The 121896-nt window shown below is 31.6% G+C and overlaps 12 protein-coding genes and 1 non-coding gene across 23 annotated transcripts; 8 read left to right on the top strand and 5 right to left on the bottom strand.

Moving 5' to 3' along the window:
• Positions 1 to 1672: 1672 nt before the first annotated feature.
• Positions 1673 to 4378, top strand: LOC114388450 (FCS-Like Zinc finger 10-like). 2 transcript variants are annotated; one of them, XM_028348945.1, is made up of 3 exons: positions 1673 to 1766; positions 2716 to 3853; positions 3936 to 4378. In XM_028348945.1, the coding sequence occupies exons 2-3, from the start codon at positions 2811 to 2813 to the stop codon at positions 4084 to 4086; spliced, it is 1194 nt and encodes a 397-aa protein (XP_028204746.1). In that variant the 5' UTR covers positions 1673 to 1766; positions 2716 to 2810; the 3' UTR covers positions 4087 to 4378. The 2 variants fall into 2 exon arrangements, with proteins under 2 accessions (XP_028204746.1, XP_028204745.1); XM_028348944.1 differs by having other exon boundaries at positions 2697 to 3853.
• A 799-nt stretch (positions 4379 to 5177) lies between these two features.
• On the bottom strand, positions 5178 to 10631 carry LOC114388449 (probable sulfate transporter 3.4). The gene is made up of 13 exons (XM_028348943.1): positions 10249 to 10631; positions 9788 to 9836; positions 9442 to 9649; positions 8942 to 9113; positions 7498 to 7563; positions 7295 to 7408; positions 7076 to 7192; positions 6804 to 6930; positions 6431 to 6717; positions 6123 to 6313; positions 5946 to 6031; positions 5788 to 5864; positions 5178 to 5694 (listed from the first exon to the last, which is right to left on the bottom strand). The coding sequence occupies exons 1-13, from the start codon at positions 10567 to 10569 to the stop codon at positions 5551 to 5553; spliced, it is 1959 nt and encodes a 652-aa protein (XP_028204744.1). The 5' UTR covers positions 10570 to 10631; the 3' UTR covers positions 5178 to 5550.
• A 13878-nt stretch (positions 10632 to 24509) lies between these two features.
• Positions 24510 to 28008, top strand: LOC114386787 (coatomer subunit beta'-1-like). 2 transcript variants are annotated; one of them, XM_028346831.1, is made up of 11 exons: positions 24510 to 24591; positions 25474 to 25500; positions 25621 to 25682; positions 25805 to 25859; positions 26009 to 26045; positions 26160 to 26485; positions 26758 to 26889; positions 26984 to 27132; positions 27339 to 27407; positions 27520 to 27559; positions 27758 to 28008. In XM_028346831.1, exons 1-11 carry the CDS (start codon positions 24589 to 24591, stop codon positions 27779 to 27781), a joined length of 924 nt encoding a protein of 307 aa, XP_028202632.1. In that variant the 5' UTR covers positions 24510 to 24588; the 3' UTR covers positions 27782 to 28008. The 2 variants fall into 2 exon arrangements, with proteins under 2 accessions (XP_028202632.1, XP_028202633.1); XM_028346832.1 differs by having other exon boundaries at positions 24530 to 24591; positions 25480 to 25500.
• A 981-nt stretch (positions 28009 to 28989) lies between these two features.
• LOC114386499 (coatomer subunit beta'-2-like) lies at positions 28990 to 39564 on the top strand. 4 transcript variants are annotated; one of them, XR_003661097.1, is made up of 27 exons: positions 28990 to 29137; positions 29418 to 29438; positions 29600 to 29661; positions 29841 to 29895; positions 30848 to 30884; positions 31039 to 31364; positions 31481 to 31612; positions 31712 to 31860; positions 32330 to 32398; positions 32551 to 32701; positions 32804 to 32869; positions 33693 to 33881; positions 34694 to 34834; positions 34925 to 34999; positions 35162 to 35338; positions 35452 to 35543; positions 35630 to 35746; positions 36209 to 36323; positions 36468 to 36539; positions 36938 to 37134; positions 37235 to 37328; positions 37667 to 37773; positions 37884 to 38016; positions 38181 to 38331; positions 38759 to 38823; positions 38941 to 39103; positions 39208 to 39564. XR_003661097.1 is itself a non-coding variant. In XM_028346515.1 (26 exons), exons 1-25 carry the CDS (start codon positions 29135 to 29137, stop codon positions 38776 to 38778), a joined length of 2751 nt encoding a protein of 916 aa, XP_028202316.1. In that variant the 5' UTR covers positions 28990 to 29134; the 3' UTR covers positions 38779 to 38823; positions 39208 to 39564. The 4 variants fall into 4 exon arrangements, 1 of the variants encoding a protein (XP_028202316.1); XR_003661095.1 differs by having other exon boundaries at positions 38181 to 38407; XR_003661096.1 differs by lacking the exon at positions 38941 to 39103 and having other exon boundaries at positions 38181 to 38407.
• Positions 39565 to 41633: 2069 nt separating this feature from the next.
• LOC114387868 (nuclear pore complex protein NUP50A-like) lies at positions 41634 to 44652 on the top strand. The gene is made up of 3 exons (XM_028348094.1): positions 41634 to 41756; positions 41844 to 41913; positions 42963 to 44652. Exon 3 carries the CDS (start codon positions 43014 to 43016, stop codon positions 44367 to 44369), a length of 1356 nt encoding a protein of 451 aa, XP_028203895.1. The 5' UTR covers positions 41634 to 41756; positions 41844 to 41913; positions 42963 to 43013; the 3' UTR covers positions 44370 to 44652.
• A 2897-nt stretch (positions 44653 to 47549) lies between these two features.
• LOC114387840 (protein MLN51 homolog) lies at positions 47550 to 52135 on the top strand. 3 transcript variants are annotated; one of them, XM_028348052.1, is made up of 13 exons: positions 47550 to 48363; positions 48466 to 48568; positions 48664 to 48878; positions 48965 to 49454; positions 49545 to 49800; positions 50081 to 50195; positions 50444 to 50563; positions 50802 to 50857; positions 50946 to 51019; positions 51195 to 51261; positions 51349 to 51428; positions 51580 to 51663; positions 51745 to 52135. In XM_028348052.1, exons 1-10 carry the CDS (start codon positions 47879 to 47881, stop codon positions 51246 to 51248), a joined length of 1968 nt encoding a protein of 655 aa, XP_028203853.1. In that variant the 5' UTR covers positions 47550 to 47878; the 3' UTR covers positions 51249 to 51261; positions 51349 to 51428; positions 51580 to 51663; positions 51745 to 52135. The 3 variants fall into 3 exon arrangements, with proteins under 3 accessions (XP_028203853.1, XP_028203851.1, XP_028203852.1); XM_028348050.1 differs by having other exon boundaries at positions 48965 to 49800; XM_028348051.1 differs by having other exon boundaries at positions 47552 to 48363; positions 48965 to 49800; positions 50946 to 50991.
• Positions 52136 to 54117: 1982 nt separating this feature from the next.
• On the top strand, positions 54118 to 58676 carry LOC114388014. 2 transcript variants are annotated; one of them, XM_028348350.1, is made up of 6 exons: positions 54118 to 54364; positions 54716 to 55825; positions 56403 to 56991; positions 57086 to 57308; positions 57963 to 58019; positions 58247 to 58676. In XM_028348350.1, the coding sequence occupies exons 2-6, from the start codon at positions 54835 to 54837 to the stop codon at positions 58490 to 58492; spliced, it is 2106 nt and encodes a 701-aa protein (XP_028204151.1). In that variant the 5' UTR covers positions 54118 to 54364; positions 54716 to 54834; the 3' UTR covers positions 58493 to 58676. The 2 variants fall into 2 exon arrangements, with proteins under 2 accessions (XP_028204151.1, XP_028204150.1); XM_028348349.1 differs by having other exon boundaries at positions 54689 to 55825.
• Positions 58677 to 66369: 7693 nt separating this feature from the next.
• Positions 66370 to 67894, bottom strand: LOC114387937 (F-box/kelch-repeat protein At1g80440-like). The gene has a single exon (XM_028348222.1). It carries the CDS (start codon positions 67718 to 67720, stop codon positions 66635 to 66637), a length of 1086 nt encoding a protein of 361 aa, XP_028204023.1. The 5' UTR covers positions 67721 to 67894; the 3' UTR covers positions 66370 to 66634.
• Positions 67895 to 78941: 11047 nt separating this feature from the next.
• On the bottom strand, positions 78942 to 83935 carry LOC114385805 (centromere protein C-like). The gene is made up of 11 exons (XM_028345870.1): positions 83603 to 83935; positions 83281 to 83480; positions 83112 to 83200; positions 82901 to 83015; positions 82645 to 82796; positions 81286 to 82499; positions 81048 to 81120; positions 80233 to 80300; positions 79789 to 79897; positions 79603 to 79710; positions 78942 to 79241 (listed from the first exon to the last, which is right to left on the bottom strand). The coding sequence occupies exons 1-11, from the start codon at positions 83744 to 83746 to the stop codon at positions 79117 to 79119; spliced, it is 2397 nt and encodes a 798-aa protein (XP_028201671.1). The 5' UTR covers positions 83747 to 83935; the 3' UTR covers positions 78942 to 79116.
• An 827-nt stretch (positions 83936 to 84762) lies between these two features.
• On the bottom strand, positions 84763 to 84844 carry TRNAS-AGA. The gene has a single exon. It is a non-coding gene; the product is annotated as a tRNA-Ser (tRNA).
• LOC114386683 (DNA-repair protein XRCC1-like) lies at positions 84778 to 88917 on the top strand. The gene is made up of 8 exons (XM_028346722.1): positions 84778 to 84982; positions 85149 to 85425; positions 85528 to 85716; positions 86415 to 86526; positions 86969 to 87054; positions 87171 to 87281; positions 87520 to 87606; positions 88362 to 88917. Exons 1-8 carry the CDS (start codon positions 84816 to 84818, stop codon positions 88698 to 88700), a joined length of 1368 nt encoding a protein of 455 aa, XP_028202523.1. The 5' UTR covers positions 84778 to 84815; the 3' UTR covers positions 88701 to 88917.
• A 6428-nt stretch (positions 88918 to 95345) lies between these two features.
• Positions 95346 to 108381, top strand: LOC114387989 (N-terminal acetyltransferase A complex auxiliary subunit NAA15-like). Of its 2 annotated transcripts, none has more exons than XR_003661442.1 (26): positions 95346 to 95637; positions 96410 to 96488; positions 96690 to 96772; positions 96852 to 97001; positions 97850 to 97965; positions 99019 to 99124; positions 99684 to 99755; positions 99849 to 99964; positions 100462 to 100594; positions 101130 to 101207; positions 101294 to 101347; positions 101437 to 101507; positions 101883 to 101937; positions 102027 to 102122; positions 103092 to 103220; positions 103332 to 103414; positions 103504 to 103734; positions 104061 to 104193; positions 104273 to 104380; positions 105103 to 105234; positions 105524 to 105580; positions 105935 to 106032; positions 106160 to 106218; positions 106305 to 106416; positions 106889 to 107012; positions 107534 to 107672. XR_003661442.1 is itself a non-coding variant. In XM_028348306.1 (26 exons), exons 1-26 carry the CDS (start codon positions 95587 to 95589, stop codon positions 107734 to 107736), a joined length of 2706 nt encoding a protein of 901 aa, XP_028204107.1. In that variant the 5' UTR covers positions 95348 to 95586; the 3' UTR covers positions 107737 to 108381. The 2 variants fall into 2 exon arrangements, 1 of the variants encoding a protein (XP_028204107.1); XM_028348306.1 differs by having other exon boundaries at positions 95348 to 95637; positions 106912 to 107012; positions 107534 to 108381.
• A 922-nt stretch (positions 108382 to 109303) lies between these two features.
• On the bottom strand, positions 109304 to 113446 carry LOC114388462 (E3 ubiquitin-protein ligase At1g63170-like). 2 transcript variants are annotated; one of them, XM_028348959.1, is made up of 5 exons: positions 113337 to 113446; positions 111912 to 112755; positions 110387 to 110512; positions 110014 to 110305; positions 109304 to 109882 (listed from the first exon to the last, which is right to left on the bottom strand). In XM_028348959.1, exons 2-5 carry the CDS (start codon positions 112580 to 112582, stop codon positions 109697 to 109699), a joined length of 1275 nt encoding a protein of 424 aa, XP_028204760.1. In that variant the 5' UTR covers positions 112583 to 112755; positions 113337 to 113446; the 3' UTR covers positions 109304 to 109696. The 2 variants fall into 2 exon arrangements, with proteins under 2 accessions (XP_028204760.1, XP_028204761.1); XM_028348960.1 differs by lacking the exon at positions 113337 to 113446 and having other exon boundaries at positions 111912 to 113312.
• Positions 113447 to 121896: the final 8450 nt, after the last annotated feature.

Genomic DNA, 121896 nt, shown 5'->3' with positions numbered 1-121896 from the left:
TAAATTATATAATATGAATTTAATACTATAAGATACGAGATACTAAATTAGATTAAATGAAATATAGTACTCCACATAGTAGCCTATTTTTTTGAAGGTCATTTATAGTAGCCTATTTAACTTTTACCTTGTTGTTGTTTTGTGGCCCCATTCTCATTATTACGTTGTTAATTGGACCCACACAAAATATGAAGCTGTGGACATAGGTCAGTTACTTTTTGAACCCCGCTCAGCTTTCTTCCTTTGTCCTTCTGTTTTGTGCCGACTCCTCCCAAATCAACCTCAACAAGGAAGGCACGTGTCCAATTAATTAAAGTATTACACACATTAAGAAAAAAAAAAACTCATTGGTTCAGGGAATTTCACATTAGATTTTGCATATGAGATTAATAAATAAATAAATAAACATTGTTGTGAGAAAACAGCTTTTTTAAGCCTCAATTTTAGATGTTTATAAGTTATAACTGTTGAAAAAATTATTTACATTAAAATGGGTTGAAGTTCTAATATATATACATAAAAATAAAAGTATAAATTTTAAAATAAAAAGCGTAATTTAAACATTTAGAATTTATAGTTTATTCTTTTACTTGTTTTTCTAGTAATTAATTTTTTCTTTTTTGCAATAAATTATTTGCTTTACTGAATCAATTAGAATTTAATGTTAGATAATCTAAGATTATCTAAGAATTAAATGAAGTACAGTATAATTAATACTGTATTTTGTTTATTTTACCATTAACATTTAATGTTTACACTGTCTTTTTATCCTACATAATTTAATATTAATAAAAAAATAAATTATTTGTCATATACTACTTACACCAAGTGTGATGTTGTAATTAATAACTTATGTGAGTTTTTTAATAATATAATTTTGTTTGTCAGAGGTAAACTAATAATAGTTATGCTAGATTAGATTATGACTTATTTGATGACTAGATTTAATGTTATGTGGAAAAAGTTAGAAAAAATTCACTATTTTAGTATTATTTATATACTTTTTTAAAATTTAATATAATGTAATATAAAAAAAATCAATATATTGTAAATAACAAGATTATTTTCATATAAGAGACAAGGTTACATTTACAAAGGTTTTTCTATATACCATGAAATAGTCTCGTAGTATTAATAATGAGATGTGTTTTTTTATGGTACTTGTGATCTCATGTTAAAAAAAGTTTTTTTGGATTCATGTGTCAGTCATAATTTAATTAAATTTAGATTACTCATTTGATTTTAGAGTTTCATGATTATAATCTTTATAATTATATTTTTTTAGTTCTTATCTTTTATATTTTTTATTTTTATTTTTATAATTTAAAAATTTTATATTTTAATTTTCGTGTAATTCCTATAATTTAAAAGTGACATTTTTAGGTTCTATAAGTTATATAGTAAGTAAAAAGACTATTTTTAAAGTATAGAAATCAAAAAAGAATTAAAATATAAATTATAAAAATAAAAAAATGACTTTCAAACTAAAAGAATTAAAAGAGAATTAAAATATAATTATATGAGGTAAAAGAAAATTAAAATATAAAATATAAGATTAAAAAAATTATTTTCAAATTATAGGGAGAGAATAAATTAGTAATTAAACCTTTATTTAATAAATACTATAAACAAATACTCGCGTACAAGGATTATACGTATTTGTATTCTAGCTCCCAATGATGAGAACAGTGAGATGAGAAAGACAGAAAGAGAGAGTAGTACATCGGAAAGGTTTCCGCATTTGGGTTTCTCTTTGATTGAAAAAAGTAGGTCGCTTTACACTAAATTTGTCTGCATTTACTTCTCACCAATCTGATGCATTCTGGGAATGTGTAATGGTTTTTTATGAAAGGAAAATTTTCTTTTTTTGGGGTAATAATCAGAGACCATTTTCAAGCTTTTGCTAGATTGCTCGATCAGATTTTGTTTTGGGTAATAATTTGATCCTGTATAAGCTGATTTCACTGTTGAATTTTTTGTGTTTAATGAATACTTTAAAAAAAAAAAAAAACTTCGCAATCGCAACCAAGAGATCTTATTGTGGTATGCTTCTTAGGAGTTGCAAATTTGTGTGTTTGTTTGTGTTTGTGGTATCATCTGGAAATCTGACTTGTTGGTTTGGAGCTTCCAAAATGTATCTATTACAGTTTCTTCAACCTTTTTTTTTTTTTACTAAATTCGATAATCCTGATCATTACCCATCATTTGTTTGTTCCAAATTTGTTTTGAAGCATTATGTTATCCAGGATGTCTTTGGAAAAGCTTTTATTTCATCATTTGCTAAAATTGTCATGAGATTCATCATTCTAAATTTATCACTTCAGATGGAAATTTAGATTCTTGTATTGCTCTTTGTGCAGCAAATATCACTTTTATTTGGAATGGAAATTAATACTCACTCCGATATTAACTGAGTTGCAAAAATATCAATAGATTTGCAGATTTGTTTTCTTTTTCGGGCTAGAAAAGCATTTAACAATTTGCTAATATTTGTAATAGCTCTACTGCTCATCGTTGCCAAATTTTGCAAGTTCCATTTCCTTTTATAATATCTGTGTACTTGGGGAAAAAATAGAAAAACAAAAACTCTTCGAGTGGCTAAATCAGTAAGCAAATTTTTCATGCTTTGATTAGTTGTTGTGAACTTTGGTCATGATTCCTATTGTCTGGGAATTAATACAATGCTATTTCTTTAGCTTTTTGAATTTGATGCAGCAAGCAAATGATGATTTCATCCTTTTAAGAGGAATGGGACACTAGGATAATGCTGAAGAAGGGAAAAGGATCATATTTGGAAGATTTGTAATCTCATGGCTGATTCTTCTTCCAATTTCTCTTTACCTTGTGATGCATTAAGCCCAACACAAAAGAGTTTCTCAATTTTCCATACCTCTGGTTCTTGGTTGGGGGTTGGTGCTAAAGGTTTGCCTGATTCTGAATCTGTTTGGAGCCCTACATCTCCTCTGGATTGCAGACTCTTCTCAAATCTTAGCAACCCGTTTAGTGCCAAGTGTTCTAGACCATCGTTTCAAACTGGGCATAAGAAGCAGTTTGATGGCAGTAAAGTAGGCCTTGGCATCATAAGCTCTCTTGCTAATGAAACCAAACTTAACAATGACATCCTTGGTAAATTTAAGAGGAAAGGTATAATTTTTGGACCACAGGTGAAAACTGGCATCCTTAAATTCTCAAACAAAAACCATGAATCCCTTGCGCCTTATTTGAAATCTAATTCCTTTCCAAAAAACTGTGTAATTTCGCTTCCTTCTGAAACCACAATTCCCAAATCTGAACTGGACAACTTTTATGATGTCTCTGGAAAGAAAGATGGCAATTGGGAATCCGAAACTTTCAAAAGTACTGTGACTTCTTTGCCTGATTCCTTTAGCCCTTCCTCATTAATCAACTCAACTCAAAACTCCAAAATGGGAATCAATGAATTAGGTGTAGAAAATACATCTGCATTAATGAGTTTGCCTCAACTGACAAGCAGAGGTTCACAGGTTGATAATTGTTTGAAAATTAAATCAAATTCACTTCCAATTTCCATTGATTTTAGTAAAGGGTGTATAGGCTCACTCTCTGCAAGAGAGATAGAGCTTTCTGAGGATTATACCTGTATAATTTCTCATGGTCTAAACCCTAAGAGAACACATATTTTTGGCGACTGCATTTTGGAATGTCACAACAATGACTTCACTGAGTTCAACAAGAAGGAAGAGCCTGCTTTCAGCTCTTCTCAAGTTCCTGCATTTTCAGATGGATCAGCCCCTTATCCTTCTGGCAATATTTTGAGCTTTTGTTACTCATGTAATAAGAAATTAGTAAAGGAGGAAGGCATTTATAGATACAGGTTTGTCCCAAACATTTCTCTAAGCTACTGTTACTTCAGTCAAGTCAAAAGCGCCAGTGGTAATATATTGTATATCTTGCAGAGGTGAGAAAGCATTTTGCAGTTTTGAATGTGGATCAGAGGAAATTTTGGTAGGGGAGGAATTGGAGAAAACTTGTAATTACTCAGCAGAGAGCTCTCCTGACTCAAGTTACCACGATCTCTTCCTCACGGGTCTGCTTTTGTCCAAATAACACGCTTTCTTTACTTTGTGGAGAGATACTGTGAATAATTTTATTTACAAACAGCTTCCTGTGTGGATTTCTTTGTGCTATGGATGGTTGCAATGCAAAATTATGTTGTGTGCTGGTTGTTAACAAGAACCATATTTCATAGTTCAGTGAGTTATTGCTGGAATAGGCAGAGTTTTCTCCCTTCTGGTAACTCTTGAACATATATATGCATTGTAATGATCACTGGATGAGTTGATTAAAGAGGCTACAGGAGGCCCTTGCTTCTCATCATTTTCTCTTTACTTGCCTATCATTGCCTTGTACCTTTGCTTAAAAGTTAAACATAATCAACTCATTGAGATTTCTTTTAACTACTCTAGTTTGTATTAGTCATTGTTTGGTCAGCAGATAAATTTGTTCTCATACCAATACCATGACTACATATACCAGTGTTCTTCTTCCCAAATTATCATTTCTTCATTTTGCTACTTTAGTCCAGAGCAGGGGCCTTACTCCGAAATTAGATTGCATAAACCATTTATGTATCCTATGACATGGTTTCCCGGTGTTCCTTGCCAATACCCGCATGATATATGTCAAATTTTTGTTGATGAAATAGTATGATGAACCTTGTAATTGAAACAGATTAAAATAGTAATTTGATAGGTGATGACTTGATGAATCATTCTTTAAAATATCTTTGACTTGATGGCCATTATTTCTACTTCGAGATCCAACTCACCTAAGCTTTTTCTCAACCAAAAACAATCATATCATTATTAGGATTTAATTATGATGAGAACTTTTTAAAAGGCCTAATCACTTTTATGACATAATAGCATAGTTTTAACATGAATATAGTCTAGTAAGAACTTTGGCACAGTTTTTACTTGCAACAAAGGACCCACCGCGAAGTTGGACTGCTGAGAAAAGCCCACACAGGCCGAAGGAGGCCAACGGGGAAAGATAGAAGAGATGTAAAATGCATTACGTGATTTGAATTTACACAATTTTATTATATCTAGGTCTTTTATACTCTACCTAAACCTTTTTACCAACTAAACTCGTTGATTAGTTTTGTGGCAAATGTTGTTTAAAAGAAGAGATGACCATTTTCCATTCTTTCTTCTTTCGTTAAAGGTTGTATTCATATTTTCAACTCAAAATTTTCTACATGAATAAGGTTATCAAACATCTCTTAACAAAATTGCTAAAGTAGCAGAAATTATAAGGAGTAACATCGGCAGGCATCAGCTGATCAACCTGAGATAAGAAACACTCTAGTAAAAGAACAAGGTCCTTGATTTTCAAGGCACTCCTTTTTTCTTTTTACGGGGTAATATTGTTTTGAAGGTTTCTACTAACAGAAATTAGACTCTCCGGAATTTAAACAAGTATTCATCGCAGGCAAAAACAAAAGGTTAAAGTTTATCCCCTTAAGTTTTATGGTTCCTTTAACTTCTCTTTCCCGTCCTTGATGGGAGATCAAGGCTGAGCTTTCCAGATTGATGAAATGTCAGCCACAGCTTCTCCCACTGTGAGATAGACTCCTTTTAATCCAAAAGAATCCAAAATATTTGACTTATGCAATTTTTCCATCACATTTCCAATAGGATTTGCCAACACAAGCTGCAGTAGCCAATTATAAATGTTAGGTTAGAAACCAAAATAATGGGTAGTGTAGTGTTTTAGGCATTTTGATATGTCAATCAGTGTCTGTACCTCAAGTGATCGCTTCTCCAGCATCTTTCTAAGTTCACATAAAGTGTCAAGCCCACTTGTGTCTATGGCTGTGACAGCTGACAAAAGAATATTATTAAGTCAAAATGTGTCAAAATTTTAGATATAACTAATGTTGTAGGTCCAATGAAAATATGTACCTGTCATGTCTAAAATTATGCACTTCAATGGAGCTCCATTATTAGCTTTTATATGCTCTTCCTCTTCTCGAACCCATCTCAGAATCCTGTTGCAGGAGAAGCTCTCAATCATATGGAATAATGGATTCACTCAAAAGCACCATATAGAACTACATTATTGAAATAGCATTGACCAACCTTTCTTGAAGATAAGTTGAGTTAGCAAAATAGATTGGAGACTCAACAGCCAAAATGAGAAATGAAGGAACTCTTAAAGCTTCTATGTATTGGTTTATGTTGTGGAACATTTGTGTTCCTGGTATATTCCCCAAAACCAAAGTGTTTGGTCGAGTGACATGAAGCAGGATCTTGAAGACTGATATGATAACCTGAAGATTTTGACCAAGTCAGTTGGTATTTTTATGGCAAAACAATTACATAATCATGCTATTATATTTTAGCTTTGTAAATAACAAGAAAAAAAAATTAATGAATTAACATCTTACCGCTATACCAAGGCCTAAAGGCACTGAAATGAACAGAACCCCAAAAAAGGAGCACAAACAGGCCAAGAAATCAAGTTTGTCAACCTTCCATAATTTGTATGCAGATTGATAATCTATTAGACCAATCACAGCAGTGATGATAATGGCCGCTAAGACAACATTTGGTGTATAGTAGAACAGAGGCATGAGAAACAGGAGGGTCACTAGAACAGCTGCAGCCATGATTATATTTGAAACTGTTGTCTGTGCTCCAGCATTATAGTTAACAGCTGATCGAGAAAAGGATCCTGCAAGCATATTCTACACATAAGAATGTACGTAGACTTTCTCAAAATTAACTAGGCATATGATCAAATTAGAGGAGAATAATTACCTGTTGTAACATAACATGAAGAACAAGAGCCAGCTATGTTCATTAGACCAATGGCCATCATTTCTTTGTTTCCATCCACCTGGTAGTTTTTAAGTGAAGCAAATGTTCTACCTACTGCAATTCCTTCCTGTCACATAAGAAAATTTAGTGGAATAAGAATGACAGTTAAAGGAAATTACATAATATGATAATATATGTCTGTAAACATGTAGTTATGACCAATATAAGAGAATGCAAATCAATGATTTTTTGTGATCAACAGGACAACTTACAGTAAGAGATAAGATCCCTGTAATGATGCCAGTTTTGATAGCAAGAGCCAAGTAAGGACCATTGAAGTATAGCATGTTTGCTGATGGTGGATTAACTCCCTTTGGTAAGTGCCCAATCTGCCAGAGAATATACAGAGTAGTAGTTATTAGAAAAAGAAGTTATCTTTGTGCATCTCTTGTGTGTTGAAAAAAACAATGAACAAGTATATTATGTCTTACAACTGAAATTTGATGAGTCGTATTTCTCAGAAGAAAGACTAAAATGGTCGACAGAATAACTGATGTCAATGGGGCAGCTGCTGAAACCCAGAATAGTTTTGGTTTCCTCAAGCTCTGTTGCAATGATTCAGAAGAATCAGAAGAACTGTGAGAGAACAGTAATAGACTGTAATAATAAGTTTGTGCAAGATAGAGAAATTTACAATGTGTCTTGTTGTCAGCAAGAAGACCAAGAAGCCGAATCCCAGAAGAATGGTTTGCCATGACCACTGCAAAGTTGCACAAATATGTTAGTGAACATGCACGTATCTACATTCACTAGGACAAGTACCTTTCATTTAAAAGCGACCCTTAATTCCCTAGCTCTTAATTAAGAACTATAGAAAGCAAAAAAAAAAAAAAAATTGTGATTCTCCAAGAATTTTTTCTTTCTTTTGGAACGTGATTCCCTAATATAATACTCCAAGAAAGCATATTTAAAAAAATAGGTATCCTTCGCTTGCCAATCTTGGAGTCCAATGATAGTCTAAATTCTGAATAAAAGAATCAGTTCCATCAGAATGCTTGAAAGGGTTGTGTGGTGCGGGAGACTTATTTTCTTTTCTAGGTAGCTTTGCTATACCTTTGAAAGAAGCGAAACAGTAACCAGAAAAATTTATCAAAACAATTATTTTGTGGCTATATTTTTAACTTTACTTTCTCAACTTTATTCGCATTTCAAAAAGCATAACTAGAGGCTGTTTTTGTACTGTGAAATCAACTAGATTGAATAAGTTCTAAAACATAAATTACGATATGTGCAATATAATAGACTTACTAATAGGTAGACAGGTATTCTGGAGTGATTTGATTTAATTTTACTAAATTCAAATTAAATCAAGCCAATTTTTACTGTTTGATTTGACTCGATTTTAGGTTTTTTTTTATTTTTTAATATATTATTATAATTTAAAATATATCAACTAAATTTCCATAATTATTGTGTTATATTATTTTAAAAATGAATTTATTTTTTATTAAATTTTTTTTAACATATTTTAATTAAAAATTATTATTTTCACTTCTATATAACATTAATATAAAATGATATTTGTAGTTTGTAACATAAAAATAATTTTGTACATATTTAACATTATTTTTTAATGTATGAAAGTAAAACATTTTGATTATAGAAAACAATATAATTATAATATGCTGATTAGTTCTATTTTTTATACTAAGATTAGAAAATTAATCAAACCGTAAAAAGTATGTAGTTTTTAAAAAATTTAATTTTGGTTGTTTTCGGTTTAAGCGGTTTCGGTTTTTTTTATTGGTTTGTGGGATTACAAATGATTTGATTTGGTTTTGAATAGCCGTAGTTACTAGTAAATTTTTTTATAATCTTTTACTTGTAATGGGTAAAGATTTAATTATTATACAAAAAAAAATCAATTTCAAAAATTAAAGCCATACACGATCCACTCTAATCGAACTAAAATTAAATAAATGTCTATTTGGTTTTTATAACTATTCATGTAAGAAAAATCATTTATAAATAAGTTAACTCTTGGTACAGTGGTAAAATATTTGATTCGAAGCAAGCATTGTTAAAGTAAAAATCGCAATTAGATTCGAATATTCGATGCTCTTGGTGGAGCTCTGTACCTCGTGTCTTTGTTTGAAAACAGAGATCATAACAGGAATTATTTGCATCTTGCTGGTAAAGTGCACAATTCCAAGTAACCCTTTCAGCTGCTGCAGTGACACAATAACGGCAGCACCGCCTGTGAATCCAACCAGCGTTGCCTTCGACAGAAAATCAATTACGAAGCCTAACCTGTTTACACAGCCAAAAGCTTATTTTAATCATAAAATACAGCCTGTAACTGCAAGTAACCATAAATTCTTCATTTTTCAACTTTATTAGGAAAATACTAATTGCTAGTTTTAAGATGTGTTCGGATAAATTTCTCTGTAAATAAAAAATAATAATTATGCTCCAAAACTGTAAAAAATAATTTTATACATTCATTCGATTATAATTTAAAATAATTCATATGATAATTTTCTAATAAGATAACAGTATAAAATTATTCACAAGCATTCAACTCAAAGTTAAAATTAATCTATGCATAATTTTTTTTTTGAGTGTTTTGAATTAATACCTTAATATACCGAGAGAAGCTTGGAATACACCAGCAAAGAAAGTGGCGGTGAAAGCCAATCCCAGATAGAGAATAGGTTCTTGAGTGTAAGAAATTTTCTCACTTAACATTGATCCCATAACCAAAGAGGCAATGGAAACAGGCCCAACACCAAGATGTCTAGAACTTCCAAGCAGCGAGTATATCAATGGGGGCACAAAACTCGAATCTGCACCATATTCAAACCATTTCAACCGTTACTTCGTTCCCCCACAATATTGAAACGTCCATCATAGCATATTTTCCATTTTGTAATAATAACTCAATTCCAGGCAACGCGGAAACGACAAATAAAAAAAATACTAACACAATCCAATAATAGGTGGCAAGTTGGCAAGCTTCGCATAACTGATTCCCTGCAAAGAATAAGAGACAAACATTGAAACTTTCAGACGCGTTAAAATGTAAGTAAGTTTATGTCAATTATTAAAGAGTTTGTGAAATGCTGTTTGAAGAAAAAGAAAAAAGAGACTCCCACTGGGGTGGTGTATGGAAACTCGCCTAGAATAGGGAAATCACATTTAAGACGCAGAAGTTATAACTATCATCTTTGATAATCATGTTCGAAACATGAAAAATCATATCTAAAACATGCAATCAAACACCTATATAAGGAAAAGTAAAATTAGGGACGAAACAATTTATATACAAGTTAAAAGAAAAAAACATGAAAAATCACATCTAAAACATGCTATATAAGAAAAAGTAAAATTAGTGATATAGAAGTTTGAAAAAGAAAAGTAATTTGGGTGGCTAAATGTTGTGAACCTGAGGAATGGCGAGGCTGGAAATGGTGAGGCCAGAGATGAGGTCAGAGCGGAGAAGGGTGAGATTGTAGTTTGGGGCCCACTGGAAAATGGGGAAGAGATACTGAAGTGCGAGGAGGAACTTTTTGAAGCAAGTTTGGTTCTTGAAACGGTAGAGAGGGTCATCAGGGAAGAAGATTTCAGAGACTCTTTGTCTGAGTTTGTGGAGTGTGGTTCGGTGTGGTGGCAACTGCACTGCATGGATTTGCATTGTCTCGTCCTGGATTTTGATGGTGCTTTCATGGCTATCAAAGTGTTCCACTCTGTTGGAGTTCACACCCATCTCTATTCGCTAGTATTTCCTCTGTCTGCGGTTTCTCTTAAAACACAGCCACAGCGTTGATGCCAATTTATAGAGGGACACATGTCTTACATTGCAAACTCTCCCTTTCACTGATTACCGCTCGAGTCTCGACGCTTGTGTTGTAGGGACATGTCGGTCACTTTATTCCCTATAATCTTCCACGGTTATTACTCTTCTCGCTCAACTAATTCTTTTTTTACTTTCAGTTTCTTTGACTAATTATAAATATTAATGTCATTTGACTGATATTAACTTCAATATACACTTCGATAAATATATTAATTAATGTAGTAATGATTAAATTTGAAAAGGAACAAATACAATACAAATAAAATAAAATCTTGCTGGATTGTTTGGTTGAAGAAAAACAGCAGAAAAATAAATTAAAAATAAAATAGTAAAATCATTTGGTATGAATAAATTGCGAAGAGAGAATTCAAATAAACGTATAAAATACTATCTCATCCTTGTTATATTCATGCTAACAGATCGTAAATAATTGATTAAAATTGATATATAATCGATTAAGTTGATTAACAAAATAATTAATTATATTTGCATAGAATGTACATAAAAGAGCCACACTTCATGTGACAATTTTGTACTCTTGTTGGCATATTAAGCCACAACATCTTAGTGTCTTGTTATTATCACATCTCCTTTAACTCACTCATGTCAATAATTATATGTATGACAAAAACATTTTGTGTAAGTTTAAACTTTTTGCTATTAGCATTCATCATCCCAATATTTATTCTCAATTTGTGAAGAGGGAAATAAAGTATGTGGATCCCACAACTTGAAAATTAATCACTCTCCTTGACATGTTAAGTCACACTGTGTGAGTGTCTTGTTAATATTTGGTCCCCTTTAACTAACTAATTGGTACCAATGATCACATTTACAACAAAATCTTTATGTGAAGAGTAGCATAGGTTCAAACATTTTGTTATTAATATTCATTATCCCAATATCTATCCCCAATTTGTGAAGAGGGAAATAACTCATGTGGGTCCCACTAATTCAAAATTAATCACTCTCGTTGGCATGTTTAGCCACAACATGTTAGTGCCTTGTTATTATCTAGTTCTTTTAACTAACTCGTGCCATGATCACATGTACCGACAAAAGCTTTGTGAAGAGCAACGTAGGAGTAGTCTAGATTTTTTGCTATTAACATTCATTATCCCAATATCTATCCCTAAATTGTGAAGAGGGAAGTAACTCACCTGAGTCTCACTATTATAGTTGTATATATAGAATGTACATAAAAAGTCACACACCTACACAGTAACAATATTGCACTCTCGTTAGCATATTAAGCCACAATGTCTCATTGTCTTATTATTATCCAATTCCTTTAACTAACTCATGTCAATGATCACATGTACCGACAAAATCTTTTTGTGAAGAGTGATGTAGGAGTAGTCCGAACATTTTGCTATTAACATTCATTATCTCAATATCTATCCCTAGATTGTGAAGAAGGAAGTAACTCATGTGAGTCTCACTATTATAGTTGTATAGAATGTACATAAAAGAGCCACACCTACATAGTAACAACATTGCACTCTTGTTAGCATCTTAAGTCACAACGTGTCACTTCCTTATTATTATCCAGTTCCTTTAACTAACTCATGTCAATGATCACATGTACTGACAAAAGTTTTTTTTGAAGAGTAACGTAAGAATAGTCCAAACTTTTTGCTATTAACATTCATTATCCCAATATCTATCCCCAAATTGTGAAGAGGGAAGTAACTCATGTGGGTCTCACTATTATAGTCGTATAGAATGTACATAAAAGAGTCACACCTACGCAGTAACAATATTGCACTCTCGTTAGCATGTTAAGCCACGTGTGACTTCCTTATCATTGTCTAGTTCCTTTAACTAACTCAAGCTAATGATCACATGTACCAACAAAAACTTTTTGTGGAGAGTAACGTATGGATAGTCCAAACTTTTGGTCATTAACATTTAATATTCCCGTATCTATCTCCAAATTTTAAAGAGGGAAGTAACCTACGTGGGTCTCACTAGTTCAAAATTAATTTTTCAAAGCATCGGTTAGAACAAATACACACTTCTTATTTTCATCTTTGATAACTTATTTCCATATGCATAAATAAACAGAGCCTTAATTAAGACCTAATGATTTTATAGCATTAATGTTTTTTTCTATCACCCTTGACGATCTTGCGATGTAATTGTTAAAAGTCATTAAATAACAAACAAGCTTCTTAATTTGATAATTAGGTCAAAACTTATGATTATGATTGGTCTTCTAAAATGTTAATATGTTAAGAAATTAGTTTCTAACTTTCAGTTAAAAATAGTTGAATTCACCTTAAAAAAATATCAAGTGAATGATTAGAAAATAAGAAAGTGATATGTGCATAATCTATTGTCAGTTTTAGAATTTTAATTAAAACAATCTTACAACAACAACAAAAGTATCTAAGAGAATTGCTGACAATATACTTTCTAATATATTATTTTAAATATACTTTTTGTTATGGACTAAAATTGATTGAGAATTACAAAAATTTGTGGGTCTCACTTTTTATTTAATGAGTTTTATTAATAATTTTGTAATTTTTAACAAATTTTAGTTAATTCTAAAAAAATATGTTAGAAAGAGTACAATAGAAATGTCTTATTGGTCTTTAGCAACAACAATAAAATAATAATAATTGGCATGAATGTTCATTTTGTTTATCTGTAAGAAGCAAAGACATGTACCAAGAGATTTATCATATATAACTTATGCGCCATAGTCAACCAACTGAGTTAAACCTGATTGGTAGCATGGATGTTCATATGGTCCTTTGGTTGCACATTGTAACGCCTATGATTGTCAATTTCTCGGCGACTTCATTCAGCATTCTTGTTAGTCAAAATCCTCCACCGATCACCAATCAAAACCCTCTATAGGTATCCCTTTCTGTGACTTTGACAATTAACTCTAACACTCCTCGCTTTCTTTCAAAATCATTAATTATCTCCACATACCAGCAAAAGACTTTTTAGTGTGATTTATCCTCACTCACATGTTTTTTAGGATACTTTCGAGAAAAATACACATGTTGATATAAGTATTATTCATTAATTATATTAAATCATCATCAACTATATAATCTCGTACAGTTTTTGGATCCCTTTCATTCTGATTCATTTGGGGTGCTAAAAACACCTTTCATTAAATCATAATTTTATACATAACAAAATTATTCATGAAAGCATTATAGTAATATATATTTAAAAGGAAAGTGATGAAAGATAGAAAACTATAAACATAACAAGTGATGTGAAGTGAATAGAAAAAATAATATAAAAAAAATAAGATTTATGCATTGAATCATACCTATGAATAATAAATTTATTAATTTTTATAACAATGGTAATAATCATTAAACTCGAAAAGTAATAAGTGTCAATAAGATTTGGCTGCCGTTGGAATATTGAAATATGATTACCTTATGGCACAGTACAAATTCCAACCTTGCGACATGCATTGCACTTTCCCCTTATTTTACCCATGCTTTTGACTTTCCTCGTTAATTTGTCCATATTTTTCTTCATAAAAGGTAGAATATAGCATATTTAAATATCAACAACGCACATATGTAATGATATCAACCAGAAAAAGAATATTTTTTTAATGTAAAAGTGACAAACTTTATAAATTATAAGTTACTCTCACTCTCTAGTCTTTGTAGTCACCAGTCGAGTAAACATCGTCACCCCACTCGATCTCTATGATATTCAATCCGTGATTCAGAAATTAACTTGGTGTTTAACAATAGGCACAAGAGTTAAATTAATTAACCTTATTATCTTAACCACAATCCAGTTAGGCAATAAAGTTACACAAAAAAAAACTAATTTCTACTTTACAACATGCATGTACAGTGCGGCAGATAGTAGCAATTTGGCTTTGGCAAAAGAGTTGTTCCTTCCGTTTCATTGTGCCGACTGTGCCGTAAGCATAGGAAAAACGTATTTTTATGGTCAAAGTGCTTGTTTGTTTCCAACCTCAAATGCAAGATGGGAGGAAAGAAAAATTTCTTTCCCTTGCGAATAATATCTCAAGCCAAAATATTTCGATAATGATGTTGTAAAATCTAAAACAAACAAATAGTTATCTGAATAAAACAACACTGTGGAGATAGTTCATGTCGAACAAATAAAAGTCCACTTTGTCTATACTGTTTCGTAAATCCCAAAAACTGTTTCTTAGGTTATTTGGTTTTTAACTACTTTTGGATAGTGATGCCCTCTCTTTTTAATTATGTGTCTATAAATATATAAAGAAGAGAAAATACATTAATATTTATATGTAATTTATTTTTTTATTATTAAGAGGAAAAAACATAAAATAAGATAATTAATATGAGGAAAATATTAAAAAAATTATAAAAATACGTTACTACAAGAATATTGGTATAATTCTATTTTTAATTCAAGGCCCTTCCTTGGGAGGAAAAACCAACCTTCAAAAGTCCTTTCCCTTTTGACTCTTCCAATAATTAAGGCAAGTGCGTGAGAAGTTGGCAAAAAACCAACCTTCAAAAGTCCTTTCCCTTTTGACTCTTCCAATAATTAAGGCAAGTGCGTGAGAAGTTGGCAAGCATGTCATGCAAATCCTCTTCCAATGCGTGGCAGCATTGCAGGACACAATTCACTAAATATATATCCATAGAAGGAAAAAGTTCTCCATATATATTCTCATTCTGTGCATGCATACTAGCTCTAATTAAAAATCAAGAGGTGCCTGCTCTGTAGCATAGTTGTCTTCTACATTCCTCCTCACTCAAAAATTCTCTTTTTCTTCGGATTCAGATTCAAAATAAGGGTCATTTAAACTGAATAGTTACTCCTAGCTTTGTTTATTGAACAAGTTGAGTATAAATAACAACATTATTTTTACTTGGCTTTATCAGATTGTAATCTCACTAAAAATCAGCTCCTAGCCACGTTTCTTCTATTGAAATGGGTCAAACTTATTTAGACCTACCGTTAATTAATACACACACATATATATATATAATAAGCTCTTTTTCTACACGTAGCATATCAAACCGTGTGACAAATTAAACAGTACAGAATTAAGTAGTTCTTAAGCCAATAACAGGCAAATAAGGTTAGGTTTGGTTAGGAGAATGTTACAGTTTACGCATTAATTGAAGGCAGTAGTGACCCCATCAACATCATCCGATCCATATCCCACTTTAAAGATTCACCACTAGAAACTCTACATCTGGATTGCTGGTTATAAAGACAAACGAATAAAATTATTATTGTCATCCCACCCATAATTTGGCCGCTAGATTTTAATGATTTCAGGATCAGTTTGATTATTCATAAAATTGATACCATGAGTCCATCACTAATCCTATCACACTTTCTTAACAGTATAAGGTTCGGTACTTTGTGTCTATCCCTTCGAAATGTAAAATTCTCTCCACGGAAAATAATTCTGCGAAGCCTAATTGAGTATACATCGTGGGACAGTTCATGAAAGTTGCGGGAAACTGAGTACTTTAATACAAACTTCCTATAGTGCTCTACTTCCATTGATCACGAGAACAAATTGTATACCTAATTTGCGACATTGACATAAAGGTCAATCATATAAGACTACCTAGCTAGCTACAAGCGTTTCTTTGATAAATAAAATGCAAGTAGATCGACAAAATGGACATTCTGCAAAAGATCCAGTTAGTAGCACAAAGTGAGGTACATATGAACAATTGGTTTATTTTTCTCCATTTGCTAATAAGTTGGTACTGTTGTCTGTTGGTTTCCTTTACTTCCTTATTTAACAAACACCAAACGTTCAAATTATTTGTTTTTGGTTTTTGTACGAACCAATCTCTTGAAACTCAAAAGAGTTCAGTAGTATCACTTTTCTTAAATCAATTAACGCCCCTCAGTGCAGAATCAAAAAGAGTCAAAAGTTTGTGCAGCTGAAGCACTCAAGAGCCACTAATATTGTTGATATTTGACTTGTGGGTGGAAAACATGCTAGAGTTAGTAGATTCTACTTGTGCTTGTTTATTCAATTTAAGAGCTGAAGGGAAGGGAAAGAGACAGATAGATTAGTGTATGCGGCGAGAGAGAGTTGCATGTGGAATTGGATTGAATTTTTTTTATTTTTTTTTTATGCATGATGAATGAGGTACACACAATTGATGGATCAGATTCTCGGGGAATTCAAAAGGGGTACACAATGGATGGAGCAGATGCAATTTGTTTGCTTTCCCATTTTGAGAGATTCTCTGCTTAGCGTGAATAAATAAATATTAAATATTTGTTTTTATCCTTTATATGTTAATATTATTTATATTTTCATTTGATGTATAGAAATATGAATCCTTACTATTTTTAACTCTATTTTTATCACTTGACGCCACTAGAATATTAAAGATTTGTACTCCCAAACTTATTATATTCCTGTCACCATGTGATTTAGTTAAAAATAAACTTCTTATGCAACTTTTATTTTCATGTTTTAAATTTAATTATAATTTTTTATGTAAATTAAATATGTATTATGTCAAGTAAATAATTAAAATAATATATATATATATATATATATATATATGAAATTTCAATTATTATTTAATATTATTTTGGATTTAAAAAGTTGACAATAGTATAATTTATAAACTACAAAAAGTAACGTACCATTTTATTTTCTTTGATATATAATTTAAGTACTTCAACAACTAAAAAACATCATTAATCTAGTTTGCTTAGCCATATTAAACTATTATTATTTTCAATTTAGTCATAAAATTCCTATTATTAAAATTTTCAAGTATTGTGACGTGTAAAAAAATTGAAATTTTTTTAACCATGTTATTAATACTGAGTTTTTTAACCATGTTATTAATACTGAGTATCTATAGCTTTGTCAATGATGATTAATCTTTGTTGAAAAATCTGATGGATCATCTTTAATTAAATTCTCCCCTTTAAATCTCATTTTTTCATCCATAAAATTCAAATTTAAAATATTGTTTAAGGGGTTAATTCTAGACAAAAAAAAATAGACATTTTGCTTCTACATAAACATCTGCTTGTAAAACAAGTGTTTAAAATAAAAATAATTACATAATTTTTTTAAAAAATCACAAGTTATACATGTTTGTAATAAGAATATGGATTAATTGGATAAATAGTGAAGAAAATGATAAATAAGTAATTATATTTGAATGAACGGTATAATTTTAAAAAATGGTGAGAAAGAGGCCGGGGGAATAAGTAATTTAACTTGAATGAATAGTATTTCTTGAAAGTTAAAAAGAGTAAAATATATATTTGGAAAGCACCCACATAGAGATGGAAGATCTGTTTTATTTTTTCATTTAATGAAGTTGCGTCAAAAACCAAAAAACTAAATTTTGATTCTCATATAACCAAATCAATTTAGGCTTTACTTTTTTACAATATAATTTTGAATTTTTTTATTTATAAAAATAAAAATAGATATTAAATGTTTATAATAACTCACATATCATATTCAACTAACTAATCTATATTCCTTCATCACTTTTTATAAGTTGAATATAATATATGTAATTTGAAAAATGTTATAAAAGAAGTATGTTTTGTGGATTTTTTTTAAACCTATAATGCTATTTATTGTACTCAAATAAATAGCAAATAGTCCAATATACCATACATGTATATTATATTAAAAATAGTTTTATGATTATTGAGTAAAAAAATAGTTATACGATTATTTTCTCATGTTTGTTTTTTATTCGTCTTTATCAATTAACTCGAAATAAAGACACCGTTTTCACCAATAAATAACCAATATACCATACATGTAGATTATATGAATTATTTTAATAATTTTTATTAATAAGGATGATATGTGACAACAATATTCCTTTTATAAGCATTGATATAGGTTTATGCAGTGAGAGATAATTTTGTTTGAATCAAATATGATTATTATGAATCATACAAAATTTTCTCTAAATACTTAATATAATTAAGTATTTAAGACTTAAATTTAAAATTTTTGATTAGTTTAAAATAATCTTATATCAATTAATCCAGTACTCTCAATGATCAACTTGTTTTTTTTTTACAACACAATGATTAATAAAATTCCCATTTTATAAGATAATAAATAAATGCATAGACATATCCTTAGTGTATAAATTAAAAACATGTAATATGTATGTATATATTAATATTTTTAGTTTATGATGATTTAATCAACTGCAAATATTTTTTTATGTTTTGAAATATATGTTTGATTTTGTTAAAAACCACTAAAATATGTAATGGATGAGCATGATATTTGATATGAAAGAGGACATTGCCTCTTAACTGCAGTCAATAGTTTTTTTCTTCTTTTTTTTTTTTGTAATGCATGTTGAAGGGGACTTGCCAAATGTTTTGAGATCGCAATGTAAGGTGTTGACATTGCCTAAAGATAAATGGTCCTTAGTTCTTAATGGGTGTCAAGCGAGATGCCAAGCTTAGCCATTGGGGTACCTCAAGTTAATTTGGTTGAGCCATACATGAGAGTTAATTTTGGAACAATATTATTAAAATATTTTCTGTCGTTAGTACTAACTAGTTCATGTGCCATGTGATTGTCAAACCATCCCTTAACAGTGATATTTTAAAAAAGAGAGACTAAAAACAATGATAGAAAACATTGCGGGATTAAAATTGGTCAAAACAATTATTGAATGATTAATATCACTTGAAATATTATTCAAAGACTAAAATCAGTCAAAATATTGAGGGATTACAAAGTAAATTTTGTAGAAATATAAAAGAGTAAAAATATAATTTATTAAAAAAAAATTGACACATGATTACCACATTAGATTAGTACTTGGTAGTATGGGTGTCCAAAAAATGGTACGGCTTAAACCAAAAATTGCAAAATCCACAAATCTAAAAAATCGCATATTTCTTTTGGTTTGATTTTCATATTTGGTTATAAAACACCAAACTAAACCGAATAAATCGCATATTATAGTTACATTAATTTTTATTGTAGTAATTAATAATAAGTATTAAAAATTTATTAATTTTCTTTTGCTTTATAATAAAGATGCATATTTTATTTTTATATATTAAAAAAGAATGTACTAATATTGTAAAAATATAGTATTAAATATCAAAGTGAAACACAAAGTACTTTTATATTAAAAAAAAATTGCTAATATCATTTTATATTTATATTAAATAGAAGTAAAAATAATAATTTTTAACTAAAATATATTAAATAAAATTTAATAAAAAATAAAATTCATTTTTAAAATAATATAACATAATAATTATGTAAATTTAATTGATAGATTATAAATTATGATAATAGAATAAAAAATAAAAAATCATCTAATCAAATTAAACTAAATTCTAAAAGTTTGATTTGATTTGGTTCAAGTTTAATGTTATATTTAAATTGAATTACATCTTTATTTTATATTTAATTTGAATGACTTTTTATCTAAAAAAATCAAATTAAACCCACTACAAACATCTCTACTGGCATGTCACATGGCTACCACGTCATTCCTTTAGAGGCATTAATACTTAAAGGCGGAAAGGCAGAAACTATAATAACAACTATAAATGAAGAAAAAATAAAAACTAAGACGGTAAAAAATATTTTTAAAAATAAAAAACTAAAGTCACTAAAAAATGAGTCATGAGATGAAAAATATATTTCCCCACACATAAATTCAGAAAGTTGAGATGTTCTCCCCAAATTCAGTTGAATCAAGGGTCACAATTGAAGCCATAATGTGTCTATTGACTAAATTGATCATATTCAAAAAGATTTTTTTTTGTTATATTTAAAAAGTTTTAGTTCCACTATCTTGGACTCTTGGTGATCGGTTGCATGAATCTCTAGAAAGAACAGCCTCGTCTGATCCTCTGGCGGTGCACTGAAGTCTAATCATTTTGTAGTCAGTGTCTTCTATATAAGAAATGCGCGCGTTAAGGATTATTAGAAAGAAACCATGCTAGTACCATTGTACCAAGGAGCAGGGAAATTTATGAACATTATTACACGTAGTGAGAAACTTGAAATTAATTAAAGCCATCCACATCCACACTCTCCTGTCACTTTATAAACAAAAAAGATATACAAATGCTCAATACAAGATTATTAGGAAGGCAGTTATGGCATTTTAGTTGGTTTTTGATGACCAGGGTCGTCCCTTATTCTACGGGATGAACTTGAAAGTGACAAAGTAGGCTTTGGAAAACGTGGTGAGTGGAGGAGTTTATTCTTGGAATATACCACCTCATGACTCTAATATATCTGCATTCATTCTTGTATAGTTTCATAGGTATAATGATTTCCAGATTGATTCATTTGGGTTTCCCTAAAATATCACTACCAAAAGTCAACTTTCAGGATCATCAACGCATAACCGCGTCTTCTGTGCCATTAAAATCATAGTGGCCAAGGCACTGAGGACAGAAACCTATCTTATAATGATATTTTTTGTGAAAGTGGCTAGGATTAACCGATAAAGGACTCATATGTTGGCATATATTGCACGTGGTTAGAAGTATATAATTTGAAGAAGAGGAGGAAAAAAAACATGTTAATGCAAATGAAATTGAGGTCAAACTGACGCAGAAACGAACGTGTACAAAAAGGAAAATCGCGGTGGAACCGTGCAAGTGTTTCTTGACGATATTTTTGTCTGAATATAATCATTTTTTTTTTCATTTGCTTTTCTGTTTCTCTCGTTTTTTTTTTCTCTTTTCATTGGAATGAGTCATGAGGGTTCGTTGTTCTAATCGATCAGGATAATAATAATGTCAAATATCGAAAGTGCAACTCCGTTATCGCTCAATTGTTAAGTAATTAAATATATCACTTTTCAACTTTATGAATTAATATATAGCAGTACTTTTGATTATATTTCATCCTTTTTCATTTGAGTGCATCTTTTTTCCTTTCAACGACTTGCTGTCTCTACTCTGTATCATTTCGTTAATTTGCTAGACGAAAGAGTGCAACCAAAATTTGTTAATTCGCGCGCGATCAGGGATAAGGATCATAGATTATTCGAGTAGTTGACAATTTTAATATTATTAAAAAACTATTTATCGAATAAATATATCAAGAAAATTATTGATCATGAATTCGAGTTGTTTTTTTACGTAGGTATGAGTTTGTATGAGCTTAAAGTGTATTAGAGAGAAGTTCATTTTTTGTCATATGACACAATGGAAAAATAAATATTCTTATGTATGATGTATAAAAAATAAACGTCTTTAGATTGATACATGGTAATATAATATATCATCCACATTTTATCACCAATAATTCTCTTTTTTATTCTTCTTTTTTTCCTTCTTTTCTCAGTCCAGAACCACCATGATTCCTGACTGCCTTCTTCTCTTCGGCTACCAACAATCCCCAATTGTAAGGATGCAATCACACCATCCTTCTTCCCCCTTTGTCCAAAAAAAAGAGTAACAAAACATTATAACATCCCTCAACTCACCAAAACAACAAACCAATAGCGACCAACATTCGTGAAGATCAATAGAATCAATATTAAATCAGTGTTTACCATAAAATTAAAGTTATACGGCCAATATTAACCAAACAAATAAGTTTTAGAACTATTATAGCATGAAGATAGAGAAAAATCAAATCTAAATTTAAGAAGAAAAAATAGAACTCTCATATTTATGTTGTGTTGATTCACTCCGCCACATAAACTATCATTGCATCATCACCACTTCGACAAAGTCTTTAAAAGATCTTGTCGAATAATGATTTTGTGGTAATGTATCGCATTTGACTTTCATAGTAGTATCTCAGGTTTGGGTTTTGTGGTGGTGTGTGGCATTGGTCAGCATGGAACACTATAGATCTAGTAGATTCGTTGCTTCTATGATGGGTTACGATGGGGAGCAATCTCTCCCAATCACGCTAGCTTCACCATCACACTTTTCCTCTTTGACACACCACCATTGAACATCATCAACCACCAACCAACAATTCAAGCTCAGATCTATAAATCAGCAAAAATAATCGTCATCAAAACATTGTTAATTCTTCACCACTGTCAAAGTTACCACCATCAACGATTCTAAGGTTGAAATCAGTGGCGACAATTGGGGTGGTGTCAGAGAGGGAGGGGTGGTTGGAGACTATGAAGGAAGAAGGGTTAGTGAGAAAGAAAATGAAGCAATGGTAAGGTGTAGCTAGAGAGAAAAGAGGTGATGATAAGGTGTGGAAGGTCTACTAAGCATGTTAGGATCACATATTCAAGAAAGATTAAAAAACAATTTTTTTTTTGTTATCATGTTATTAGTGTGAAATATTCTTCACCTTTGTCAATTATTAATATTCATAACAAAAAATTTATTTGTGCAAATATTTTTTTATCCACAGAGTGTATAAATTAAACATATAGTATATTATATTTTGTTGATAAAAAAAATTAAAAGTGAAAATTTGTATTTGAATGCAGCCGGGAGGAAATTAAGGGCTTTTGAAATTGAGACCGGTAACGAGGAAGGGGCCCAGGGGACGAAAGGACTTGGAAGCTATGTTTGACTTAGCCCATTATAGGGTCTTTTTTTTTTATTGAAAATTAATTTAATTATATTAATAGTGTACTTTTTTTTACACTATCGTCTAACAAGGAAATATTATAAATAATAAAATTATTATTTTTTATGACAATTAAATTATGTTAGATGAAACTAATTAAAAAGATAACTAAAAGTTGAAAAACTATTTCATTCAATCTTAAGTCTTCATAAAATTATCAGTTAAAGTGATGATTTTATATAAATTTTAATTTTATTTTCTGGATAAAAATATATTTTATAGTATTTATAATTTTAGTGTTAAATTAATTTTAAACACCTGCAGCTTTTTATTTATAAAATATCCAAATAAAAATATAAAAAAACTACATAAACTTATTATATACCTTTGTGAATATCATATATAATAAAAAGTTAAAAATAATAAAAATTTACATTGAATATAAAATAGTATAGAAAAGGAAATCTAATAAATGTTTAAAAATAAAAAAAGAAACAAATATAAAAAATGAGTTATAAACTACCATTTTTAAAAAAACTACTTCAAATAACATATAAAAAAATACTAAAAATTATTAAAAAAAAACTCATTTATCAAATAATTAAATAATTTTTTAAAATAATAAAATAATTAAAAATTAATTAAAATATCTTATCAAATACTTACTTTACAAGTTATGTTAATAATTTTTTAAATTTTTAATCAATTGATAATATAAATGTTTGTACATCAACGGTCTTAAGATTAAACTCATGACTTATTAATGTTTCATATCATAAACTTGGAAACAATTTAAAATTTATTTATAATGAAAAAAAAACAATACATACACTAATTTTACATGCCGTGGTAATAAAGTGTTATATATAATAAATTTGTTATTTTTTATATAATTGTCTTAAATATTATATCAATTAATATTATATTAATGTTATTTTTTTATTGGAAGTTTTTGTATCAACAATGAAAGCATATTAAATTCTAATATTGTTATTTAGGGTGTGTTTTTTCTTATGAATGGGATGGTTAAGATAATTTTTTTAATATTATTATTCATTTCTTAATAAGTGAGTATATCCAAACATTTTTTAATAGTAGATAAATTGTCGATATTAAGAAATGGACTCTGTTACGCGTGATTGACGGCCATACAAATTTGAATAAATGGCGTACGTTGTTTTCCAACTTGGAAGCTTAATCTGGGCCGTCTACTGTGACGCGTAAGCATAATCTACGGAAGCAAAGGCACTGAATGACCCTTCTAGGAACCTCATTTTTCTCGACTCATTTTTTCTTCGTTTTCTTAACTGCGAAGAATCCTTAACTATATAAGTAAAAATCCCCCCGACCTCTTTCCATATCTACAATTTCTCTTCTAGCAATCAACCATCTTTGGATCAACCCTCCAATTTGTTTACAATATGGTGGGTCATTTCATTCTTCCTCTTGTGATTCTGAAAGCAATCTCCTTAATGAAATTATTTATATACTTTCTTAATCCTGTGCCACTTTTTTTTCTTCAATACAGTATGAATTTTAGATTCTCAATAATTAAAAATTACTCTAAATATGTTTTCGAAATAATTGTAGTAAAAGCAATATTATCATATATTATAATTCATAATCAGATAATAATAATGTAAAAAATCACTACATTCTAATTAAATTATTTTTGTAATGCATTTATATAACCTTTAGGATAGTAAGGTGTTTTTTTTTTTATCACCATTAGGATAGTAAGTTATGTCTACAAACAGTTATAATGGGCAAAGCCCAATTTAAAATCGTTCTTTTCTATTTATCAATTTTTTAAAAGGCTTTATCAATTACTTATAAAAAATAAGTTAGTGAAACAATATTACGTATTTATTATTTTATTTTTAGCTATAATAAGGAAATTCATTGGGAAAATAAATATATTTTAACCTTCAAAATTAAAAATCAATATGTCGGAGTTCTTCTGTTGATATAACTTCTTAAAGAAAGCATGCACCTGAGTGAGTCCAACATATAAGAAGTTGAAAAAACGTTGTATATGATTATGCTCGAAAGGACGGATGTCTTAAGAAATCTTATGAAACATAAGATCAAAATCGTGTCATTAATCCAACAATCAAGCTATTTCGTTTTTGTTTTTTAATTTAATCTTGGTTATTACGGGAAGAAAAGGGTTTTCGCATAATATGTCTGGGTAGGCCAATTTCTTGATATTGCCATGCATGCTTTTAGCTTTATGAAATATGTTACTATGAAGTATGAACTGACTAGTTTGCTTATTGCTTCTTACGACAATGTTGATTCTGTAGGAACAGACCCTCTCCTTTGAATTTGAGGTATTGTTATTTTCTATATTATCTATTAATTTTACTTATTTTTTATCCATTCCTATCCAAATTTTGTTTTCCGATAAGAAAAGCTTAACATTATTTTCCTGCTAATTATTTCTGGATCAGCATGAATTTGTTCAAAACACGGCAAGAGTGAAATCTGTTGATATGCATCCAACTGAGCCATGGTAACAACACTTCTAATTGACTTGTTTAATATAGACTTCTGCAGATAAAAAAAAAATGTTAACTTTATCGTTATCTATAGCAAGTACAACAAATACTTACATCTAATACTTTTTTCATGCAGGATTCTACTGGGTTTGTATTCAGGAACTATTTCTATTTGGAACTATCAGACAAAGGTAAAGAATTATATCTGCACTTAAATACTATGAAAGAAACTGGAATAATTGATATTAATGAAAAAGAAAAAGAAAACCTAAAACTGACATCTGTTTTCGAGGTAGGACTTGGGAGTTTGTTGTTAACATGTATTTTAATAATATGACAGACTGAAGAGAAGTCTTTAAAAATCAGCGAATCTCCAGGTAAATGTCAACGCTGGTGTGATTTACGAATTTTTGCTTCCTCTGATTTGATGTAATCTTATTTTCTCTACGTGTCTTATGTCTCTTCTGTTCTTTTTGTCTTAATGCTTGCAGTGAGATCAGCAAAGTTCATTGCTCGGGAAAAATGGATTGTTGCAGCTACGGATGACAAAAACATTCACGTCTACAATTATGACAAAATGGAAAAGATAGTAGAATTTGCGGAACATAAAGATTATATCAGGAGTTTAGCTGTTCATCCTGTCCTGCCATATGTAATATCAGCTTCAGATGATCAGGTTCTAAAATTGTGGAATTGGAGGAAAGGTTGGTCTTGTTATGAGAACTTTGAAGGGCACTCACATTATGTGATGCAAGTGGCATTCAACCCTAAGGATCCATCTACCTTTGCTAGTGCATCCCTTGATGGCACCTTGAAGGTATGATAGTATCCCTTAGCTGCAAATCTTATAACTGCATAACTTAATTGACTAATATTTTACTTAAGGTATTACTTACCAGTGCCCTTAAGGCATTCGTTAAGGAACTAAAAAAAAGAAAATATTTATTGTGAAGAACACACGAGAGCGTAAAAAAAAATTATGGACAGCACAATTTTGGACATCTTAATGAAAACATTTTTCCTTTTAATTTCTTAACAATACTGATCAACATTTGTCTTTACTTAATTTTCTCCTTTTGTACTTTGTAGATTTGGAGCCTTGATTCCTCTGCTCCAAATTTTACCCTGGAAGGACACCAGAAAGGAGTGAATTGTGTTGATTACTTCATAACCAACGACAGACAATATCTTTTAAGTGGTTCTGATGATTACACTGCCAAGGTTTGCATATCAATATATAATTACTCCTTAGTCTTATCTGTTTTTCTGTCTTTTGAGATATTTCCCATCAAAACCTTAATCCACATTTCTACAGGTATGGGATTATCATTCTAGAAACTGTGTACAGACGCTTGAAGGACATGAAAACAATGTTACAGCAATATGTGCTCATCCTGAGCTTCCTATAATAATAACAGCTTCAGAGGATTCTACTGTTAAAATATGGGATGCTGTCACTTACAGGTACTTCATTAGCTATTGGAATTTGGAGGTCTGATTTTGATTTATGTGTTCATGTTTTTTTTTTCTCTTTTTATTTTGGCATCAATCCTATAAATGAAAATTTACACCCTGCATGTTCTCGTTCAAAACTACATTTAGTTAGCAAGTTAAAGAAACTTTCTGCTTTATACCATTTTTAACTCATGTCATTTGCCATTAACTTGCAGGCTTCAAACCACGTTGAACTTTGGTCTCAAGAGAGTATGGAGTATTGGATACAAGAAAGGATCATCTCAGTAATTATCTGAAACTTCCTTTGACTACCAAAAAAAAGAAAACTAAAAATAAAAAACACTTGCTATAACTGTAATTTCTTACTAACAGTCATCACATCACTGCTTCCTGCAGGCTTGCATTTGGTTGTGACCAAGGATTTGTAATTGTTAAGGTGAATCTCCTAGCTGCCAAATGAAACATATATACAAATTTAAAATCGCTGATTAAAAGATAATAATTGAAATTCTGACGAGATATATACTTTTTTAAAAATCTTAACCACTAATTTTATAATTAATTATATTATAATTCTGCAATTTACCTCCTAAAATATACTTCTCACTTTATCAACTAATTATTTTTTTTTCAGATTTCAGAAGGAAGACCCCAATAAGCCAACATCTGGTAGCCAGATGACTAGTTATGATGAGCTTAACTGCCCAGAGAACATCATATTCTGCCGTTGGTTGTTTATTTCTGAGTTGTTACTAGTTACTAGAATAAATTAATTTAGAATCTACATATTACCTTATGTAATATATTGGTGTATGTACCTGTGTGTTCGGATTAATGTGTTGCCATTTGAGTGATATATATAATATTTTTTTTTTTATCATTCCATCTGTTTTGTTAATAATTAATTTTTATTATACAAATATAAATATAATATGTAAAATAATTTGAAAAACTTAATTTATATTGTCATGATATTCATATAGTAGTATTTTTTTTTGTCACCTTTAGTTAGAAGTATTGCTACCTATGCTAAATGCAATGATTAAGAAATATTAGTCTGTAAAATTATGCTGCGAATTCATTGAGAAATTATTAAGATAGTTTTTTTTAAAAAAGTTATGCTGCGAATTCATTAGAAATTATTAATTTCAAGTATAATTTTAAAAATAATTATTTTAAAAGTTAATATTTTTACCTGAAAACTATTACAGACTAATATTTTAGAAATAAAAGGTCAGCTATAAAATTAAACAAATAGAAATTCATGAGAAATAATAAGTACTCTTTCAAATTAATCTTAAATATTAGTTTTCAACAATTTTTTTAATAAAAAAAGACAAAAATAATGAAGAGATGAAATGCATTTTAAAAAAATAAATCTCTATATTAATATGGTTTAATTACCTATTTAATCTTTATATTTTTTAAATTCATCTCTTTTAATTTCTATAGTTAATGATTAAATTTTTTAATTATATTTTAATGTTAATTCTCAAAAGGTCTTGTTAATTTTTTTTAACTAATAAATTTAAAAAATTTTAAAGACAAAAACGAGAATTAAAATATAAATTTTAATAACTAAAACTTCACTTAACACTAAAACATCCATTTATAAATTATAGAAACTAAAATATATAAATTTAGAAACGATACGGAAACCTATTAATAATTTATATTGATAGTTTTGGAAAATGGGGATCCGAAGAGCCACGTGGCAAGCATGTCACTGCCACCACTCCGTGCGTTTCCTCACCATCATGGATCATACGGTGTGACAACACGCAGGGTAGTATCCGATCCAGTGGCATTTTCGTAATCTCACTTAACTGCATAGCACCGCTCTCGTTCGTTCATCCTCATGGTATTTACACCGAGCTCTCTTACAAAAACAAAAAAACACATTTCTCTCTCTCTCTCTCACTGAGCTCGATCTCTTGGGCTCGTCGAATTCGAAATCTGATCTCCGACGATTGATCCCGGTAGAGGCTAGTACACTCTCCAATCTGCAAAAATGGTGAGCTTCCTCTTTGATCTGCTCTTCCGCAAACGCTTCTGCATTCTTAACAACCTTAGATCTGGACCGAATTCGCTTCGATTTCATGTTTTCTCTTTCTTTCGTTCGCTCTTTCAGTTTCGAATGCTTTGCTGCCTCTTACTTGAAATGCGAGCCTCGCAATTCGCTTATCCAGCTCTTCCTATTTCAATTTCAATGTGATCTACTGTGGAACCGTGCACTGACTCGTGTTTTTTTTGTTTGTTTGTTTGTTTTTCTCTCTTGTTACTTGCATTTGCAGCCTCTCAGACTCGAAATCAAGGTACTAATTGTTTTGTGTTCTGATTCAATGTTCATTTGTTTCTGATTGCGGACAAATTGTTGATTTCCTTGCCTGCGAGATTAGATTTGTCGGAAACTAAGCCTTGTGTGAATGTTTAGCTTTCTGGATACTTAATTTAACGTGTTATTTTTTTTTATCAGCGCAAGCTTGCGCAAAGATCAGAGAGAGTGAAATGTGTGGATCTACATCCAACAGAGCCATGGTAATGCCTCCTCTGCTGCTGTTGTTTTCTTTCTGAATTCGATTCCTGATGTGAAGCTAACATCATAATTGGGAATATCTGTAGTTTGTGAGGATTTAGTCACTAATAGTGATGTTTGTTATACGAGTTTACTGTTGGCATCATTTAATTAATTGCTTCATGCAACCTTGTTAATTCAGGATTCTGGCTAGTTTATACTCTGGAACTGTCTGTATCTGGAACTACCAGTCTCAGGTGTGACATTCTTTGTAACTGAGATGCTGTATATTGTTATAAATGAGTTTTTTTATTCCTAATTGAGAAATGTAATATATATTGGCTCTTAAGTCAGACACGGGTGTTTGTTGATTGATCTCTAGACAACCAACCTTTTACATGGTGCCTATATGTAAAATGACCTGCTGATTCACAAGTGGAGGGACCTATTTTATCCACGGTTTAATGGCTCATTATATGATTGATTGAGCATACTGTATAATGCAATGACTCATTACGTGAAGAAAATATTGAATGGAATTAGCAAAGCTCTTTTAGTGATCTTTTATCTTGATACATAACTAGAAAATATTATAGTATTTTCTGCTTCTAAGTGGATACAAACTGGGAGTTGTGTGACACTCGGGTAAATAATTTGATGAGTAAACTGCATGTTTCATTAATCTGAATCACACCCTTTCAAAATTTCCAAAGTAAAACTAGTAACTAATCTTATTTAACAATTCTTGGAGTCTATGTTTTGGAAAAAAATTTAGACTAAATTATGTGCTTGTGAATATTTTGGATGTCTTTATACTTTTTCCAGTTGAGCTGTGAGATTTTGGCACATTTTCATAGTTTGATAAAATCGGAATAACTGTAGATATTATGATCACCATTTGGCATTTGTCTTTGTTTCGACACTTTAAATTATGGAAGATGGATTTTGCAGTTTCTGGTGTATTATGTTAGGATTAGTATTCTTGTTTTTTCTATCATGGCATCATGGTCTTATACTATTCGTTTATAATTTCATATCTTGCGACACATTCGATTTATCTTATAGATTGTTATTAAGGGATGATAGCTTCCAACACTCCTGTTTCTATATTTAAATTCTTCACAAAACTTCTTCTTTAAATGGGTCTTTGTTAATTTCGATGGAGATTTGCTTGTGTAATTAACACTAACTTCATTTATTCTATTTCAGACCATGGCAAAATCTTTTGAGGTTACCGAGTTACCAGGTACTTGAAGACGTGAACCTTTTTTGGTCCATTTGTTTGTATATCTACCTCTTGATGCATTTGCTTGAAGACACACTTTTCTTTGTATATTTCATGATTTCTTACTTAGAAGATCACTGGAGCTCTTATACAAGTATACAACATGATTTTGCAGTTAGATCGGCCAAGTTTATTGCACGCAAACAGTGGGTTGTTGCTGGAGCAGATGATATGTTTATCCGTGTATATAATTACAACACAATGGATAAAGTCAAAGTATTTGAAGCACATACTGATTACATTAGGTGTGTGGCAGTTCATCCTACCCTTCCTTATGTGCTTTCATCATCTGATGATATGCTCATAAAGCTTTGGGATTGGGAAAAAGGCTGGATCTGTACCCAGATATTTGAAGGTCATTCTCATTATGTCATGCAAGTAACATTTAATCCCAAAGACACAAACACCTTTGCAAGTGCATCTCTTGATCGGACAATAAAGGTGTAATTATGTTCTTGTTCCTGGATGTTTCTTTTTTAAAAAAAAAAAAAAGTAAAAAGAAAAACTATGATCCTATGATATAATGCATTGATGCAACTGTTATCATCTCTTTTCAGATTTGGAATCTTGGCTCTCCTGACCCTAATTTTACTTTGGATGCTCATCAGAAAGGAGTGAATTGTGTTGATTATTTTACAGGTGGTGACAAACCATATCTAATCACTGGTTCTGATGATCACACTGCTAAGGTTTTGTTTTCATTTGTTGCTTAATCTATCTGCTTGTCGCGCACACGCACACACACACATGTATGAAAAGGAATAACATGGATGAAACTTACGAATCAGGTATGGGATTATCAGACCAAAAGTTGTGTCCAGACCCTAGAAGGTCACACACACAATGTATCTGCTGTATGCTTTCATCCTGAACTTCCTATAATCATTACTGGTTCTGAGGATGGCACAGTACGCATATGGCACTCCACAACTTATAGGTAATGTGAAGTGCACAGATTACTGAGTTATGAGGTTTAACATTACGCTTATTCTATTTGGCATATGCCTCTACCTTTTCTTCTCCCATCATCATCACTCGTATTGGAAATTGGAATATTTGCTAGTGGTTGACCTTTTACCTTAGAGAATAAGGCTTATATGGGTCTGCCTTTTTGTTTTTTGAACATTATGAATTTATGATTTTGTGGTTGACGTGTCACTTCTTTACCTTATTTATTTGCTGTTTGCATTGGTACATAAAAGATTGGAGAGATTTATTTTGGTGACTGTAATGTATAGATTTTGATTTAAAATCAAGATAGCGCTAATAATATTGAAATTGACGGGCTTTATTTATTTCTTCCTTTCTATTTTATTTCCGTTTACAGTTTTTAAGCTGATACTAAATGTAGTTGGAAGTATATTTTGGAAGATATATACTAATTCTCCATTTCAATGTATTTGCAGGCTTGAGAACACATTAAACTATGGTCTTGAAAGAGTCTGGGCTATTGGATACTTGAAGAGTTCTCGTCGGTAAGTTTTTTCTGGATAGAAATTTTGTAAGTAATTTCTTAGGCCGTTGAATAATCTGAGTGGGAAACTGTGTCTAATTGTGCCTGAATTATGAAATTTTCTTATCTTTAACTCTTTTCTCATAATCAAAATTTTCGGGTGCATTCAAACAGGGTTGTGATTGGCTATGATGAAGGAACAATTATGGTCAAACTTGGTCGAGAAGTACCTGTGGCTAGCATGGACAACAGTGGGAAAATTATTTGGTCTAAGCATAATGAAATTCAGACTGTCAATATAAAAAGTGTAGGAGCAGATGTAGAGGTATGGGCTCTATTATTCATTTTTTTGGCTGTATAATTTGCGAGCAAGAAGTGTTAAGTTCTCTTTATTTTTAGTGAGATGTGTAAGTACTATGCTTCTTAGGTTGCTGACGGAGAAAGGTTACCTTTAGCTGTTAAGGAGTTGGGCACCTGTGATCTCTACCCCCAAGTGAGTTAATATACTTCTTAATATTTTGTTGCATTCTTTTTCATAGCTTATTTATTTTTAATTATTTTTGCTCTCATCATGCAAAACTTGACAAAGTTAGAAAGTGGCATATGTATATTATTTAGCAAATCAGAGTATCAGACATTCTGGTACATTCATATTGACTTCATTATGCAGCATTTTTCTGTTTTTTTCTTGAAACATGCTCAAGTTTTTATTTTCTTCGTATTCAAAAACTTGTGATTATATATAAGGATTAAATTGGTCATCTAGCCATGCTAGACTTTGAAATGCAAAATTTAAGTGTGTTTGGTTGAGCGCTTACATACTTGATTTTATAAAATTGATTTAGTTAAAAGTGAGTTTGAAGTGATGTAATTTATGTTTTAGGAAGTTTTATTTTAAAAGTAAGTTTGAGATATTATGGAAATCAAATTTCTCAACTCAATGCAAATGCTGCATTTTTTCACTTTTAGTTGAACATGCTTTTAGAAACAAAATAACATTTGATAAAAAATAATGAACATGTCATTTTTAGTGAAAATTGTGTCTGGAAGGCACAAGTGGGAGTTGAAAGGCTCCCAATGCATACCCATAACCCAAACATGCTGTAACTGCAGGGATCTTGTTCTGTTGAACTTAGATATCCATATAATATGACAAATCAGTTGGTAGTTTGGAATTATTTGTTTGTAGTTTGACTAATTTCTAATCTATATTCAGAGAAGTGAGTTTTAAAATAATAGTCCTTATTGCGGGTTCAATTATCAGCAATATTTGTTTTATGGGTGGTGGCTGATTGTTGATTTCATTTATTGTGCAGAATTTAAAGCACAATCCAAATGGGAGGTTTGTTGTTGTATGTGGAGATGGTGAGTACATTATATACACTGCATTGGCATGGAGAAATAGGTCATTTGGTTCAGCACTGGAATTTGTTTGGTCTTCTGAGGGAGAATATGCTGTCAGAGAAAGTACATCAAAGATTAAAATTTTCAGCAAAAATTTCCAGGTTTGTACTTTTTTAAAAACTTTGTTTCCTCTCTAATCTCGTGCAATCTTGTTCTGTGTGTAATGAACCAACAAGTTCTTGCTATTTCTTAAAAGGAAAAGTTTAACAAGATGCTGCCATTCTTGTACCGTGTTAGACTGTTAGGCATCCCACAGTTGCAGAAGTTATGAGAGGGGAAAAAAGGATAATAATGAGGGGGAAGGATCAGAAAGAGGAACTAGGCTGTAATGACCTTGCTTATGTGGCAAGGGGTGTGGGAAGGGAATGTGGGGGAGCAAGGATGAAAGTTAGAAGAAGATGCAACGATAAAAGTTAGAAGAGGATCATAGTGGATTCATTCAGTCGTGGAGTAAGGAAATTGAAGCCTTTGGGCAAGGATGAAGCAGCCTCCCTATGTATTGCAGTATCTCTGTCTATTCTTTCTATTTCTGTTCTGTTTTCCATAGATGTATGGATTAGATCCTGGACTCATATCAGTAACAGTGATCATATTCCGGGTATTCAATAAAATTATTGTTATATTTGTGGGTTCTTATAATTCTGTTTTTGACAAGGAGTGTGTATAAAACTATGCAAGCTATTAATTTTCCTTATGAAAATCATTTATGTCTGAACTAGAGATTGACAAATTTGCTTCAAAGCCTGTACAAAGACTTCTTTACTTTCATTATCGTTTATTGACTGCCTTGGTTATCACTCTGGAAGGTTCACAAAAATTTAATCCTATCATTGTTATAGCTGTCTTCGAATTGAAATAAATTTGCTCTAGGGAATACTTAGTTTAGTTGGAATTTAAACAATGGGTATTTCAGGAAAAGAGGAGTGTCCGACCAACATTTTCAGCTGAAAGAATATTCGGTGGCACTTTACTGGCGATGTGCTCCAACGATTTCATCTGCTTTTATGACTGGGCTGAATGCAGGTTGATCTATCGCATTGATGTCAATGTGAAAGTAAGTACTTTGATTAGGTGACATCTAGTTATCTGCTCTTTTCCTTCTTATTCGTTGTTTAATTTAATTTTGTTATTTATCTTGTGTCAGAACCTCTACTGGGCTGACAGTGGTGATCTAGTAACAATTGCTAGTGATACATCATTCTACATTCTGAAGTACAATGTGAGGATTTTCGTGAACTTCATCTTTTCCTTATAGTTGTTGGCTTGCTTTGAAGAACATCCCACCCCCTCCCCCCAACACACACACAATTTCTGCTGAATGTATATTTTGTAGATCTTTACTGGTAGTGCCCTTGAAACATATTGACTTCCATTATTGCAGCGTGATGTTGTTGTATCACATTTAGATAGTGGAAGACCTGTAGATGATGAAGGTGTTGAAGATGCTTTTGAGCTCTTACATGAAATGAATGAACGTGTCAGGACAGGCATCTGGGTTGGGGATTGCTTTATCTACAACAATACCTCTTGGAGACTTAATTACTGTGTTGGTGGTGAGGTATTAACTCTTTTCCCTTCTAGATTTCTAGTTTAAAAAAAGAATTGTGCATTCTTTTTAATTGAACTACGAGGATCATGAGACATCTTGATACATAATGATTATGAATTTAGGTAACTACGATGTTTCATTTGGACCGCCCTATGTACTTGTTGGGATATCTTGCAAACCAAAGTCGTGTTTATTTGATTGACAAAGAGTTTAAGTAAGTGAAACTTCTGCTTGGATTATTCAAAGTTTTAAATTGCAATAATCTTGACTATTTTTCTGTTTATCAATTGTTTTTCTCAGTGTTATGGGATACACACTGCTTTTAAGCTTGATTGAGTACAAGACACTTGTGATGCGTGGTGATTTGGAAAGGGCCAATGATATTCTGCCATCAATCCCCAAAGAGCATCATAACAGGTAGAAGTTAGTTACCTTGTGTTACGTTGCAAGATAATGATTAATTTTCTTTCAATATGTTGAAATATGCTTGATATGTGTAGAAATTAAAAATGCTTTTGGTAATAGAATTATGTTTTATAAAATCATGTATATCATGTATTAGCATATTACATTCCCTCTCCACTTCTTTTTGTTTTGTCCAAGACAAGTGTGGTAATCTTTTGACGCTTATAATTTTGTATGATTAATTGTTACATCTGTCTTTGCTTGTCATATACTTTTATGGTATTAAACTATTAATGCATAATGTTGTACAAATAACTACTACATTTTCATTTGCCTGATACTTTGATTTAAAATTTTGTTCTATAGGCCATATTTGTTTATTCAAATTTCAGAGTTCAGTCATCGGATTTGAAGTTTGGTAATAGTGGTAATATATTACCTGAATCCTAATCAAAATTCTTGATTTTATGGTAGTGTGGCTCATTTCCTTGAATCACGAGGGATGATAGAAGATGCTCTTGAAGTAGCTACTGACCCTGAGTACAGATTTGATCTATCAATACAGCTTGGAAAACTAGATGTTGCAAAGGTATGTTCATGCAATATATCTACAAGGAGATATTGTTTAATTTGTGAAAATTGTTAACTTGGGTATCCAATATTCTTCATTTCTTTTCATCAGTTTGATTTGTCATTTTATATCACAAATAATATACCTCCTTTTTCTTTGCAGAGTATTGCAATAGAATTACAGAGCGAGCCTAAATGGAAGCAGTTGGGAGAATTAACTATGTCTACTGGAAAGGTGTTTTCTATGTGATTTATTTAGCCTATACTTAAAGCTTGATTGCACTCCTAAATATCCATAGCCAAGTGCGTTGAAGATTGCCGTGATGATGTGCTACTGATTTTGACCATGTGCACATTATGTATATAGACCTTATTGAAGCTTTTGATATGCAAGAGACTATAGAGATTTTAGTTATGGCCAAATTAAGATTTGCTTCGTTGCATGTTAGAAGTTATAGTCAGGTGCTTTGAGTTGTAGATGACAATTCTAGTGTATAATTAGGATGTTAAATGTTTTACTTCTTTTTCTTGTCAGAGTAAGTAATGATTCTGGAATGAGGGAACTTAAATGTTGATTCTTGTTGGAAATTTCTCTTGATCCATTGTAGCTCACCATATTTTCCATTGTTGCAGTTAGAAATGGCTGAGGAATGTTTGAAGTATGCAATGGATTTGAGTGGCTTGTTACTGCTATATTCTTCTTTAGGAGATGCTGAAGGAATATCAAAACTTGCAATCCTTGCTAAGGAGCAAGGGAAAAACAATGTTGCATTCCTTTGCTTATTTATGTTGGGTAAATTAGAAGACTGCCTTCAACTGTTGGTAGAAAGGTAATCTTCTAAAGTTGTGCTCTTCCCTTTATGACATTACTGATAGGGAAGGATTGATTAGAATGCAGTTACATTTATAGTTGAAGTATGCCTTTTGCAGCAATCGAATTCCGGAGGCAGCTTTAATGGCTCGATCTTATCTCCCAAGTAAGGTCTCAGAGATAGTGGCAATTTGGAGAAAAGACCTCAATAAGGTAATTTCTGATTCAGGTAGATGGTATTTACTTATGTTTGAACTTCCTGTTTTTTACCTTTGTGCATGATATTATATTATGCGAATCTGAATTCTCTACAGTCCTAACAAAAACTGCACCTTCTGCTGTTGAAAATATACGACTTGACACCCATTCAATTATATTTGGTTTCAATATTTTATCATAAAATCAATTATTTTCAAGAGCTAAGATCTTCTGATCATAATCCAATATTGCGGGTAGGAGCATCAGTTCTCATTCATTTGCCTTGTTTGAGTAGTCTTATCATGTTGACGAGTGGCTCATGGATTAAAGAGAGTACATATATTTTATTGCAGGTTAATCCAAAAGCTGCTGAATCATTGGCTGATCCTGAAGAATATCCAAATTTGTTTGAAGATTGGCAGGTTGCACTAGCTGTCGAATCTAAAGCTGTGGAAACAAGGTCAGTGCAGAGAATGCATATTTTATTGCATATATATTGAAATGTATATAGTTAGTAGATTAGTGTTTTTTTGTGTGCAAAACATCTTTAACTGTGTTCTTTTATTATAGGAATGTGTACCCTCCTGCGGAGCAGTACGTCAACCATGCTGACAAATCACAAATTACCCTTGTTGAAGCCTTTAGAAACATGCAGATTGAGGAAGGAGAGGAGCATCTGGAGAATGGGGACTCTACTCATGAGGTGTTCTAAATTTAAAGCTAACATGATCATTCAACTGGTTGCAAGAAATTCTCATAAACTACATGATATTATATTTTGTTTTATGCCTATATAAAGAATAGCCTCAGTGCATTGTTAGTTGTGGTGTTAGACTGTTGATTTATTTTGTTGTTCTTTTATTGTAGTTGACAGAACAAAGTGGAGAAGAGCACTACACAGAGGATCAGGAGGAACAGAATGGAGAGGAAGGAAGCCAAGAGGAGGCAGTTGTAGTGGATGCAGATTCTACAGATGGTGCAGTACTCGTTAATGGTAACGAGGCTGACGAAGAGTGGGGTACGAATAATGAAGGAGCCCCGTCAGCCTAAAAGCAATTGGTTGGGGTGGTGTGAAAATCGAAATTTTGTCTCTGGTGATTAATTGTTTCTGAAGTGCCATTTCTAACTACCATTTGACAACTAGCTGTTTTTACTATAACTACTACCACCTGAGTCCTAACAATTCTAATTCCTCTCAATTTTTAATGTATTGGATACTACTCTGCAATTACGCTGTATATTTGGGTATCAGGGAGGAAATAATAAAATAACGTCCATTGTGTCAATAATGAAACATTGACTAAATCTTGTGACTATTTTCCCATGATTATATACAACTATTGGGTTTGGGAGTCTGTAAAAGTCACCTCAATAAAGCTCTTTCCTTTTTAAATTTGTTCCGATTGGTTCTTAGTCCTAACTTGAATATTCATCTTTGTTGGCAGTGCTTGCACCACATCACTAGGTTCCATCAAGACAGTCTATTCCAGCTTCTGGGATATTTTATGAGGTTAGGATTAAACTTTCGTATTGCATTGGCTATGACATCTGGCCTTGCATTTGCAAAAATGTGAAAATCAGGTGTCAGGTTTGGTCAATTTACTAATAAAAATATTTGCTCTACCAGGTTTATCAATCGATTAACAGTTTTTGGTTATTATTATGATCTTATTACCACCCGGATAGACTATTTTTGGTTTGAAAAAGCATTCCTTCATTCAATTTGGATGCTCACATAGACGAGTAGTGTTGCAAAAAGAAGACATGCTCGTGTTTATGTGCATCCGCAGGTATCTGCATTGCATGTTTTTTGGATGATTATGCGTAACATAAACCTGATGATGGTTTTCTACTTCATTATTGTCAGTTTAATGTTCTTTAATTTGAAATGCAGGTCTTCTCAAGGTTACATGAAGAGATTTTTTGGACTGGTTGTTTGTTTCCTGGTGTTGTGGATTTGTAGTGCCCTGAATTTTGTCATTTTGCTCGTTGTATGAACAATATTCCTTAGGGTCAGTTACAATTTACTAGAGTTTATATATAGCACATTCTTTTGAGGCTTTTACCTCAATATACTCGTGCCATTGTGAATGTAGAAAAGCGGAACTAGAGACGGGTTGCCCGTTTAAACTTTAGATAAGTTTTTTAAAAAAATATTTTTTCTTGACCATTATTTTAATTTTTATATTTTCCTGGATTGTAAACATGGATGGTTAATAGAGAAAATAATGATTCTTCCCAAGGTTGCTTCTGTCGTGTGTTGTTAACTGACAAGATGCTCTCACCAAGTTCTTCAACTTGCTGTTTGCAACCGGTATTTAGGTCACGTCTTTGCATTTTTCCTTCTGAAAATGTGAAGTTTTCCGTGGACTTGTGCATTTGAATGACGTAGAACATAGTAGGATAAGTTTGGTTTCTTACAAAGGATCGTAATTTGATAGTTCATAGTTCATCCTCTGATTAAATAAAATAGGGTTGGAGACAAGGCTTGATTGGGCCATTTGACCATGGAGTCGGCAATTAAAAGGGATTAATTTTAAGCTAAACTATATAAAGTAAGCGTAAAATATATGTCTCTACGAAGAATAGCAGACCCCCCCCCCTCCCCCCAAAATAAACGCATTCATTGTTTTGTTTTTTCAGAAATTAAATTAATTGGAGGAAATATTACGTCTTCTTTTTTGTTTTCTGCTTCGCGGAAATTTTACTTTTGAAGACTAAAGCGAAGTTGAAAAATAAAGAACTTAATGCTACGTTTTTTAATTAAACCCCCCTACATAATTCGTATTTAAAATTGGATTTGACTTTGATTCATTATGATTCCTTTTAACTATCATTTAGTCTTATATTGTCAGGTTATTAAAATTTAACTGTCACAGTCACTATTTTAAAAGATTAGTCTTTTGGTAAACACAACAAATGGTAATTTTTATTGATTTGAATCCATATTTTTTTTAGATGTGAGTCAAATCCTCACCGATTAGACAAATTTTGTTCATAATCACATTTTTTTAATGAAAGAAATCGTTTGAAAAGGTTTTTTTTTCTTATATTTCATATAAAAACCAAAAAGGCATTTGAACCACAAGAAATAGTCATGAGAGATTATAGAAAAATATAGGTAAAATTATATTTTTGGTTCTCAAGGTTATCTTTAATTTCGATTTTGGTTTTCCTTTAAAATTACCTATGCATTTAATCTTTTATATTCAATCTGGTAGATGGTCTCCAAGTCTAAATTTAAACATTAATTGTTATAATTATTAGGACGTGACATGTAAATCTGGACTTAAAAATCATATTTACGGGATTGAACATAATTGGATTAAATGCGTAAATAATTTTAAAAAGGCCAAAATTGAAATTAGAAACAATTAGGGGAACCAAAAATATAATTGTCAAAAATATAAACATTAAATGGCTTGTAAAAGAAAATAATACTTGTCGAATTAAAAATCAATTGTAAGTGTAACTTTATATTAGAAAAAATATTTTAACTATATCATTGATAATTAAATACGTGAAATAAAAACTTGTTTACTGATCAAATATATCTTACTTTATTTAACCCGAATACTTAATATATTTAAGATAAAAAAATGTTAATAAAAATTGTTTACGACAAAAGTAAAAATTATTTGAATTTTATTTAAAATAGTCATTTAAAAATCGTGATAAGGCATTCATGAAAAATTGTAATTTTTATAATACTAGTATTTTAATACTATTACGTTTTATCTTAATATTTTATATTTATTTATGCATAAACTATTCTTATTAGAAAAATGTTTTTCCTCAGTTATTATAAAATATGTTTTTATCTTAACTTCCATTAAGTTTTTATAAAAAAAAATATATTCTCCATTAAATTTAAAAAATAGACAATTTAACATAATTTCTATTTTAATTAATTAAATTTAGTTTTACCATATACTGCATAAGTAATGCACTACCTTTTGTAAAAAAAAATATCAATAATATTTCAATTCACCTCTCTTGTTTTTTAAATAATGTCTTAGCAGCCAAATTTTAACAAATGTTCTCAAACTATTTCTAATAGCACTTAGCAGATTCGTCTACTGCTTCATATTTCCTGTCTTTCTTTCTTCCATCTTAATCTTTCCAAGTATCCAAAAAAAAAAATTTCGTTAATAAAATTCTTAAATTAATTTATTTTAAAGGGAAACTTTTATCCTTAAATAAAATAACATTATTAATTATTATTATTATGAGGAAATTACTGTATTATTCAGACACAGATAAAGATAATAATGAGATAATATTATAAAAAAGCCACGTGTCTATATTCTGAACTTTATTTTCCCCTTCCCTCTTAAGAGTGAGAGAGAGAGAGAGTGAGATACTGGTGCCAGCTATGTGAGTGAGTATATTGCTATTGCTGCTGCTATCTCTTCCTCTCTCCGCACTCTCCATCGTTTTAGGGTTTGCACTCTTAACTCTTTATCTCTTCTTAACATCTTTTCTCCTCATTTTTAATCTATACATTCCTTTTTCTCGCCGATGTAACAGAATATCACACCAATTCGTGAAATCGAAGGATTCCGACAGAATCGTACGAATTATTGTTCATTGTTTGCCTGTAAGTACTCTTTGCTTCTATATTCCTTCATTTTTAACATTTGATTTGTTCCTTTCGCTATTTTTTTACTATTTTCCCTAGGTTTTTATGCTTCCACACTCAGAAATAATTCGTATTACTTTTGCTACCCTGGTTTTTGGGAACAGTTTCCTGTTTTCCAGATCCCTCTGATTGGTTTTGAGATTCCAATGGTTTTTCTTTTCCTTTAATCTTCATGTTATCTTCTCTCGCTTTTATTTATTTATTTTGTGTCTTTCTACATAAAATGACAAGATTATTTATATTTAGGGTTTTTAGATTATTGAAGATTAAAAATTTAGAGCTGGGCAGCGTCTGAAAATATGATTTTTGAAGTATTGTTGTTTTTAATCGGTGTTTTAGTTATTTGTCTCAGACCGAATACAAACTTGTCCAAACCAAATAATGCATTAGCAATTTACTGCGTTGGAATAATTGTTGCAATTCTTTTATATTTTACATTTTGTCGCTGGAGTGATTGCTTTGGCTGGTAGTCACTACTTGCTGGTTCTTGTGTAATGTTATGCCTCAGATGCTTTCTCGAGATGTTTATTCTCCCCCTTTAGTTTGTGCTGCTCTATGGGACCAAATTATTATATATTTATAAGGTGCAATTAGCATGGATAATTTAGGTGCTGCTGTTTACTAAGCCTTCTGTAGTTTTCTCAGGAAAAAAAATATATATATATGGTTACCTTGTTAAATTTATATGGATGGGGTGGGATTTTTAATCTGCATGTGTTTTTTTGGTTGGTATTTTTGCTATAGCATGTAGCTTGTTTTGAGGCTTTATAACTTGTGGCCATGGTTTGGTTGAGATCAAATGGGAAAGAAAGGAGAAGAAATTTTCAAATTTTTGTGTGGGTCCCACACCTTTATCTCTCTACTTAAACTCAAATATTTATTTTCTTTTCTCTTCCATTCTTTTCTCTTCTCTCCAACCAAACAATCCTATATTGTGTGTTGTGTGATTTTAAAATACATGTTATGTCATGGAGAAAAGAATGAGAATTGTAATTTCCTGATTGCAGCTACTGTTGTGCTCCAACTTGGTAAACTAGAAGTACAGATTTATTTCTTCAATGGGGGATGCTGAGAATGCCCTTCCACCTTCAAAGAAAAGGGCTGCTGGAAGGGAGCTCACTCGAGATACTCCCATTGATGATGAGGAAGATGCCCCTGAGCTTGAGACTGGCACTTTCAAGAGGGCCAGCCAAGAGGTTATGGGCACCAGAAGGATAGTCAAAGTTCGTCGCCAACCAACTAATTCTGCTCCTTCTGCAAATCCTTTTGCTGGAATACGCCTGGTTGCTCCCACTGAATCCAGTGCTAATCCTGCTGAGACTACTACTGAGGTAAAATCAGCTGGGGAAAACACCGTTGCAGATGAATCAAAAAGTAATGATACAGCTAAGGATTCTGAGAAAGCAGGAGATGGGGAAGCTAAGCAGCCTGAGAGCAAAACTAATGAGGCAGAGGATAAACTTACTGAAAGTAAGGATGCTGCTGAAGAAAGCAATGCAGACAAGGAGCATACTGCAGAAAAGGAAAGTACTGATGATGAATCGAAGGTAGATAAGGAACAAAATAAGGATGTCACTGAAAGTGGAAATGAGGATAAGAAGGATGCTACACACAACGAAAGTGCCAGCAAGTTAGATAAAGAGAAAACTGGGGATGGCAAGGATTCTGAAAACGATGATAAGAACGAGAACACTAACAATGTGGATAAGAAGGACAGCAAAGCTGAAAGTGCAGAGCCAAGTGCTGAAGGTGGCCATTTGAAGTCATTTCAACTGCTCTCAAGTAGCCAAAATGCCTTTACCGGTCTTGCTGGTACTGGATTTTCTAATTCCTCATTTTCCTTCGGTTCCATTTCAAATGAAGGGTCTGGTTCTATTTTTGGACTGAAAAGTGATAAGCCCTTTGGTCTTGGTTTATCTAACAATGGAAGTTCTCTTTTGGGGGCATCTGGGGCCTCTGCTGTTTCTAAGAATGAGGGAAGTGGTTTGGCAATGCAGGAGGTTGTTGTTGAAACCGGGGAAGAAAATGAGGAAGTGGTTTTTAATGCAGACTCAGTGTTGTTTGAGTTTGCTGATGGAAGTTGGAAGGAACGTGGAAAGGGAGAACTGAAGGTTAATGTTTCCAGTGAAACCAAAAAAGCCAGACTTCTAATGAGGTCTAAGGGAAATTTTAGATTGATTTTGAATGCACGTCTCTACCCTGATATGAAGCTCACAAATATGGACAAGAAGGGTGTTACTTTTGCCTGCATCAATAGTGCCAGCGAAGGGAAAGGTGGTCTTTCAACATTTGCCTTGAAGTTCAAGGACGGCTCCATAGTGGAGGAGTTTAAAGCCACTGTCATGGAACACAAAGGTGAGACATCCACAGTTCTCAAGACCCCTGAAAATTCTCCAAAGGCTTCTGATGATTGAGAGACACTCCTTACTCATGTCTCACAATGTCTGTCTCGTTAGATGTTCCTTCACAAAGATAATTTGCTATTCCGAGTTCGTTTGCCCTTGTGTGGCATAGTCTATTATACTTAAATTAGTGTACTTGAATTTGAGTGAAGTCTCCAACTGATAATGGAACTTAATTTTGGATTTAGACTGCACAGTTTTAACGCTTGAACCCTGAAACGTTCAATAGGGCTGTTATTTCTTGAGCCTGGAATTTTGTCTAATTTCAAAATGACATTGAACTTTGCTATTGTGATGTTACCGTGACAAGATCACTTTTTAACTAAAACTACTTTATATATATATTAGCTGTGAACTTTTCAAAGATATTCCACTTATAACCGTTGCAGTCAACGGCAACACAAAACAGAGCTCAACTCAATCACCAAGTTAGTGTCACTTTAAACCTTGCATTTTTTTTGGGTGGGTTTCCACTCATCAATATCCATTGGCTAAGTTTGATATAGCACTACACATTCTGTTTTGCGGCAAGATATTTATTGGGAATTTATCTAATATATATTTGATAAAATTTATTAAATCAGTTGCATATAATTAACGTTTTTTGTTTAATTTACTTTGGGGGCTTCTACTGTAATACGGGATGAGAAAATGGGATGTAAGAAAGGAAAGTAAAGCAAGCTAATCAAACAATCACCAGTAGGTTATTGTGTTCCTTCTTTATGAAAACAATCTACTTGTGTATCAGAAAGAAAAGATATCTATTTTTTTCCTATTTTCTTTTTACATGACTGAAACGTAGAGAAATGTTGCTTGCGTAGAGATGTAGGAGTATTAAAAAAAAAATAAGAAAAAAGAGAAAAAAAAAACTATTTCTAACTATTTTATTGGAACGGAAAAACTAGAATATAGAGAAAGATAAATGAAAGCGAATAAATATAATGGGCTTGTATAAAGTTGTGCTAACCTGTTTAAATCATTTAATATTTGTTTTAAAAATAAAATAATTATTTATTTATTAAATAAATTTGAAAAGGCAAAGTAATCATGTAGGTTTAAATATGTTTTGGGTTGATCTTGATCTTTATAAAATTATTTTATAAAAATTTTGTAATTTTTTTTTATTTGTCGGTAGGGTCTTTTTATTGTAGTGCTATTTTTTATATATATTTTGAAAATTTGTTAATTTGTTTTAATACTTAAAATATTTGACTTTTTATTTTTGTTCTTATATTTGGTAGATTATTTACTTTTAATTTCCCTCAAATATTTTTTAAAGGGATTAATTTAAAATAAGCAAAATATTATCCGGACTAAAATAAAATAATAGACAAAATGGCTCAATTAAAACAAATATAAGTTCAAAATCCAAATAAAAAAATAGTTCAATGGCCTAATTAAAAATTGTCAAATAATTAAGGAAGCTTACTAATTAATTTTATCTTTTCTAAAACTAATTTCTAAAATAACTAGTTTCAGTGTGTTTATTTTATGTGGTAGTTTTTTTTATAAGATTAAATTTTATAATAATTAAATATCCTTAAATATTTAAATTATATTATAACTCAAATTTATAATAAATAAATAAATAACCTTTTGATATATAAGTTATATTTTATATACATATTAAATAACTTAAATTATTATATAAAAATATTTTTAACTATTATTAATATTAATAACCTCTTTTTTAAATACCAAATTAAATTTAGAGATAAAGATAAAAGATGATAAGTTAAAAAATATAATAATTAAAAATATTAAAGTATGACTATAATGATATCAACAAATAGTCTATGCACTAAAAGTAAGCATGATAATAGGATGGGATGGGGGTGGGGTAGTCTCCCCATCCCCTAGCCCAACTCATGAAGCAGTTTCTATCTCTTAGTTTGATTCTTGTTAAGGTTAAAAAATTAAACTCATCTTGACTTTGACTTGAGAGAGTTTCTTTGTCTGCCCCCACCCTCGATCTTATCTTATTTTCTTATTCATAAAATATGAAAAAAAAAACAAGACAAATTTTTTTTGTAATTGGATTGAATCTATTACAACATGCTAAATTGAAATTCTAAGTAAAAATTGTTTGATCTCATTTTTTGGGATAGCTTAAAAAATAGTGATCATGACATCTTATATCAAGATTGAAATTTCAATTGTTTAGCAACAAAATTAAGTAAAAATTGCTTGCTCTTGTTTTTTTTTTAGCTCAACATGAAATTAAGTAAAAATTATACACAATTATAATGAAAACAATAATTTCATGCATAAACAAGCATTCATTAAAACTGTAAGGTTATAATGGTAATTTAAAATATTTATTATATCATAATAGGAGTGGGACGGGGTTCTGACCAGCATACACGATCCTATCCTTGAACCCGACTTCCTCAATCAGAGAAAATTCGAATATAATCTCGATCAACTTAGTTTTTCTCCGTTGGAACAAGTCCGAGTTGATCTTCGTAGGAGAAGGTACACTTGTGATGCCTAACTAACATTGGAAAATAATTTTATAGTATTATTCGATTACAAACTATCATGTGTGATATATTTGTAAATTTTTACAATAATTACATTGAAAGTCATAAATAATGAAAAATTTATATCGGTTAACAATGTAAAATTATGAGTTCATATTAAACTTTAAAGATAAAAAAATATATATTAGAAATATCTAGGGGAAAGTGAAGAAGGAATATGTATCTAAATTATATTTTAGCTGCAAATTATAATAATTATATATATAAGTTATGTTTTAGATTTATATTAAATAATTTAAATTGTGATATAAAGATATTTTAACTATTGATCATTTCTTTTAAAATACATTAAATTTAATCTATAATTATTATGAAGAGAATAATCTTATTTGGTGTCATATAATTAAAATATTAATTAGAACAATTAAGATAATATATGAAATTACATATCTAAATAAAGAAAGAGAGATAATATATTATCCATGATGGATTTTAATCCCAATGCAGATACAAGTGGGACTGGATCAATCTCATCCATTTAATTTATTTATTACAAAATAAATTAATATTAAAAATTAGATTTGATTAATTTTAATGGTTAGATTTGCAGTGTGCAATTTTTTGTACAGGATCGCGATCTGTGAGCAGTAATATCTCAGGTGCCATAATTCATTAGAGAAACCAATCACTTGCTCGTTACTCCCAAATCCGGAACCGACATTGAAATTCCTGAAATACCCTTCTTTTTTCTTCGTTCTCGGTTTCAATTGCCAACGACACAAATCAAATCTCCCAAATTATCTAATCTAGGGTTTCGTTTTCGCAAGGCGCAACCCTTGCCTTCCACTCTCACCACCCCAACCAATAATTAACCCTTCATTCTCTCTCTCACGCTCTCCCTTAGGGTTTGGGGTTTCCAATTGACTGCGCTCATTCACTTTTCTCTTCGTTATTCGACGCTCCACAAGGTTTTCGTGCGTTTCGGTGTTTGCGATTGATTCAGATTTTTCGGGTTTAGGTTTTTGAGGGGGTTTAGGAATGGCTACGGCAACTGAAGGGGTTGAGTACGAGAGTGATCCCGAAGAGGCCACGAGATCGCTCGCAATGCGGAGAAGGCGCGAGGCCAGTGATGATGAAGAAACTGACGCCGACGCTGACAGAAGAGACGCCACTTCCGATCGCCGGATAACTCATTCTGTTGACTCCGACGGCGAGGGCGGCGTGGCAGATTATGATGACGAAGAAGACTTGGAAGAAGAAGAGGAAGCGGTGGAGGAGGAGGAAGAAGAGGTAGAAGAAGAAGATTTAGAAGAAGAAGAGAGGAGTGAACATGAATATGAAGGAGGTGCTAATGGCACAGTGGTGAAAGATTCTGATGATGCTGATGTGAAAGCCCTTTTGGAGGAATCAGGGAATGGAGATGAAGAAGAGAAGAAGGAGAATGAACCATTTGCGGTGCCCACTGCTGGAGCATTCTATATGCACGATGATAGGTTCAGGGACAATGCCGGTGCACGTCACAGGTATCTAAATTTTCACTCAAACCTCTGCATAGTATGTGTGTGTAGTGTCACGTGGTTGAATTTAAGGTTTTGTTTTCTTTTTTGTTCTTTTGTGATTTTTAGGCGAATGCGTGGTGGAAGGAGACTGTGGGAGTCCAAGGATGATAGGAAGTGGGGACATGATAAGTTTGAGGAAATTACTTTGCAGGAAAGGCACTATAAAGAGGTGATGAGTTTGTAAATATGTAGTAGTAAAACTTTTTTTTTGTGGTTTTTTTGAAGTGAAAGAAACATTGCTAATGCATTCTGTATAAAATTTAGGGAAGGAGACCTTCTAAGGGTAATTTTCGAGGCCGTGGTGGTAAAACTCGAGGTGTTGATCGCAGTGGAGGATATGTTAGAGGTAACCGGAAAGGGTATGATAACAGAGGCAATCAAACTCAAGCACCAAAGAGTATTGTACGAGGGAGAGGACCCCGGAGGTACGAGCCTACTAGTAAGAACAATGATTCAGCATCCCAGGTGCAAAATAAACAGTGAGTACTTTGTATTTTGTAGGATTTCGCGCAACCTATACATGTTAAGGCTTTCTGATCATAATTTTGTTTTGTTATTTTCTAAGATCTGGGAAGCAGCCAGAGAAAACATCACATGCTAGTTCGGGAAAAACTTTTGCTCCTGTCTCTAATTCAGAGCCTGATCCTGTGCCTGCTAAGAAACAAGTGTTTGCATCAAGTTTGAATTATGCATCTCCCCCCTTTTACCCTTCGAGTTCTTCCAACAAAGATTTAAGTGTGGCACCAAAAGGGGATGTTCAAACGTGTGGTACAGGCAGGAATGTTCGCTCTGGTGTTGTGAATGATGGTTTTTTGGTTCAACAGAACAGTGCACTTCTTCGGGGAAAGAATGTCGTTGATCATGTTAGCATGGAGAAGCTGTATATTGATGGGCCTGGCGCACCATCTGCTGGAAAGGCTTTTAACAATATGCATATTCCACCACCTGGATCTTCTGGAGTTAATGCTTCTCAATCTGCTCATCCAAGAGGTCACGGGAGGGGTGGAGCAGTGCCAGTACAGATGAATTATCAGCCTGTTACCTCCCATAATCAAGTAAGTAAAATTGATCCAACACAACTCCAGGCTATTCAGAGAACTGCTCCAGGGCAAACTTCACCTTCTTTGCAAACCCCTGCTCCACAGGTTGGTAATCGACCTGGTAGTGGGTCTCAAGCTTCATCTCCCCCCAAAACATCCAACACGATTAGTTCATTGGATTCTGGAGAAATTGATGCAGCTTCAGATACCAGTAAATTGAAGGGTGCATTGGTTGGGAAGGGAAGGGGAGCTCCCCAGGGTAGTAGTGGAAGGGGCTCTTTTGTTTATGGTGGAGCTATGGGGACTGCTGGAAATATCAGTGGTAGTCATGGAGATCAGAACTTCCCAACCTTCTTGCCAGGTCAGTTTTTAATCAGCTGTTTTCTTGATAACAAGTATCACCAGTGCCAACTTAGTGGAAAATTGGGATCCAATAGATTTATTGTAACTTTGCATTTCTGTTGTTGGAATGCAATGTTCTCATGCACACGAAGTAGAATAGCAGCATTACTAGTATGAAAAGTCAAGTAGTTACTGTTTTGGTTGTGTTTTGTATCTGTGATTCTTTCAGAACAGATGCAGATTTTTTTTTGTTCTTTAATCAATTTTGCTGATTTTGATTTGGCCCTTGTGGGACACAGTTATGCAATTTGGTGGGCAGCATCCCGGTGGCATAGGAGTTCCTGCTGTTGGCATGGCGTTCCCTGGATATGTTGCTCAGCCTCAACTTGGTTTGGGAAACTCTGAAATGACCTGGTAAGGATATTAATGACTGAATTTTACCAGATGTTGACATAGTTGAAATCTCCCTGAGTGTGTGCATTTGTGTATGGTGCACACTTGCAATTTTGGCTAAGAATTTTATAATCAATATGATATTTAACTACTCTAATGGTTGAAATATCCTTACAAGTGTCTTCATATACTTTTTTGTAAGTAAAACATTTGTGTTCCTTTTTAGCTCCTTTTTGGAACACTATTTAAGTAGTTCCTTTTTGGTTTAGGCTACCAGTTTTGACCGGGGCAGCAGGTGCTTTAGGGGCTACGTATTGTCCACCCTATCTCACTGTTGATGGTTATCATGCCCGACAATCAGGACAAACATCTGCAACATCTACTTCAAGGTTGGTACTTTTATAGCTTTGTTATGAACTCAGTTTTACTTCTTAAAATTGCATGGCTTGGCATGAATGGTGACCTTTATATTTTATTTCAATTTTGTGTGAACTTGTGGGGTTGGAAGAGGGGGATTCATAATGAAATGGCTTTTGTCATGCTTTTGTTTCCTCCGTGCTAGATTTGATGTTGATGTAGCTTTTTTCTGGTTTTGTGATTTCTGTTTTCATGATTGAATCTTTGTAGCAAGGAAAATAATGTGAATAAAGCTAATAATGAATGGAAGCCACCACAGAAATCAGGTAAGACATTGATATTCTTTTTCCATTTGTGTTGTTTACCCATTGCCATTGGATGTTAATATATTTTTTGGAATTGATCTGTCTGCAGAGCCTGTAAATGATGAGTTTGGACAGCGGCAAAATAAGCCCCGCAGGCAAGTTGATTTGCGGAAACATTTTCATGTTGGTCATCTTAAATGAATTTTCCTTTTTGGAATGCTTGATCATGGTTTTGCCTTTTTTTGTGGGGTGGGGGGAAGGGGGGTCATTTTTCTTTGGATTTTAGGGGTAATACTGCTGGCATATTTTTTAGTTAGATCAACATGAACTCAATGAATGTTGGTTATGTTTCATGCAGATACTCAGAGATGAATTTTGGGCAATGAAGTGTTATAGAATGCAACTTGTTTGAATAAAAAGATAAGGTTTGTTATTTTCCTCTATTAATTAATGCATTATTATTCTTATTAGTGTTATAATTTTCTTAGTTTTCATAATTTTTTGTATTGCAGGCCTTCTTCCTCTTGGTCCTTTGTCTTCCAGCTTAGGCTCTGGAGTACTTTGGGCAGCGATATGTTTCAAGAATTTTTAGGTGATTACAGAACTTATATTTTTGTTGGGAATATTTTTTGAAGTTATATTTCCCAGTTCCCTCATGTTTTGGGATTGGTTGGGATTCCCCTTGGGATTTGTACACTGATACACCTCTTTTTTCTCTCCGTATTCAAATTTTTACCTTGCAGTTATATAACGCCTGTTCATGCTGTTCTCCATTTAAAGAAGTTACTTGCAGCTTGACAGGTGGTAGTTGCTTATGTAATTGTGCGGTAAGTATAAATAAATTTGAAGTTGATGTCCTTGTAATCGTTGCTGAGGGAAATTATGACAGTTGTTGGCTTCTTTGCCAGATTTTTCTTGCGTTTTGCTTTCGTGAAGCTCGTGAGAAACATAGGCAGGTTTTTCTACAACTATGAATGTGGGAAAAAAAGAACGACGATTGTTTTTCAGCAACTGATTGCTCGTGGAGATGAAAATTTCTCGTGTAAATAAATGGTTTTCTTGTTCATCTGGTATGTACTTGTGGTAAATTTATTACGAGACGTCAAATAGTGTAATACTCTTATTTTTCCAAATTCAAATTAGTGTTTCTGATTGAGTGGTTTTTGCTTTAGAATTTATTGTTTCTTCTATTGAGATTCAGACTTCGTGTCATCTCTGAAGGGAAGTTAATTTAGTACTGTTACCCAAGGCAGGTTTGGTATTCCATTAAAAGGATGGTTTTTATTTTGTTGTCCTCTATATCTTGGTTGATTAAATCGAAGTTAAGGAAATATATAATTTTAGTCCTTGTAAATGTATTTAATTTACTCTTTCTCCTTCAAGTTATGTGAAGAAAAAATAACAAAAAAAAATATTGTAATTTATGTAGGATAGATATATTATTACATTAGAATGATTGTATGTCATGTACTATTAAGTGGTGATAAGAATTATTTTAAAAACTGTAGTGTATGATGATGAAACCCCAATAAATTCGAAAATTCGCTTCATATAACGTCGTCAACAATTCGCTTCATATAAGTATTTATTGGATATATTAAAATCTCGAAAATTCGCTTCGTCAATTTCAGTCGATATATATTAACTACGAAATTGTGACTTTTTTTCATGATGGTGACGTATGATATTTAGTATAAATTACTAGTATTCTCCATTTCTCCTCTAGTCGATTTTAGTTAGAAAACTGACTTCTGAGATTTGATGTTTCGAGATGATTTTCTTCTTGGTTAAATTATGATTTTGTTTTTTAATTTATTATTTAGGTTTAATTTGATTCTTAAGTTTTTTTTATTCAATTTGATTCGTTAATTTTTAAAATTGATTTAATTTGATTATTTCATTTAAATATGTGCTTTGTGACAATTTTAAATCACACACGGACAGTTTTATACAAACTATAATTTTTTAATATAGTAAAATTAAATTGAATCATTTTTAAATTGAATCAATTTAACTTCAGAAAAATTAAAAGATTAAATTAGAATCTAAAATATAAATTAAAAGATAAAAAATTAATTTAATCTTTTTTCTTCTATATACTATTGCCTGACTGCCGCCAATTAAAAGGTAAAAACTCATCAGATGTTTATTTCTTTTCCATTTTTTTTTCTTTGTTAAATACAATCTTGGTCATCATATTTTGTCAAAATTTATAATTTCATCTTTTTATTTTAAAATAGTGATATTTGATTTTCCTATTTTAAAAGAATTACAATTTTGTTTATATTAATTTTTAATTAATTATTTTTTTATGATATCTTAAATGAATATATTAAATTTAAGATTCAATTGGATTGAAATAAAAAAATAAAACCTTGACAAAATTAAAGATTAAACTAAAATTATGATTTTTTAAAAATAGAAAACCAAATGTTTTAATTTTAAATTGGATGAATGAAAATTGAAGATTGAATAAAATAATAAAACTTAAATTATATTTAAGCTTATGTTTTTTCAAGTGTAAAACTTGAAGGAATGTCTTTTTTGTGTTACCGGTTATCCAACAGTAGTGTTAAATTGTAATTTATTTCTATGGAAATCTTAATTAAATTTTACCTAGAACAGCAAAAGCGTAATTTTTAATTGCAATTTTAAAGCTGTCACTTTAAGATGATATCCTTCATATCACCATGTTTGATGGATGAACGTTTTTATTTTTTTCCCCTTTTGGGTGCATAAAAGATCTAGAGTAGACTGAACAAAAATAGAAAAGATCATTGTACACTTCTTTTTGCCATCCACAATAAACCAGCTTGAATAAAGAATTGTAGAAATGTGAGAAAACTTTTCTTTCAATCTAAGTAAACATACATTATTAAAATGTTTATTACATACCAAATGAGACTAAACTTCTTAATAATCATTAAATGAACAATTTAACCTATCACGAATTATTTCCATAAAAAAAAACTAATAATAATTACACATAGTAACATTCATAATCAATATTATTTAATAATTTAACAATATTCTCATCATTAAACAATTAAAAAAAATCTGAGATTCCTCCAAAAATATCAGTTCCACGCTGATTGAATGATAAGTTAGAACAGGGCATGAAAGTCAAAGCGGTGGCACCAAGGTCAAACGGCAAAGAGGCCGTTGGATTGATCAAAGGGTAAGAATGTATGGGTGATAAAACTCACCAATGGTGCAGTGAGAGAGGGAAGAAAGATCGCACGTGCACGACGCACGTGGTTGTATGAATTTGTCTCAGAATCAGAGTGAGAGTGAGACTGAGACCCTTGTAATTGTTTCTTTCTCTCTTTCTTCTTCCTACTAATAACTCTCAGCTCTCAAACAAACCTTGTCCCTCACAGTGCCAACTCTCTCTCTCAGAGCGTGTTTTTGACCTTAACGTGTACAATACAACGTGTTGAAGGAAGCTTAGCTCAGTCATGAATTGAAGGACCAACTTCAAGAATCGCTCTTCAAACTCAAATCATGCACAGATCTTCAACGATCCAAGTAATGCCCTTCTCTTCTCTTTTTTCTATTTTCTCCCTCTGTTGGGTTTCTTGGTTAAGTAACTTTACTTTCTTCATTTCATGCTTAGACACGAGTTTCCTTTTCTTTTTCTTTTTTTTGGTTTAGAACAAGTAAATAGAAACCCAACTCTGTTTCGCAACAGTTAAAATTGTGATCTTTTACTTCCAATGTTTCTAGATAGACTTCTGTTTGGTAGGAGGTGCAATCTTGAAAGTCAAGGAGAATAACTGAACCATCTTGCGGAACTGTTTTTTCTTGTTTTCTGTTTGGATGAATTATGATGGAGAAATTAAATATTTGTAGCTTACTTCTTCCTTGTGGTGAATTAAGAAAACTACTGTTCGAGCTTGAAGCATTCCTTGAGGCTTTTGGTTGAATTTCGAGTGAGAATTGTCCCTAAAAGAGGATAGGATGAGGCTTCTTTAGTGATATGATAGTTCTGGAAAATAATGGAGGAAAGCATCAATAGAGGGGAATATCAGCCTAATTTGGCTAAACAGTCTTCTTTGAGGTTAGGTGGCAGTTTTAAATCAACACTGTCTGGAAGATCAACTCCACGAAATTCCCCTTCATTTCGGCGACTTAATTCTGGCCGAACGCCAAGAAAAGAAGGAAGGAGCAGCGTAGGCGGTGCTCTGTGGTTTCGAAGCAATCGTTTACTTTTGTGGTTGCTTCTAATCACCCTCTGGGCTTATCTTGGATTTTTTGTTCAGTCCAGGTGGGCTCATAGTGATAAGAAGGAAGAATTTTCTGGCTATGGAACCGGGCCGAGAAATACCAACTCAGATGCTGAACAGATTCAGCGACGTGATTTGCTTGCTAGCAATAAATCATTATCTGCTAATAATGACACTGATGCAGATATCGCTGGGATTAGTAAAACTATAAATGTAGCTTTGGCCAAGAACGACAATGATGTTCCATCTCATCGTAAAACAAGCTCAAAGAATAGGAGCAAGGGCAGACGTTCTTCAAAAGGTAAATCACGTGGTAAGCTGAAACCAACTACAGAAATTAAGAACACTGATATAGAGGAGCAGGAGCCCGAAATTCCTACAACCAATAGTACGTATGGATTGCTGGTTGGTCCGTTTGGCCCAATGGAGGATAGAATTCTGGAATGGAGTCCTGAGAAACGTTCTGGGACATGTAACAGGAAGGAGGACTTTGCACGTCTGGTTTGGTCCAGAAGATTTATCTTGATATTCCACGAGCTTTCCATGACCGGAGCTCCACTTTCAATGATGGAGTTGGCAACTGAACTTTTGAGCTGCGGGGCTACTGTTTCAGCTGTTATGCTTAGCAGAAAAGGTGGTTTGATGTCAGAGCTTGCTAGGAGACGGATCAAGGTGCTTGAGGACAAAGCAGATCTCAGCTTCAAAACTGCAATGAAGGCTGATCTTGTAATTGCTGGTTCAGCTGTCTGTGCATCATGGATTGGTAAGCACATTCGTGACATTTCCTTATGTATATTGTAGTGTTTAGTGTCAGAAAGTCCTTGGAGTTTTCAAACTAAACAATACACTTCACTATGGCCGCCCCATCTCTCGCGCCCCCCCCCCCCCCAAAACTGTTTTAGTTTAGACTATTTCAAAGCTATATAAATGAATGTGCTTTGAAGAACTTTAGTCTTCTGGAGACACATTGCAACAATGCTAAAGGCTTAATTCTACTCTCATACTAATTCTAGAATTATTGGTATAGGACTTCCTAAACTTGTCATGCAATGATACAATATTAGTACTGTCTCATCACCATGCCTCACTTCCTTCCTTCATATATACAGCTAACCTTTTAATCATTTGAAGTTTGAACCATGGAAATTGATAAAACAAATGAGTTTGATTATACGTGGAGGTATGCATATTGCTTTATTGGTCGATTGGAATCTTCTACCGTTATCAATCTGTAAACAGTGGTATATGTTGTTGCAGTTTATAATTTGTCACTGAGAGTTTGTAATTCCATTTCTCTACATGTCTTAATAGAAAATCATTATCGTTTTATATGTTTCCAGAACAATATATTGAACATTTTCCAGCTGGTGCGAGCCAAGTTGCCTGGTGGATTATGGAAAATAGACGAGAGTACTTCGATCGTTCAAAGGATGTATTGCACAGAGTAAAGATGTTGGTTTTTCTTTCGGAATCACAATCTAAACAGTGGCAAAAATGGTGTGAAGAGGAAAGCATAAAACTGAGATCCCATCCTGAAATTGTTCCATTGTCTGTTAATGATGAACTGGCATTTGTAGCTGGTATTCCTTCAACACTTAACACTCCATCCTTCAGTACCGAGAAAATGGTTGAGAAAAAGCAGTTATTGAGGGAATCAGTCCGAAAAGAAATGGGCCTAACTGATAATGACATGCTTGTGATATCTCTAAGCAGCATCAACCCTGGGAAGGGCCAGCTATTGCTTCTTGAATCAGTAAGCTCAGTACTTGAACAAGGACAGTCACCAGGTGATAAGAAAATGAAAGAAGTATCAAATATAAAGGAAGGCCTATCTTCCCTGGCTAGAAAGCATCGTATTAGAAAATTGTTGCCGTTGATGAAGAATGGGAAAGTAGCTTCGAATAGTATCTCAAGCAATTCTTTAAGCAGGTTACATGAATTTAAAAAGAATGTTTTATAACTTACGGTTGTATAGTATCCAATTTTTATATATTGCACTGATTATGAAAACTGACATTCACAGAAGGAAACAAGTGTTGCCTAATGACAAAGGAACAATTCAACAATCTCTCAAACTTCTCATTGGTTCTGTTAGATCAAAGAGTAACAAGGCGGATTATGTTAAAAGCCTTCTAAGTTTCTTAGAACAACATCCAAACACCTCGACATCAATTTTTTGGACTCCAGCCACAACACGGGTTGCCTCACTTTACTCTGCCGCAGATGTTTATGTTATAAACTCTCAGGTAAGTCTTGATTAAAGGTTAAATTATTTTTAAAGTAGTACGCAAAATGTTTATACATACATATATAGTTGTAAGTATGCTTATATAAAAATCTAAAACTTTTTCATTCATTGTTTAAGTATGCATGTGTTTATGAATCCAGTTTATATCTGACATCCGTATAGCTCCAAACATAGCTAATTGTAAATGAAAAAAAAATGTTTCTCTATGTTGGAAATATTATCATGATGTCACTGTAAGTTATTTGTCGAGGTATATGAAATATATTGATTTTTTTTTTCCGATTTGGATTTTCATCATATTAACTTGAAGACTTGAAGTTCTTGCCTTATCCCATTTCTGGAGTATGCTTGCCTGTCTTATGACTCGTTATATTAAGATGTTTGAATTTTGACTAACCCTGTTTAGTTTTCTCTATAAATCAAAGATAATATTTAGTGAGCAATCAATGAAATCGTTGTAAATAACAAAGAATCCTGTTTTGGGCTCTGTTTTGCATTGAAACATAATCTAAAGCATTTCATTTTGCAACTTGACATAATAGCTGAAACTACACATTCCAGATATTACTACATTTGGAGTCATCAAATTAATTGTAGAAAGAAATATTCTCTATTGTGCAAAGCTGTTGCTAATTAAAGAAATGGTGAACAGGGGCTGGGAGAAACATTTGGACGTGTGACTATAGAAGCAATGGCGTTTGGTCTTCCGGTATGATTTATATTTTCTCCTTAAACTCATCAAGATTATTGTTACTGAAGCATATGCATGTAATTGTAGCCTTAAAGTAAAAGACAATGCCTTCTAATAACATTTTTGGCTCTTAAAAAAGCTGCAATTGGGGATGGATCTAGTGTGGGATTAATAATATTTTCTGTGCTTCTATCTGTTAACTTGTTCAGTGAAAGTATGTCCTCATGTTCATTTCGGTGGAGTAGGTTCTTGGGACGGACGCTGGAGGAACACAGGAGATTGTTGAGCACAATGTTACAGGTCTTCTTCATCCTGTTGGACATCCGGGGAATCTTGTTCTTGCACAGAATCTCTGGTTTTTACTCAAAAACCAGTCGGCAAGGAAGCAAATGGGGGTGGTAGGAAGAAAGAAGGTGCAGAAGATGTATTTGAAGCAACAGATGTATAAGAATTTTGTAGAGGTTATTGCTAGGTGCATGAGAACCAAATAAGTGAAAGAACTGCTTGGTACTTGCAATGCAATGCTCCCATTCTTTTATTGGATTGCACAAACCCGTGACTGTTAGTTTCTTTGTACTACTACTACTGAGTCCAATTTATGAGAAAGATTACCGGCTCCTTTGTTTTCTTTCATTTGGACAAAATAAATAAATATAGAGATGTTCCTGAAAAGCAGTATTCATATGTGTTTGAGTGCAAATCAATAAATTTAGTGGTTACGATAAATAGAATAAAACTGAGCGTGTACAATGAAATTATCAAAGTGAAAAAGGAGTCATTTGTCTCCTTTTCCGGCCCGATATATTTTGATCAGAGTATAACAGAATATTTTTGTTTTATAAGCTACAGAATCAATGGTTATTTCCTTGGCACCTCTATCTCTATCGCATTATGCATTAAATATTGAGGGGGGGGGGGGGGGGGGGGAACTCAAGTGTTAAATCATCTTGGCCTGCCTTGGGAAAATTATTGCATTGTTTGGAACTATCATATGTTTATGGTTTCGGTTAATTTTCATGATACATTGTTAAAATTTTCAATTTACAAGAAAGTTAATAAAACTGGGTTTAAGTGTCATGTGAAAATTACTTGGGACTAAATTAATTTCGGAGCATACATAACTTATCCTATCCTAATTTGTTGAAAACATCATTTTTCATGAAAAATAGTTTAATGAAAACATACATCCAATCTCAAGGCAGAGGGCGGTAGTTTAGAGTTTCAAGTTTAAAATACAGGATTTAGAATAAATCAGATAAAATATCATTTAATTAATTATTAATTTATAGTAATATATAGAGAATGATGAAATTACACTGGTTTAACTTAAACAAGTGTTCTTAACTTCACATAGAATATAATTTTTATCAATCCAATCATTAAATTATATTTACACATTATCAAGATTGTCTTAATCAAATTTTGTCAAAATTGAACATCAATAAATAAGTAATCAAATGATTTATATCTTAATATATTTTAAAAATTTATATTACATCGATTTTAATCTATATCAATAAGATAACAAATAATTTTGGATTAATATAGAATTTTATACATATGATTTATGTTAAAAAAATTTCAATCTAACGGGTGTTAGAAAACATTATCTAATTAAAAGTTATAATTTAATGTCTTCTCTTAATTATATAATTAAGAGAGAGAGATCATATTGCTTAGATGAAGAAAATAGAGGCAAAGGTCACTTGGTTGATGTCTGTGTTTAAAGAAATTAAAATCAGTCTTTTAATGAATTGGGTGATACCCTTAATGCAGAATTAAAAAAAAAAATAGTAGCAATTTTGTGCATATCTCAGACTCAAACAAGAGGTGAAGTCGATTGAAAATCAATTGAGTGTGCGCGCGTGGTGGTTGGCCACCGCGAACAGCCAAACAAACTATTCTAAAAATGTGTCCTACTATTGAATTAATATTCCAGAGAGACGTTTCAACAGAACTAGCTATATCTAATATAGGTTAATTCCAAAGATGTCAATAATAATAATATAGGTTTCAATTAAACCAATGCAAATATATCTTTTGCACATGCAGCATCTCTCGTCACCTTGCATATTCACAAGTCACAAGTGTGATAGCAGAGGTGAAGCCTGCGATTCTGATGGTGCTGGTTCAGGTTCCTTATGCTGGAGTTAGCATCTTGTTCAAATTGGTTGCCAATGATGGGATGAGCTTAAGGGTTCTTATGGCCTATCGCTACCTCTTTACTTCTGTTTTCATGATTCCTCTTGCCTACTTTGTCGATAGGTGCATCCATGCATGCCAACTTTTTTTATAATTTGGTTCTCCCATGTTTCATTCCTCTTTCCATGTACATGTGTTGTTGCTAGCTAATATAAACACGTGACTTTGTAGATTTTGAAAACGAGTAATGTTTATGTGTATATTTTTTCACCCACTCTTCGTATAATCATCTATTTTCACACTTGATGCTCAATAGTTAAACTGTTTTATTTATCGAAACACAATTGAAGTCGTGGATTTATGCTTCCACAGAAAGAGCAAGCCAAGGATAACCGTGAAAGTACTCTGTCAAGCATTTCTTTGTGGTTTATTTGGGTAAGTTCAATCCTTTTTTTTATATATGATAAATCTTTATGAAGGAAATATTAAGATGCAGCTATAATTTCTTCAAAAAAAAAAAAAGATGCGGCTATAATATTATATTGAACTAATTGCAGTCATTTAAGCTCTTAGAGTTTTTGTTGGGATGTAATTATTTTGCGTACGTCTACATAGATGTTCCTTAACTAATCTGTTAATTAAAAATTTCTTAGTCTTAAATGATGTGGCCAAATATACAAGTGTAATTGTATTAGTCTGCTTGTGCAAGTACGAGAAATGTGCTAATAATATGATCTGTAATATACTCTACTGAATATACTCTTTATGATTTATTCAAATTTATAAAAATCATATAAATTTGTGGGTTTCTTTTGAATAAGCTCTTAGCGAGTTTTTGTAGTTCCTTTTTTAGTTAGGACAAAATCTATATACAGTTTCTTAACTGTTATTTATTTGTTTTTTTAATCAAAATTAGAGTTTTATTTCAGTGGTATGCATGCAAACTTTTTATCACGTAAATTATTGAAATAAAACTCAAATTATAATTAGAGAATAATACAAACAATATCTATAAAATTGTATCTAAGTTTTGTATCGTGATAGTGTGTTTCTTTATACATAGACCCTACGAGTATGGTTAATTAATCAATTAACAACTTAAATGCTTCCTCTGTCAAATATAATACAGTATATAATTGGAAGGCAGAGAAAATGAATAAACGAAATTTAAACTCATTAGAAGTCAAACATATATCCGAACATACCCTTACAGTTAAAAAGGCCATACACATATTAAATGAAATTTTTAGTACATCCATGATGCATACACTAAATTTGAATTTGGCATTACTTGTTGCAACATCAGGGCATCCATACAACAAAATTTATTCGTGGCAGCAATTTCTTTGGCAAGTGCAACATATGCTACGGCAATATACAACCTCATTCCTGGTTTATCTTAGCTCTCTGCTTTGGGTAGGCTACTTGTTCTCACTTCATATACACCCTTTCTCTTAAACTAGTCCCTATTCTATTGTATAAATATCTAATTCTTAACCCCCTCAATTCGATATTTTATACATTTATCTTCATCTCTCAACTTTTATCTTATATATATATATATATATATATATATATATATATATATATATATATATATATATATATATACATCTAAAAAATATTCCCCAAAATAAAATCGACAACAAATGTTACTCCCACAAAAGACATTAGTCATATTTTAATTTCAACTTGTGCTATATATTCTCAGATTGGAAAGGTTGAACATTGGAACATCAGCAGGGAAGGCCAAGGTGGTTGGCACTGTAATGGGAATAGGTGGAGCGATGATGCTCACCTTCTATAAGAACATTGAGATTCACATCTGGTCAACGCATGTCAACCTGATGCCAAATATTATAAAGCCACACAATGTGTCTCCCACTAAAATTTCTGGTTCTTTTCTTGCTTTCGGCACTTGTCTATCCTATTCAGTATGGTTGGTAATTCAGGTGACCTTCCATCACTTCCGATAAACTGTTATCACAAGTCTTAATCATTATAAACATTAGCCAGCGACATAGACCTAAACTTGAAATCCTGTGCATTTATTGTTATATATATTAGAGAAATGTATTAGTACAACAAATTTTATAATTATGAGAGAAAAAGAAAGTATATGATGTAATAAGTGAAATGATAAGAGAGAAATAAAGACGAGAAATTTGTTTTATGAATTACATAACACTATATATGTGTGTGGTAGGCTAAGATGAGTGCGAAATTTCCTTGGCATTACAAAAGTGCAGCTTTGATGTCAGTGATGGCCTGCATTCAATCAATTACATATGCTCTATTGATGGAAACAAATCATAGGAATCGTTGGAGGCTTGGCTGGAATATCAGACTTCTCACTGCAGTTTAATAATACATATCGTTGACTATATGTATTGAGTCAACAATCCGAGTTTATATAAATTTCAGCTAATTGACACATTAATTGTATTAGGGTGTTGTGCCTTCTGGATTTTGTTGGGTTCTGACTGCGTGGTACGTGCGCTTTATACTGCGGCTTTCAACCCCCTCTTCCTAATTCTAGTAACCATTGCAGGCTCTCTGCTATTGGATGAAAGGCTCTATTTGGGAAGGTTCAAATCAAACATTCATTTATTTGTTATGCGTTATTAATTGGCATATATAAACTGATGTAATTTTTGGTTCTAAATTAGAGCATAATAGGATCAATTTTTGCGTTATTCATTGTCTTGTGGGGTAAAGGTAAAGAATTGAAGAGAACTTCCGAGAAGTATAAAAAAAAAAAAGACTCACTTGATGTTAACCGTTGGAGAAAATTACCACAAATCATGCAGATGGGAATGGTGGTGATGGAAAAGAACAAAGTGCAGCGAAAGATGTTTCAATAAGTGGGACAGAAGAAAATAAAAATCAAGGAAATTCCAATTGATCACCGGTCCATCAAGAACTCAAAATGTAGTGCCTAGTGCGCACTGACTTTTACATTTTTCTCTTTTCTTTCCTTTTCCCTGTCCGTAGCAATGGTTTTTTTTTTTTTGCTGCTCATAGCAGTGTTTTTTTTTGGCTTGTCCATAGCATTGCTTAACTGAAACAGAAATGAGGGGGGAAATAAAACAAAGGGAAACCTTTTTAAGCTCATCAGAGATTAAATAAGTGTGAGTTTTTATAAACCTTCTAAAACATTTTTTGGATTCTCATAAATAAAAAATAAACTAACTGAAGAAGGCATAATAATTCAAGAGAATTAAGTCAAGAATTATATATAGGTGAAAGGAATAAATGTTTAGAATAATACATTTTCTTTTGTGTGGAAGTCGACCTATAAAAGCTGGAATTCAGTACTATTTAGAGGGTGTTGATTTCGAACCTTTACTATATAGTTTTATTTTATCTTGCACTATTGAACGTCCTCGTGGCGGATGTTGTCTTTTAATACAGATACATTGTGAAACTATATTCGTAATTCAGTGTGAGCATATAAAAACATTTTATAGCCAATCCTAATTTATTTCGAGGGTTAAACAAACCTTTCACATACCCAAACTTATATACCCGGTTTTAATAGTAAGTACTTCAACACTTTAAAAAAAAGTGTAGATTACTTAACCCATAGTTATTATTATTGCTTCTTATCAGTTATCACAATTCGTTTTTATCCAAGTCACTTTGTCAGTATCATAAGAATGTTCAATGTAGGGAAATACAACTTGGAAGAAGTGGCAAAGTGGCCAATTAGTACAGCCTTTACTCTTTTTTCTTTTGAGCATCAGCCTTTACTCTTGAAAAATACAAATAACATATTTTTAACAATTTTTTATTGAATTTGTTATCCTACTCAAAAAGGCAGTGATTCATTCATGTATAGCTCTCAATAATTGAAGAGTATTCTGAAAAAAAAAGGTGCGAAAAATTCTGCATTAATCTAGCCTATGAGTCCAAAAAGTAAAGACATCTTATTCAATCTTTAGTAAATTTACAAAAAGAATGTATTAATAAATGGTTTAATCGTAATTAAGATTGAGACTAATTAGGGGATTACAGATAAGTATGATTTTCCTTTTTTTTTTTTTTATCGAACATCATGATGGTCAGAGAGCCTTGCACGCAAGTCGCAACCCTCAAGTACGAAAGCGATAGATTTTAATGGCGAGTGATTAAACTCGAGGTTTAGCTAAAGTTAAATTGATGGTTACAAGATCCATTTATCTAATTATAAAAAGAATTTAAATGAGATATATTGTTGTTATAAATTTTATTTATACTTTCATCTATTAAAATTATAGTGTATAATAAGATTGCTAATTTTATAATCATTATTTAAAAAAAATTATTAATGTATCTTTAATTGATTGATAGTATAAATTTTACATATTAATAATTCATGCAAATTAAACTCTCTAAAAATATTCTTGTTTAATGTCACATTTAATCCATTATATTTCGTAGTTATTTTTTCCTTAATATATTAAGTTTTAAAAATTTTATTTTGATTTTTATATTTTTAAAATGTATCATTAACTTTTAAATTTAAAAATAGATAATTAGTACTGATCCGTACATAGAAAATTGATACGTACGACATAAAATATTAAAAATTTATCATATTTGGATTTGAATTATTTGGAAAATTTAAATTTGTGAGAACTTAGAATTTGACATGAAATTAAAACACCGATTCATATTGGGGAATTTTAGCTTGGATCCATTGAATGATAATATATTAAAGTAGAAGTTGTGAATCTTTTTGAGAAAGAAATGAAACAAATTTTAGAATCACATTACACTTTATTTATATTTCAACAGCTACAAGTGAAATTTTTTCTAACGGCTAAAGTAACATTGTACTCCTTTTACTTTAGTTTTTTATTGCTTAGCAACCTTGTTTTAGAGAGGGCAACCATTGCCTTGGAAGCAATAATTTTGGTGCAAATGAGGTGGAGGTTGCTTCATAAGCAATCCTATAAATTTATTTTCTTGATGTCGATTCGGGTACTTTAATATATCAAAAGTGATTTTAAATCATTTTAAAATTTTAAAATTATTAAATAAGTAATGTTTCTAACAGAACATTAAAAAGATGATCAAAATAAAATGTTTCAAAAATAGAAATGATTAAAATGAAGCTTTTAAATTTTAATATTAAAAAACAAAATAATTATGAAACACAATGAATAAAAAATCACATTAAACCTAAGAATTTAACTGTTCTAATACTTGTAAATCAAAGTACATAAACGTCCTAAAAGTGAGCATACTTTTGGAAAAGGATAATTTTTTATATCTTTTACTCCAAACATATTTTTTTAAAGGAGTCTTACATCCAAACATAGCCAAAGTCTTCGGATCCATAAAAGAATCTTGTTAATACTTTCGAGTAGACAGATCAATTATAAGCTTGTTGGGAGCAATACATGTTTTGTAAAAGTTTGTTGAGAATCGAGGGAGACCCAAGAAATTGAGAAAGAAAAATAAGACGAATTGATTTTTCATTCTAGGCAAAACATCAATTTGTTGTACTTCACATCTAGCGCTATCTAGTATGCAATTTTCCATCATGTGTGTTCTAACTCCAAACAAAAGGGGGAAGTCTGTATCCGACGCCGATCATTGTGCACTCCCCATATCTATGCTTTAGAATTGAATTTTGTGAAGTTATGTTGGAAACATTAAAGGGAGGGTGTTGAAAATTGCTTAGTTGTTAGATGTTTATCTATATGATGTATCCGTTTTAGACAGAGTCTAAATACTGTTTTCCTAGTCTTAAGGAGTACGGAATGTTATCTGATTTTATTTTGCAGTTGCAACAACAAATGCTGCAAATGTTTTTCCTATTTAAACTCACTAAGTTAATCTTCCGTTTCGAAGAATTAGTTTCATGAGATAACTTCCAGAAAGAAAAAAGGATGTCATTTCTCGTGTATACTTATTTAGAAGTCTCTAACAGTCCATAAATAAAATTAGAGAAAAAGATATTTTCTCATATACTGTCTTTCAATTAGTATAATTGTTTTTACATTAAAATATATATTATTGACAAGGAATTTAACCGTTCTGATACGTGTAAGACAGACCATAAAAAGTGTCTTGACAATACGTTTGAGTAAGAATAACAATGAATAAGTTCGTTGGGAGTAGATGTTTTTCATAAGTTGATTGAAAAGGACCGAAGAATTTGGCAAAGAAGAATAAGGCGAATTAATTTTTTCTCTTTAAGCAAAACGTCAATGAAGTGTAAGCACATGTTCATTTGTTACATTTTTCCTTGTTGTACTGCACATCGGTGTAGGGGCACCGAACCTCTGTATCGCAATTGTACTACAACTCCTTAAAAGCTAGTAAAGTATAAACTAAAATGATAAAGCTTTTGAGTAGTAAGTGAATAAAGCAACCAAAGAAAACAAAAATGTTGCTTCATATAACCATATTTACACAAACTCCCCGAAACAAAACTGAAGTACTATGCACCAATAATATTCAGCATTTTAACTTGATAAAAAAAAACAAGTCAAGTAGTACTAAATTTGGAGAAGGCAACCAGATTGCACGTGACCAGTGTAGTCCTCTGGGCTGGCAAGTTTAGTCCAAGCCCGATTTTTCAGATCCAACACAAAGCCCATATGTGGTTCCCCAAACCCACTCGATCCAATTACCAGCATCAACCCTTCCCACACTCCCACGCACGCAACGTTCCGTATCTCACCCGGCACCTTCGCCACATTCCGCCACGTGTCCCCGTGCAGCGCCACCACGTCACCACCCCGGCACATGAACATTCTCCCCTCCGCACCATCCGCGCCGTCGACGCACGTGCGCGGACACGCGGCGGCATCTAAGAACTCCTCCTCCACTGGGCCCCACTTCCACTTGGCAACGTCGAAAACCTCCGCGCTCCGCTCGAAGCGCCCCTGCATCTCCGTGCAGTACCCTCCGACGACGCAGAGCGCGCCGCCGCGTCGGAACACGGCCTTGCACTCGTCTCGCTCACGCGACATGTCGGGGAGCGGGACCCACACGTCCATGGCCACGTCATACGCAAGCGCTGACCTCAGCGCGTTCTTCTCCTCGTCGTGTCCGCCCGCGACGTAAACCGTGCGATTCTGATCCGACGCGCACGCGAAAAACGTGCGGGGCCTACCCGGCATGTCGGCCCCACGGCGCCATTTGGCCGACAGGAAGTTGTATATAAAAACCGAATTCGACGCTTTCCACGAATCTGGGTCCCACCCGCCCATTACGACAAGGTCGAACCCGACACCCGCTATCTGACAGAACATGGGGAGCCCGAAAGCGAGTTCGGGTCCCAGGGGTAACTCGCACCATGAACCCGTCTTCGGTTCGAATACGCTGAGCCGGTAAACCGGGTTGGTGGTGGACTTCGCGAGCAAACCGGTTCGGGTTTTATCGGAGTCTATCTTGGACTGAACCGTGACGAGGATTTTCTGGGCTTGTTTGGTGGTTCTCCTCCGACGGTGAAAGTCCGGCGAGTGAATCTCCGCGCTCCAGCCTTTGCAGACTGAAGCAACCGCCGGGAATTGATCATAGGGAACCCTAATCAAACAGTCTCGGGCTACGTCCTCTGGTAGACCTGAAATCAACTCCATGGTAACAAAAAACGAAAAACGAATCTGAAATTATTATTATAGAATCAGTGAAGAGCCATGCAATGATTGAGAAGAAGAGGGGTTTGTTAGTTTTGGGGGAAAAAGGTTGAAATTTGAAAAGGAGAATCTTCAAGTGGTGAAAGAGAGTGTGGAATGAATAATAATAATAATATGAGAGAGGGTTTTATAGGGGGGCGCATGGTGTTCCAGATAAGTTTTGAGTGATATCGAGATTATAAAAAAATAAACCGTGGGTCTTCTAGAAGGTTTTCGGGAAACCGGCAACTGGCAAACAGAAAAAGTTACAACCAGCGGTGACCACTGGAACCTATCACCTGTCGCTTTCAATTTCTTGACACATAAAATACTATAGTAGTACATATTTAGGCAAATCATTCTTAAACACCTCTTATGTGTTTACATTTTCAGAGATGTAAAAAATAAGTAATTAATTTGATAAACTAGAAAAATTAGAGCTGTTTAAAATTCCTGTGTCTAAATATAATCACCCATGTCTTTATTGCAATAATTCATGTTTAGTGGGTTTCTACTTAACTGAATCCGTAAGTAAGTTAAACGCCCGTTTCAAACTTCTGAACAGCACTATAAGTACCTATTTAAAACTACTAGTACTAATAATATCCAATATTGTCATTATCGTGATTTGTGAACAAAAAAAATAAATGTATAAAGATAAAACCATGGGTGTTCTAGAAGGTTTTCAGGAAACCGTCAACTGGAAGAAAGAGTAGGGATTATTACTATTCAAAGCAGCAGTTGTTGTGTTAAATAAATAAATCCGTCCCCTTTCACTCGATAAATTGATTGATTTGTGTAGTAAAAAAATGTATATTGATTATTTATTTTGTTGGATAAAGAAATTTAGATTAATTTAATTAACTAACTTTCCAGTTTAAATATGAAGTAAATAACTTATAATTAATTTAATTTTTAATTTCAATCAATTTAATTACTTCATCAATTATTTTTAATTTTATATAATTATGTTTAATATTTTAAAATGCACTGAGTAATATTTTATCTTGTGCAATAGAAATAATAAATATTTATTTTATATAACTAAAATTTATAATAAATAAATAAATTTAAATATATAATTTATATTGTGATTAAAACTCGTAACAAATAAATTTTTTATTGATATAAAAAATTAAAAGAGATAAAACATTCAGAATTTTTTTTAAAAAAACTCACTTTATTAAGCAACTCTTAAAAACATTTTAATTAAACAGTAATTCTTGCAAATACTCTAATTCAAGATAGTCAATAGCATATTCTTATATGCTTAAATATAATTTTAATTCTCTTATTTTAAAATAGAGATAGAGATGTTTATTTTTTTATTTTAGAAAAATCATAATTTTATTTAATCTTCAAATTCTTTTATATTTTTTTTATTTTTTACATTTTAATTAGTTTTTTAAAATAGAGATTGAGATGTTTATTTTTTTATTTTAGAAAAATCATAATTTTATTTAATCTTCAAATTCTTTTATAATTTTTTTTATTTTTTACATTTTAATTAACTAATGATATCTTAAATAAGTATATTAAGTTTATGATTCAATGAAATCAAAAAAATGAAAAAAAAATTAAAATTATGGATTTTATAAAATAGTAAGATGAAGTGATATACCCTAAGAGTGTGTTTGGATGGAAAAATTTAAAATTTTGAGAAATTTTAAATTCTAAAAATTTTAAATACTTCAATTGAAATTCTTTTATTTTTAAAATTTTGTGTTTGGATAAAAAAAATTAAAATCATGAGGATGAAAGAAATGAATAAAAAAAAAGAAAAAATATGGTTAGTGTGTTAATCATAAGTGTGTTCCTTTATGCTCACACCCGTAAGATATTTTAGGAGCTTAGACGGTGTTTTTTGAAAAAAATGGTAAAAAAAAATTTCAATTTGTCACATTTTAAAAGGAAATTGAAATTCCATAATTTTAGTTGTTTAAAATTCTATTTTAAAATTTCAAAATTTTAAATTTTTCATAAAAAAATATCCAAACAATAAATTCTAAATTACAGAAATTCAAATTCTCTCATAAATTATTTTCCTCATTAAAAATTCTCTATCTAAACACACTCTAATAGTAGTGAGTTTGATGTTTTGAATATGTCAAAATTTAAATTTCGACTAATAACATTTAAGTCCATAATAATATCACCCAGATGATATATATATATATATATATATATATATATATAAACTCTAATGACTTAAATAGTATATATAAATCTTATTTGTCTCTCACGAGATTGATTCCAATAAATAATACATGTAAAAAATAATTTATATAGACATCAATAAGTATGAACAAAAAATTTCTAACACACAAGTCAAAAAGTCTTATAAACAATTATAAGATAAACTCTCATTTCAAATATTTAATATAGATTCATATACAGAATTTAATCTTGAGATTTAACTTTTAATTAAACTAAAACAATTTCATATCAATCAATCTATACACTCATACTCACTTGTTAAAATAAATTTTCTCTAAACCAAGGTTTTATTTTATATTTTTTTTTTATGAATATATCTCAAACACCTTATACTATCATGACCTGATTTGAATCGACTATTAGTCATATAAATTAGATCATAAACTTATTTCATAATACAAATTAATACAATTTGAACTGAATTAGTTTATCTGAGTTGAGGTTATCAATGCTGATTGATTCAGACTTAACTTTTTAAACATATAATCAAGGATTTAATTTCTGAATATTGCGTATGAAGAAATTATTATTGAAAGAAAATAATTAACCTATATATAGGTACAAGTAGATTTACGGAGGGATTTGAAAATTTCAGTAACCGACTAACATACTTCTTTGCAATCAAGAATCATATGCAAAAAAAAAAAAAAAAAAAAATTATTCAGATAATAAATCACATAAGTCTAATTAAAAACATCTATTCAAATTTACTGTTGCCCTGAATACGAATTAATTTAACCATACACACCCTAAAAAGTAAGCACGACCCTTGTAACCAGAATCAAATTGAATATTGATTTATTTTCTTTATACTCTCTATTGCAATAATTGATGTTTACTCACTTTGTATTGACTCGAGTAATTGATATTTCCTTGTAAAATGGGGTCGACTCTGTGTAATTTTATGTTGACTTATGCTAACATTTATTTAATACACAGTTTATTTTTCTCATATTTTTCAATATGGGTTCAAATAATTTTTTAAAACACGTTTGTTATTTATAAACAGTGACTAATTTTTATTGGGAATGATCAACACATATAAGAATATTTTTTTTAACACAATTTATTTTATATACTGAAGGGTCAAATAAAAATCGATCCTTAAACTATTTAATAAAATATTACAAACTGGTACTACTTGTATTAGATTTTATTAAAAATATAGGTTCAAATATCACAAGATATACTTAATGAAATCGTAATACTTAATAAAAATCAGTTTAAGTATTTTAATTTATTTTACACAAAAATTGTAAAACTGTTTAATAATGACCGATTTACATTTAGGGATTAAAATTTGGTGTTAGATGTGATGATTAAATTATCAGTTTATTATTTTAAAATTATTATATAGTCCAATTTATTCAAAGATCTATCAATATATTATTCTTAAGAGTAATATAAGAAACATCTTAATTTAATTACTAAAATAATATAATATCATAATATTAAACTTTAAACTATATTTTCGTTATTACTAAACCGATGATTTAAATATAAAATAATTATTAAAATTTTATGTCATTATTTTGGTCTATTTTAGAAATAAATGTTTTAAATATTTTAAATCATTGTAAAATAATTTAATAAAAAATGAAATGACTATCTATTTTATTTTATTTTGCCAAATGAAATGACTAATCTAATATCATGCTTGAATGATTAAATCTAGATATTTCACATGAGTTAAATTTGAGAGAGGATAGAAATTGATTTTGAGGTATGAAGCGTGAAGAAAGGGGAGAGAGAGAGAGACGTTAACAAATTAAATTGAAAAAACGTAAAAGCAACGTGGATAGGATTGCGCTGTGGCCCACTTCTCAGATAAGAGCGAAGAAAGGACTCAAAAGTCCAAACTGCAAGATGCTCTCCTATTCTCAGATAATCACCCATTTTTCATCTCTTCTAGAAACATTTTCTCTCATCTCCTCTTCTCCTCCATATACAATCATCACTACTCACTAGTATGGGCTTAAATAAATATTTTTATTTTTATTTTTTATCAAACAAAAAAAACCACGTATATATTTAAAAAAATATCACATATTTTGAAAAAAATTATTATAATATATCTCTCTCTAAGTAAAGAAAAACAATAATCTTAAAATTCACTTTATGCTTCAGCCACTGTTAGACTATCTTCGCTAATATTTAAGATAAACGATCAAATATTTAGTTACATATTTTTTGTGTTAATTTTTTCACTTATAATTTTCTTTTTTTAAAAAGAATAATATCTAAATTTAACATGTTTCATGAATCAGTTGAAAATTAAAATATAAAATCTCAAATTATTTAAATTTTGTTTGAATCGTCCTGTTTAATAACAAGCATCTCATTTTTATTCGGTTTATTAAATGTTATTTTAACCAATTTACCATTAAAACTTGAGATTATATTCATTCGAACTGACTAGGGAACACAAAAAGTTTCGGCTCCCGACTAAGGTACAGTTCAACTTGAAATCATAAATAATTATAAGTTATTTGATTAACGTTTAATTTTTTGATAAATATTTTTAAACACTATGTAGTATTTGAGTTTATAATTTTTTGTATTGTATACAGTTTTCTCTAAATAGTTTTGGTACAAGGGATGTTCTGATTTTCTTTTCTCTATAGTTTGAAGTGTTGGATGAAGTTTTCTTTTGTTTTTCCTTTCCCACTTGATTTTAGAAAGAGACGAAGGACACTCGCAATTCATGTATCTATCTTTATACGTAGGACCCTACATAGTTGTTTCATTTTCCCCCTTTTAAGATCAAAGCTTTATACTTTCACCGACAATTGGAGTGAATGTTGACCTTTACTAGCTTCAATGAACTCCTCGTATTTAAGTTGAGTCATTCTAGTCATTAGTTGTCTGTCCACATTTAACATCTAATGAGTAGCCTTCACGTGGCATTTCAAAGGGGAATGATTTACCCATTCATTTGGGAAATCAGCATTTGTAGTATAGCATGTGAAACGCATTATATCACGGTGGAAACCCATGGTGGTTTTTCAGTGCCTATTTGTATCAGTTCATAAAATTATTTTTAAATTAAGAATATAATTTAATATAAAATTTTAGATTTAAGCCAAAAGTTATCAAGAATTGCTTCAACTTAAATTAATTTTGGACCCATAATTACTCTCCAACTTAAAATCAAACACATGTCAAAATTCACTCAAAATCAATTTTTTCACTCAATTAATTTTCTAATGTGAAACAAAAGATGCACTACGTTCCTACGCAATGTGTTGGAAAAAAAGGAGTAGAGGTTAAAATACTTGTTCAAAATTATAAATTTCATATTATTGTTATATTTGATTTTAACAAATTAAATTATGAAACTTATTCACCAATGTCTTGATCAAAATTATTTAATTAAGTATGTGTTTAGATGAATGTTGATAAAATTAATATTTAATGAAATTAATTTTAAACTTATGTGATTTATGTTTAAATATTTTATTATAAAAAGTGTAAAATTCAATATAAAATTTAGAATCTAACACAAATTATTTAAAGTTATTTTAATCCCGAATGAATTTTGGTTCAAGAATTAATTTTAAATTTTTTTCTACGTGAAACCAAATGAAAGTATATCCAAATTAAACAACCACTAAAATTTTGATTCGATTCTACTCTATGTCATTTGTAACTGGTTTAATAAAAAAAATAGTACTCCAAAACTGATTCATTGTTCTAAAAAGTCCCATCTAAAATTATATTTATTAGATTTTTTTAAAGTGAATATATTTATTAGAATTAAAAGTGAAAAATCATAGCTTAATTTAATTTGAAAATACAAAGAGTTGAAATACATTGTCAACATCAATTATCTTAAAAAAACATATCCAGAGTATTTTTTTAATTGATCCATAATGTTAAGCTCTTTGCACATTAAACTTAATGCTTAAACTTAACTAATAAGTATTTTACTTGCTTTAGTGTAGCATTAGTTTTTCAGACTGTTTACTGAATGCCATTAAACTTAACTACTACGCTTAGTTTTTCAAAGTATTTTACTTAACTAATAAGTATTTGTTTTATACTATTTTTCACCTATTTATATTTTATACTCATCTCTTTATCTCTTTAGGCATTGATCTATTCTTTATTTTTCTTAAATGAAACATTTTTTTTATTTTATTTCTATTCTTTCTATTTATTTTTATCCACCATATTTCGCTATACTAAGGAGGAAGTGTTTATAAATTACTATTGGACTTAATTCCTAATAACATTTTATTTATTTTTATTTACCAGAACAGTTTGTATAAGTTTTTATATTTAATTTGTTTAAAGTTAATAAAGAATAAGACAGTGCATGATCTATTATATTTAGATCTCAATTAAATCTTCATCTGTATTTTTTTTAACTATAATTAATTACGTATATATTTTTCTATATCGTTAATTTAAATTTTCTTACTCTTATCTTATGATGTTTGGAAAAATGAAAAAGATAATCTGAACAAGTTTCTCTCTCTTCCATAAAAAGAGGGTGTAAAGATAGTGTACATAGAAAAAAAAAAAGCAAAAATACCATGTTTCTTTTTAACTAAATCATCATAAAAAGAATGTGTAAAGATAGTATGAATAAAACAAAGATATAAAATTGTCATGGTTCTTTTTAACTAAATCATCATCTTAAAGAAGTGATACTGTATTTTATTTCACTTTTAATTATGTAGTAAAAATATTCATTTTTATATGATTACCTGTATATATAGCTGTAAGACAGGATAAAGACTAAAATAATTGCACTGTGCTTGAAGTAATAACAATTCCTGTTATTATTCCTCAAAAAAAAAAAATTTACGTTATTACCGAATTAATAAAAAAGAGAGAATTAAACTGATAAATATTAAACAAGCATATATTTTTTTAGTATTTTTGAAATGGTTTATTGTAGAGGATAACTACAAAGAGAAACGTCGTTATTTGAAACAATTATTACCCCTAGACTAAAGTGGAAGTTCCATGTGAGAAACAGTGAAAGGTGAAAAAGTTCAAAGCATGGGGGGGCCAAAGATGTGACGATTGGTAGAGCCGGGGGATGGAAAATTTCATGCAAATATACACTGATTGGCAATTGACGAAGAATCCATTAAGATATGGAAATTTTATCTGGGATTGTATTAAAAAGGTCAATGTTGATTAATCTTTTGGGTTTGGGACCATGGAAAAGGAACAGTAAGTAGATTTGTCCTATGTCTATCATGGCATGAGTCTAGAAGCTATTCATTGCTGTCATGTGACCACCGTCCCCCTCTTTCCAACTTACATCACTCACAAGTCACAACCTCCCGAAGGATTGCTACAATTGTTTAAACATATAAAATATAAGTTTGTTCTCTTAACTTTTTATTTTTTTAAAATTAATCTTTATGTCTTAAAAGTTATACAATAGTCCCTTCAAGATTTTATTTTGTCTGTTAGTTTTATTTCAAACCGAGTTAAACTTGCGTCGTTGATTAGTCAATTGGCTTCTCCGTCATGAAATAAAACGGTGATAATGGTGTTCTGTCGACCATGTTGGCGGATTTCACCTTTAACAACATCGACAGACTAAAGTTTTTCCATGTATATCGTATTGACGGTTACAATTTTTTCATGATCATAGAACCACAGGATAGCTGGTGATGCAAATTTAATGACCTTTGGGTTAAAACTAATGGAAAGACAAATATGTTACTGTGAAATTCCTTAAGAGATTATTTTGAAATTTTTAAAATATAGGAGACCAATTTAAAATCGAAAAGTAAATCAAGGAACCATGCAAACATATATTTTAACCAACAATAAATCACAACTTATTTAAATAGTTATGAAATTCATTTTAAATTTGTTTATATTGTTTATTCTACAATGTACTAAAATAATACATAACACTAGCTGGCCAATTCAGGTTCTCTATTATTAGGTCGTTAGGTTTCAGATTGTTAAGAGAATAAGGTAAATGTTCACATTAAAAAAAAAAACATAATAATGTGGATGCTTATCTTTTGTTCAAACCATGTCATTTTTTTTTTACTTGTATGATCATGTTGTGAATGTATTGACCAAACTAAACTGAAAGCTGACCTTTTTTTCATTGTCAAACTCAAAAACAGCGTCTCACAAGTCGCAAGTTCTACCGTTTCCGGTTTCATGTAGATATGCATTTAATTTTATTTTCCACTTGTTTATATTAAACTTGGTTTGGTTTTCTATGCTATACGACCAGTGCCCCCACATACTACACCTTTGTTTCATTTTTTCTATTAACAATGCAATTTTATGCATTTTAATAAATAAAAAATTCTTTAACCAATATTTCAAATACAGTAATTAACGTTTGTCTAAAATTAATAGCACCACATGCATGGCCATGCCGCATTAATACTGGTATATGATTATCTACTCTGAAACCTCAATTATCATCACTCCTTTTAACAAATGTGTCGCCCATTTCATGAGACTTGTAGAAAATACCCTCATTTTTTTTTCAAATGACCAAAAATATTTATCATATTAGAATTTTATTAAAAAAATAATTTATAATAGTCAATGTTTACAAAAATTCTATACCTTTAATTACTTTATAGTGGGTCACCCATCAGCAAGTATTTTTTTCGTATTAAATTAAATATTAATTAAAATAGAGGTAGATGTTTTCCGGCCTCGAATTTAATTAGCACCACGCATCAAACGCAATGAAGCTGATAGCGTAATAATTCAACCATGTATTTTTTCTTTTATTTTATTGTTCTATAATTCAACTATATCTTAAAGTTAGGCGAATGCAGCCAATATAAACACAAGATGTGTTGTACACGACTACACGTTTTTACATATTAATTAATTATTTTATTCTAACGAAATAAATAAAAACAACTGAAGATTCTGTTCTGTAACAGGCGAATACGGTTGATTGTTGAATAATGATTCAAGCTGTTTATATTTTTTTATACACATAACTCCAACCTTTACATACACCTTGAACTTATCAGTCGTTTAACTCAAGAAGATGATGATCAGATAAAAAGTAGCAATGGATAGAATAATTCGATTACGTACCATATATTATATAGGGTGGCAATTGATTATTGATGTAACTAATTAATAACCGTCCAGGTGTAATTTTATTCAAATTAAACCATTTAAATAAGAGAAACATGATTCTTTAATTAGGGTGAGTATACGATAGGTGAGACAGTTTGTCGAGACGACTAATTTAAACTGCCATAAGTCTGATTGACTTGGCTTAATTGTATGCATAGTTTTCGTATTTTATTTATTATTAAAATTAAGTCTTTATGATATTTCATCTAATAATTAACATAAATACAATTAGAACAAGAGAAGTCTCTAAATTCAGCATAAAAAAAATATTCTCAAACATTCCATCAAAACAGAGATCAACCCACAAATTAAGAAGTCTCTACATTCATTACAGAAAACTGAAGAATGAACCACCATAAAACCAAAACTCAGCAATTGTCCTCTAAGCATAAATCAACTGAATAAAATCTCTTTGCAGTCAAACCTCAATCTCGTATTTTTGGCAAAGGACTCTACAACACAGAAAGACCAAACTAACAAGTAGATCGAAATTGGAAAGGGAAATAAAATAAAGTTAGAGCACCAATTTTGAATCTGACTGGCAAAATAAGGAAAATATTTTTTAAAGAAAAAGTCTAATTGAAAATTTAAGTTAAAGTCTTTTACAGGATTTTTTTTTAAAAAAATTTTAATAGACAAACTATTTAAATGGGTTTATGATTATTGTAGTTGTTACTGTTTGAAACATTATACTTAAACAGAGAAAGAAGGAAGCGAAACAAGAGGAGGGGGTAATAGTACGAAGGAAGTGTAGTTCTCCGGTCTCAGTTACGGTGAAAGACATCATAAAGAAAAAGAAAAAGAATTTATTTTTTATGGCTACAATCTCATACATTATTACTTTTATGACTGCATAGAATCCACATACTGGGCAGAAAGTCTGTACTCAAGCGGTCTCAAGTTTCATGTGGACAAAATTTATAATTTCAGAATAATGTAGAACCAGTTAGAGGCTATTATTGATGTTTGTCACTTTTCAACGCCATTTTTTCCAGTTTGATTTGTAAGTTGTCTAGACTCATTCTCTTGTGAATTTTTTATTAGTACTCAAGGCTCTATACTCCTTCTTTCTTGATTAGTACGTCTCGTTTAGACTCATTTGATATCAATATGAAATTAATATAATGTAGTCAAATTGGTTACGTTTAGTTATTGCATAACTCTCGTGTTTAATGAAACTCTAAATATGTTAATTTACAATTCAAATATCTTATTAGTATGGACAAAATTTAAGTACAAGTTTTTTTTTGTTTTTAATGTTTTCAATTAAATTTGAAATTTTATCTTAGTAATGTAATTATTAGATAACGTTTACAAATTATACTCGAATGTAACTTTTAGTTAAAACATTTTAAAAAATTTACCTTCCAATGCAATAATTATAAACATTAGATTCAAATTATTTTGTTTTATTTCCCTTATTTTTTATAAAAAAAAATTGGTAAACCATGGGTTTAGGTCTTGGGATGGTTCAGGCCTGGGCACTGCAAATATGCAATGGTGAACCAGACAGGTAGTTTCCGGAATTTGTAGATTTCTGTTCCCGATAATCTGATTTTGAGATTCGAAGGATTAGTGACTAAAATCCGATAATAAATCTATTTGAATTTTGACGTTTGTGTTTTTTTAATTCAGACAAATATTTAATTCACCTACTAGTGGATTAATTTTTTTGTTGTAATTTTATTCCAAGCTTTAAAAGTACTTTGTAAATTTATAAGAAAACACTTAATTTATAAATTTATAAGAAAATTAGTTTATAGAGAAAGCTTAACTGAATTTCTTTTTGAATATATATTTTTTTTCTTTTTCTGTATGTACTTGTTAAGAAATTGATTTAAAATCATTTGAGTAAATAACAATATAAGGGTCTTAAAACAATTAATTACTGTCAATTGAGTTTTCTTGCCACTTAACAGATTAAGTGATTATAGCTATAGACAATGCAATCCATGCAGCTCTGTAGTATAACAGAATAGAAGAATCCTCCACCGAAGATGTTATAGGATGTTACAGAAAATAAATCTGAAGAACTTATTTTACATTCAATATAGAGATGCCAACTCGAAAAGCTCTTTGTATTTATTTGATACATAAGATTTCACCTTCATAATCGGTTTTCCATCACTTCCTGGTGAAATACACTTCACCCCAATGACAGTAGCCAAACCTGCACACATGACAAATTCTTTAAATCCTGTGTCTAGAATAATCTTCACAATCGAAGCTGAATTAATAAAATAAGAAACCCTCACTTTAATGGCAGAATATTGAGTTACTATTACCCTTTAACCAAAAGTTATCAACACCGGAGTAATAGTTATAAAAAAAAGAAGCTTAAATCAGGTGTCCGCCGTGTGCAGAAGTGTCTACGAGTCAGGGTGTCTGTAACGAACAACCTAGTCTAGACTCTAGTCAACAGTGACTGTGACACTTCCCAGTTCCCAACTCAACAAATAAATGAAGGATTATGCCAAATATCTAAATTCACTTAGTGCGTGTCTGTGAAAGAGCATTGTAATTTTACTTACTTTGGTGTACGCGACCATACACCGGTCTTTCTCCTTTCCAGTATTCCAATGGCCTTGTTCTGATCCTGGTGCTTCTCCTTAATCCAGAAGTCCATGATGTACCAGCAGCTGGGAACAAAGAAAAATTATTTCACAGCAAAAGGAATTCTTGAAAATAAATGGTTGAGATAAAGAACAAGTAGAAACCTGCAAGGCTCTGCCTATTCGAAAGTTTTTTATTTTTGGACACTTTCTGCACACGTGACTTAACTCTCTTTTGTCCATTAACAGCCACCACAGAACCATCTGTCTTTTCCTGTACCAGAAGACACAGATTCAATTCTATAAGCAGCTAGCCATAAAAATGGATATAGTGATTAATCAGAGAATGATGCCAGGGCTTATACAAAACTAGTTTTATAAAATATTAATTCAGGAACCAATTTAAAACAAGAACATTTGTAATTTTCTAATTATGATTCAATTCTACACCATCTATTTACAATCTGATTGTACGGCACAATATAATTTTACCTTCCTAAATTCTAAATATACTAAATTGCTAATACATGATAAAATGATTGTATTGTTATGGCACCTGTGGTTTAAAGATTCAGAGACGTAAAAAAGGAAATGGGCAAATCTAGTAACCTGTAAACAATGTTCTGGATCGTCATCTGATGTTCTAGCACGTTTATCCACAGCATTAGCTTCATATCCTGCAGGATTTGATTGATCAGCCAGTGCATACCACAACAGAGTTAGTGTCATCAAAGGTACATTGCTGCAGGTTCAAACAACTCTGCATAGCCTTTTAGCAGAAGAGCACATCCTAAGCCAACGGATTTTCAATGGAATAAACTAGCCTAGCCCGTGGCAGTAGTGCCTAAGTATATTGTTCTTTTTTCCTTTTATTTTTTTAGTAATGCAAAATAAAACATTTTGCACTGAAATACATTCTGAATGCAGTAAAAACAAGCTTGACCATAAGCAGCTAGCTAGTAGCATATATTAATTAGTTAAAGGAAACTACACTCCCAGTGCATTGCTTCTACTGAACTAATGGATAAAGCAGCAAAAGAGTAAATTGGAAACAAATAAATAAATGAATTCCTGGCATTAAAGAACTAAAATAAGCTTTAAAGGCACACAAAAGATGGTAGCAAAGTGTTTCTCCTGCCAACAAGCAATGAAATATGAAGTTTATGCATCAGTTCTCAGCCTACCCAACTGCTGAAAAGAAAATGTAAAGTGCACTTCAAGTGAATTGATTAAATTAATATGACGATAAGTTTCATGAGCAGACAAGCAATTCACAAAATATGTGTAGAATACTTAGTGAAGCTTCTTAAAGAGATGATTCTGTGTTAGCCAACATTTAAGCAGCCATTGATTACGTGTTCAGAGATTTTGCTTTCAGATTTGCATTCTGGATATAGCTCTGAAGCAGGTGAGTTTATACATACCTAGTGAATTGAGTACATTAAGATTCGTGTCATCTGTTGGGATAGAAGCTGTAAATGTCTGTATATTTTCTGACTGCATCAATCAGAATACAAAAATTTATTCAGATTTTCAGAGTTAAAATACAAAAACTATTTTCAATCATAATACAACTTTGCCAAATGCCAACAACTTTAAATTATGGCACTAAAATATTCAAATGAAACATACTTTGTCTTCAGATTGACAGGATTCATTTACCTCGATATTCGACCTGTCCTCGGTGTCATCCATAACCCTATCAGCCACACCACTGACTCCAACATCTACACCCATGTCGACATGAGATTCATGTGAGTCAATAGTAACATCAAGTCTAGGATCTCTTGAATTATCCACCATGGACTTTTGAAAAGTACTGGTACAATTTCTGGCAGCGTCCTCAGCCAAACTTGTCCCATCAGCTGCAACTATATTGTCAATTGAGGGCACATTCAGATTATTTGATGACTTCCCAGAATTATCTTCCTTGGAAATTTCAGAAGTGTGGATGCTATTTATATCTGTGTCCAAAACTGTACTTGTCTTACCAACAGCAATATCATCTTCAATCATGTGTGCCTCAATATTAGACCTGTCCACATTGTCACCCATACCACTGGCTCCCACATCTACATCCATGTCAACATGAGGTTCATTTGAGACAATATTAACATCAAACTTAGGTTCCCTTGAATTATCCACGATGAACTTTTGAGAAGTACTGGTGCCATTTCTGACTGTATCCTCAGGCAAACTATTCCCACCAACAGCAATTATATCTTCAGTTGAGGGTGCATTCCATTTATTTGATGACTTCCCAGAATAGTCTTCCTTGGGAATTTCAGAAGTATTGGTGCCATTTCTGTCTGTGTCCAAAACTGTGCTTGTCTTACCAACAGCATGAACATCTTCAATCATGTGTGCATTCAATTCATTTGACAGGTTCCCAGATCCAGCAAGATTGAGTTCTGGATTTACCGTATGAGTTAGAGAATAGTTTTTGCTAGATAAGTTATCAATTTCATGAGCCGAAAAAGGATCCACTGATTGTTTTGACCGTGAAATGTGCCTCTGCAACAATGACAACGAAGCAAATGGACTTCTTGGAGGGGTGGGTGAAGCTAATTGCTGCCCAGGGCACTGTACAGCCTTTTTAAGAGGTGTCTTCTTATTCATATTCATTCCTTTCAACAAATTATCAATATCGGATAAAGCCTTCCTTGGTTTTGACTTGTTTCCTTGCAGAGATTTCAGATCAACCATTTGCTTATCTGGGAAGTCTGGAACAGAAAATTTCTCTAAAGCAATGGGTTTGATCTGCAACCTCTCCTGCAAAAGAGTCATTGCCCCATCCCCCTCTAGATCTTCAGAATTGCAATGAAGCAATCCATCCAACAATTCATCGAGCTTGTTCCCTTCAGTACCAGATGAATCTGCAGTAAAAATACACAATCAAAGTGTTTGAAGTATGACAAATAAGAGGGAGTCAAAGAGTACTGAAAAGCCCAATAATAGGATGAAAAAAACATCAAGCCTGCCAGCACACCCATATAGTAGAATTGAGTAGCATTCACTCACCTATTACTTCTTTTTCCAATGATGCCATACAAGATTCACCTTTGTCAGTGTTCTCGGTCACAGGAGCGAGACTCCGAGACCCTAGTGTCTCTTGAGAGGACAGAACATCATCTGAGGTTTCTTTTGGATACCGATGCTTGTACTTGATTGACCTGACCCATATAACATTAAGACCAAGTTAAGCAACAGAAAAAAACAACATCAGACATCACAAGCAGCGCAATGTAGACTGATTATCAAAGTGTTATGAGGGTACAATTGATCATTCCCCAAAAGGCCCGGTCGACGTTGTCGTGGTCTAGCGGCTGCCTTATCCTGATCCGACTCAAATGAGGCTCCACCCAGCTGCTTCTGTATTTCTCTTTTTGCATCTATCCATCAAATGCAAACCCAATAAGATAAAAACAAGTCACATAGATTGCAATGTCATCCACAGGAAGAGAAATGAGAAACAAGCAGTGACTTACTTTCCAAGCGCTCATGAGCCATGAAGAAGTCTGCCGGATCCTTGAGGCTATCAAGGTCCAGAGTTGGTAGCAAACTCTCAACAGATGGCCTGTCAGAAAAAAAAAAAAAATTCAAGTCAGCACGAAAGAAAAAGAGATTAACAAAGAGAATGGTGATTATGAGCTTTACTTTTTAGTTGGCTTCATAGAGAAGCGTGGACGTTTAAGCCCTAACCCTGGTCTCGGGTTTCGACGAAATTCTCCATCCTCTTCGGCAACATTAGTATTCTGAGAAGTTGGATCGTTCAAATTTTCAGTGTTGAACAGTTGAGGGTTACCATCCACTATGGATTTGGCCTGCTGCATCAGTTTCGCAGGACTCCGCAAGGCCTGTGCAAGAACAATATGCATGAAATGGAAGGCAATGCTACAAATAAAGCTAAAATAAACTCTAATTAATTTAAAAATGTAGAAACCTGGAATTGGAAAAAAGGGGGTTGATTAGTACTTACCATGGATCTGAGGTGAGTGTGGATGATGTGAAGATCTTGGTCTGAGTTGTAGGGTTTGGAGGGTGGGAGAGATGGTTGAGGAAAGAGGGAAAGTCCCCAATAGCTGGCGAGAGGATCCACTAATGCATCTCCTTCTTTCTCCATTAACGTTCGCGTCGCATTATTGGTTCGGAATCGAACAACGAAATCAAACCCTAGATAGTAGATTGTGCTTCAGTGCTTGTTTTGCTTTCTTTATTTTATTTCAATTTCAATTCGAAAATTAAAAACAAAAATCTGAGCGGGAGCTGCTCCATGTTCCGTTTGTTTGTTTGGTTGTGACGTCGAATTGAAATTGAAACTCGCGTCACGGCCTGCTTCGTTCGACTATCATCACCTTTCCACATGGATCACGGGCCGAACAAAGGTTGGGTTGGGCCAGCATAAGTTTTTGCCACTCCGATTATGCTCTTTTCACTTCATTCTTTGTTTGGTTTTTGTAATTTTTGAAAATATTCTTGAAGGAAATGCATTTTGGGGCCATTAAAATACACAACAAAAATGTGTTTTTGTTGGAGACTTTGGGGTTACAAACAAAATATATAACAAAAACATAATTTTATTGTGTATTTTAATAAACAAATTTGTGTTTTTGTGTATTGTGTTTGTATCTCCTAATACAAGGAAAACTCGTTTATATTGGTCGAAATAATAGAAATACATTATCATAATACATTTCATCACAACAAAATAGTGATTCTACTGAATCAACAACTTAAAGAAAACTAGTTCATTATTATGGTGGGTCGATATTATTGTCATGATAGTGTGACAAGGACCTTAGCGAATGACGATGGTGACAAGAAAGGAATGTGGAGGAACAAGAAAATAGTGAAAGAATTTAGGGTGTTTTGCGGAAACAAAAATAGGAAAAGTGAGGGGAGGAAGGTATATTTGGTTGAGTGAAAAGGAAAGAAATGGAGAAGAAATTATGTGGATCCCATATGGATCCCACACTTCTTTTACCCAATTTCATCATTTCTACTTTTATCCTCTAAACTAAACACATAAGAGAGGGTAAAAATGTATTTTCGAACTTTTGAAAAAGACTTTTGGAGCAAGCTTTTTTTCGTCAAAGCAACTCCAAAAAAAATAAATAACTAACGATAGATACAGAAAAACGTGGACGGCAGGATTCGAACCTGCGCGGGCAAAGCCCACATGATTTCTAGTCATGCCCGATAACCACTCCGGCACGTCCACCAAGTTGTTAATTCAGTCACAAGTACTTTATTCAATAATATATACTTCGGCTTACTGCTGTTTCCTTTCGACACCACCCAGTGCCTACACAACACAGAAGCAAACCGAACGGTTTCACATCAGACGCAGCAGCAAAAAGTAAGAGGAAGAAGCAAAGATTATTATTTTTTGTGTTCAGTTTTTATTTATTGTTTTTCATCTCAATGGGCACACACTACACGATCCTCAAATTCTCTTGCATGTCTTTGTTCGCCGATGAAGTTTTTGACCAATTTACGAATTTCATTTGGACCCCCAAATGCAGGTTTCAAATTTGGTACTTTGGCACCCTCCACGTAGTAGTTCTCACCATGTCCGACACTGGAAGAAGTGCCAACAACAATGGTTCCAAGCGGAGCCTGCCATCATGCACGAGTGCAAGGGAAAATGAGAGCGAAAACAGTGCAAAGAAACCAAATTTGGATGGCAAAGGTGAGAAATTCGGTGAAGCCGAGACACCCAACAAGAGCAAAGTCCAAAATCAAAATGGTGGAAAATCTTCCGCCTCATGTTTGGAATCTAAAAGCTTCAACAAGCTTCTGGTACTTGGTTTATAAGGAACAACTCAGGTGCCCTTGTGGGTTTTTCGTTTTGCTTGCATTGTTGTTGAATGTTGATTTAGCTCATTAATGGTTTGTGGACAGGAAGGGGTGGTTTTTGTGCTTTCAGGGTTTGTGAATCCGGAGAGGGGCATGTTGAGGTCACGAGCGATGGAAATGGGAGCAGAATATAAGCCTGATTGGAACTCTGATTGCACTCTCTTGGTTTGTGCTTTTCCAAATACCCCTAAGTTTAGACAAGTTGAAGCTGATTGTGGAACCATTGTGTCAAAGGTTTTCTTCTTTCCTTGTTTTGTTTCCATGTGAATCCGATTGTGATTGGTATTTCTCTATATATTCTTTAAAACACTGCTTATATTTAATTCTCTGTTTTTCTGGGTGTCATTTTTATACCTCCATTGTTTATAAAAGAGTTAAGATATACGATTATTGATAGGCTCATAGAATTAAAAGTAAAACTATTATCTTAATGGTCAAGAAAATACATTGGCATCTTAAAGTTCAGAGACATTTTTCTTTGTTCGTGGAATAATTTTCATTGTAAGCCTGTGTCTGATCATTTAGCTCCACGTTTAACTCAATGTCAATTGCTGTAATACCCTCAAGTATTGGTGGTTGTTGGAGGTCGTTTTAGTGTTTGAAGATTATATGCATTTCTTTGCCGTGATTGTGTTAAGGGAATTTAGTGTGTTAATCGAAGCATTTTGCTTATTTGCTAATAAGAGATTGTCTATTGCATAATCCAATCTGTGCCTTTTTTTTCACTAGTTTTGGTAGTGTTAATTCACTTAATTGTCAAATGTTAATGCCTTATGGGTATCAAACTTTAACAAATTTTATTTTGGTAGGGAAATTCTAATCCTGGCATGCTAATTCTTGGCTGTATCATTTTCTAATATTTTGCAGATGATAGTCTCACATGATATTCCATGATGTATCCTTTCTTTTCTTCTTTTTTTTTTGGGCATTAGGTTTGGATAATAGAGTGTTACACCCAAAGGAAGCTGATTGAAATTGACAGTTACCTTTTGCATGCTGGGAAACCATGGTGCAAAGGAAATGGATCAATTGAAGTAAATGAAGGTGATATAATTGGGTATATACTTGTATACGGGACAGGACCTAAAGTTAAGGAACTTCTATTGACATATAATGAGCGCTATATTGTTTGCCACATGCAAATTGTTTATATCTTTACTCTTTTTCTTGAAAAGTAAATAGAAAATAAAATGATATATTTTGTAGTAAAATTGCAGTTTTACAAGAGATAGGGCTATCATTTATTGACTATTTAAATCATATTATCTGGGTTTAATTATATTTTAAAATACTTGAAAATCAAAACACTTCTTTTTGGTTTTTTTAAAGCCATTTTACATCCATCTTCTTCGCTGGAAATATATATATAAATAGGTGCTACATCATAATAAAGAAGCTGTGAAGCTAATGGCCTCACTCCCATACCATTTATCTCCATCCAATTTCATATCTAATTTATCCTTCTTGTAAATCCTGGTGAGTGCAGATAAGAAACCATCTGTACCCAAAAAATCACCGAAGCACATTGAAAGAGAACAGCTTTCAACATCAACTGCCTCCCTAAAATCAAAGGTAAAAAGCTGACAAGATGTTTTATAAGTGACAATTGAGGTCTCTAAATAACCTTTATTTTATCTGCAAACAATTTGTTATTGAGTATAGACTTTTATGTTTGCTGCATATTCCAGGGAAAAGACCCCGATGTTGCTAGGAAATGCTTTGAGCCTTTGGAAGTGAAAAAGTGGGTCATTGATGATTTGAATAAAACAATTCAGTGGCTGGAAAATCAAGAAGAAAAGGTTTACGATCTTCCATTTCCTGTATAAAAGACTGTTTCTGTTCATTCTGGAGGTTACACTTTTCTTATTTGCATTCAGAACTTGCATAGAATCAGACTAAACTGTGAAAAAAGAGGTTTGCATCGGAATCAAATTCACTTGTTAAAAAAGCATAGTATATCTTTTGTTCCCACTTAATTGTGCTGAAGGTTGATAGTTATACTCTATATGAATCTAAACTTTATGTTATTCATTTCAGCCAGACCCTAGTGAGTTGACAAAAATAGCTGCAGAGGGGATTCTAACTTGTTTGCAAGATGCAATATGTTCTCTAGAGGAAAAACAGGTGATGTACACATAGAAAATTGTTTATCACTCATATTAGTTAGCAAGCAACTTTTCTGATATTTTCTTTCCCTGGGGGGATGCTGGCATAGGTAAAAATTCCCCCTTCATAGAGATTTTAATTTTGTATGCAGTCCTTTGTTTAGACTCTCTATTAGAATAAGCATAGTAATGATAGTATGTTGATAGATAAAGAGCAAAATTATGTTATTATTTAAAATTCAATTGAATTTTCTTTAAGGGTGCACTTTTCACAGACGTGTAAGACAAGGATCTCACCAGTATAATTTTTAAAATTTATTTTAATACAATTGGTTATTATTGGAGTATTCATCATGATTTGTCTATCTTAGGAGGTATGAAGTCAACTAACTGGGAAACATAACAAACCACAAACATTTCAATTTTTTTCTTGCTTGAACACCAGCAGTACTTAGTAATTTCTATTTACTTATCCTTTCCATTCCAACATTTTTTTAGGTGCAACTAAGTTTTCTCTGCAACCTTTGTACTTGATTTTATGATCACAGATACAATGTACAATACCTAACATTGCTGATTAATTTCACTTAGATTTGGCTGATGAATTGATTGAGTCAGCACACTCAAAGTCACTAACAGTTTGCAGCACTTAGACTTGTTGAATTGCTTTTCTAGTTTAATACTTTTATTTTTATACTTTTCCAGTATATCATAGGGATGAATCAAATATATGATTTCACAGCTGATTGTGTTTGTCTTATTATCTTTAACCAGGACATCCGGAAAGGGACTGAGGACTGGATGTTCTTACCTCGGGTTGTTGAGGAGCTTGCAAAGTTTGATGTAGAAGGCAACAAGGGCTCATTGTTAAAGGAAGAACTTCAAAGACGGGCTTTGGATTGTAAGCGTATTTATGAGGAGGAACTAAATGGTTTAGATCATGAAAGGAAAACGAATACAAAGGTAAATAAAGAACAGACGAGCAAAACTAGAAGAACAAATGCCATGTCTTCTGGTGCAGTTGAGTATGATAGTGATGAGACAATTGAGATGACTGAACAAGAAATAGACCTTGCATATAAGACTTTGTCCTCTAACATTTGCCACTTGTGAGTGATGATTGAACTTTGTTTCTTTAAGGGGTTTTGGTTCACCTATATTTTTCTTTGGATATTCTACGGTGTATATTACAAAAAAAGAAAAGGCCCAAGTGTGTTAGACTGACCTCCTTTTGAAAGTACGTTAGCCTTACATGTGCTTTGCTGCTTCCATGCATATTACTTTTCTCAGTCTTCATTAAAGGGGCACTTGAGTTTTTGTTTTGTCATCACCCATTGGGTTCATACAAACTCAATATGGATGCAATACCGGTTTTGGTGGAAGTTGGAACACTGAATACATTTTGAAAAACAGGTTGCAAAACGTGTTTGATTTACGCCAATCTCACTTTTCAAGGCATGTTGAGCACAAATTCTATTCTCAAGGGTCATTACGTGACAAAATAAGAATTCAAACATAAGTTTGAACTGCGTTCGTGAAAAACCGAAAAGTTGAGGTTCATTCATTTAGTGATTTTTCATTGGTAAGTTATTTATAAGTATAATGGTAAGTTTTATTGAGAATTATCGCATGGTGCAACTTTGAATTGAATCGTCTTGAAGGTAGAATGAATAAGTTTGACGTCATTTGAGGCAAAATTAAAATTGGCTTTACAATGAGTAAAAAACCTCATTTGTTTAGATTCACCTAATTATTCTTTTAACTCAATATTATATCACTATTCTCAGATTATATATTGCTTGCACGCCTTACTTGTAGTATGAACCGGTTTTGCCAAACATAAATCCTTCACTTTTGGTTAAGTTTAAATGCGCATTCTCAATTAACTTTGACGATTGTTTATTCTATTACACCTTATTCATTATAATTTAACACTCTATTAACCTACCTCCTAGTTTCTTTTCATCACCAAATATTACTTTACTTCTTATTAGTTAAAATTTATTAAAAATCATAAATCATGAAAAATCTTTTTATATATAAAGAGAGATGAGTTGGGATTTTCAATCAAATCATCTTATCCCGCTCAAAATTAAGGTAAATTCGTAATTTAATCATTAGCATAATAGGAAAGTAATCTAATTGTCCCAATTTTGTGCCAAATAAGAGATATAAATGCAGCTGTTTTATATTTATCATATTTTGACGTGAAAATTAAATAGGGACCATTAAAATAATTTATTGCATATTTCTCATGCTCATTCTTTGCTTCGTTCCACGTAAGAGTCTTGGAAAACCAAATAGACACAATCTGGACAGCTTCTATCAATTATCACCAATGTTAGTTTTATGTGACACCATATATTAAGCAAATTAGAGTCTTCAATGGATGTTGTTCTCAAAATACCAGTACTGAACATAATTATTAACGTCCAGATTTGAAAGTCAATGTTCTTAATTTTTTTTATCTTTTCTATAAACGATGCGCATTTACGAGTATAATTTGTTAGTTCTTTTCAAGATTTATATTGAATTTGATTAATGTATGTTGTGGTTTTGTGTGATGATAAGTTGAAAAGATTTTAGAATAGAACGAATACATTATTAATAGCTGTGATGAGAGGTTTTTGATGGATAAATCAAGCCACTCTCTTCAGTCAACTGGAAAATATTTCAATATAAACATTAATTAATATAATTTTTATCTTTTCAAAAGACACCATGCTTATGAGGCTCAATTCAATGAATTCAATAGAGATCATATCACGTTTGTAGACAAATCTGTTTCCATTTTTTTTCTTTGGTCACTTATATACGGAAGCATTGTAATAAGAGAATTTGAAATTTGAACACATTTTAGAAATTTGAAATGATGCAAGCATTTTCCCCCGTCTAAATGCATGGCAATTTCATAAATTACTCAATATTATTTTTAGAGATATTGTTGTTTTTATGGAAATATAATATTGACATAATCACGTGCTTAATAATTACTAATTAATGTTGTTTTAAATTTGTTTGTATATATTACCGTATAGATTTAAGTAAGCATCCTATGTATTAATGATTTAATCTTTTCCTATGCACTGTTTCCTTTTTTTCATGTAAACATATTTAAAAAATCGAACAGATTGTTATTCGAAAAATATTATCATTAATATCTAATATTGATTTTAATTTAAACCAATTTGTATGAACAATATAAAAGTAGTAATTTCAGAATTAAACCAACTTTTTAAAATATAAGTGAACTACAGCTTGATTGGTAATTATTTTATATATTTTATTCATATGTAAAGACAATTTAATAAATTCATATAAATTAAATTAATAAACAAATTATATTTTTTAATTTGAATCAAACCTAAATGTAGATGGGATATCCAATGCAATAATTTTTACCGCCTAAATGAAGGGCTAATTGTTTGGCCTAATTCGTATTTAATTATCCTAATTTTTCTTAATCACAAAACAAATAAGATGATGAAATAATTTGTATAATATAAACACGATTATAATTACTAACATATTAATATTTATTATAAATTAAAATGAACCCAATCATGTTTTCTCTAAATTCGTTAAAAAGTAAAATTTTATTATAAAATCAAATTTTTAGTATAAAATATTAAATTAAATTAGCATGAACAATTATATTGAAAATATAATATAAAAAATTGTTTTTTAATTTTAAATGATTTATCTTAAAAATTCGATTTATTATTTTAATAAAAAATTCTAATATATATGTTATCAGATCTAACATATAAAGAATATTTCTATATATTCATGTTTTCAATATTTATAAGCATTAGTTATGAAATGACTGATATGTTTTCTCATGAATTTAAATACTATAATTATTTTTTTTAAAATGGTGTGAAAATTTATGTGATGTCTCAAAATAGCATAACATTAAGAATTCATTAAAATAAAAAGTGGCTGTTACTATTTAAAAAAGTTGACCGTCTTGTTCTTTTTCTTTTTTATTATTTGACCGTCATGAGGAAAGCATATATTAATATTTTGAGTGTCTTATTTTAGTTGTAATATAATATTTATTATTAAACTTATTATTAAAATCAGTGTTAATGATCGTTGGATTTTGATCGGTTTGTGCATGGGAAATGAGCAAAAGTAACTTTATTATTATTGTTGTTGTTAAGAAAATTGTCATGGCTTTAAAGCAAGGCGTATCGCACAGATAAATGTGTTGGTAATATAAAGATTAATTTAATATTTATATTAAAAATAGTAGCCTAATTTTTTTTAGAAAGAGTAGTCTAATTAATTGTAAGAAAAATTTAAGGAGTTTAAAAAATTGGAATATATACAAACACATATAGAGTGCATTTCCTATATATGCCTAGTTGCAGCGTTTTTCTTCACTTTTGGATTAAAAAATTGTCTACTACTATTGCTGCTTTCAGAGAGCTTAATTGCAATGTCAGTTGGAGACACTTTTAAATAAACATTGCAGCGTTTAAATATTTATAATATAAAATTAAGTATTTCTTCAATTTTATATGGAATAGAATTTACGATTCCATTATTTAAATAACGAATAATCAAATTATTATTTTATTTTAAAGTTAATATTAATATATTTTAAAAATGACATATAACTAATAGTAATATATTTAATAAAATATCCATAATCAGTGCTCATATAATTTTAAACAGTTCTATATTATTCTTTGTACATCTTAAAAAAAAATCAAATTTTTACATTTTTACATTTTTACAATAGCTGACCTTAGAGTTCATTATTATGTGGGAAATTGAATAAATATATATCACCGAAATATTTATTTGATAAATTAATGAGTAAATAACAAAACTTTAGTGTGATTCGATGATAAATTAATTCTTAAAAAATGAAATATATAATTTTAGTTTTTGAATTTAAAAAAATACAACAAATTAGTTATACAATTAAATTTGTGAAACAATTTTATCCGTAATTTATAACGTTTAATTGTCTATATGATCTTAAGTTACAAAATTTAGGAACCTATTTCTTAGTTGAATTTGTGGTTCCTAAATTATATAGCTTAATATCAAATTAATTAAAAAAAAATATAATTTATTATCAAATTAATCTTAAACATCATAACTTAATGATAATATGATTTACAAATTTAATGATAAAACTAATTTATCATGATTAAATTTATATTTTTTAATTTTTATGAACTAATTTATAATTATATCACATTTTTTAGAATAAATTTGATTATTTATCCAAAAATATATTAAATATGAATGAATATTCTCATTAAAGTATGAATAAAAATTCAAACTTAACTTATCATATAAAATATAACACACAAGATAAACTCTTTTTTTATATAAAAGAATCAAAATATTTACACTAAATTTAACGATAAAATTATTTACTAAAGGATTTTTTCAATCGAAATTAAAGTTTCTTTTACATAATTAATGCATATTTAATTAAATAATAATAATAATAAAACAAACACTTTCATTTTCTCCACGGAAAATTAGTTTCTAAAATTAATTTATAACCAAATATTTATTTATTATATGCTCACTGAAATATCCATAATTTCGATCTATTTAGATAAATCTTAATTTTCTCTTAGACATTATATTTGTATGTCAATATATTAAAATAAAGTTATTTATAAAATATAACCTATAGTGACGAATTTTTTTCTTATAAAAACAAGTAAAAATTCTCACTTAATTCACTGGGTAAACAAATTATATGTAGTTACATTTATATCTAAATTAGTATGGTGGAAATATAATAAAATTCAAATAAAATCTGTCACATTCTATTTTAATTTTTAAGCCAATTTTTATATTTGGGAAAACCACATTGGGTTGATAACCCAAGTTAAATATTGTGTTTGATATATTAATTTTATTGTGGTTTTTATATTTCAAAATATTCTTACTAAACATTATTCATTAGTTCATTTTTATTTAATAAAGAAAATCAGATTTAAAATAAAATTGTGACGTTAATTGGAAAAAAATATAATTTAAGTTAAATTTGTTATACTTTTTGAGAGTTATTTACGTTTATTTTTTCACTTGAGATAATCACTGAATAATACAAGTTAAATACACATATCAATTTAAATTATTATGTGTTTTTATGCATACGTTAAATACTACACTTACTTTATTAATTTTATTGTTATTTTGTATATTTCAATTTTTTTTAGTAAATATTGTTTAAATGTTTAGTTCCTTTAAATAAAAATAAAGATAAAAACATGACATCAATTAGATTAAAAAAATCAATTAAAGATTGTCATGTTTCTTATACAAACATTTATGGCTATTATTGCAAATAAATAAAAATTGAAATCCAAATAAGAAGACCCAAATTTTCCACTTAGTGCATCACATAAGTAAAAAATTAATAATAATTAAATAAAATATGGCACAATCTTGTTATTCTCAACAGATTTTAATTAAAAAAAATGAGTATTTAAAATAGTATCTCAGAAGGTGTGTTATTAACAGTTATTTTTAAATAATGACGTGAGAAGATGTGTCACACATTATATATTTTTTCATGCTTAAAACATCACCCTTCTTGTTCTCTTTTTTCCTTTTATTTGTTTCATTCTTTTATATATCTTGTGACTGAATAGTCATAGACAGGATACATTGAATAAAAAAAGAGACCTAAGAAATATTAGGGCAAGAGATGAAATGGTAGTGAACCATGAAGGAGGAAGGACAGGACTCGCGAGTATTGGAAATAGATTGACGATTGTGTCAAGATTCGAGGAAAGGAGGAAAGGACATTGAACAATGACAATGACAACAAGGATTTTGCGATGAGACTAGAAATCCTCCTAAGGACTTCACAACTCCATGTAATTAAATGAGTACCATGCTAGACTTCTAATAAATGCTTCATAATGAATTAATTATGTATATTGATTTATCTTAATTTTCAATTCTTTTGATGCAAGATAGGAGGGTTGCCAAATTGGGTTGAACATGGACTAACCTGGTTAATTTCAATACAAAACATGAGTTCAATTTCTAAAATTTAGTCTTAAAATCATTTTGGCATAATCAAAATTTAGTGGCCTGTAGCGATGAAAGGACGCATGAGCTCACTGACTTGAAATATTAAAAACAATGCATACATAATTTGTTTGACAAAAAATGGTAAGATTTTTTTTTAAGAGATTGGCATAATTTACTTTGATAACTACTTTCATGTGTCATTATTATGGTTAATTGTACATTTTTGCTTGCAGAAAGATTGATTTTTTTTTTTTTGAAAAGAAATATTGCTAAGGCTTAAAAATCACAAGGAAAATTAGTACAAGCATAATTAGCCTTTAAGGCATTAGAAACAAAATCAAGAACCACATCAAAAGTGCAACTTGGGCACATAAGGCCAAAATCATGCTTAACCAATGCATATGCAACTTGACTCGCCTCACGCAGTACATGAATTCAGAGTACAAGACCTCTATATTGATTTTTTTTTTGGAAGGCAAATGAAGCTCATATTAGGAAAATGAATATTTTACACATTCATATAATTAAAAAATACTAGTATGTTATTTATGTCGTTAAAAATTAAAGCATAAAATATAAAATATACCAACATATTTTTAAATTATATTTTTTTTTTGTCACAATTAAATCAATCAAATTCCGATTTAACACAAGAATATGACGAGTGAATGACCCATTATAGACCGACCCGAACCGACGACAGGTGTTGTAAATTAGTAATTTGGGGTGAGTGTGGAAGTTAACCGCACGCGGGCGCACAGACACGCACAATGTTCTTGCGCAGTAAATATTATTCTTAGAAGCAAAGAAAAAAAGGAGCAATAGCACGTAGTGGTTCGGTTCCTTGCTTCTTGTTGACAATAGGGTTGCACTTGCACTGCACGCACGCCATCCACAACTGAGCCCTCTTTCTCTTCTTCGCTTCGCTTCCGCCAAAAAGCACACACTCTCACTATCAGTCTCTGCCACCGCAACAATGGGTGCTTCTCTTCCTCCCAAAGAGGCCAACCTCTTCAAGCTTATTGTTGTAAGCTTCCTCTCTCTCTCTCTCTCTAATTTTATGCTCGATCCAACTTCTATCACTTTCTCCTGCTTCCGCTATTGTTTCTTCTCCATCTCAAAACCCTAGATTATCTTCTTATTCCCTTCTTTCTTCGCTGACAATCCGATAAAGACTTTATAGAAATTAAATACAAATTTTTTTTAAAAATCGGAGCATTCCGTTACTGTGATTTGTGAGGTTCACCGCTGTGTTGTATTTCAGCTCTTCTGTAAGTTAGAGCGGGATTGGAAGTTCCCGAACTCGCGCGTTGAGTTTATTGCATTCTCTCTCTGTTCCTTCTGTTTTTCTCTTTCTCCTTGCGACTATGGGAAGCAGGAATGAATTGTGAATTGCTGTCACCTGGACTATGGATGGGATTTTTTTTTTATCAATGTGACGCACAGACAACCTGACGTAATCAATAATGGAATAAATGGAGATTATGATTTTTGAAGAAGGGTATAGTGAATTCTTTGCTTTGAATATGCTGGGCATTGTGAAAGACTTGAAGGAAGTTTCTGTAGATAAATAGCTATGTTATATGATCTAACTTTCAGATTATACCCGTGGAATTCCTTCCAGTAGCAGTGTTTTGGAGTTCGGTTTTCTCAATATGTGGAAGCAAATGTGTGCATACTGCTTTATATAATTAAATTTTAATCATCTTGGCTATTGGGAAATTTATAAGCAACTGAAGGGGTGTGGTTGGGGTCTACTTATACGTGGGGCTTAATTTTACTTGTTTGCAATGCTGCAGAAATCCTATGAAACCAAACAATACAAAAAGGGCCTCAAAGCAGCCGATGCCATTTTGAAAAAATTCCCTGACCATGGAGGTATAACTTTTTAGTACTTGTTTGTCCATGCCTTTCCTTTCTTGTCAGGGGATATTTTATTTCCTTTTAAATGAGTAACACAAAAAATGATTTTTTTTTTCATTTTCTTACAGAAGTTGTTTTCTCTTTCCATCTTTTAATTATTTAGTTTCATTGTGTTTTTTTCTTACTTATGTGTCTGTTCCCCCTTCTGGTTGATAGAAACTTTGTCAATGAAGGGTTTGACATTAAATTGCATGGATCGTAAGTCTGAGGCATATGAACTGGTTCGCCAAGGTTTGAAGGTTGGTTGCCTTTGATTTTGCACCATTTATCAATCTTCCAGCCAATATTTGTCAGCTTAATTTTCTTTTTCTGGTGCAGAATGACCTTAAAAGTCATGTTTGCTGGCATGCTTATGGTCTCCTGTATCGGTCAGATAGAGAATACAGGGAAGCAATAAAGTGTTATCGAAATGCATTGAAAATAGATCCTGACAATATTGAAATCTTGCGGGACTTATCACTTTTACAGGTAGCATATTAAGTCCTTTTGCTTCTACTTGCTTTGTATTAGCATATGTAAACTTATAAAGTCTCTCAATCTCTCTCTCTGCAATGTCTTTTACTTTGACGTTAGTTTTCCTATGCTGGCATTATCTATGATGATCATAAACACATAGCTTCATGTTATTATTATTGTTTGTTGGTGTGGAGGAAAGTTTATCGTGAACTTTGTCCTTTAATTTACCATGATTGCCAACAATGGTACTTTCATGATACCATAATTTCCTTTCTAAGTTCATTTATGACTATTGGTGAAGCTCATAGGTAGTTAGGTACTTAAGCTAGAAATTACTGCCCTTCTGTCACCTACTCAAATCAAATTCAATATAAATTTTTCTAGAATTATTTTTTTCATTAAACTTAGGTAGGACTAACTATAAAGGTGAAAGAAAAATCTCTCTCCAGCCTTTTTCCATGGCATAACCAAAGGTCACATCACTGGAGAGTCCGGAGGATGCAGTTGAAGATAAAAATAAGAAAAAACTGATTTTAAGTGAATTTTCTTTATTGCACAATTCACACTTAGTTAAATGGTTTATATACACAGATTAATATTAATACAGAATACAATTCAGAAGAAGGGCAATTAAACTATGTCAATTTCCTATTGAATCTAAGCTGCTCAATGAACTAAAGCTAATTGGAAAGTGGATTGTAATTAAGTTATTTGTAATTCCAAGTTCCAACAGATACAAATATTTTGCAGAGATATTTTACTGTATCACTTTCATATTTCACAATTACAGCGAGTGAATTCTTCTATAATGTATTTAATGTTTTGATCCATGTGAATGTGCTTTTACTTCTCACTGTCAGGCTCAAATGCGAGACTTAACTGGCTTTGTTGAGACACGACAACAACTTCTGACGCTCAAGTCAAATCATCGCATGAACTGGATTGGCTTTGCTGTTGCACATCATTTGAACTCTAAGTATGATTTTTGTTTATATAAAATTAAATGCTTTATCCTAATGATAGCTGCTTGAGCTGCCTTTTTACTAAATAATATATAATATATGACCTAAGGATTATCTTCTTAAATGTTGTTTTCACTATTTCAAGTATGAATCATTGAAAACTAGAAAACAGAGTAAAAACAAGGCAGCATTTTTGTAATTATTTCTAAAAACAGGAAATAAAAATAGGAAATGTTTTCCCTAGCTGAACATGCCCTTAGTTTGTCAATGTTCCTATCATTTAATTTGTTGATGCTTTTGAGATAATGTAATTGGTTGCTATATTTAATCTATGTTAGTAAACTTACCCATGCCTTTAATTGCTTTGTTGTCCTGATCACATTTTATTTCAGGATCTATAGAAATATGACATTTGAGAAAAAAATAACTAGTGTTTATTGAAAGTGAATGTGAAGTCTGATTACAGAGAGGAGAGTCAAAAGACTCTTATTTATGCATGATAGGTTTGAGATACTATCTTCTAACTAAATCATAACAGGATTCAACTGTCATAACTAACTGACAGCTGGCATAATTAACGTGAGAGCTTACTCAGCTTGTTTGTACATAGTTACACAGAATGTAGCCAAGACTACTGACTAACTACATACTCTATCAGCTTCTTAGAACAAAGAAAATTATTGGTTAAGGTCATGAATTTGGTGATCTCTATGTTCTTGATACAGAAAATATTCCTAAATGTCCTAAAAATAATTATGAAAATTCTGGAAAAATATAATTAACATGCAATGCTTCATAAACAAGGTATATTTTCCCCATTTTTTGGGGGAGGCAGGGGGGGTTGTTGAGTGGGTGTGTTATTCTTGTAGGGTCTAAGGATGTGATGAGACTTGGTAATGTTGTGGGTGGAGATTTTGGATCCGATGTTGTTTGAATTGCTCTGAAATCAAAATTCCGCTGTTAAGCTTTGGATCATGCTAGGAACCAGGCTTCAGTATTGGTAGTTATCCAAATGGCATAATTTTATTTTGATAGTTTGTTGTACTGACCATTTTAATATGAAACAGTGCATCAAAGGCTATTGAAATTCTGGAAGCGTATGAAGGGACATTGGAAGATGATTATCCTCCAGAAAATGAACGGTGTGAGCATGGGGAAATGCTTTTGTATAAGGTCTTTCCTCTGGCTGTTGCTGCATCTATTTCTTATTTAATGCATATAGCATAATGCCTCTTCACATAATTTTTGTTTGATGTAACTTTTACCTCAATTATCTTTTTCTATAAGATGATAGGATTTTAAATGGGAAATGGATCCTCCCCATTTCTTCCATTTTTATAAGCTTTTAGAAAAATAAATCAAATGGGGATGATGCACACTTTATGAGAAGTAACATTTATTTTCTCAAAAGCTTAGTAATGGAAGAAATGGAGAGGATCCAAACCCTTTTAAATGGGCTTTCACCATTTGTGAGTTTTTGTATATGCCAATGATAGCCTTTATGCATTATAGCCATTATGAATCAAATAGAGAAATTTCTCAACATCTATAGTTACATCACTTACATGTTTTGGATATCTTGTTCGAGGTAAATTGTGTTTTGTTGAATGTGATTATTTCTGCTGTCACTAGATGTGCATGTTTAGGAACATGAATTCTTTTATATTGTTCATATGCCACTATTAATATTTCCCTGACATGGTGATTTTCTGCATCAAATGTATTCATCCAGATCTCCTTGTTAGAAGAATGTGGATTTTTTCAGAAAGCTCTGGAGGAGTTGCAAAAGAAAGAGTTAAAAATTGTATGTGTGTTTTATTGATTGAGGTAATTTGATAATTTAACTCGTTATGAATGAGAAGTATGATATCTTACCTGTTTCTGATTATGTCTTTAGGTTGATAAGCTTGCTTATAAAGAACAGGAGGTTTCACTTCTAGTTAAGCTTGCCCACTTAGAAGAAGGGGAGAAATTGTACCGGAAATTACTTTCCATGAATCCTGACAATTATAGGTGAACTTTCTGGCTACATACATTTTAGGTTTGAATGCCTCAATTGCAATGTCTGTTTAGATGTACATTTTAGGTTTTTGCCACTATGTTTCCTTTTTTGCTTTAGCTACAGCAGAATAGGATATTTAGATGCCTTAATCCTTATTTTTAAAAGCTTAAAACCTTTTCTAAAACAAGAAATGGATACACCCCATAATTTTTTTTGATCTGTGGGAATCGAAGACAGTGTCAGGGGTTTACAATAAGTCATGCACCTTGCTCAACCAACTGAGCTAGACCCCCTTGACAGATAGACCATATAATGTTTCATTTTATTGTTTATATTTCATCAATGTCTCCAAAATGTTTTGGGTCATAGATTCTTTAGTTCATTTTAATGGCGCATAATGGTTGTCTAATAACTCCCTTTTCTTGATATTCAGTTTGTATTATCTTGTATACAATCTTACTGACTAGTTGAAGCTAAACAATTATCTGTGCTTCATGTTAATGCTCAGATATTATGAAGGCCTCCAAAAATGTGTTGGATTATATTCAGAAAATGGCCATTATTCTCTTGATGAAATAGATCAGTTAGATGCCTTGTACAGAACACTTGGGCAGCAATATAAGTGGTCTTCTGCTGTTAAGGTAAGGGCTGCCAATTCTTGTAGTTGTATACCACATTTACTTTATAGCTTTCTTTCAGCCTCTCAATCTGGCATTTAATTATTATTGTAACATTATTTGTGCAAAAGGAGAACCCCCTCCCCCAGTATGGTGATTTCCTGTTGAATGGTTAACTGTGAAATGGTAGGCTAGTTTACTCGATGTAACTAGTACTAATTTTTGTTTCCTTCCCATCTATGGTCATTATTTATAACTACCCTGGTTTTGATGGGGGAAGCTATTCAAATCATCTTAGAATGTGGGTTACAGGCCTAACTCAACCCTACATAATCGGCTTGTAAGGTGAGGGTTGCTGCCCGCTTATATACACTATTTTGGCCATATCTCTAGACGATGTGGAATTTGTGTGTCTTCGAATGATTTATAATACATTTCAGTTGGATTTGTGGCGGCACAATGTTAATATTTTTATCTTATCAGCATGAGTAATACTATTTGAGCCCATTTTTTAAAATGAAGCTTGTCCCACACTGTTATTTACTAATTTTTTTTTCAGAGAATACCACTCGATTTTTTACAAGGTGACAAATTTCAAGAAGCAGCAAATAATTATATTAGGCCCCTCCTCACTAAGGTATAAACAGACCTTTTTTTTGTGTGATAATTCTGCCTACTTTACTATCAAAATTAAATTGGGATTTCTTTTTGTGTTGCCTATAGGGAATTCCATCTCTTTTCTCTGATCTTTCTTCGTTATACAATCAACCCGGGAAGGTCAGTATTATTAAAATTAAATAGTTTGGGTTTTTTTGGTTGTGTTATTGTATGCTATTTGTGACGCTCTGATTTTCCTCACTCTCCAGGCAGACATTTTGGAACAAATCATTCTTGAGATAGAGAGTTCAATTAAGACCACTAGTCAATACCCTGGAGGGTAGGAATTAAAATATGCTTGTTAACATACATGTTATAAACTTGTGATTAGGATGCTCATATAGTACAAGTGTAAGCTTGAAACTTTTTTTTTTTCTGATATCAAATTTGGTGCTTATGTTAATGTTTATTGTGTTAGGAGTGAGGGGGAGAAAATTAATAAGCAATTCAGTGGCTTTATATGTTATGAAGAATGTCCTTTTCATAAATGTTGTATTTGATAAGTCAATATCCAATTACAAAGACCTGAAATAAGTTATAAAGACAATTTCCAATTACAATTGAATGGAAAAGAGTCTTATTGTAAGTTTACATTAAAGTTTTGATGCTTTGGAACTTTTATTGTACAACTAACCAATCTTCATCGTGTATCCAGGATGGAAAAAGAGCCACCTTCAACTCTTATGTGGACTTTGTTCTTGTTGGCTCAGGTTTGTGCATTTTTTAGATGATGTTTTGATACATTTTTTTGTGGGTTCCTCCATATTTTTTTCTACTCAGTGAATTTTTGTTTGTGCAGCATTATGACAGACGGGGCCAATATGAAATTGCTCTTTCTAAAATCAATGAGGCTATTGATCACACACCTACCGTCATTGATCTGTATTCAGTCAAGGTTTTGCTTATATTTCTAAGTAGTTCCCTGCTTGTTTCAGATTTTTTTCTTTTCTACGTAGTCCTTGCATTATATAAATTTGTGTGCACATATGTGCATTTGTGGTTATGTGTCTATAAATTTGTACTCTAGTTAACAGAATATAACCACCAATTAAATAACACTTAACTCTGTGATTTGCCTAATTAACTATAATAACTGCTATTAGCATAAATAAATTACATAGCCATACTAAGACATGTAAATCACCAGTTACTGTTGACTATTGCATTTGGTGGATCCAATCACATGACTGTCTTCAATGTACAATTTTTGGTGTATTTCTCTGCAATTGTTTTGTTAAACAGTATTTATTTGCCTTCATGGTGTTTAGAATGTCATTTCAAGCAATCTGTTATTCTATAAATGCTTTTGATTCGTCTGCTATATTTTGCTCTTGAAATATATAAAAAAAAGTTCAAATGCCAGTTATGTATTTATTTCTTCAGTGAAGAATATAAATGAGACAAAACAAGATGAGATATTCTATATCTTGCCAAATAAATCAATTTCCAAGTATTGTTGAACGTGAAATTGTAAAACATGTTCAATTCTCTTTTTCTATAAAAAAAAATGATGATATCTTAATCTAATAATATCAAATGCTATCCAATAAAGGCACCAAAACATAATATGTTCTAGCTATTCAAATGGTAACATGTACCTTCAAAGATTTAGAATTATGGAGAGGAAAGTTTTGCAGAATTTTTTTTACAAAAAACTGCTTTATTATCTCTGGAAACTTTTCGCTGTTATAGAGAAAAACTGAGGCAAGTTAAATGATTAAATGACAAGTAATGTTTTTAATATCAACTATTAGTGAAAATGAGTTAATAAAGTTGGGATTAGTGGTGACTTGCAACTTGCATTAACAGTCAATAGCATGTGGAAAAGCTTGTTGAATGATTTTTGCATGTTTTCGTATAACAGAGTCGGATACTGAAGCATGCTGGTGATTTGGTTGCTGCTGCTGCATTTGCAGATGAGGCTAGGTGTATGGATCTTGCCGATCGTTATGTTAATAGTGAATGTGTTAAGCGCATGCTGCAGGCTGATCAGGTTTTTTCTATCTATATATTTGAATTTCATTCACACTCGAGTGCTGTAATATGTGTAGTTTTCTCTTTTGCCTGTTCTGATTTTCTTTTGGTCTGTTCCCTTGATATCCAGGTGGCTTTGGCAGAAAAAACTGCTGTGTTGTTCACAAAAGATGGTGATCAACACAACAACCTGCATGATATGCAGTGCATGTGGTTTGTATCTAATCATGTGTAATATCATGTACTTGCAAGCAATATTATGGTTTCATTTTGTAACACATTGTAACATTTATATTTTGAAGGTATGAGCTTGCCGGTGCTGAAAGCTATTTTCGCCAAGGTAATCTTGGAATGGCTCTCAAGAAATTTCTGGCTGTGGAGAAGCATTATGCAGATATTACAGAAGATCAATTTGATTTTCATTCATACTGCTTAAGGAAAATGACATTGCGTACATATGTTGAAATGCTTAAATTTCAAGACCAATTGCATTCACATGCATACTTTCATAAAGCAGCTGCTGGAGCAATCAGGTGAATATATGCAGTTTTTAATTGGTTTACTGCATCAGTTGTTGTGCTAGTAAGTGTTATGCAGTGCTTTGTGGAACTGCATACTGCACATGCATTGGGAAACTGAACAGTGATTTATTTGTAAATTGTTTCCCTGCCTTCCCTTCCTTGAGAGGTCAAGAGTTTCTCTTTTATGCATCATGTTTTGGTGTGTGCTTAGAATTGTGAATTAAGACAGCATCAATTTGGGACTGCTTTAACATTTCAGCCTAAATTCATATATGCAAATGAAATTTCCTTCTGATTTTGCATTTATGATCTCTTGCTTGTAATATTTGGAGCTGCAGATGTTATATCGAATTGCATGATTCTCCTCCAAAGTTGACAACAGAGGAAGATAATGATCTGTCTAAGTTGCTTCCTTCTCAAAAAAAGAAAATGAGGCAAAAACAGAGGAAGGCAGAAGCAAGAGCTAAGAAAGTAATAATCCTTGTTTTTTCTTCTGTGGGGAAATTCTTGTTGGAAAAGTATTCATGCTATTGTTTTCCCCCCTTTTTAGGAGGCAGAAGAAAAAAATGAAGAATCAAGTGCTGGTGGGATATCAAAGTCTGGAAAACGGCATGCAAAACCTGTTGATCCGGATCCATGTGGTGAAAAATTGTTGCAGGTTAAATTTCAATACTTTTGTTTTCTTTTAGTATGCAAAAAGTATAGGTGAGTATAACCTGTTAAGAACCAACTCTTCCAAAAGATTAAGATGCTATGTGGAGCCGTGGAGGCTCATCATGACAGTAAATATTATCTTTAACATGACACCTCTGACCTCATGCTAGTGCTCTTTGGATTGTAAGTATGGATATTGCCCATGCCTACTCTAACTTGTGTAGATTTTTTTTTTAATAATTTGAAGAATGGGGTGGCAAGAACTGATACCACATCATGTTCCAGCATTCCCTAAAATATGTTTTGTGAAGGCTTATGAAAGGCTTTATTATATCTCTTAAAAAATCTCATTATTCTAAATATGGATCCTTGAACAATATTTCAATGTGATTCTTGTGACTCTGGTAGTTTCTTAGGCTGTGTGTGTGAGTATTCTGGTGGTTTTGCATGAGGGGTCCATGTATGTGTGCACAATAGGTTCATGGTTAAAATGCCTTGTTGAATCCAATGACAGCTTTTATTCATTACTCTGCATGTATTAATAAAATCAACCTAATTCATTATTTGGTTTATCAATGTCTAATCAACAGTGAAATGTTTCTGTGAAAATTCAATGATACATTTCCCGGAAATTATTGTGATAAATTATGCTTATTGAGTTATTGTAATTGTTAAGGCTGATATTGTACTGTTTATTGTGCTGTTGTGCAATTTTCTCCTGCTTAGGTCGAAGATCCTTTGTTGGAAGCCACAAAATACTTGAAGCTGCTGCAGAAGAACTCACCTGATTCATTGGAGACACACTTTCTCTCTTTTGAATTATATATGAGAAAACAGAGGATTTTGCTTGCATTCCAGGTAAAAATATGTAAAATGAGAAGTCAAGGTTTTTTTGTTTGAGCTGGGGGATACAGCTTCCTAGCTAATTAATTTGTAAGGCTAGTAATTTATTTGAATTAACAGTCTGGGCTGTCTTGCTTGACATATTTTAGGGGGATCTATGCTGTGATTTTATGCTTATTAATTGAATATTTATATGTTACTTTTCATATCATAACATTATAAAACTTATTAGTTGTTACACTTTCTCTTTTTAGAATATTATGCCAGTTAAAATGTGTTTTGTTCTCAATCTTTTGACTTTTAGGCTGTGAAGCAATTACTGAGGTTGGATGCTGAACACCCTGATTCTCATCGTTGCTTGGTATGCTCTTTTCTGAAAAACAAATCAATTTTATGTCACTGGGATTAGAAAGTTGAGGATTTTAATGATTATCAATATCAAAACACTACATAATAATATCTGAGGATACTTGTGAAATTCTTTTTTTTTTTTAATTTGTTTATGTTTAGCTTTTAGTACATGCAAATTGGATAATCTTCAAAAATCATTCCTTTGAGTTTGGTGCAAGGTGCTTGTGGTTCCCCCTCCCTTTTGTCTTATTTTTATTATCCCGTTTTTTAGGATATCTGTCCTCTCCTTTTTTGGTTTCTTCCTCCTCCATTAAGGAAAATGATTCTTTCGGCAGTCATTCATTTTTAAGTTCACATGTTGCAGATTAAATTCTTCAATAAAGTAGGATCTATGATTGCTCCTGTGACTGACAGTGAGAAACTCATTTGGAGTGTCTTAGAAGCTGAGCGCCAAACTATTAGGTTCTCTTGTGCTCTTATTTACATTTTACACCCCTTTTATTGTCTTCTGGGGCGCTGGCATATTCTTTTTTTTTATTATTAATTTATGATTTAATGTTAACTTTCTTTGGTTATTCTTTTTATGCAGTCAGCTGCATGGTAAATCTCTGTTTGAGACAAATAACTCTTTCCTTGAAAAACATGAAGGTGTTATACTCAGCATTAACATGAGCATTTGTTGATGATCCATATATTTCAAGCTTGATTATGAAGATTTCTTATTCTGTTTACAGATTCTTTGACGCATAGAGCTGCTTTTGGAGAAACGTTATATATTTTGGATCCCAACAGAAGGTCTGAAGCTGTCAAGTTGATCGAAGGGTCACCAAATAATATTGTGCCAACGTAATGTTCTTACACCACCTCAAGTTTCATGCTATTAAGCATTAACACAACATTGTGTCATGTCTTCAAACTGGTACACCACTCTCATGCATGTGATGCACACCTGTTTTGGATTTGGAAATTTTCATATTTCATACTTTAGCATGGCTTGACATGTCTCAGCATTCTATTCACATTTTGACTGTCTGGCTAAAAAAGCTAACTGAAATTTATTGCCTCACCTAGCTAGTATTGAGCTTGTCACTTGATCCCCCATGAATGAAAGAAATGAGACAGGAGAATCTTGCGTAGATCAGACACTTAGGTAGACTGTATGTATTAGAGAGAGTGAAAGAGAAACTTATTTGATCATTCTTGGGGTTTGCCATATGCAAATGTTTATGTTTTGGGCAGTGTTATTCATAGACTCAAGTCTCTGTTTTTATTCTAAACTCAGTTTTGGTTTTCTCATTTGACTAATGGTAATATTTAGTCATGCAATATTTTGTTTAATAGAAATGGAGTGCTTGGACCAATCAGGGAATGGAAACTTATAGATTGTGTTGCAGTTCATAAACTTCTTGGAACAGTTCTTGTTGATCAGGATGCTGCATTAAGTAAGTATCGTTGGGATTTTGTTTTGCTTAATTTTTTTTTATGTTAGATGGCTTTAAATACAGACTAGTGCATATGATGAGCTTTTGGGAGAAATTGTGTATGATGGTGCTTGTGATTTCCTAGAGTAATGTATATTTGCTTTCTTATATAAACAATTTACTGATTGCTCTGAGGAGATCCAGATTTTTTTAAGGAAAAAAATGATAAAGAAATAAAAATGTTACATTGTAACGGAAATTTATGTTTTCTTTAATGACTGCATAAGGGAATTTTAATTTGTAATTTTCACTATTTTCTTCTGAAATTTGAATTTGTATATCTGCTTGCTATTTGTCTGTCTGTTTGTTATTGTTGACACCCACATTGACATTGTAATGATGCATCACAGGAACTTGAAAACTGTGTCTTTATATAATACTCTAATAACTGCTATTTCCATTTAGAATAGCCAGAGGAGAATCCCCAAAGTAGATACAATATTTGATACTCTTAAATTTGGAAATGGTAAATTTGCTTGCAGGATGGAAAGTGCGTTGTGCTGAGCTTTTCCCATACTCCACGTACTTTGAGGGCAGTCGCAGCTCTGCCTCTCCCAACTCTGCCTTTAATCAGATACGCAAGAGCTCTGAAAATGGGAGTTCAAACCATTCGGTGGGTGATCACAATGCGGAATCCGGCACATCAAATGGCAAACTAGAGGCATTCAAAGATCTCACTATCTGACAAAGTTGAACAGGGGCTAAAAAAATGGTTTGCAAGTAATACCTAGTTTGGACTTTGGATGCCTGGTAATCCAAGCTGCATTTGAATCCCCACCTAAACTAGGCTGCAGTTCCCGACAAGGTTCATACTAAGTTTTGGTGCCGGTGTTATCAAATTCTGAACACAAGTCACGGATGTATTTTCTTTTCACGAGTTCTCCCTCTCCAAACTTACATGTGTTCGTTCCATTTGCAAATGTGTATAATTTTACCGCAATTATGTTTTAGGGTTGAATTTTTTATTCTCACCCTTTTTTTTCCCGAGATGTTTAGAGAGAAGGCTCCAAGGATTTGCAATTTAGTCCAAGTTTTACTATTTAGGTAGCAGGGAGAGCTAAAGAAATTTTAAGTTTCTGGTCCTGCATTCGGCCAGCACATATACACACCGAGAGCATGTAGTACTTTTCCTATTTGTTGGCTTATTTATCATGTATTAATTATTTAATGTGAGAATTTTGCCTTAGATTCCATGTGAAATATCTGCCGATGGTTGAGAAGACTTGTAAGAGTTATGATTAAAAATGGAATTTACAGACAAGTGGATTTGTACTTGGTTCAGATATTAGTTTAATTTGAAAGCCTTTTGAAGTTGGATTATAAAGTTGAATATCAAATTTCGTCTTTATTCATACCTTTAGTCTTTAGATTTTTTTTTAAAATTCAGCTGTTTTGCATAGCAATTATTTGTTGGCCAAAAATAAATCATAATGTAAGTTATATGACCTCTTTTTAAGATAGTCTTTGGTCAGAGAAAAATGGTCATATTTTGCACCGACTTAAGTTGGGTGCATATTTTCTCATGTCAATCTAATTAAATATCAAATCTATTTACCAAAAATAACCTAAAGTGCCAATTTTATTTTTTTTTAGGTTTAAATATATTTTTAATCTTTGATAAATTGATACTTTTTATTTTTAGATTTAAATATATTTTTAATCTTGATAAATTGATACTTTTTTATTTTTAGGTTTAAATATATTTTTAATCTTAATAAATTGATACTTTTTTATTTTTAATTCATGTAAAGTTTATTTTTCTAATTTTAATTCTTGTGAGCTTGCAATTTTTTCTTTAATTATGATTTTTATAAGCGTAAACTTAAAGAGAATATTAATAAAAAAGTAGAATCTTAAAAGACATTAAAAAAACATCAACGTACAAAAACCAAAATAAAAAAAATGATAAATTAAGAACTAAAATTTTAAAAAAATGAAGTTATAATAAACATATTTAGGCCTTCCTTTTATTTCTGCAGCTCGTTTAAATTGATGATTGCATATGTATGTGGTAAATAAGTTTGATAGTAAATTGATCAGGTTAATACAAAGCAGTGAAAGCACGTATTTATTCTGACATTATAACGGGCCAATGATTAAAATAATAAATTGATAATGTTTATACTTCAAACAGATAAGACAAGTTTAGTTGAAGTAGGTGGTATTAGGACATCGAATGAAAAAAATAAAATTAATAAATGCTTCAAATTCAAACAAATATGAACCGATGCCAAGCTAGTGGAAGCAGGTGGTTGGGTTGACATCATCATCGCGATATAAAAAATAGTAACATTTAACAAAAACATTCAGCTCATTTTACAGTTTTAAATTAAAAAAAAAAATTAACATTTTCACTAGAAATTGTTATATATACAGAACTGATAAACGAAGAAAGATTTGAAACATCCTATTTTCTACAAACAATACTTGGTGAGTATGTAAAACCGGTGAAAAAAGCGCAAAAAGAGAGGTGACCAGAGCGGGTAGAAACACATTCTCAACCTTTCACTAGCACGTAACATCACATGTTTAAAGGAATTACTTGATTTGCATCTATCCTTGGATCTCACCTTGAAAGCAGAATCCAAAAGTTTGATGATGTACACTTGAAAAGCTGCAACTTGATGGGGGATACGTGCCTTCAGCTACGTACTGGAGTTCCAGGCTGAAGGGGACCCTCCATTACTCGTACCAACTTCGTTTTTACAAAGAGGGCAGGTTGCATTTATCTTTAACCATTTGTCAACACACATTACGTGGAAAAAGTGAGAGCAAGGTAACTCTCTAAGCTCGTCATCATCTGCATATTTTGCTAAGCAAATGCAACAAACCTGCAACAAAATTCAGAAATTTATCAAAGTTCCATTAAAAGATGTGGCATTCTCCACATTACAGGATCACAAATCATAACAAAACCTACAATTCATAACTTTAAAACAATATAGTCAACCATTAGACTTACAGCGTCTTCTCCTGAAATCATTCGCTCCTTTTCTGTCCCTGCAGCCAAAATTCCACCTTCATCTATAGCTGCATTGACATCCTGGTCATCACCATTTTCATTGTTCTTCAATTTGAACTTGAATATCGGTAACGCATTAATTGATTCTACTGTTGCTCCTCTATTCTGAGAAAAATCCTCTCGAATGCCCAAAACAGAAATTATACAAGGTAGGCAGCAACAAATAGTTGCACAAAGTATAAATGGCATTGCATATCCGATACAGCTAAAGGTAAGAAAAACAATACATAACCTGCATGAAATGAAGCCCAGATTATTTGAAGACTCGAGAAAGTAAAATACAGGTTGAGCAAAAACAATGAGATACAAGTACCTATACAATTGTGGAGCATCAGAAGGAGAAGTGTGACCTCCAAAGATCCAAACATTTCCTACTACAAACCAAACTGCAAAGAAGCAATCCAGGGCCATCTTGAAATGGTCTACTAATCCATTAAGCCTGCAATTTAGCAAGAAATTTCTCTGCTTAGTGTGCTAGTGATTCATTAAACATGGATAAAATTAGATTCGGCATCAAGGTTTTGTATTAAGTTGATTTGTCATTCAATAGCATGATGAGGAAATAGTGTTACAACTTCAACATATTTTAAGGTTCCTCCATCTTCCGCAGTCACCAAGCTCTAGATGAAGCTTACAAGATGTTTCATTAAGTCTGTAATTTAACAAGCAATTTCTCTGCTTAGTGCATTTCTTTGATGTGGATAAAGTTAGGCAATGTATTGTATTAGTTGGAATTTGACATCAGTAACCTCAGAGGAAACAAGATGCTACAACTTAACCACTGCAATCATACTATCATTATCATCAACAAAAAGAAATGTCACTACTGAAAAATCTGCCTTCACATCCTGTACCTTACAATAAATATCCAAACTTTTATCAACATTATAACAATTGCTTCCAGAAGTATGTTATATAAAATATATGAATCTTATTTTAATTCAAAAATAGAACAAGATGAAGAGGATTATATATAATTCAGGACATGTTAGACCATGGTCAGGTATGAAGCCTGGTCAGTGTCTATGATGTGGGAGTGGAAAACCTATTATGCACAGGTCCTTCTCTGGCCCTTTCTTGGACACTTTCAATTAGCTAAAATTCACTTCTGCATTTAACCACAATCCCATTTCCACCCAGGATGAATATTGTTGGGAGAGCAATTCAAATTTCAAATGAATGCAATGGGTGGAAAGTGTTTTTTAGCAATTTGGTAGTTATATTTTTTAGGTATTGTTCTTATCATGTATATTTAGGATGTTATAGTTTGGGTCTAAGATCATGATGCTGATAGCATTTTGATTTTTGTATTACAGTTTAGCTATATATAGAGGCAAGAATAAAAACCCAAAAGTGTGTTCGATCTAAGAACCCTAGGGTGTGTGGGTAATTCTGTTGTGTGCCGACGTTTTCCCCAACAAATATTGGGCAAAAGTACATCACAGGAATAAGGTTATTTGCCTATAACAACAAACTAGTAGAGCGTACTAAAAAAGTGTAACAATCAAAATTATTAATTTAGAAAAATTCAAAGACTAGCATGTAAGAGTTTTAGAAAATGCAAAGAAAAAAAGTCATCCATAATACAGATGTTTCATTTATCATGCTAAGATGGAAAATTAGTTCCATTACACGTCTGTTTTAGGCAGCATTCAGCATACTATATCATTATCTAATCAATGGGGATTAAAAAGGTGTGATACTCGTGATAATAAAAGGCAACTACTAAATACCAGGACTAATCTCTCCCACCCCCCTCCACCCCCACCCCCCCCCCCCCCCCAAAAAAAAAAAAAATAAAACAAAAAGAAGAAAGAAAGAAAAGGGTAAAAAAATACCTAGAAGTAAAGGCTCCAGGCATTATAGTGTTTCTTGAGGCTGATCGTGTAGCATGACCATTCTCCTCATCTGAGACATGAGAAACATGGATGGAATTATAAGAACGATCTGGAGGATTGCTTCCAGAAGATCCTTGAGATGCTTGAGAGGTATCTTGTTCATTGCTTTGATTACGGTTTCGAAAACGCCAGTAGAGAATGGGAAGTGTGGCAACACAACCAGATGCATAGCCCACAATCCATGCAAATAATGGGGCCTGGGGATTTTCATTCCTGGACAATGACAAAACGACGATAGATGCTATGATCTGACTCACAGTGACAACAAGCTCAACAGAAATCCACAGTCCAGAATTCAATGGACTCCTTCCATGATGACCATATCCCTCACCTCTTCTCAATGAAGCTGAATTTCTAGAGTTTAATCTGGGTGCAGAAGATGATGATGTTTGATGACTGGAATTTTGTGCATCCCCAGCTGCTTGATCTTCATTCTGTGGTAAATGCATTTCAGAGTATTGATCATTACGAGATGACGTAGTTAGAGCTTCACCATTCCTTGTAATGTCAATTACATGCTGATGACCATTATGGGTTTCTGGCTGCTCCATCAACAAAGGGTGTTGGTCGGTTTGGGTATTGCTATTTGAACCCAGGGAAGTAACATCCATCTAAATCAGAAAAGTAGAACGCAACAAGGCATAGATTAGTAGCAACAAGCTTTGCAGTCTGCACTTTTTCCAGATTTGAGTCTTGATCACGTATATAATTCCACCATAATATTCCGAACCAAATGTAGCAAGACCTTTGCACGGGGCCTTGAAAAAGGAGATTAACCTTTATCCTAATCAGGAAACCACAGATAGATAACTTTATATATTAAAATCTTGCTTCTCCCTATTCCTATAAGCTGTTTTAACCAAAGTAATCTATATCTTGCAAGTGAGAACACAATAGTGCGTTTTATAACAATAGATTATTTAGCACATCATTTACATGAAGATCTAGTACCAATAACAACAATATGTAATACCAATTCCAAAAGTAGTCCACTAAGGGTTTGAATTCAGCATAAAATAAAAAACATGGCATTAGGAACTAAATCCATGTTCACAAAATAGTTACTAAGTTAGGTAACAGTGCATTCAGAACAAAAGAGTATTCCCAGAACAAGAAACCTAGTAAATCCTAATTTCGAGTTAAACACAACACCCAATCCCACCGCATCAGTTTCATTAAGAAATTAATTAATCTGTGTCTCTTAAAGGCAACAAACACTCTGATCCGCACAACAGAAACAGCAAAACATTTGACATCCGAAACCAAAATAAAATCGAAACGAAACCTGAAAACTGAAAACAACTTGAAGTTGTGAAAATAATAAAAGACATTAGGGAATGTGAGTGTGAGGAAGAAAGTCTTTACCTGAATGATTCTAAGCTCACTGTGTCTGCCGTTTCTTTTGCTTCAGATTTTTCGATTTTTACTAAACAAACAAAAAGAGAACAAATGTTTAATGAAATGAAAATGAATACTATTATCTGTAATCTATAATTGAAAAGAAAAAAAAAAAAAAAAAAAAAACGTCTGTATCACTTAACACGTCTCTGTTAGAAAAGAAAGGAAGTGGAAACGTTGATGTCAGATGTGTGCTGTCGTGTTGATCCACGCGCTTTCTCTACCGTTAGATTTGAAGAAACGCCTCCTTCATAATTTGATGATGCGAGGGTAAGTTGATCCAACGGCAGAAAATATTCCTAATATTTTTTTATCGACCAAATACTACTTATTAGTCTTTTTTTAGTACACAATAAGAAACAATTTGTTGTTCAGTATATGATCCAATGAGATATGTTATGAGAGCAAGAGATAAGAGATATAAGATAAGAATAAAATAAATATTAATTTCATCTAATGTTTGGTACACATCTTTATATATTATATTGCGATTTCATACCTTGTATTTAACATAGACTAGATAATGATACAATAAAATACAAATTGTATTTGAATAAGAAAATTATTGTTTTACGTACAAGTTTTTTAAAAAAATGATTTTCATTTTTACAAATAATAAAAACAATTTTAATTAAATTATACAAAATAAATTTCTAATCACATAATTATTCTTCTTAAAATTATAAAAAGTTTGAAAAAAATTAAATACTTATATATTTTAATTTTACTTTTCAAATTATCATAAATATATATTGTAACACCTGTTTTTCATAAAATAAATTAAAAAAAGTTTTATTTAAAAATAAATAGAGTTTTAAAAAATAATGAGATTTTTATAAATAAATAAATAAATAAATAGTTTTATTAATTAAGGTAATATTTTTAAGGTGAATAAAATAAATATGTACTTTTAGAAAATATTTTTTTTTATTTATTCATTTGATAGGGAGTAAAATAGAGTTTATTTTTATAAAATAATAAAATAAAGAAAAATGGAATAAATAATAGGCTTAGAGTACCCTAATCATAAATAAAGATATATTAGTTTAGTTTGTACATTTGCCACATGTTTCTACTTTCTCTCTTCCTTCCAAATTCATTCTTCCTTCTTCCACTCTCAAAATCCTTTCTTTTTCTCACATACATTTAAACTTGTTCCAGTAAAATTAGGATCTCGAACTCGTTGACCATTGGATCGTCCTGAAATTTGGATAGCACTTTCGGAACTCGTTCACACATTATCACCATTGGGATTTGCAAAATAATATTTGTAAAGAGAGAAATTTTCCTCATACGGAGACATAGTGAAATTGAGACTCCAGTCTTTTTTCCTTCTCTCTAACGCTTGAAAATCCTAGTAGAGCAACTAGAGAAAAAACTTGAAGAATCTTAGGGAACCATTAAAGATGCCGCTATCGTTGGTGGACTACACACGTGAGCCCACTTAAAGGTAAACATGGGGCATAATGACATATCGTTTTAGGATTATGAATTTGTGATTGAGTTTGAGTAATAAGTGGCAAGTTGAGCATGTGTTAATCTGTGAGATACACGTGAACATGTGATGTTGGATTGTGACATTGTGAGATGTTAAATTGTGGGCATGAGATATGGTTGTGAAGAAGTGTGTGGTTAATACTTGATGCGATATTACTTGTGTTGTGGGTTGAGAATTATACAAGAACCCGATTAGTGTTTACCTTGAGAAATGTGTTTATGTATGAGGCGTTAAAAGGAAAGTGTAGGGTTCCAAGTTAGAAAATTGAGGTGTTAAATTATAACACAATGTGTTAAACTTGTTTGAAAACAAGTGGGAGGTCGTGAGTATTGTATAATTCATGAGTAGTGTCTACGTGCAAAAGTTATTTTAAGGGTTAAACCTGAATTAGTAAGGTGATGTCTTAACATATTATTCGGAGTTTAAGCCTTGAGGGTAAATACATTCTGTTCGAGTGTTCCTTTAAGCCTATGTTGATCCCATATAATTGGAGCATTCTTACAAAATAGAATGACCCTGAATGGTTACCTTATGATTTTACTTAGTGAGAGTGACTTGACATATCCATTGTGTGACGTGTCTTCTTATGTACTCTTAAACAACCTAATGTTATTTTTCATTGACATGGTACCACATTGCATATAGGCTTGAGTCTTAGTATAATTATTGCATAATGTCTTTGAATTATTTATTATGAAATTGGTAAGTGTTGTTACGTCTTGAGTCAAGTGTGTGATTCATGTATAATGCGATTGGTGATTGAAAAATAAATTTTAAATGATAAAGTGGTGAAGTGACGCACATTGTATTGGTTGAGCTATGTGATAAATATTTCTATAATGTATTTTGCCCATGTCTTTGCTTATCCATATTTTATTTAAAAATGTGATAAATCACTTTCTATGTGTTATTTGTGTTTGAATCCTATGATCTCGAACCTTGTATTCGCAGGAACAAATGATTAGGTGGATGACTTTAAAGAATCTCGTGCTAGAAAACGCTAGAACATAATGTTCTGATAAGATGTGACATTGGAGCATGTGTTTCTCTTTCAATTGCACGATATTTTGAACATATTATTTTACTTTGTTTTATTCCACTCCTTAACTTATATTATTTTACTTTATTTTATTTCACTCCTTAACTTTAGTTCTTTTGTAAATTTGAACAGTCTTATTTTGAGTTGGAAATATTTTTAATGAGTTTTATTTTGTAACAATGAAGCGAATATGACTATTTTACTCACGTGGATTTGTTTACGTGATTTGAATAAAATTGATTTAATTAAATTTTGTATTTTTATATGTTTTTCTTATTTATATGTGTATTAGAAGGTGTCATATATATAAGATAATATGCTTAAACTAATAAAAGAAATACACTAAAACAATTGTAATAGACAAGAGGTAGGAGAAAATTATCATATCATATGGATTTTTCATTTCCAAAAAGAATATAATTAATAACTTTAAGTTCCAAATTATCTCTTTCTTGGGACATATCTTGAGGAGCAATCATTTAGGAGCCTTAGCTGGTGATTCGGGTTGTTTTCCTTTCGACAATGAAGCTTATCTCTTATCATCTCACTGACTAACCTTGACCCCCTTGTTATTTTGAGGTCATATCTAGTGTTTAGAGTTTGCCTTGATTTGGTACTGCTCTCACGGCCCTAGATGTCTAGTCAATTGTTGCGCCTCCACACATATAACAAACAATTTATTAAAAAATGATAAAAAAATAATTATTATTTTATTCTGTTTCATTTTATATCTTTACTATCGAATGGGCTTTAAAGTTTTAATACATGTGCAAAGTGGCCTCAAGTTGCTACTTTAGAATTTTGTTCCTATGATTCCTACCATACGTGTTATTTTTTTTTAAAAGTAATTTTCATGTGACAATAATATAGTTTGTAATATAAATTATATTTTTTTGAAAGATAGTTATGTTAAAAACTATTTTGTGGGAGTATTATAATATTTTTTTAAAAAAAAACTATCAATAATTAAAAATAACCTTGTATCCCAGGGTATGTTGTTTATGTTATAACTTAACTTAGGTTTAGGTTAGATCAAGTCAAAGTTATTTATTAAATAAGTTAAGTAAAATTCTTTTAAAAGCTTATTAATTTAAAAAAGGTTAAAATTTAAGTAATTTATTTTTGAAATTTAATAAAATCTTACAAAATTTTATATTATTGTTATTATTAAAATTTTCACTGCAATAATTATATTATATATTTGTTGTTCTATTTAAATGAACAAACTTATCATTATTTTTTTTAACATAGGTATTATTTTTTAAAAGCAATTTTGTTAGAGATATCATCACACATTAATTATGAACATCTCAACCAATTATGATTCGAACTTTAATTCAATAAGTTGAATGAAATTAGTTTCTTTTGCGCTCGTTGGTTGAACTTACTAAATAACTTACCAAAATTTTATACTTATTAATTTATGATAAATGTTAAGTTGTTAACCAATGTTGTAACGTTAAGAAATTAAAAATTGTATTATTTATAATTATTTTTTCCCTCTTAATTTATTCATAATTAAGATTTTAATTACTTATTTAAAAATAATTCGTGCAAGAAGGTTTTGTACTAAATAGCACTCCTCTTTTTCTATACACAAAAACTAATGTTTTAAAAGTTGGATAAGTATCCATAAAAAAAAGTTGGATAAGTGTTTGAATCAATATAGATATTGACTCTTAGCGTATTGGTGGGATAATATACACATTGTCATAGGTTTAAACCTAAGTGTAATCATTATAAAAAAAAACAATGAATTAGTTGAATCATAATTTATCATTCTTAATTTTATGATTTTATATTTGTTTGTTGTTAACAGATTTACAAGTGTACAAATTTTATTATAAATAATAAAGATTAAAATAGAAAACTGAGTATCGAGTTTACATGAACTTTGTTTGTACTTACGTTAGAAATATTCAATTTGTAAGCGATAGAAGAGGAAGTAGAATAAAGAGAATGAAAGAAATTAAATTTAAAAAGATAATAATAATAAATTAAACAAGAAGAGAACAAAGATGAATGCGAAGGATGATTTTAGAATACAAATATATTGGAGCCTAATATGCCTAACTACCATTGATGCAATATTAATGTTTTTATCTATTAACCGCTTTCCCGAATTCCACCCGCATGGATGGCCAAACCAAACAATAACAATGAAAAGCAGGAAAGAACAATAGAAATTAAAATTACATTAATAGATAAAAAGAACATTTAGATTAGAAGGACATTGACTATTAGGCTCCAACAGATAAGAGTTTAGCCTTTCATAGCCATGAGAGACTTTACACTCTAGAAACTAATAAAAGAAGAAGATGGATGACTAGTAACAAGAAAAGGGAGAATGGTTAAGAAAGAAGATTTCCCCCAAGGGAGAGACTCGGGCTTTGGATTTTTGCACTAGAGAGTTTTGAGATTCGGGTTTTATTTTTCTTCTACTTCATTCTCCTTATATAGGCACTAAGTAGTTTAATTTTCACATTGACTTCATCCTGAGCATGCATCTGCTCACTAAGCGTGCATTGAGCTTTTCCTCGTGGGCCTTCTCGCACTAAGTCTGACCTGCGCGCTAAGCGAAACCAGGCGCTGAGCGAGAATTGCGCGTTGAGTAAGGCTTCGCGCTAAGCCTGGAATTGCTCGTTAAGCGAGAGTTGCACGCTGAGCCTGAATTATGTATAGGGTGAACTGTCCAATCCTTCCAACTCTTCTTCAATTATTTTTCTTCCATATTTTTCATCAATTTCCCTCTAAAACACTTCAATTTTTCTTATTTTGACTTCTGCTAATAAAAAATTATACAAATATTAATTTCTTCGTAGTTTCATTAAAAACAATAATAAAGTAAAGAAATTATTATCATTATTGACAAAAAATACTATTAATTTAACTCAAATTTCGCATCTATCACTTGTATACATATAAAACAAATTAATCAGTATATATTATGATGGCCACAAACAGTTCTCTACATGGGCCGTAAGTTCATAATGGACTAGTTACACCTTGATTATAAAAGTGGTCCATTTCAGCGGAAAAAGTGAATAATGATATTTGGACTTAGTTCAACAAGCATTCAAAAACCCAGACGCTCAATTGAAACGAAGGGGTTAATATCATTTGAGGCTATAACATTTATCTTGATGTTGATGGATTATCTTTTGCACAAAATATAATGTTTTATTCCACCTCAAATCTTTGAAAGTTCGAGAAACAAAACATAGTTGTACAGTACGTGGCTTTTGATGGGCCGTTGGAGAAAAATCTGAGGGAAATGGAGGGTTGGAATACACATTGCATAGTTTATACCCACAATTACAGCATCCTATGAGCTCAAAATTGGCAATGGTGGGCCCCCGATAAATCTGGGTCTTGTGCCACCATACGCATGACAAGTGGCGAAAGGCCCAAGCCCATGTCTGGGCCCACTTGTTTGTCGATTCCAATAATCACTTCTCGCAGCAAGGAAAATGGATTTGGTTTCAAGCGTGTAACTCCCACTATACTTGTTGGGGGACTCAAATCTTTTTCAAATTTAATTCACCCTCCAATTACCACAATTCAGATATTTGCCCACATTTATTTGACTTCAATTTTATTTTTTTTATATACTTGTTACTTTGTCGGTACCCAGGATACATCTATTCTAATCCTATGATGCTATTGCTATTATTATTTTTAAAAAGTGATTATTCTTAAAAAAAAACTGTAATACATCTATCCTACAGTTTTGGATTAAACTGGAAAAGAAAGGATGACATTGTAATAATTAATTAAGTAATCATAGAACTCCACTATTTAGAAGCACAACCAGTTTTAAATAGTACGCATTTAATTTTTATTCTAAAAGAAAACATGTTACATTATTTAATTTCTGTTTTTGTACTTTGTCATACTTATTCTAGTTATAAACAAAAAAAAGGATGAATAATCAGTATACTTAGTTGCAGCAAAAGTCATGATTAGTATTGTTTTTTAATTTTATTTTTTAGAGTCATTATAATTGATATCTTTGATAACAATGATGTTAATTAATTTGTTATGCTGTTAGGTTTTGTTGATGATGTAGAATAATTAAGGGGGGAATGAACTTTGTAGGTCTGAAATAAAGTCCTTCTGTGGTCGATCATCTCATTAAGATCGTATAACGCACATCCACTTCTAAGATTAATTTCTTTCATTCACATAAGTATATGTACCTAGAAAGACAATATTAGCTAATACTATAAAAATAGAATTTCATCTGAATAGTTAGTGTCCGCTTTTAATACTGATTTTAATTTGTCGTTAAAATTATCAAAATAAAACTTCATTTTTGTATTGAAGAACAATAGTACTGATTAAGTATCTAAGATGTTTCATTAAAATCCTAGGAAATAAAAAGATGATAAAGCAGGGACACAAACCAAAAAGGTCATTAAAGTGTGTTGGGTAAAGCAAGAAACATGTTTATTTGTCGAGAAAATTAGAAGAATATCAATAAAGTAAGAAGAAAAATGGAGGAAAAGCAACCAACTAGTAAAGAATTAATGGTCAGCTATGGTGTGCCATTAATTCCCCATGTTTACTAGATTTTACTACCTCTGATTTTATTGAATCTCTTACTTCTACGCTTCTAGATACAACTCATGTCTCTCTTTTTTCAACTCACTTGGTATATGTACATAATTTGTTTTATGAATTTTCTGATTATTTCAATGAATATTAAAATTATAGAGCTTCTCAGTAAGACCACATTGTCTATGCCGGTCCGCCACAGGTTTATACTTTAGACATAGCGACCCAAATTAAGTTTGAAATGTTGTGCACGTCAAATTATGTTTTATGAGAGACCAATAATAAAGGGTATAAAGTTGACGTAAAAACTAATTTGAATGGTAACAAAACAATAATAATTTGCCTTCAGTCTCAAATGTATTTTGTCGTTGGGTTGGCAGTTTTGAACCACAAACACAAAGGCTCATGCGTATGTCTCACTAAGCAGAAATAATTCTTTTACCTTAACTACTGCGAAATGAACCACAGAATGTGTGATTCTTCCAGATCTATTAAAAGACATCAATCTCTGGAATTGCAAGATTATTTTGTGTGCTTAGTGGACTATGTTCCCTTCCCACTTAGTAATTCAATTCTTCTTCACAAGCGCGTAGGGTCAACACGTATCACCAAGAGACCACTCTTTCGTTTCAACGGTCTAGTGTAATAATACTCACCAGTCACCACTAGGGAAAAAGATCCAACGCCAACACTTACATTATATACAATTAAACATCAGATTTTTAATGTAAAAAGGGTCGAATACGATATATAGTAAATAAATTACAAATTATCTTTGAACTGATGCTTTAAATAATTAATTATGGCAAGTTATAAATGAATGGCTAGGTAACAAACTTAATATTATCAGTGAATGCATTTTTTATTTTTATCAGTGAATGCATTATATATGTATTGACAGTCTAAAAAAATTAAAATTATTATTAGTTGACAATATAAATATTTTACATTGGTATCACATAGAAATTGAATTAAAAATACATATTTTATGTATCAAATTATTTTATACATTAATCTAGATTACATTTAACAGTTTAAAATTAATTATACCAAATTCTAAGCCTAGCAAACACATTTTCTATAGTATATTAACTGTACAACTTTATTATAGTTACCAAGAGAGAATTAAAAAGCCTGACATGGAAACATGAAATTAAATATTAAAACTTATTATACAATCTGTGTATATGAAATTAATAATAGAATTATTTTTTTTCCTTTTTGGGGCTGCTATTGTTCCCTTTAAAATAATAAATTAAAATATAGAGCATCTTTTGAGCATTCCAAAGCCCCAGTGATTTTGCTGTTTGGAATATCTTTAGAAGATAATACAATAAGTTTGACATTAAAATTTTATGTTGGTTACATAAATAAACTTGATTTTGATTAAAAACTAGAACACTTAAATATTGTTAGTAAGTTTTATATTTTGC

This window comes from Glycine soja, chromosome 15 (assembly GCF_004193775.1).
Source record: "Glycine soja cultivar W05 chromosome 15, ASM419377v2, whole genome shotgun sequence".
In the NCBI taxonomy this organism is placed as follows: domain Eukaryota; kingdom Viridiplantae; phylum Streptophyta; class Magnoliopsida; order Fabales; family Fabaceae; genus Glycine; species Glycine soja.
The sequence above is the reverse complement of the archived record's forward strand: the minus strand, read 5'-3'. Positions and strand labels throughout refer to the sequence as shown.

Coding starts and splice junctions, on each gene's coding strand:
- LOC114388450 (XM_028348945.1), top strand. CDS start 2,811: ATGGCTGATTCTTCTTCCAATTTCTCTTTACCTTGTGATGCATTAAGC. Junction 3,854..3,935: donor GAAGGCATTTATAGATACAG/GTTTGTCCCAAA, acceptor TATATCTTGCAG/AGGTGAGAAAGCATTTTGCA.
- LOC114388449 (XM_028348943.1), bottom strand. CDS start 10,569: ATGGGTGTGAACTCCAACAGAGTGGAACACTTTGATAGCCATGAAAGC. Junction 9,650..9,787: donor GCCACCTATTATTGGATTGT/GTTAGTATTTTT, acceptor AATATGGTGCAG/ATTCGAGTTTTGTGCCCCCA. Junction 7,193..7,294: donor CGACTCATCAAATTTCAGTT/GTAAGACATAAT, acceptor ATTCTCTGGCAG/ATTGGGCACTTACCAAAGGG.
- LOC114386787 (XM_028346831.1), top strand. Junction 26,890..26,983: donor CTGATGATTACACTGCCAAG/GTTTGCATATCA, acceptor ACATTTCTACAG/GTATGGGATTATCATTCTAG. Junction 27,133..27,338: donor TGGGATGCTGTCACTTACAG/GTACTTCATTAG, acceptor ATTAACTTGCAG/GCTTCAAACCACGTTGAACT.
- LOC114386499 (XM_028346515.1), top strand. Junction 33,882..34,693: donor TTTTCAGCAAAAATTTCCAG/GTTTGTACTTTT, acceptor TGGGTATTTCAG/GAAAAGAGGAGTGTCCGACC. Junction 34,835..34,924: donor GCATTGATGTCAATGTGAAA/GTAAGTACTTTG, acceptor ATCTTGTGTCAG/AACCTCTACTGGGCTGACAG.
- LOC114387868 (XM_028348094.1), top strand. CDS start 43,014: ATGGGGGATGCTGAGAATGCCCTTCCACCTTCAAAGAAAAGGGCTGCT.
- LOC114387840 (XM_028348050.1), top strand. CDS start 47,879: ATGGCTACGGCAACTGAAGGGGTTGAGTACGAGAGTGATCCCGAAGAG. Junction 48,364..48,465: donor AATGCCGGTGCACGTCACAG/GTATCTAAATTT, acceptor TGTGATTTTTAG/GCGAATGCGTGGTGGAAGGA. Junction 49,801..50,080: donor CTTCCCAACCTTCTTGCCAG/GTCAGTTTTTAA, acceptor TGTGGGACACAG/TTATGCAATTTGGTGGGCAG.
- LOC114388014 (XM_028348350.1), top strand. CDS start 54,835: ATGGAGGAAAGCATCAATAGAGGGGAATATCAGCCTAATTTGGCTAAA. Junction 56,992..57,085: donor TCAAGCAATTCTTTAAGCAG/GTTACATGAATT, acceptor TGACATTCACAG/AAGGAAACAAGTGTTGCCTA. Junction 57,309..57,962: donor TTTATGTTATAAACTCTCAG/GTAAGTCTTGAT, acceptor AATGGTGAACAG/GGGCTGGGAGAAACATTTGG.
- LOC114387937 (XM_028348222.1), bottom strand. CDS start 67,720: ATGGAGTTGATTTCAGGTCTACCAGAGGACGTAGCCCGAGACTGTTTG.
- LOC114385805 (XM_028345870.1), bottom strand. CDS start 83,746: ATGGAGAAAGAAGGAGATGCATTAGTGGATCCTCTCGCCAGCTATTGG. Junction 82,797..82,900: donor CTTTTGGGGAATGATCAATT/GTACCCTCATAA, acceptor TATATGGGTCAG/GTCAATCAAGTACAAGCATC. Junction 79,711..79,788: donor GAATAGGCAGAGCCTTGCAG/GTTTCTACTTGT, acceptor CTTTGTTCCCAG/CTGCTGGTACATCATGGACT.
- LOC114386683 (XM_028346722.1), top strand. CDS start 84,816: ATGCCCGATAACCACTCCGGCACGTCCACCAAGTTGTTAATTCAGTCA. Junction 85,717..86,414: donor GTGGAACCATTGTGTCAAAG/GTTTTCTTCTTT, acceptor TTTGGGCATTAG/GTTTGGATAATAGAGTGTTA. Junction 87,282..87,519: donor TGGAAAATCAAGAAGAAAAG/GTTTACGATCTT, acceptor TATTCATTTCAG/CCAGACCCTAGTGAGTTGAC.
- LOC114387989 (XM_028348306.1), top strand. CDS start 95,587: ATGGGTGCTTCTCTTCCTCCCAAAGAGGCCAACCTCTTCAAGCTTATT. Junction 96,773..96,851: donor TGGTTCGCCAAGGTTTGAAG/GTTGGTTGCCTT, acceptor TTTCTGGTGCAG/AATGACCTTAAAAGTCATGT. Junction 97,002..97,849: donor GGGACTTATCACTTTTACAG/GTAGCATATTAA, acceptor TCTCACTGTCAG/GCTCAAATGCGAGACTTAAC.
- LOC114388462 (XM_028348959.1), bottom strand. CDS start 112,582: ATGGATGTTACTTCCCTGGGTTCAAATAGCAATACCCAAACCGACCAA. Junction 110,306..110,386: donor GATGCTCCACAATTGTATAG/GTACTTGTATCT, acceptor CATTTCATGCAG/GTTATGTATTGTTTTTCTTA. Junction 109,883..110,013: donor TGATTTCAGGAGAAGACGCT/GTAAGTCTAATG, acceptor ATTTTGTTGCAG/GTTTGTTGCATTTGCTTAGC.